Source organism: Panulirus ornatus, chromosome 9 (assembly GCF_036320965.1).
Source record: "Panulirus ornatus isolate Po-2019 chromosome 9, ASM3632096v1, whole genome shotgun sequence".
NCBI classification, from domain to species: domain Eukaryota; kingdom Metazoa; phylum Arthropoda; class Malacostraca; order Decapoda; family Palinuridae; genus Panulirus; species Panulirus ornatus.
The window spans coordinates 22897099-23041277 of record NC_092232.1 but is presented as its reverse complement, the minus strand read 5'-3'; the positions used below and the strand labels follow the sequence as shown (position 1 = coordinate 23041277).

The window sequence follows — 144179 nt, the reverse complement described above, 5'->3', positions numbered from 1 at the left end:
CACAACGGTGTCGATGGTCTGTTGGCAGCCGTATGAATAACTCATATAACCCTGAGGAGTGGAGACTGCTCATAGACTCGTCAAAGTTCAGTCTAAAGCTTATTCTGCTGTATGTATGATGGTAACGTGTTGCCGTCGTTTCCAGTTGGTCATGCAGTCCACATGAAGGAATCAATTAACAACATGAAGCATCTTGTAAACTGTTTAAATTACGAGAAATACCAATGGCAGCATTGTGGCAACTTGAGGGTTCTTGCAGTCTTTGCTTGGACTGCAGCAGGGATACACGAAGTTTTGCTCTTATCTGAGTGAATGGGACAGTCCAGCAAAGACTTCCTATTGAAGCAAGAGGGACGAGGCTTCCCGACAGTCGCTGGAACCGGAAATAAGTAAATTACATACAGCTGCTACCGCTGGTAGAATCCAGCAAGGTTTTGCTGTCGCATCTGCACATCAAACTGGGCCACATGAAGAACTTAGTTAAGGCTATGGATAAAGACGAGCCAGCGTTTAGACACCTTTTTGGGAAATTCCTATTGTTCAGTGAGGCGAAAATCAAGGAGAACGTTTTCGTTGGTCCGCCAATCCGCAAGCTCTGCTGATACGAACAGTTTGACCATATCCTCAGTGGTTACGAGAAGACAAGAGTAAAATGCTTTCCCGCTGGTAGCTACCAACTCTCTAGCAAATATCAAGGTTGACAACTACATGGAACATGTGGAAAACCTGTTGTCAACCTATCAGAAAATCGGCTGCAATATATCTTTAACGACACGTTTTCTCCACTCTCACCTGGATCTTGTTTCCTGGTAACTGCGGCACAGCGAGCGATGAGCACAGCGAACGTTTCCATCAAAACATCTCGACAGAGTAACGTTACCAGGGCAGATGTAGCTCAAGTATGTTAACGGACCGATGCTTCAGGACTTATATACAAGCGATATGCAAATAGGCGTCACGTTGAATCGAAGTAAGGCACTGACTGTATACCAGTATTGCGTATAATAAATGTAAAACGTGAGACAGTGAACTACTCTTAGAAATAGTAGTCAATCGAACGTTTCCACGATTATTTTCGTGTTCAGCGTCTCAAAACCCGTGACGGGAAGCACATATCATCCCCGAAACATTAAGTGAATCAAAGTTCGTTGATCAGTGTAACAGGGTGATGGTGGAACAACTAGCAAGATGTACCAATAGGAATGAATGGTGGAGTTAACGTAGAGCTGATAACAAGGTATGCCAACTGGCCTATATGATGGAACTGTTAAAGTATGTAGTTATCCTAGTCACTCAAGGTACAGAGTAGATAGTTATCTTAATCCTTGACATAAAATCGATCATATTGTCCTTTTGGCTTGTATGTCTTATTGGCAAAATAGCCGTCTCATGCATTGAGTATATTATTGCAAACTTACTTTCAACCATTTCGGATATATAGTCGTTGGAAATGACATAAATCATTCCCTTTGTTTATCCAACGTAAGCTTTGATATTATCCAAAAAATTCATTATTTAGAATCTCAACTTTGCTATAAGGTTCTTTATTGTGAAGGTTTTGCCTGTATTTACAACAGCATTAACGTCTTCTAATCAAAATACTTAGCTAGAAAAAAGAAAAAAGACATGATTTATCCATTAATCATAATCATTATTCAGGGCCAACAACTCAAAGGTCGAATATTCTTTTAATCATCTCTAGTAATCTGAGATAACATTTCTGACGAGCATGTATGTGTCAGTGTTATTTTGGAAAGCGAAGTATATGTATGCTAGGGATAACCGGGTCTCACCTGTTCATGTCTGCCCTTCTCCCTTACTGATGCACTTTCGCTGTTCCGCCGTGACTGGCTTCAGGAATATTGTGAAATTTATTATTGGAGAGGAATATCTCCACCCTTGGAATATATGGTTGAATACTATTGTATATATATATATATATATATATATATATATATATTAATATAATATAATAATATATATAATATATATTGCATAAACTTTGTGATAAACGTGATCTGAGTATTTGTTATAAAATGAAACGTGGTAAGTCTGAGTGCACTTTCGTGTGTATAATATATATATATATATTATATATATATATATATATATATACATATATATTTTTTTTTTTTTTTTTTTTTTCAACTATTCGCTATTTCCGCGATAGCGAGGTAGCGTAAGAACAGAGACTGGCCTTTGAGGAATACCCTCACCTGACCTCTCCTCTTTTCCTTCTTGGAAAAAAAAAAAAACGAGAGGAGGATTCCAGCCCCGCTCCTTCCCTTTTAGTCGCCTTCTACGACACCGGGAATACGTGGAATATCTTCTCCCTATCCCCAGGAATATATATATATATAACATATATATATATATATATATATATATATATATATATATGTATATATATTTCTTTCATACTATTCGCCATTTCTCGCCTCAGCGAGGTAGCGTTAAGAACAGAGGACTGGGCCTCTGAAGAAACATCCTCACCCGGCCCCCTTCTGTGTTCCTTCCTTTGGAAAATCAAAAAAAAAAAACGCAGTCTCGAAGCTGCCGAAGCCTCATGAAAGTGATCCTGAGATCATATAATGATAATAAAAATACAGCTTGATATTTGATCTGAAATCTTTATAACAACTTTCGAGTCATCATACTTAATGGTCGTACGGTCAGGTTCAAGATGTCAAAGATGCTGTGCCTATAATCAAGAGTCACTGTCTAAATGATCTTGTGGGAGGAGGAGCAAGACGTACATATCAAGCCTAAGTAGCTATGTGTTGCTTCTTAACTTACACGCGTCCACATGAATTGAACTAACTAACGGCTGACGTAACGAGGATCAAGAATATAGAGACTTTGAGACAACACTACATTTCTGTTCACCTGGCTTGTCTTTGACATCATTTTAACTGGTTTATTAACAATGATTTTTCTTATTAATTGTTTTCGTAATTTAGGCTAGGCAAGACGTGGGCGTTCAGGAGACAGTAGGGTTTTGATTATTGGCAAATATTCGAAGGAAGAATATCGTCAAAACACGAGCAAGCTCAGCTTATATAAATATGACTCGCGGACAACCCGTTTAATGATACTGCTGCCATCAAGGATTCTCAAGTGGGTTTTTAAACGAATTTTAATGTCCCTCGTCTTCAAGCTACCCCCGCAGCCCGCACAATAGCTTTGCAAGTATATCATGTCTTTTCTCCTTATGCTGAGCTGTAGAACTTATGATTTGGGTTATGTAATCCTCCGTTACCTAAAAACATGAATGAATAGTTCAGTCATTACCTCCATACCAGATCCTCCGACTAAGGAGCAAAGAATGTATAACTAAAAGAGCCTAACTCTCGTAAACTTTGCGTGATATCAAAAGTAATATCTGGCAACCTAGAAACTCGCCACGATCGACACAGACCATATACACAACGAGAGCTTACGTGGTCTTAAAATCATCTTAACATTTAAAGAAATTGTCGTAGATTTTTCGGTCGGTGGCTGTGAGTTGACGCAGACGGCCTTAATGACCCTAACAGTTGATAAGTCTTCAGATCAAACTACCAACCAACCAACCAGCGACGACGGATGGCACCACCACGAAGCGTTTCGTCGGCAGTTATATTGCTTTCCAACGGTAAAGTGTTCGGAAACTACAAAGCGGAATCATGGATCATGAATCTGTCATCCCATGAGAATAGAATTCTGATGTGAAGCTTCAATGATTCTCCTGTTATCACCCAAGGCATACATTGCAATACTTGTGTACAACGACTGATATATGTACAGTGTCCTAATATCTATGTACGAAAGACTGTGCACATCAGCGATACGAATTTGGAAATGTACTCATGAATTACTGCACGTAAAAACTAGTGCACGGACTGATGGCAGATATACTTTTTGAAACTTTAGGAAAAATTCACATTATAGGCACTGATTTTACGCAACTTCCTGCTTAACTTTTACACTTAAGAGTTTATAAGTCTGCCTACAGAAGTAGTACATACAAGTAATAAATGAAAACCAACAGTGTGTAGATTATCCATAACAAAAATGATAGACTCCCATCACTTTTATATGTTGTGTAGGCAAGATACAGGTAAAGTCCAGCCTGTATAAAGTAATGATGAGTTCTAATGTCCAGTCACTTCAAATTCGTTCGTTATCATCGTTCTCACAGTTCACACGACCGTTTTCAGCAGGTGAGGAGTTCTACCAAACTTTCTCTTTTCTATATGTTAGTTGGGTGGCGCGCCTCCAGATGACGCACACATCGCTCCAACGGTATATCAAGAACTATACGACTGAGCCGCAGTTTCTCCTTCTTGGTACTGTACGTCATCTTGGCTGAGGTGGGACTAGAAAGGCTTCATTCGTCGTTCACTAGATCGATGGCCGTAAAACTCGACAAACAACAACGTCGTTCGGTGTTCTTTGCTTTAGTGACAGCGTGAATTATCGTGCCTGAAGATCCAGGAATGTATTGGCAACCGTACTTACATAACAGGCAGACAGACGAGGAAAAATATGGGACTGCGAGTTCGACGACACTGACGCCTCGCCTCCTCCTACGGGCCATACCACTCAAAACTTCAACATCTGGCACAACCGATCAATAATTTATCATTTACGGTAAGAAAGATGTATTTACAGGTTTTTATATGGATGAATATAGATTTGATGTAGAATAATGGCTATGAAAACTATATAAACAAAGGTAATTTTATTCGTGGTATTATTACCGTTTCTGAAGCACAGCTAATTTTGTAAGGGTAGGTTAGGTTTGATAACTTTTTTTTCGATGGTTTTTGATGTTGGTATATTGAACGATTCTGACCTTCATTTTCTCTGCAAACAGAGAATGTCTGAAACGGTAATTTTACCCACGCCGTCCATACCTTATGACGTAGGATTATAGGTATTTGTAAGTAAAGAAACGATCCTATAATTCATTTTGATTGGTGAAAAGAATTTCGCTTATTCTCTGAATCTCCATTTCAAGACGTTGATGTTATCCTTGCATTTTGTTGTTTCTACTTGGGACTGAAATAATTATGTAGATTTATGAAGTTCTGTTTTCTTTATAGAGTTAGGGTTGTGTAATTCAAACATTTGTCAGGAAGTTTTTGTAGATATTCTTTTGAAGTTTACGCAGAATATATATCTAAGGGGAACGAGCTATAAGGTTTATCTGTCGTGTATTTAGATCTTATCAGTATTTCTTAAACTCGTTCCGTGCAGTGCGTGGCCTCCCCACCCCATCATCGACCAGTGATCCTGAAGGAAACAAAAACATCGAGTCTGAAATTGGTAACACGTCTTACAGAAACTTAGAGTACACCTCGATAACATTGAAGGGATGAAAGATAAATAGGATAAGATATTACACCTCTTATCTGCAGCGGAAATATACTCTCGCTCGCCCTGGTTGAGGTCGGTGGCTGTAGTGCGCAGGTGTTTACATTTCATTTTCTGAAAAAGCGGCGTAAACTGTGTAAACGGCGTACACTGTGTTGGCCTATATCACACGTATACACTGCCATATGAGACGTACCAAAACATTGAAAGAATGAAATGAACTTGCCTGGTTAGTTTCAGGTCGTGGTGGTGATGAGGTAAACAGAAATTTAATAGGCTTCTCGACACATCACTCCCTTTTTCATGACTAGTCATTATTGTACGTTCTTAGCGAGTTTACATTGTGCGTAACTTTACCATCAGTCGATCCTCCGCAACTATAATACAATTTGTATTTTATCTGCTAACATGGCAAATTCTGACGGTGTCATTTTATTTCGTATGGGTAGTTTGTAACATCGGCCTTATGGTTATAATAAATCCCACTGTAGAGCTTTTAAAAGTACCAAGCGTCAAAACTGCGAAAGCCCTCTTGTGCATAGAACTGGCAAACCTAAGGAAACGGCGTCCAGCACGGAATGCCAAAGATATGAATGCTATGTCCCGCGTGGAAGAGGTTCAAGATTTCGATGATCATTTTTTGTTGATATGCACGACATGTTGTAATATGCTGTGCGCTGTCAAACCTGATAGTCAAATCTGTGGTTAGAAAATGATTGCCCTGTATTGTTCCTTGATGTAAGGCATAATGACCCGAGTACATATACGCAGTCATGTGTATACAAGTACAAATACATATAATTATAAATGAACACATTTATCCGCAAATGCATAGAGGGAGACACGCATACCTTGGTGTAGTGGTGACCGCTACTGACCATGAGCTTGTACGGTCCTAGTCTCTTATGGATTCGAATCCTGTGCGCGGTAGTCGGCCTACGCCCAACCCAGGTGTTGCATTCTGCCTTTGAGCCGGGTCAGTATATGGGTACCTGGCTTAGGCTAGTGTTTGTATGTGCATTCGCACACTGGAGTAAAGGTAAGATACATATAGTGTACATGTGTGTATGAGAAAATACTAGGAAACACGAATGTGTCTTTCCCCATAACACTAATAATAATCGCAGAGATGGGGCTTTGAGGAACCTTCTCGTATCGCGTCACTCTTCAGATTGGTAATGACGCGCGCACACGCCCACCACATAAGGTATCCATAACGCAGAATCCGTCGAGCATGTTCTCGTTACAGTATCCAGGCTTTGTTATTGCTCACACAATCCTACGCTTCTCCTCGACGGTGTAACAATGGCGCCTTTAAGCAACGTACTGACTCTCCTTATTTTACGCTGTATTACTTGTTGGGTTTGCTTGTCTTCTAAAGGATGATCTCTCATAATTCTAATATATATATATATATATATATATATATATATATATATATATATATATATATATATATATATATATAATAGAAACGACGAGACAGCAACATAAGTGTAGGCTGATCAGAATACGTGGTCTAACGGTGTCGCATCCTGTTCACAGACGTAATAAATATCTTTAATACACTTCGGAAGCTCGTATAGACTGCAGCTGCAGCAAAATTCCAAATCTGTTCTACTCGTTAAGAGGTAAAGGACGTGTCCCTATTTCTCAGAAGCCTTAAGTTGACAGAGGCACACTTGTTGATGAGTTAGATTCACAGGAGGGCAGGAGTGACCTGCTCTTGCCGCACCTGGTAGCATTACTGTTGTGCGACCCTTGTATTACTGGTACTCTGGACGGAACTCGGGAATACAGCGAAGCGAATTCATTAGAGAGAGAGAGAGAGAGAGAGAGAGAGAGAGAGAGAGAGAGAGAGAGAGAGAGAGAGAGAGAGATGCACTCGGTATGAATTACCAAAAGTTATCACGAAACTTTGATTCAGCTTTATTTACCACTTGAAGAAAATGAATTCCTTGTTTACGTCTCGGCAAACACGTGTGGTGAACAGTAGTCGGTGAACACGGATAATGTTACTTTCTTCACGAGACCTGAGGTGTTCTAGTCGGCTATCTGGGGTGTCATGGATGATGTTATTACCTCCTCCTCCCCCGGGAGCGTTCCCGTGTGCTGCTACCTGAGGCAGGGAGGATGTCCACATGGGTAGGCATAGGACAGACGGTCTATAACGAAGGTTATCAGCTGGAGGACAGTAATGGTAGTCTATATTCCCCACTCAATATGGATGGAGATAGGATTGTAAGGTAGATAAGCGGATGGTAGACAAAGCTCTCTCTCTCTCTCTCTCTCTCTCTCTCTCTCTCTCTCTCTCTCTCTCTCAGGTCAATGATAACCCGAAGAAAAGGAAATCCTGGAGAGCTGTTGACAGTGTGGGGTAGTGAGTTGCAGGATGGGTTTAGGTGGAGTGTGTGCTGACGTGCGTTCGGGTTAACGGAGGAAGGAACGGAGGAAGTACTTTAGATTATTGGTTTTCGTTTAACGGGAGAGAGAGTGTTGGAGGGAAGTTGCAGACGGGAATGTTCTCTCGCTGGATGTTCATAAATATTCTTCGTCTTGCTGAAGACTAACTGTGGAGCCTCTTGTGGTTCGCCTTTGGAGAGTGTGGAGGAGTTGGTTGCAGGTAGTGTTGATCAACGGTGGCACTGATTTGTTGGTGACTGACGTGGCTGTCTTTGGAGTGGGGCGGGGGGAGAGAGAGAGAGAGAGAGAGAGAGAGAGAGAGAGAGAGAGAGAGAGAGAGAGAGAGAGAGAGAGTATGGAATCTCGTTCCTAAAAGTTGCTGAAGCGAACGCTCTCTGCTGCACTATTCACCACACTCGCCGTTGGCATTTCAGCACCAGGAACATTCCCGGGAATCATCTGGTCAAACGGTAAACAAAGCATCTTTGAATTTCGTTGTCTTTTCGCATAATTTTTGTGAAAATTGATACATTTTCCGGAATAATTACCTTGTCACGGACCCTCGTCTGTCGAAATTGGTTAAAGTCGCTTCAAGTATTTACCCCCTCCCCTCCCCCACAGTATTCAGGATTGTGTACCACTTCCTAAAAGTCTGTAGCTGCGGAATTATCCATTTTGCTCGCTTCTCCAGCTACTGTGATTAGTATACCTAACCTCTTTGACTCGAGCATGACGGCGGTGCAACTCTTTTACCAGACCTTTCAAGGGTTAAGGTCAAAGTTAACTATGGACCGACACCCGTAACTTGGATTCGAACCTATGCGCTATGGTGTTCCTGGACTCCGCCCACAAAGCCGTAATGTCGCGAGCGGAGAGTTGCAATGTCTCCGTTGACTTTTTCGCCCCCCAAAGAAGCCCGCCTTGCACTACTCCAGCTTGGAGCGCAGCTCCGAACCTTCAGGAGGCCCATAAAAGGGGTCGTGTGGTTAATATAACTAACCCATCTAGCAATATCATTCGAGTACGATATTTCCATCGTGAAAAATAGCTGAGTTAGCGTTTGTTTGTGCCAGAGCAGCGATGGGGAGGCATCATGGGTGCATTTCGATCCTAAATCACGTGTTTGTTTTTCGCAATTCTCGCCGTTTACCATAAACCTTTCAAATATAGATTGGGTAGATAAATCCTTTTGTGCTCTGTACATGTATCTATATATTCTTTTTAACGCATTCGCCATTTCCCACGTTTGCGAGGTAAGCGTAAGGACTGAGCCTTTGTGGGGGGGAAATCCTCATCTGACCTCCTCCTCTGTTCCTTCATTTGGAGATGTAGAAACTGGAGGGGAGGACTTCCCGCTACCTCCCCTTTTAGTCACCTTCTACGACACGTATTTAGGTATGACGTAAGTATAACTTTTTAAGGTAATTTACTGCAGAACGATGCGGATTATAGTTTGCAGTGCCCCCCCAAACTGCGTCAGATTGCAACAGTTTCCGAGCAGTGTCAAAGATGGTGTCCTATTTTGCTGAATTTATTCCTTTGATTTTCCTGTTTTGTTTTTCTCGTAAATGGAAGAAAAGGACAAGGATCTCGCATTCTCTTTGGATACACCCAAGCTTCGCCTCGGACCTTGCACGTCTGCATTGATTTCAGGCAGAAGTGCAAGACTGATGCAAGTCAAAGACTTTGAGTTTTACCGGATCCAAAATGCAATATATCCCTTGCCCATATGACCTCGGAGCAAGAATAGTTAAACCGTTAAATGAAAAAAAAATATTTAAATTGCAGAGTGGCAGTAATCCAGCAAAAGATAATTAGAAAACTTTAAAAAAGAATTAGTCCAGTCTTCCTTCTGTCTAAGTGCCACTATTGGTGCAGTCGAACGGGGAGATAGTGTGAGTAAAGAGAGACTTGCAAGACTGTAGTCAGGTGAACCAATCTAGGGAGACGTTGTTCAGCCACAGCGCGGAGGATCAGAGGTGAAAACACGTATCGTGAGTATTGTGAACGAGGTCGTGACTCTCGGGTGTATATGTTGGTCGGGTGGGTGATGATTTGCTCCAGTTCATGATGACTGGGAAATGAGGAAGATATATATATATATATATATATATATATATATATATATATATATATATATATATATATATATATGTATATATATATATAATGTTTGAGCCCTTAAAATATTTTAGAACTACACTGAAAAAATAAGTGTATGGGAAACGAAGCAAAATATGACTCTCTCAGGAATTGATGTCGACAGTAGTGTATCTACATGCCTCCAAGGTTTGAATAGGAGAAATAAAAAGACGTAGGATTTTCCGTAGGTACAGCAGAGCCTGAGCTCCGACTGGTGTTTTATAAGGTAGCTTGATATGTTCCGGGAGGCTGACAACCAGACCTCTGAGGAGACATTATGAACATTCCTCCTGCCAGAGTCGAGTGGTTGCTGCTGGGCAACTGGAAATTGCTGGTGGTTGAGGGTGGCTTAGTTCCTGGTGGCGTCTTTGACTGACACTGGATAGTGATGGGTGGCAGGTGGTGCTGTTGGATGACACTGGATAGTACCAGATGGTTATTGATGCCATTAGATTACACTGGGTGGCAGGTGGTGCCGTTGGGTGACTCTGGATAGTACCAGATGGTTATTGATGCCATTAGATTACACTGGGTGGCAGGTGGTGCCGTTGGGTGACTCTGGATAGTACCAGATGGTTATTGATGCCATTAGATTACACTGGGTGGCAGGTGGTGACGTTGGGTGACGCTGGATAGTACCAGATGGTTATTGATGCCATTAGATTACACTGGGTGGCAGGTGGTGCCGTTGGGTGACTCTGGATAGTACCAGATGGTTATTGATGCCATTAGATTACACTGGGTGGCAGGTGGTGCCGTTGGGTGACTCTGGATAGTACCAGATGGTTATTGATGCCATTAGATTACACTGGGTGGCAGGTGGTGCCGTTGGGTGACTCTGGATGGCAGGTAGCGCCGTAGGTTGTCGCTGAGTGGTGGAAAGTTTCAGGCCGACTTGACGTTCACTCCTACTACTGACATTATAGGAATTAAAAGAATAGCCTAAATCATGTTGACATCTATGGTACGCAGGTGGATATGCCAGCTTGATGGAAGGACGGCGAAGACTCTGCCACTGGTGTCAGCGTCGAGAGCAACACTCCCAACCTGATGGATCGTACTCGAGAACATCCCTAATAATCTCAAAAGACATCATCGTCAACGAAGTCATCCTCAGCCATGCAAATATCGTAGTCATTCACAGCAGCCTCTCTCCCAAACATGTCCCTCGACTCTCGTCTGACTACATCCCAGTTGCAATTTTTCGGGTCCATCAAGCTTGACGGTGTCACTGTGATCAATAAACTAGGCTGGGTAGGATCGAGTAAGGATCATCAGTACATCTGTTATCTGTACACGTCGATGACACCTGGTGAACAGTGGAGTCTGTCGCCAGTACATTCTTGAGGCAGGAGTACGTCTAGGTTGACTGGTTCCTGCAGTAACCAGTACATCCCTGAAGGAGGAGGAACGCGATACACATGGTCTCTCTACATCGGAACCCAAGAACATGTATATAGAACTTCCTCTTTGTCCACCAGACAGTAGGGGGGCGACTAAATAAAATGCAGAAAAGAGCGTGCAAGATCATCCTCTCTTCCTTTTACTCCATCAGTCAAGAAGCGCTTAACGCAGTTACACTCCTGACTCGCTCCAGCCATCGTCTAGACTTTACCAAACAGTTTGGAAAGAAGCTACTGTCCCAAACTCGCCACCGTCACCTCATCCCACTAGAGGTCCCTCGTCTCGGAGTTGCAGTTTGGCGTCACTAACCCATGAATGCCATCCTGGATCTTGCAGACAGTTACGAAAGCTATTTTTTTCGATCTAGCATTTCTACAAAGACTTTTGTTGAACATATTTGATATAACACTCCTCGATATGGTATTGTGTATTGTTCCTCGATTTTGTCAGCCTTTGGCTCCAGTAAATCTAATGAAACGTTGATTATCATTATTATCCAGTGACATAAAACTGTCAACCTCTTATTACTTACTATCTCCTTGCTCTTCTTCCATCGTCGTATCCATCCCTGCGCCAATATCTCTATTCTTTATTGTCCTTGTATTAACCTCTTCAGCAAGTTCAGCGCTAAGCTGTCTACTTTACCTCGCTCTGTTTTCGTCACCGATACTTATCCCTCCCTTTCTCTCTCTCTGTCCCTCTGAGTCGACACAGTGTAGTTGGGAGGGCGAGCCAGAGTCGACACGTTGGCGCACTTCGAAGGATATTTGGTAATATATCTCAGTTCAGAGGTGCGAACTTGTGGTGGAGTCCATTATGGTGAACATATTACTAATTAGATTTCGACGGGGGGAGGGTGTCCTGTACTTCCCTCTGTGATATAGTGCGACCAGAGGCCACCAGACTATTGTCCAGGGCCAGAATGTCTCGATATTCATTGCACTGACAAAGACTGAATAGTGTTGTTTGTTGGTCTACATGTATATATCGGAGGAACAGTACGTGTACTTGGATACATATTTCTGGTACATAACGACCAGGACTTTCATGTATCCATTGCATGATAGCCAGGTCTGTCACTTGTCCACTGAATGACATCTACAGAGGCATGTGTCCCCCTTGGACAAGATCTGACTCGGGGCATTTCAGCTCCTCTCGTATCTACCACTTCCTCTCGTCTCTCAAGGTATCCCTGAACCATTCTCCTCCCCTCGTATTGCCGCTGTCTCCACGCGTCCTCCACACAGGCGAGGGAGGCGACTCCCCCTAACTGTTGAGGGAGGAAGGTGGCCGGGAGAACATAGTGCTGTAGTCGGCTGCACCGGGCGCGGGCCCCTGGCCAGAGTTTATACAGTATTGTATCACGAGGCATATTTGGTAATAAATTCAAGTTTAGATGTATGAGCTCACGGTATGGCGCGTCACGGCCAACATGTTGCTAATTAAATACTGGCAGGAAGTGGTATTTGTTATGCTACATCAGTTTTGATCTACACGACCTTGACTTTAATTTTGACAGTGTAGAGGAGACTGGATGAAACGTTGTAGCAGCAGAGGCAGTCGTAAGCACTCGTTCAGCAGTTTGATTGTGGGGAGGAAAACGTAGGCAATATTGACCCCCTTACCATAGTCATTGCGAGGCGAATATGTAACGTGTATGAGAACAAGATGATGTGCCCATTAAACTATTGAGATTACTGACAAGCCGTAATGACAATTGATGCTGTAGATCTCGCTGACGGGAATAGGTCTTGTAAGGAAGATTTCCTGGTTTATGAATCTCGAATAAACCAGACGTATAAGTTCACTCTTGAAACTGAGGCGATACATCGGCAGTCATACACTGTAATATTCATAAGGATGAAAATAACCCGAGATTTCGCATGTATCGTGAACCTGCAAATCTCTTCACGTATTCACTACTACTATGCTCGTCACAGTAAAGTGAAATGGTCTGTTTTCAACAATGTTGCTTACAGCATTTCGCATATAAAGTCCAGAATTCATTGAAGATGAATTCTGCAATATCTATATTTATGAATTGCAGAATACCAAACATTTCCTCGATTCTGCTTGTAATGTTGCTAGAATGTCTTTTTACAATGTTCAACCTAAAGTTAAATCATTTGTGAACAAAAACATGATGGTATCACCCTGTGGTGAGAACTTGCTAAATGTCTTTTATCAAACACTTTTAATATGAATGAAGTTTTCAGCAATAATCCGGCCAGGGAAAGTCTTTTCAGAAATTGTCGAAATTTTCAGACCTGACGATGTAATTATACGAAAGCGTTTGGTGCTTTGTATTTTCCATTTCCTTGTGGTTTTGATTGTGTATATATATATATATATATATACATATATATATATATATATATATATATATATATATATATATATATATATACATACACACAATCTATCTTGAGGCATCTGTTTATAGTAATTACTTATTAGTAATTACTTATTAAAAAGAAAGATGTATTATATTTATGTTGTATGAAGGACTGATCGATTCTGTAGATTTATTCATTGTAATTGTTTTGCTCCTGCCGGGGAAGGCACATGTCTGTCTTAAGTTGCAGTTTCCGGATTCCATTGTATATCGAAATGACGAAGGTATTGAACGTGTTTTTCAAGAGCGAATAAAGACAGAGGTTATTCCATCTGGTGTGGAAGGTAATGGGCTAAGGTCAAGTTCGCCTCGCGAATCTGTTGTGAAACCTTCCTTAGGTCCTGGCCATGTTTCTGTGTGTGTCCTGTCTCATGTCCTTATTATGATTGTTGTAGGTGACCTGTCTATGGTCATTATTGTAGTTCTGTTGTGGGTGACCTGTCTGAGGGGGGCCCTTTGCAACGAACCAGTAGTCATGAGTGACTCGTACCCTTACCATGATTCCTGATTCAGGGAGACAACAAGAGCAAGAAATATCCATGCTAGCGGAAAAAAAGATTGGCTTCTGATTTATGTTCCATCACTCTGGATGTGAACCATTGATACACTGATGGTCATGCAGCTCCTCACGAACACCACCTTATCCTCCCTCACGAACACCACCTTATCCTCCCTCACGAACACCACCTTATCCTCCCTCACGAACACCACCTGATCCTCCCTCGCCACGACCACCTCATCCTCCCTCACCACGACCACCTCATCCTCCCTCGCCACGACCACCTCATCCTTCCTCACCACGACCACCTCATCCTTCACACCACCACCGCCGTCGTCAACATCCCGGATCAGCAGGTAATCCCTCACGCGCTTCAACTCGTGGCTATTAATCACAGTCGCCCTCGTAATGCCCTGGGAACTAATGACCACCGACCCATGGCAGGGGAAGAGCATGGGAAGGAAGGGGAATCTCCCTCAAGTCTTCTCATCACGGCCTTTGAATCGGAAAAAAAAAAAATACATGGCATAACCACGATATCTTCCATCACGTCATACCAGGATATATTTCACAGTAGTCGCGAGGAATCGTGAGTAATGCAGAGGATTATCGACGCCCCTTCGCCAGTAATTGCTCTCGGGCGGAGGTAAGAGGCAGAGGGTGAATCCTCTGAGGTGGAGACCGTGTGTGACTGACAAGAAGACAAAGGGTAATTTCTCTCAGCCAGGCGGAGGTGGACCGGGATGATTTTCAGCAAATGGTAAGGCAAGGGATGAGGATTCTCAACGGACGAAGGGAAGAAAAATAAATCTTAAAAGTGTTATTAGGCGACGCTTGAAAGTCTTGCTAAAGGCTGAAGAAACTCTACCATTGAGAGAAGACATAGGTTCTTTCGTGTTAAGGTAATCTAGAAACAATCTCGTGTCGACCTACAGATGGTGAACGTTTGTAATCGGCCCCTACACTGCTTCATGCACTGCATCTTTCCTCAGTTGATCTGCACCCTCAGCTTGAGAAATGGGCTCAGGACTGCTTGAGGAAGGGAACATCTTAACATGCTGCTGACTCTACCCGTAGAGGACATCCGTCCTACAGGTGGGCGGAGGTGGGGCTGTAGATGCGACATAATGTGAACAGACGGCCTGCTGGAGAGGGTTTGGCTCGACAGCCTCTCCCACACCTACACAACCAGCTGGTGGACGACCATGCAGGAGGACAGATGGTTCAGGAGCACCACCAGCTGTTAGCTTCACCTGGGGAGGTAGTGATAACCCAAGAAGTTGAAATACACTTGAATAAAAAGGATCCGGATAATTTGGTTTGCAGAAGGTGCACCATCTCTAATACAGGTTAGAAGAATGTTTTGAAGAGATGCACCATATCTTCACACAGGTTCAGAGAATGTTTTGGAGAGGGTACACTGTGTCTAACTCGGGTTCAAAGAATGTTTTGGAGGCGTGCCTCATATCTTGCATACAGAGGTTCGAAGGTAACCTAATCAGCATTACTCTTTATTCATGGTATAGACTTTATCTTTTCGGATTTGATTCCCTTAGTTGCTGTTCTGCTTTTTTTTCTTTCAAGTTTCCCACTGATTCTGAATTCTTCTCTCTCTCTCACGGCTAACGTTTCTCATAAGTATAATTAATCATAGTAAAATAAGCATGTCCAGGTAACCTATTTTTATCTCATTTTTGCCTACTTGAGTGTTTTCACTATCTGGCCAGCATGGCTTTTATTGCACTTTCTCTAAGTTTTTATTCGTGGATTTATTCAACTTGATCATCTTTTAATGGGTTACTATGTTGATTTCATTCACCGTCACAGCTGTTGCATTTACACTTCGCTGTCATCACTGCCCCTAATTATTGTTTCACACTACATTCTCTTTATGCTCCTCATATTGGCTATTGTTTCATACTTCAGTCTCGTTATGATCATATTGGCTATTGTTTCATACTTCAATCTCTGTCCTAATATTGGCTATGATTTCACACTTCCTCTTTGTTATTCCTCTCACACTAACGGTTGTCACGCTCCACCATCATATTTACATCCTCCTCGTCATTCGTTCATATTTTCTAGCGTTTTGATTGGTCTCTGGGGAGTTTCACCATTCTCATTGGTGAAGAAAAATATGAAGCTAGGCTTTTCAGAACGACTTTTGCAGAACCAGATCAAAACTTTATGCATGATATTCACCGGCAGCTCAACAATATTAAGTGAATATTTTTTTTTATATATATTATCCATAAAGGTAAAACCCGATGGTGTTATTTGTGTAAGCCATTAAGCCATTACCATTAAAACCTGAACACAACACAGTAACTCACATTACGTTGCGTGTAATGAAATGATAGATGTAATCAACGGTTAATGGGACTAATGGTCGTTATCTTGTCAAAAGCCTATTGGAATATATGCTGCATGACTGTGTCAGTGTACCTAACTCTCCTGTCATGTTTCATCAGCATTGGCAAAACAGTATGAATGTAGGATTGAACTGACACTGTGTAATATATATATATATATATATATATATATATATATATATATATATATATATATATATATATATATATATATGATGAGAGAGCTTGGGAAGTGAGTCAGTTGTTGTTCGCTGATGATACAGCGCTGGTTGCTGATTCATGTGAGAAACTGCAGAAGCTGGTGACTGAGTTTGGTAAAGTGTGAGAAAGAAGAAAGTTAAGAGTAAATGTGAATAAGAGCAAGGTTATTAGGTACAGTAGGGTTGAGGGTCAAGCCAATTGGGAGGTGAGTTTGAATGGAGAAAAACTGGAGGAAGTGAAGTGTTTTAGATATCTGGGAGTGGATCTGGCAGCGGATGGAAGCGGAAGTGGATCATAGGGTGGGGGAGGGGGCGAAAATTCTGGGAGCCTTGAAGAATGTGTGGAAGTCGAGAACATTATCTCGGAAAGCAAAAATGGGTATGTTTGAAGGAATAGTGGTTCCAACAATGTTGTATGGTTGCGAGGCGTGGACTATGGATAGAGTTGTGCGCAGGAGGATGGATGTGCTGGAAATGAGATGTTTGAGGACAATGTGTGGTGTGAGGTGGTTTGATCGAGTAAGTAACGTAAGGGTAAGAGAGATGTGTGGAAATAAAAAGAGCGTGGTTGAGAGAGCAGAAGAGGGTGTTTTGAAATGGTTTGGTCACTTGGAGAGAATGAGTGAGGAAAGATTGACCAAGAGGATATACGTGTCGGAGGTGGAGGGAACGAGGAGAAGAGGGAGACCAAATTGGAGGTGGAAAGATGGAGTGAAAAAGATTTTGTGTGATCGGGGCCTGAACATGCAGGAGGGTGTAAGGAGGGCAAGGAATAGAGTGAATTGGAGCGATGTGGTATACCGGGGTTGACGTGCTGTCAGTGGATTGAATCAAGGCATGTGAAGCGTCTGGGGTAAACCATGGAAAGCTGTGTAGGTATGTATATTTGCGTGTGTGGACGTATGTATATACTTGTGTATGGGGGTGGGTTGGGCCATTTCTTTCGTCTGTTTCCTTGCTCTACCTCGCAAACGCGGGAGACAGCGACAAAGCAAAAAAAAAAAAAAAAAAAAAGAAAAAATATATATATATATATATATATATATATATATATATATATATATATATATATATATATATATATATATATATATGTATATATCACATCTGCCAACATACCAAACACACACATAAGTATATGCTCTGGAAGACGCACATAAGTGTACAAAAGTACACATGCACATAAGCGCTACCTCATTGGAAAATCGACCATGTATTCGTACACATACACACACTATATATATACATATCATACTTTTTCATACATGCTCGCCATTTCCCGCGTAAGCGAGGTAGTTTCAAGAAGATGAGTCTTGCAGGGAAAGCTCAATTCTTGGCTCGTGCTCAGTTCCTGTTCTTGTAAAGTAATGCACTTGTCAGCGTATGAGTGTATTGGATAATTTGTGAAGGAGAGGAAATCGTTGAAAAAATGCAGAACGTGTGAGGACAGGACAAAACCTTGAGGGACACTGCTCTTGGAGAAAATGGGGTAGGCTGATCCATCAACAATTACAGAAATAGATTGGCCGGATAGGAAGCTAGATATGAAAAAGCAAAGTGAGGGAGAGAAGTCAAAAGTGGGGAGCTTAGAGATGAGACTCCGATGATGACTAGATATTGGTTAGATAGGAAAGAATATCACCTTACGGAAGCCATACTGGCGATCAGAGAGAAGACTATGATTTTCGAGGTGTTTAACGATATGGGAGTTGAGGAGGGATTTAAACTCTTTGGAAATGGTAGATATCAAAGCAATAAGACGATAGTTGGAGGGCTCGGATCTGTCACCCTTATTATGGGTGCGATGCATCGAGGCCTTCTTCCAAGGAGAAGGGAAAGTTTTGGTTTTTAAACAGAAATGGAATAGACGAGCAAGTATAGGTGAAATTTCAGATGCACACACTTTCAGTACACGGAATGGATGCCATCAGAACATAAGCCTTGCTTGTGTCAGAGAGAGAAGCTCTTTTTGGACAGTCGGAAAAGATTACGAAAAGGTGCATATGATTAGTAAGAGAAGCATCAGGGGTGAAAGAATGTTAGTCGCCCAAGGTGGAGTTAGAGGAGAAACTGGCACCAGAATTTTTGTCTACGGGACAGAGGCTATAGTACCTCCAGAGCGGAAAGGTGAAGGGAATGTAGAACGACAGAAGTTGCTAGAGATGCCCTTGGCTAAAGGTCAGAGAGACCTATCCCTGGATGAAGGGGTTATCGCACTTCCTTTGAATAAAGGAACGTTTTGCATCGCGGATAACGTGCTTGCAGTGATTATGGGCAGTGATAAAAGATGAATGAAAGCCAGAGGAAGGAGAGTTTTCCCAAGCCTGATATGCCTGATCCTTTGCCTCAGAACAGGAACGGTTGAACAATGGATTGGATGAAGGGGTTATCTTGGAGGAAGAGGGGATAAATGCTTCCGTTCCCGTAAGAATAACCTCTATGCGTTTGTCGGAGACGCAAGCATCACCACATGAGACATGCATAGATATGCTTGGTAACCACGAGGGAAATGAAACGAAAGTTCCCACGTGCACCCCTGTGCAATGATCACATCGTCAGGAGAGATGCAAAGATGAGATGGAAGACGTACAACAGTCAAGTGATATACAAGGAAAAGACTTGGCTAAGACGCCATTGGTAAACAAGCGTTACTGGATGGTGGTGTTTGATTTGGTGGTGCTCGGGTGTGGCATCATGCCTTTCGCAAAACTCCATTATCTGGACAGGAAAGGGAAACGTTTACAAATTTTGCCCACGAGAAAGCCATCCAGTTTGCACAGACCTCCACCAATATTAATGCCACAATCCCCTGTGCATCCAATAATAGAAGATTCAAGGACATTTTTCGTGAATTTTAATGGTAAGTAAACACGGGGGAGAGCTTCAATTTTTTTTTCTTCTAGCGTTTCGGCAAGCGCAGAAGCAGTCTTCAGGGAAACTGGGTGAGCTAGAAAGACGGAAGAAAATACATCCTCCCACGAGAGTGCTACCTCGGTTGACGCCGCTCCTCGTTCCCTATCCTCTGCCGGCCGTGTTCCACATTCCTCTGGCGGCCGTGTTCCACATTCCTCTGCCGTGTTCCCCTGCTTTCTGCGACCGTCATTGTTGCCGCTGGTCCGAAACCAGCGTATAAAGTTCTCAAATGTTTATCAATTCATCCTCGCTTATGTAGGCAACTCCCACGGCTTCTCTTGCTTACTCAGTCTCTCGTGTACTATATTCACCTCTGGCCACATTGATAGGTGTCCGTACTTGTCTGTGGACAGCAAACTCGTTCGATTTCCTGTGATGTATATTAGCTTTTATGTTCGCTGAACCCTTTGTCAATACCTTGCTCTTTTTCCCCATAGTATATGTCCAGACATCCAGAATATGGTATGCTGTGTATCGTGCTATTCTCGATGCATCTTCCTTTTTTCATTTTCACCACATCCCCTGTCTTCATCCCTGACGACGTAGCAATGTTTATCTCCGTCTTCTGTAAGTATCTGTCCGCATCTGAGGCCTTCCCTGAGCTGGCGATTGTTATATACTTCTTATTTTTTCCTCTGTCCAGTTTTCGGCATTTTCTCTTCGCCTTTTTATTATACTATTGGCTCTCTTGCTGAGTTTAACAGTCCTTCAAGGTAGCCCAACTCCTTGAGCGCCCGACTGATATACCTATTTTTCCCCCCTTGAAAATATGTGTTCAGCATTGCGTATTCTGATGGCCCAATAATCGTGGGGAAATGTTCTCACGGCAGATCTTTTAAATCTTCTTGACGTGAACTACGAAACAGATTGAACCAAAACTTCACATGTATAATTGATGTGTTGTCTATCAACCTGCCTAATTTCGTGACGACTTGACATCCAATATGGACGTTACACCATTTGTTGTCAGATGAGCGAGAGACAGGCTCAGTCGAATCTCTGATTTGAACTTAAGATTTCTTAGCGAGGAGATTATGATCTCTTCTGTCTGTTGATCTAGAAATCATTCCTTCTCCAGGATCTACTGAGATTTGACCACTTAAGCTCAAGATTATTCCATGATCAGAATACGCGAACAGACGTATTTCCTACGTCTGTTAAGACACATTCACGTGCTCTTCATCAACCTTCCGGATATATCGAGGATATATATGGACGCAGACAAGAGCAAGCGCACAAATACCAAATAGTCCGGCAGAGTAACAAAGAAAACGATGATCAGGTAAACCACATTTTGACGAGAGTAAACAGAGATAGTCAGTCTCTACACAGTCTTTTATACACCTTGACGCAAAGGAAAACGAATGAAATGGTTGATACAACAGTGACCCGCTGTGGGCATCAATGTTAGGTGAGTAAAAACAAACGATGTATATCGTGTAGGTTTTTTTTTTTCCACTTTTTTTTACTCGCACATCAGCAGAATATCTTGGAAACTGGTCGCGAAGTGAGGTGATGTGCTGATATTCTTGATAGGGCGTCATGGAGATATGGATCGACTTCGTACCAAACGTCTAAACTGGGAAAAGTAAGATTGCTGGATTTTTGATGTGAGGAACTAGGGCGTTAATGATCACGTCGAGACATCCAATGTCGGGGCTGCTCGCTGGTCCACAGGATTTATTTTGGCAACATTAGTGTGATATACGAGGTGACTTTCGTTTAAAAGATCACATTGTGAGGGTATCTTTGTTTTTGTGTGTGTACTCGTACATCTTTCTAGTTCCAGATGTTTGTTCTCTGATAGAGGATATGAGGAAGAGAAGGGAGGTAAGAAGGAGAGTAGGAGGAGAGAGGGAGAGTATAGTGATTTAAAGGTAAGGAGGTCACAGTCTATCGGAGCAGAAGGATTTGCTTCAGTGGGCAAAGATCGTCTCGTATCGTCCACTGCCTCCAGGATCTGTCTTGCAGGAGAACTGAGGCTGGCTGGCTGGAGTGGTGGACCTCCTCTTCTTGCTCGGCTGTGTGCCAGACCTGGCCAACTGGGTCGCATTTCTCAGGAGAACAGAAAAACCTCACACGCTTGGACGTTTACCCGGCGGCTGTGTTTCTGTAAGGTTGTGTTTGTGCTGGTATATATATATATATATATATATATATATATATATATATATATATATATATATATATATATATATATATATATATAATTCGCCATTTCCTTTGTTACTGATGTGGCACCAGAAACATAAGGAGAGAGACCTCATTGTTCACATCTCTAGCAGTCCTGTAAAATGCACTGAAACGGAGCCCCAAGTCCAGAGCCGACGCCCACAGACCTTATCGTGGTTTTCCCCAGACAACTTCATAACCCCTGTTGTGTCCATCAACAGCACGTCGCCCCCAATATACCACATCACTCCAATTATCTTGATGCTATGCACGCTTCTTACCGTCCTACAGTTTCAGGTTCGATAACATGGAGCCTCTTTCTTTCCATATCCTTCTCGGTCTCTCCCTCTCTTGCTTTCTCCACTCCTAGCACTCTACCTCTCCATGTCTAAACCATTTCTGAATGTCATTCCTTACACGATCAGTCCTCCTCCACACCACACATTGTCGTCAAGCACTTCATTTCTAACACATCCACCACCCTCCGTCTTTTATATTTAGGGCCAGAACTTATAGCACCGTCGGGGCCATTATACCGTCAAGCGTTTCTATTTCTGCCTCAGCAGACGGTGACCTCTCATTCCACACATTCCTCAAAGCATTACATTGTCTCCCTAACCCATCCTGTGATTCACTTCAGCTCCCGTATCTCCATCCGTTGCCATGTCCACTTCCAGGTAACTAAAGTACTCGTATTCCTCCGGTTTCTCTCCATGCAAATCACTCTCAAACCAATCTGCCTTGTTTCCTGTCAGACTCCATAAACTTACTTTTATTTACATTTACTCTCAATGATGTCCTTTCAAACACTATCTCAACCTCGAACAACAGCTTCTAGTGTGTCTCGCTCAAGTCTACCACCAGAATGGTGTCATCAGCAAACAGCAGCTGACTCTCCTCCCCACCTCCAGCATACTGTAAACGCCATCCTTTCACCAGGACCGTCTCGGCTAACCACCCACATCTATAAACGGATTAAACAGCCATAGTGACATCACACATCCTTGACGCAGACCCGCGTTCAGTTGGAACCATCCTACTCGTAAACACCGCCTTACTTTAGAGATGAAGAATCTTTACTGCATCTAGAAGCATTTCTTCTCGCTCCATATTTACGGAGCATTCATCACAAAGAATGTATAAGTCCTTTATTACTCTTTACCAAGATCCAATCATATACAAATATATATATATATATATATATATATATATATATATATATATATATATATATATATATATATATATACATGACATCTGACGTGAGAATATAAAAAAATAGAATGCAAAGTGATATATGTTGGAGTCTCCAGACATTCATAAATCGTCTGTGACTGAGATACATTTACATAGAAAAGATATAAATTCTCGTTCCCTCCAGAGAGGCGGTACGATGTCAATGTTGGCCCCTTGATCTCCGCCTCCTGATTGTTCTGTCTCATAAATCTGTTGTATCTTTATCCCATAAACCTTAGGCTATTGTAGTCTGGTCCACACTTGGGGGGGCGTTGTCCACCCGCGGAGGGAGAGACCATCTGCTCTATTTGTTGTTCGGTTCTCTATTCTGAATCTCGGAGGGTCTTGCTGGTCTCTAAGGGTCTCTGTTCACTGGCGGGGGAGAAATCATCGCCTCCGTTTCGGTAGATTTTGTTTTCAGTTTCTCTCTCCCTCCCTCCCGTTGCAACGGCTCTTCCCTTACAAGTCAACAGGAGTAAGCGCTTACCCAAGTTACGACCGAGGGCTGACTCCTCACTGTAACATGACGTCCGGTGCGGCAGCTGGCCATACCTCACTAGCGGACTCTGTCACTGGTGTGAGAGAGATGAAACGATGGAACCCGAGAACCCATTTGAAAAAGAAATCTTATTGACTGTCTTATTTTGTTTCCTTTCCTGAATTTATGAGCACCATAAACAGTATGTACATACAGTCAACGGGAACTTTCATATTGATTAGTTGGTGAAAGTAAGCGAGCTTGGAAAAGACTTGTGTGAAGAACAGAGGGAGAGATTGAGTGTTGAATGAAGCAAGGGGAGTGGGTGAGGAATGGGAGGCATTTAGGGAAACAGTGATGGCATGTGCGGGAGATGCCTGTGGGATGAGAAAGGTGGGAGGTGAGCAGGTTAGAAAGGATAGTGGGAAGTTGCTAATGGAAAAGGGAGGCGTTTGGGCGGTGCTTAAGGAGAAGAGTGCAAATGTAATTGGGGTATGTATGAAAAAGCGGCAAGAGGTCAAGGGGTAGGTCATGGGTTATAGGAGAGTGCAGATGAGAGCTGGGGTGAGCGAGTGAGTATCGGCAAACTTTAGGGAGAATAAGATGTTTTGGAAAGAGGTTAATAATGTGTGGAGAACGAGAGAACAAATCGGAACATCTGTGAAGGGGGCAGAAAGGGAAGTCGTTACGTGTAGTGATTAAGTGAGGCGGAGATGGAGTGCGTATTTTGAAGGACTGTTGACTGTATTTGGTAGTGGCACATGTAGTGTGTTTGGGTCGGGGTGGTATGCGAAGTGAGAGGTCATGGAGAGCGGTTTGGTGAAAAGTGAAGAGATGGTGAAAGCCTTACGTTGGATGAAATGTGGCAAGGTGGCTGGAGTGGATGGTATTCCTCTTGGATTTATTCAGAAAGGAGGGGATCGTGTTACTGATTGGTTAGTTACGATTTTTATTGTATGAATGGATCATGGTGAGGTGCCTGAGGATTGAAGGAATGCTTGTATAATGCCATTGTATAAAGGCAGATTTGTTGAGTGTACCTGGCACATTGTATTGGAGGGTATTGAGAAAATGAAGGCAGGTACAAAGCATCAGATTGGGGAAAAGTAATGTGGTTTTAGAAGTGTTAGAGGATGTGTGGATCGGGTGTTTGCTTTAAAAAATGAAATTCTTAGCGAAACGAATGGATTTGTATGTGGCATTTATGGATCTAGAGAAAACATATGAAAGGGTAGATAGAGATGCTTTGTGGAAAGTTTTGAAAGTGTGTGAAAGGAAAGCTCTGTGGAAGGTTAGCTGCTAGAAGCAGTTTTCATCAAGGGTGTAAGGCGTGTGTACGAATAGGAGGACAGGAGTCTCATTGGCTCCATTTGGAGGTTAGTCTACAATAGGGGAGTGTAATGCCACCACGGTTTTTTGTTTATGGGGTGTTGTGGGAGGTAAACGCGAGAGTTTTGGAGTGGGCGAGTATGCATTGTGTAGGGGATGAGCGGAAACTGTTTGAGGACAATATGCATTGCGAGATGATTTGATAGTTTATAATGAGAGGGTAAAGAATAAGTATAGTAATGATAAGTGTGTGGTTGAGAGAGCTAAAGTGGGTATGCTGAACGAGTGAGCAAGGTTGACAGATATGCTTGTCAGAAGTGGAGGGAACAAGGAGAATGGGGAATCCAAATTGGAAATGGAGGAATGGGATAAAAAGCATTTTGAGCGATTGGGGCTTGAACATTCAGGAGGGTGAAATGCATACACGGGATAGAGTGCACTGGAATAATGACATACAGGGATCGATGTGCTCTCAGTGGATTGAAACTGGGCATGTAAAGCTTCTGGGGTAAGCCATGGAGAGGGCTGTGAGGCCTAGTTGTGGAAAGAGAGCTGTGGACTCTGTGAGTGGATGCGGCCTTTCTTCGTCTGTTCCTGGCGCTACCTCGCTAATTCAAGAAACTGCAATCATTCATGGAGTTTGATATGAGGTTCTTGCTTCAGAAGTCCATTCTATCTCTATGACGCTTAGGAAGTTGGCTACGTCCCATGGTCGGGACAATAGATCATAAAGTGTTGTGATGTGTACGTCTACGTGTGGAGAGTGCAGGGCAATTGAGTAGTAGGTGTTCGGGGTCTTCGTTATGGCTGATGCATCGTAGGCATGAAGGGTCTTGGGATGTGTTGAGACGAGCCTTAGTGTTGTAGGAATGGGTGATGTCCAGGGAATGTGTAACACTTGTTTACCTCGGGAGTGTTGCTTCTGGGACGGAATTTGCGACCTGGATGGAAGGGGGTTTTTCGCACCTTTTTCTACAGGCATCATTTTGGCCACTGATCTCGTGAGCTGTCTGCGTTTGCCCCTTTCCACCAAAGTTTGAACCCACCTCAGGCGTTTGGCCGCTGCTTCCCACAATTACTGTGTGGAGACGAGCCACTGGAGGATTGACCGATATGACTTCAACTTCTCTTCTCAGATTGCCAAGTAGAAGAGTTCATTTCCACTCTTCGTCTTTTCATCCTTCGAGTCAGGACTACATGCACATTCTCATTTACACGAGATTACCTTGTTTGGGTCATGCTTTGTGTCTGTGCCATGTCGGCCACAGTCACACTCGCCCGTCTAGGCACTAGAAACTCCCCATTTACACTACAAATACTGTCTGAACATGTCCCTGGAGCCTTCATGGTGCACCTCCCAGAATTAAGACACAGCTCTTACTGCTCATTAGACCTGCCATTTCCCTACATAGACGCACACACATCACAACACTTTATGAACTATGGGCCCGACCGTGGACGTGGCCAGCTTTCTGAGTGCTGCAGGAACCCCCTTAACGATTGTTGGGACTCCTGGATTAAGGTTGTATATATAATCAAGTAGGTATGTAGCGGTTCTGGGATACTAACATGTCTCTTATTTTTCACATGTTACTTTTCTTTCTCTTGCTCTATGGTACACCTCCCGTGTCAATCTCCTAGTGTCCTGCTGCCCGCGTCCATCCTCCTGTGTGCCAGCCATCTCGCTCCAGACGAAGAGAAATAACACTGTAGCGTATTGCACTACCGGGGCACCATGCCGGCGGGGATGACTTCGTGCTTGCCTGCTGTAGTGTGTGCACACTTAGCAGCCGGCACGGTTCATGTAAGGACTCTCTACATACGTTATATATTGACACGATCATCAGCCTCGGTTTCTCTCCTGTAGCTTCATGTTAATCTCCCGTTCTGCTCTGGGATCACCAGTGGTTTCATGTTCACCATTTTCTTTGTGGTTTCTGTATCATCACGTTTTCTTAACCATGTTCTGTATCGCTGTGCTTCGTTCTCCTCTTCGCTCGCCGTCACCCGTCATGGCCCACGTTTCCTCCCCTGGCCACGTGTTCCACGTCATGACCCACATCTCCTCCCTTGGCCACGTCGTCACCACGTGCCCGGCACATCCCAGGGCGTCTCATGATGATGTACCATGAGTGGGTCTCTCGTCCTGCGCCATACCATCACCAGTTCATCATAATCCTTCATCATCACTCGTCATCGCCCTGGTGTACCAGTGAACAATTTTTGTTATTCATACCCTTCTCTCTCTCTCTCTCTCTCTCTCTCTCTCTCTCTCTCTCTCTCTCTCTCTCTCTCGTTTTCTTTATTACTTATCTTTTTCATTTTTCTTTGTCCTCTCTCTCTCCCCCCCCAACCCTAGCAATATATGGCCCCTCAGCCTTACCCGGGCCATCAGAGCCAGCTTCCCCTGCCTTGCTCGCTTATTGAATTCCATACACACGAGTTTTTCTTTACTTTTTTTTTTCTTGCGACGTTTAGATAAAAACGTCGTTCGAGGAGAAGCGCTCGCTCCCACCTGCACGCCAGCTGATCCGCTCTAACATCCCTCCGTTCTCTTTCCTCGCTCACTCCACCCCATGCTCTCTCTCTCTCTCTCTCTCTTTCTCCTCCCTTCTTATTCATCTGCGCCACTCGTTCACCTCCCTCTGAGCCCACGCATCCTCCCCACTCGGGACTCCCTCTCACCATCCTCCTCCTCGCCCCAATACTGTCAGTACAAGTGTTTATCAACTCCATCTGGCTTATGATATTTTGAGTTTTTTCTTTTTTATTTCTAGCATCTCGATGGATGACGGTCAGTGGATGACTGTCATTGTACAGCCAGTGGTTTAGCAGTCGGTGTATGAGGGTCATTGTATGAGAGTCAACGTATGAGAGTCGGTTTGTAACATTCACGGATGATCGTGAGGAAACATTATGACAAGAGTTCACAAAGTGTATTGCGTAATGCTGCCCTGGTGTAGCGTTGACCAGGGTCAAACACATTGGTTCAAATCCTGGTTACGGCAGTCTGTCCACGGTCAATCCAGCTGTTCACTCATCACTAGGGGTTGGTCGATAAGATGGGTATCTGGTTCGCGCTAAAATATATATATATATATATATATATATATTTCTTTTTTCTTTTAAACTATTCGCCATTTCCCGCGTTAGCGAGGTAGCGTTAAGAACAGAGAACTGGGCCTTTGAGGGAATATCTTCACCTGGCCCCCTTCTCTGTTCCTTCTTTTGGAAAATTAAGAAAAAATAATGATAGGGGAGGATTTCCAGCCCCCCGCTCCCTCCCCTTTTAGTCGCCTTCTACGACACGCAGGGAATACGTGGGAAGTATTCTTTCTCCCCTATCCCCAGGGATATATAGCTTTATATAAGGCTATATAGTTGTATTGAGGTTCATATAGGATTACACAAGCTGGAGTAGGTTTATAAACGTTCATACAGGGTTTTGGAGGGCTATGTATCTTCATATATTGGAATATATATATCTTGTATAGTTCTTATAAATTATGAACAGCCTTCTGTCCACAACCTGCTCTGAATGGCTCAAAAGGTATGACCTCATGACCTATTTAACCTTACTGTTGACCTTGTAACCTACTTATGACCTGGTAACTTCACGAGACACTGACCTTATGATCCGTTGCTTTCAACAGCCATTAACCTATTGAACCATTGACCTCATGGGCCACAGACCTCACGACCCAATTTGACCATATGACTCGTTGATTCCAGGGCCCGTTACTGTGCGTTATCCTCCGTAATGACTCTAATCCCGTCTGTTCCCAGCCAGTCCCTCATTCTGCCCTCGCTCGTCTCTCCTTCCTCCTATCATGTATTCCATCTTCATGGATACCCTCCCTCAGTCCCGTTCTTTTTCTTTTCTTTCTGTCCCTTCCTTTCCAATTCTTTTTTTTTCGTTTCTAACTCACTCCCTTCCTTCCCATTCCTCCAGCTCTCAGCTCAGCGGGATGTATCTCGGTACACTTGGCTATCTCAGCTCAGCGCACCTGTTGATTCCACCAGGCTGGGGTTGGGCTGGGCAAGGAGGCCAATTGGATCTCCTCTCTCCCACAAAGCCGAGGTTCGTCAACACCCGCCGAGGGACCCGGCCCAGCGACTGTACTGGAGGCAATGGAGGAGGACTTGTGATGGTGGGATGTGAGGGAGGGCCGAAGGAGGGATGAAAACTGATGGGGGTGTTGGAGGGCTGGAGGTAGCGATGGAGGAACGGTAGCAGGAGTGATGGAGTGGAGAGGGAGGACGTGGGGTAAGCACTCGGGTTAAGATGGAGGGAATCAGGGTGTAAAGCAACTTCTGGGAGCTTATGCTCCCTGGCGCAGCCTAAGTCCCTCAAACTACCAACATCTTGTCTCTAGTCTTAGCTAACTTAGCCAGAACAAATGGATCATATATATATATATATATATATATATATATATATATATATATATATATATGGTCTGTGTAATACATTAAACTGATATATTTCATTGGCCTTTTATAAACATGGCAAAACTGGATGAAGTTGCAATCGACATTAGCAACTTGATAAACAGGTCTCGTTAATTGGGACTTTTCAGAGTAGTTCTCTACAACTCCCGCGGCCTCTCAGAGAATTCGTCGTCTTCTGTTATTTCGAGATCTCGTAAATTTCAAGACGTACTGGATAAAAAAAATGGATTGGTTTATTGCTTAGAAATAATGTCGTATGAGATCACTGGGTCACGTATAATAGTATCGTAAATGTCTTGAAGATTTCATTTGTACAAATTTCTTTGTACTGTTTATCTATGTTGTATGTCTTCCTTTACTTGTATGTCTCCAGACTAGTATCTAGATCTTGATGTCTCTCTTTACCGATGGTTTTTTTTCATACTGTCTGCCGTCTCGTCTTGCCGATATCTCGCCTATATGTTGCCTTGCTAGAAGTCTCGTCTTGCCGATATCTCTCCTATATGTTGCCTCGCTAGAAGTCTCGTCTTGAAGTTTTGCCTCTGCTAGATGCATAGCTCGCTGACGTCTTGCCTCGCCAACTTCATACCTCACTGAAGTCTTGTCTCTGTAGTCTCGACTCGCTGACATCTCGCTAGACATATATCTCGTCTTTCTGAAATATTGCTTCACTGAAGTCTCGCACTCGCTCGTGTAAACAATATACTGAAGTCTGGAAGGATTTTTTTTTTTTTTACAATGAACCTCTAGAGCTGTTCTTTGGCGTTCTCGCCAGCCGTTATCTCTGAAAGACCTGATCCTCCCTCCCGCGGGAGAACATTATCTTTTAGCCAGCTATTCCTCCTGATCTTCCTCCTCCTTCGAGTGGCAAATATTCTTAACGGGTATCTAATTCCCTGGGGGATTTCGAGGCCAGACAAATCCATTTCGATCTGGTTATACTTAAATGTGGCTGAAACCCAGTGTCGCACCCTAACACACACACACATTATGTATGTGTGTGTATATATATATATATATATATATATATATATATATATATATATATATATATATATATATTGGAGAAAAACTGGAGGAAGTGAAGTGTTTTAGATATCTGGGAGTGGATCTGTCAGCGGATGGAACCATGGAAGCGGAAGTGGATCATAGGGTGGGGGAGGGGGCGAAAATTTTGGGAGCCTTGAAAAATGTGTGGAAGTCGAGAACATTATCCCGGAAAGCAAAAATGGGTATGTTTGAAGGAATAGTGGTTCCAACAATGTTGTATGGTTGCGAGGCGTGGGCTATGGATAGAGTTGTGCGCAGGAGGATGGATGTGCTGGAAATGAGATGTTTGAGGACAATGTGTGGTGTGAGGTGGTTTGATCGAGTAAGTAACGTAAGGGTAAGAGAGATGTGTGGAAATAAAAAGAGCGTGGTTGAGAGAGCAGAAGAGGGTGTTTTGAAGTGGTTTGGGCACATGGAGAGAATGGGTGAGGAAAGATTGACCAAGAGGATATATGTGTCGGAGGTGGAGGGAACGAGGAGAAGAGGGAGACCAAATTGGAGGTGGAAAGATGGAGTGAAAAGGCTTTTGTGTGATCGGGGCCTGAACATGCAGGAGGGTGAAAGGAGGGCAAGGAATAGAGTGAATTGGAGCGATGTGGTATACAGGGGTTGACGTGCTGTCAGTGGATTGAATCAAGGCATGTGAAGCGTCCGGGGTAAACCATGGAAAGCTGTGTAGGTATGTATATTTGCGTGTGTGGACGTGTGTATGTACATGTGTATGGGGGGGGTTGGGCCATTTCTTTCGTCTGTTTCCTTGCGCTACCTCGCAAACGCGGGAGACAGCGACAAAGTATAAAAAAAAAAAAAAGAAAAATATATATATTATACTTTGTTGCTGTCTCGCGAGGTAGCGCAAGGAAACAGACGAAAAAATGGCCCAACCCACCTACATACACATGTATATACATACACACGCACATATACGTACATAGACATATACGTATATAAACATGTACATATTCATACTTGATGCCTTCATCCATTGCCACCCCGCCACACATGAAGTGGCACCTCCCTCCCACGCGCGCGCGCGAGGTAGCGCTAGGAAAAGACAACAAAGGCTACATTCGTTCACACTGTCTCTAGCTGTCATATGTAATGCATCGAAACCACAGCTCCCTTTCCACATCCAGGCCCCATGAAAACTATCCATGGTTTACCCCAGACGCTTTAAATGCCCTGGTTCAATCCATTGACAGCACGTCAACCCCGGTATACCACATTGTTCCAATTCACTCTATTCCTTGCACGCCTTTCACCCTCCTGTATGTTCAGGCCCCGATCGCTCAGAATCTTTTTCACTCCATCCTTCCACCTCCAATTTGGTCTCCCACTTCTCGTTCCCTCCACCTCCGACACACAGATCCTCTGTCAAAATTTCCTCGCTCATTCTCTCCATGTGACCAAACCATTTCAATACACCCTCTTCTGCTCTCTCAGCCACACTCTTTATTACCACACATCTCTTACCCTTTCATTGCTTGATCAAACCACCTGACACCACATATTGTCCTCATACATTTCCAACACATCCACGTTCTTCCGCACAAACCTCTGTAGCCCACGCCTCGCAACCATATAACATTGCTGGAATCACTATTCCTTCAAACATAACCACTTTTGCTCTCCGAGATAACGTTCTCTCCTTCCACACATTCTTCAACGCTCACAGAACCTTCGCCCCCTCCCCCACCCTGTGACTCTCTTCCGCTTCCATGGTTCCATCCTCTGCTAAATCCACTCCCAGATATCTAAAACACTTCACTTCCTCCAGTTTTTCTCCATTCAAACTTTCCTCCCAATTGACTTGTCCCTCAAACCTACTGAACCTAATAACCTTGCTCTTATTCACATTTACTCTCAGCTTTCTTCTTGCACACACTTTACCAAACAGTCACCAGCTTTTGCAGTTTCTCACCAGAATCAGCCACCAGCGCTGTATCATCAGCGAGCAACTGACTCTCTTCCAAAGTCCTCTCATCCACAACAGACCGCATACTTGCCCGTCTCTCCAAAAGTCTGGCATTCACCTCCCTAACAACCCCATCCATAAACAAATTAAACAACCATGAGACATCACGCACCCCTGCCTCAAACCAACATTCCCAGGGAACCAATCACTTTCCTCTCTTCCTACACGTACACATGCCTTACATCCTCGATAAAAACTTTTAACTGCTTCTAGCAACTTACCTCCCACACCATATACTCTTAATACCTTCCACAGCGCATCTCTATCAGCTCTATCGTATGCCTTCGCCAGATCCATAAATGTTACATAAAATTTCATTTTTACGTATTTCTCACATACATTCTTCAAAGCAAACACCTGATCCACACATCCTCTACCACTTCTGAAACCACACTGCTCTTCCCCAATCTGATGCTCTGTACATGCCTTCACCCTCTCAATCAATACCCTCCCATATAATTTACCAGGAATACTCGACAAACTTATACCTCTACGTAAATAGTGCATTTGAACGCACACTACCATACAACATGCAACCTCCAACAGCCAGGATCGAACCCGGGTCCCCTGCGTAGGAGGCGGGAGCATTACTGCTAGGCCGCGAGCCTAGCTAGCCTAGCTGTAGTTCTCCCGCCTCTTGTGCAGGGGACCCGGGTTCGATCCTGGTTGTTGGATGTTAGTATGATTATATTGGCTTGTAATAAACTTAAAACGTAGAATACATCTGAAATACTTTTGTCTTTTCTCTCAAAGCCTCGAGCGCAACGATGCGCTGTTTGAACACGACCCTCAGACACGGCGTGACAAACCTTGAGCAGGGTGGCACGACCGTTAGGTACGATGGTCAAGCCTCGTTGTGGGGTACCCAAAGCGGATGGGGGAAGGGCTTGGGGTACCCACATGGGGAGAGAGAGAGACAGAGATTGCAGTAGGATGTTTCGTTCTGAGACTGTGGACGGTGCAATCGAGGAAGCCAACTGATGCAGCCAAGTGTCCTCATTGTGGAAACTGACAATGCCGACCCAGATAACCGGACATTCGCATGAAAGTGATGCTGATTAACCGGAATTCCATTGAACTGGAATTCTATTCAGCAAGGTCTTGAGACGAGGGTTGATCACGCGGCCTGTGCTGTATACCAGGGTGGCTGTGTTGTATGCCAGGGCGGCTGTATTATGCCAGGTTGACTGTATTGTATGCCAGGGTGGCTGTATTGTATAGGGTCGGCAAAATACCTTATTAACCTCCTTCATACGTTTTCATGTTATGTCAGGCCTACATTATAGTGCTGTCATGTCTTCTGTAGCCTTTATTCCCATCTCCAGGTAGGTTTTCAACTTGTATTATATCAAGGTTTTCAGTAATGTACTTCATTAACATTTCCTGATCGTCATTTCGCCCTGTGTCCCCGGGACTGCCAGCTGGTCGTCTTGCTTCGACCAGTCTATCAAGAAGTCCTAACCATCTTAATTTTGCTTGTTCACTTCTTGTTTCTCCTCTTTGTCTGTCTGCCTCTGTCTGTCTGTCTCTCTCTGTTTGTCTGTCTGTCTGTCTCTCTTTTGTTTGTATGTCTTGTTTCTTCTTTCGTCCTGTATACCTTTACTTCTTTCTCTCTGGTCCTCGACACTCTCTTCTTTCTCCTCTTCCCTCTCTCTCTCTCTCTCTGTATCCGTTCTTTTTCCCCTTCCCCCTCCTTCCTCACCCCACCACTCCCACCCTCGCCCCGCCTATGGTCATCTATCTCTTCCCGTCCTCCCAATACTCCCCCTGGCGGCCCTTTGGATTGGCTGGTTCTCTTCTCTGTTTGAGTGCCACTCCAGCGCTGGACGGAATTCTTGGTCGCATCGGTGCTTAGCCCCTCGCACGTGAAGGTACGACCCTTGAGCACAACGTTATGACCCTTGAGCACGACGATACGAACCTTTAGTTCGACGATACGACCCTTGAGCACGACGTTATGAACCTTGAGCACGACGGTATTATCCTTTATTTCGACGATACGACCCTTGATTACAACGTTATGACCCTTGAGCACGACGATACGACCCTTGAGCACGAGGGTACAACTCTTGGGTATGATGTCGCTTCCCTGGAGGACGACGGTACGACCTTTGACCACGATGGTATAACCCTTGGATGTGATGGTCGACCTTTGACCTCTTGGCTGAAAGACCAAGCGAGCATACCCAGTGGTTGTATAGCTGCGCTTAAGAGTCGTTCTTTTGTTGTGCTCAAGGGTCGTAACGTGTGATCATAAGTCGTAACCTCGATGTGCTCCAGGGTCGCAGTATCATCATCATCAGAGGTCGTATCATCGTGTGCTCGAGGGTCGTATCTTCGTGTGCTCGAGTCGTTATCTACGCAGGGCCTTGCGCTCCACTCAATAATGCAGGAAGGGATCCAACTACCCAGAGGAATGCATTCCTACGATTGATTTTACGTACGTCTCTCTTGCTCAGATCTATGCTCAGTTGTTGCTCTCGCACTTTTTATGTACATGTTGCATTATAGCTGTGAATAATTTTAGTTGTGAATTCTTTTAAATAGCTTACGACTGTATTCCTAACTTTGCTATGCCCAAGTAATGCTTGTGATGTTACAAAAGCTGAGTGAGGGAAAGATATGTAAATTTTCTGTACAGAAACATTCGCGGCGCAACGCTGGCTGAGGTGGGACTTTGAATCAAAGGCAAAAGGAAGATGTTGAGGGAGTATCCGATTTGGAGGAGGAAATCAGCTAGGATGTGGTTCACAGCAGAGGTCATCAACTATCGAGGTGAAATCGGAGACATATGTTGATCATTTCTTTCTACATCGTGCGAAGAAACATCGCATATCTATTTTTGTTCCTAGAGGATGGGTCAAGTGTGGATAGACATCATCCAACTCTCGTGGGAGTTGAATTTTGTAACACTATCGTACGTAACCCTAAGTCCCACAGGCTGGTAAATGGCCAGTTCCCTGACGGGCAGACTGTGTTACCCACAGAAATATTTGACCTGGACACAGAACATAATAAGGTCGGAGTGTCGGGGGAGACGCCCTCTCTCTCTGGATAGGCGCACAGACGATGGCGATAAGGGTAAGGTTGTCTCTGTTCCAGGGGCGAGGCTGGAGGACAAACGGTGATTGACAGTAAGGGGAGTGACGGGTGGCGGGTCTAACGAGGGGAGACACCCGTCATACGACAGTGAGCGGGTGGAGGGGAGGGGACGTTAGAGATCCTTATGTCTCCCGTCACCTCAAGTGTCCGCGCGGAGAGAGAGAGAGAGAGAGAGAGAGAGAGAGAGAGAGAGAGAGAGAGAGAGAGAGAGAGAGAGAGAGAGAGGACGATATTCCTGGAATCTCAAACGATCGAAGAACCACCTAAGATTTCGAGAATATATGTGTGTGACTGGCAGACACGGAGACTGGTGGCAATTACAGTCAGTCACCATGCGCCTGTGTTGGAGGGCAGACGATGTGTCTTTGTTTTGCTCCGTGTTAATCGTAGCGTAATTTTGTTGCTGTTTTCCGCCTTTCTAATCTCGTCAAACGAATTACTTCAGAGGTGAGAATACTTCGATGTTTTTTTTTTTAGGGGAAGACTGATATTCATTATTCAGTCGCCTCCAATTTTTGAATTTGCCATAGTCATTCGGTCGTTATACAGGGGTAAGTATATTACCATGCCAGCATACAATCTACTACTTGAAGTTAGTATTCTAATATAGAAAAGTGTGTGTATACTGTCGTAAAGCTTTCAGGCCTTGCTGTATATGTGATCTGCATCAAAAGTAATGAATGCATGACTTGTATTTACTGTATTCTCCTTGATGATTGGCAAGTAATCCCAGATCTTGTAGGAGTAGGCAGTATTGCAGTGACGGGGCAAATCTTGTCCATGTTAGTTAACCTTGATACAAGTGTTCCTATCCACCATCACTGGGGCGTTCTTATTGGCCAGGTTAATGGTAATCTGTCTCTTAGCTGAGGACATTTTGCGAGGCATAGCCACGGAGAGGCGAACCCCCTACAAAGTCTCTCTCTCTCTCTCTCTCTCTCTGGCGGAATGAGAAAAAAAAAACCCAACGAAACTGCGATACAGAAAAAGGAACATATATTACATCCTCGAGTTAATGTAAGTCCGGCGTGCTGGAGGGCTATCTAGCCTCTGATTCATGGTGTTCCAGCACCAAGAGCCGGCCAGCCAGGCGGGAGTTCGATCCTTGCCCCGTCATTAAACCACAACTTCGCTAATAGCCACCTCTGTAATGACTCCTGGAAGTTGAAATCTCCTGTAATGGCGTTCCGATATTTGGGAAGAAAATGAGATTTATTTACGGTCACTAAAAGTCCGCCGTAAACTGGGGGAGCAAGTGTCGGTCTGTCGAAATGTTCCCAGTAAAAAGGTTTTGATCCCGACTCGACTGTGGTCATAAGAGTCAGGGGTGAGGAGAGAAATCCTCCGTCATGGTCTCCTTCCCTCCCTCCCAGTCATTCTGGCTTTACTGGTGGCACCAGAAGCTGATCCGTAAAATACTGCGTGAATGGGGGAATGTTTACAGGGCAGGTAATGTAAATTCATAACCAGTATTTTCTGTCATGATCGTGGCTCCCGGGGCGTGGAAGGTGTTACGGAGTCCTGTTTTACGGCCTAAGTTATGGGAATGGAGCGACCTCTTTGTCCTTCGGATTTTTTTTTTTTTGTCCATTAATTCTTTCAGTGTATGAAGATTATATTCTTGCTGTAGGGTATGTGATGACTGGTTTTATCCGTGACTCGCGTCCCCAGAGAGAAATTGTACACGACCACTTCCCCAGAGAGAAATTGTACACGACCACTTCCCCAGAGAGAAATTGTACACGACCACTTCCCCAGAGAGAAATTGTACACGACCACTTCCCCAGAGAGAAATTGTACACGACCACTTCCCCAGAGAGAAATTGTACACGACCACTTCCCCGGACACACACTTGTAAACGACCACGTCCCTACTTACTGCCTCCTTGCACGGAAGACAGTGTACAATGATGTATCTTTTAAGTTACATAAGAGACATGATTACGCCATACAGGCCTCTACACATACTCTTTATCCCCATACACCTTACATCCCTTGCTCTACATCTCTCTACACTTCCTCCACAACCCTAATTCATCTTTCCTGCATACCCTTCTACACCACCACCTACATCACCTCTACCTCACCCATCTACATCCCATCCTACACCTAGACTTCCGTGTGCCCATCAAGACAGAGGTAATTAAGGAGTGATCACCTTGGGACCGAGGCGCGAGATGGCGTAGTCCCGTTAATGTTAACTCTTCCCTCCGTCTGAGTGACAGCTCCCATTGTGTACCGGACGAGGATGTTAATGTCTTGTAATCCACACATGACAATAGACCAGGCGTAAAAAGTTACATAGGATTACATACATGAAGACACGCGCACATACACGGTCATGTGTGGCATTCCCTCTTGGTACCACGATTATAAAACCCGTGTGATCATGATGGTATCGTACCACCAAGCCTAACTGATACCATATAAGATGCCGTGATTCAGTCGCCTCGAAGTGAATGGCGTGTGACATTACCTCGTTTCTCCTTAATCCACTAGGGGCTCACACGGTTAGCACTATCGGCGTGGCCGACCATACGGTTAGTCATAAATTTGGTCTTTGTCTGTGAGACTCTGAACTGCCATATCCCCTTGGAACGTCCACTATGTGACTCTTGGCTCGTACCCTCTGACAGGGGATCATTGTTGCCTTATCTTTCATGGCCTCCTTCGGCAGGGCCCCGTTATGGGACATCACCAACGTTTGTCTTCTGCAGCAGCCTCGGTTGCAGACTTATTTCCATGCCTTCTGCAACGAAAATCTCTAGCCTCCACCTACGAAATTTGTAGAGTAACAAAGCCTCTTAATTTCTGAAGTTCTGGAGAGTCTGACGCCTGTACACTTCTCCCAAGAAACGCTCGGAGTAAACCATGGAAAGGCCTGTAGGGTCTGGATGTGGATAGGGAGCTGTGGTTTCGGTGCATTACACATGACAGCTCGTGTATGGATGTGAGCTATGATGGTAGTAGCTATGGTGGGGGAAGCTATGATGGGAGCAGCTATGGTGGAGGAAGCTATAATAGGAGTAGCTGTGGTGGGGGAAGCTATGATGATAGTCAGTTGTGATAATGGTAATTATGATAGTTCACCTGAGCTGCACGTCAACTCTGCAGTTATTGGCGATGCACAAATGACGGCAGTGTGTTACTACTAGCTGTATGGGGTGTTGGTCGGTAAGGGTGATCGTGCCTTTTGGTCTGGAAGCAAGGATGATGTATAGTCAACCATCACGACAAAAGTTCACCGCTGAAGAATACCATTTCCTCCATCACCTAACACCATCAGATCCACAGGCCTCGTCAATACCAGCACTCCCTAAGAGACGTCAAGAGACGTCAATAGAAGAAGAGAAAGACGTACACATAAGCCTCAGGGCCAACACCAGGGAGTGCCACAACCTCACTGCCTATCGGAGCGGCGAGTGTGGCACGGGTAGTATCTGTGACCTGGTGTTGAGCAGCGACGCACGAGATAAACTTCACATAACATACTGATCTCTGCGCCAGACTCGAGCAGCCAGGCTGGCACGATTCTCCTGCCATTCTCCTCGACCCTGCACCGCCCCGGTCGTCCATCGCAAGCTCACGTAAGGTGTAATACGACGGAACCCTTGAGTGCTCTACGGCGTGACCCTAGGGAAGGATAGCTTCGGCTCTGTGGTATAATGCTTGATTCGAAGGTTAAGTGCCAGGCCAGAATGCTCGTGGATTGTACTGTCGGTGCTCGAGGATAGTCCCGTCTAACTCAGTGAGGTTAATGGAGGTCTGGTGTGTTATACATTGCTAGCCGCCATGAACCATATTCTCGAAGGTCCCCTAAAAGGTATTGTAAAAGAAAGTCTTTAGAAAGTGACTGAATGATATAGGATATTTTTGTATGTGTTGAGGGGGGGGGGAGTGTACTTACCTATTCATAATTACCTATTTCAACTGTGTAGGGAGGGTGTTTTACACTGTGTGTGTGTAAGTCGTGTTGGTGTGGGTCATGTATGTGTTATTACGCAACACCCAGTATCTCCATTATCGTAAAACTATGCTCAGTTACCATGAATTTTCCTGAACATTTTGATTACCTGTTAATATGTTGCAATCCATTAATCCAGTATCTTAATCAAACCATCTATTTCATAAATTTTGACGTTTTTACAATCGATTTACTGAACATCTCCAACCCAAATATGCTGAAGGTTTAGTTATACGATGTATGAGAGCGAGCGAGACTTCCATATCTTGAGTATTGTTGTTAGTGCCACTGTTCAAATCGTGTCAAAAAGGTTAAGAAAGAGAGAAAAATGAGGCATTTAAAGTAGGACAAGACGTTAAGAAACGTGTAACTCCTCTCAGAAAACTGGATGGAGAATATTACATCCTGGAAGACTGGAAACCAAACTGAATATTGTGGCAGAGCAATTTTATTGATTCGTAAGAAAAAAGGAATTACGTAGATACATAGACGATAGACCCAAGGTCCATGCGAAGTGGTCTGGCCTCAAGATGACTGAAACTGATGCAGTCATCTAGAAAATACATGACAAGAATGAATGACAGACTAATGACTCCATAATGGAGGAACTGTTATTCTTACAACGCTTGACACATCCTCTCTCTCCTCTCTGGGGTAACCAAGAAGCTCATGCCTCAAGTTCGTCAGGGAAGCGTCTCGTGTGAAGGCTGGTGACCCACTCGCTCGATAAGAAAGCGGCCAAACTCTGGCCCATTGACCACCTGCTCAAGAGCATATGGATATTGTATGTTGACGAAGTTCGTCAGTTTTAAGTACTTGTTGCCATGAAATCTTAGGTTCCTGTTGTGCCTTCCTTTACCGACCTAGATAAACATTTGAAAATCTGGTGCCAGGTAGATAATGATTACTAATTAGTTGAAAATAATGCTCCTTACTTTCAGTGGATGCCAGGCTTCGGCGTTGTCAGAGTTCTCGGCAACAAAAGTGAACATATCCGTCTTTTCTGTCCACTTTTCGTCGAACTTCTCCCGTTCACAACTTCCTTGCGAGTGCAAAACATCATACATTGCCCCGGGCGCTACACAACATGGCACAAATTCTTCTGCACGAAAGTGATGAAACTTTGAACGTAAAACTTTACTCCTTGACAGCAATACAGGGGGAAAAGTATCATAATACTTTTGAACCTCCCGTTAAGTTAATTAAGTTAGCATCCCAACAGAAAACTGGAGAAAATAGTCTTCGTACTTCACACACCACAGTTTGTTTACCTCCACGGATCACGCTAGCTGTTCCACGACTGAAATTAGAAATGCAGCAGACGAAACGAGAAAAGTAAACGTACCCTGCACATGTATAGTTAAGCTTGATTGTCGTTTTGTGTTAACGAGGTATCGTCGGGAAGAGACCCGGGAGTATCCCTCGTCTTAGAGGCTCCTGCAGCACTCGGGGAGCCGGCCACGTCCACCAGTCTGGACCACAGGTCACAGAGCGCTGGGATGTAGTTGTAGTAGTATATGCAGAGAGTTGAGTAGTAAGTGTTCGATGCCTTCTTTTTGGTCGCTGCATCGTGGGCATGAAGGGTCTTGGGTGATGTTCAGAAGGTAGACGGGAGAATATGATTCAGTGTTTATGTAAGTAAGTGTAGTTTCTGATGAGTGTATACCTGGTGGGGGTGATGTTTAAGACAGAGTTAGAGGGTAGGATGGTTAGTGCATGTCGAGGTATTTCAATGCGTATGTTTCTTTGCGCGTTGTATTTGTTGGGGAGATTTGTGAGTATAAGATACTAAAGAGTAAGGCAGGGGTAAGCTTTTTATATCTACCTGGCGAGTAGACGTTGGTTATAGAATAGCTAAGGTGGGAGGGTCTAGTAACGCTGTACCGAATGAGTGTAGAGCATATTGAGGCTGTATTAGGAGGATCGTTTTCACTGTGTATGTGTTGAGTGTGTGTGGTTGGTTAAGCTGCCAGTGATTGTTCTGAGTACACTCTTTTGTGTGTGTGTGTTTCAGCTTTGTTTGCTTTTGGGGGGATGGGCGACCAGGCAGGTGAGGCGCAGTTTTAAGTAGAGCGGATGAATTGTTCTTATAGGACGCCGCCGAGGGATTCTTGTCCAGATCTGGTGCCAGTTAGTGTTCTGAGAGCCTTTAGCTTGTTTCTCCTCATACATAATCTTTTATACCTATTTGCTGTTTTCTAACTTCAGGGGGAAACACTTAAGAACGGAAAACGATCTTCGAGGAAAGATTTTATTTTTTTTTTACCATTAAAAGCTACTACAAAGGAGTTTCTTACGCTTTGTAGAGGCAATTTAAGGAGGAGAAATGAACTAAAAAAGAGTAGAGGAGTAAGAGAAGACGAAAAGTAAAAAGATAAGAAAAGTAACGGAAAGACAGAAAAACTGGAAAGAAGAAAGAAATAAATTGAATGATTCTGATAATGAAAACTGTCATAATGGTTGCCAAGATGAAATTACAAGACGCATGATGAAGTGGCTAAAACAGCGTGAGGGAGTGGTTTGTTACCTCCCAGCGCTCAGCATCATGAAGTGGTCTGTTACCTCCCAGCGCTCAGCATCATGAAGTGGTCTGTTACCTCCTAGCGCCCAGCATCGTGAGGAAGTGGTCTGTTACCTCCTAGCGCCCAGCATCGTGAGGAAGTGGCCTCTTACCTCCTAGCGCCCAGCATCGTGAGGAAGTGGCCTCTTACCTCCTAGCGCCCAGCATCGTGAGGAAGTGGTCTGTTACCTCCTAGCGCCCAGCATCGTGAGGAAGTGGCCTCTTACCTCCTAGCGCCCAGCATCGTCAGAGGCTCCACGACAGGTTGAGCCTTTCCGCTGTAAATCACCACAAGTGGAGCACAGGTGGAACCTCTCCGGTTGAGTTTCCACGACAGGATGAGCCTTTTTCGTCAGAGTATTCACGTCTGAGCCTTTCCATTGTAAACAACGACAGGAGGAGCAATTTTGAATGGAGGCTCCAAGAGAAGAGGAGCCTATCTGTTGTAGGCTCCATCCTTTTCGTTGTAAACCACGACAGGAGGAGCCTTTCCGTCGGGAGTTCCACGAAGGGAGGAGTCTTCTGTCCAAATTTGCAAGAAAGGAGGAGCCTTTTAAGTCTCAAAGCAACAGTAAACGAGAGCCAACTTCTGGGACTCTCTCGCTCACACACACGCCACCCTCATCTTTCCCTCCTCACAACCTCATATTAAGGCCGCCATTACTTTTGTATTCACGTCTTTCGATCAATCAGCCTTTCAGCTGCTGTAATTGGTGCATCATTAACTTTAATCGCCTGAGGACCCCGACCGGATCTTTCATGATTTCTTTTTTCGCTTTCGACTTTAATCTTTAGAGTATCACTTTAAAGAAAATGAAAGGAAGTGTAGCTGAATATAGAGATAAATTGACGAGTAAGTGGTCTGTTCGTGTGTGCGTGTGGTTCCCTATTCTTTTCGACATTCTCTGCCATCATAAAACTTTTAGAAATTTTACATATCATTCATAGTTTCATTACTTCGTTCTTGCCTTTCTCAGTTTCGTACCTTAAACGTATTTTACATCTTATCTAAAACTGTTTTTGCGTAGTTTATCGTTCTGGCGTTTGATTCTTCTATTTGTGTATTATTGGAAGAACAGCTGTTCATTGTTAACGTCAATGGTTCAGAACTTGAAGGTTGTGTTGAATACACCCGTGAATCTTATCTCTTCATGGAGAAATTTGCGACCTTTAACCTCTCATTGTACCTCAGCTCTCTTGATTTGGGTACTAGCTTCGTTGATCTAATTTGGACCTTCCTTATTTCTTCGTGCGTATACTAGTACAGTAACGAAACATATGAAGCATATTCTAGTTCTGGCCTGATATACTATGGGTTTGAATAAATCCTGATCCACGTACTCCATTGCTATTCTGGTATTTTTCCGCTCTGATTATTTCTTCTATTTTCCCAAGGTCGGGCTATAGCGATGGGTTAGGTGGGTACAGTTTCTCCTTCCAAGCTCCTCGCACATACACATTTCTGCACCTTGTATCCCGCTAGATGATATTCGCATCGAGGTCGCCTTTTTACTGCGTTCAATTCTCATTACTTTGTATTATCTCGAGTCAGTTTTCGTTAACCACACTTTAGACCAAGTTTGGAGTTTGCGTATGTACTAATGCAAGGTGATGTGCATTTCTCAACACTATTTACCTCCCTCCTCCGCCAACATTTACAGACATGTCTCGTCATTATGTCAAGTTTATTTACATTGATCAAGAAGAGCAGTGGTCCCAGGACCCAAGCCCTGCGGCACTCCACTGGTGACCCTAAACATGAAAGCTCCCATGACCTACGGTCTTTATTCCCTTGAAAGTTAGTTTCTTTTTCATCGAAGTGGTTTTTTTTTTTTTTATTCATTATCTCTCCCCGTACTACTTCCTTACAGATCCACCTTCTTTATCAACCTGGCATGTGACAATGTCAAATGCTTTCTGGGAGTCTTGACGCACGCAATCCGTCCAGCCTTCTCTTTTGTCAAGAGTTCACTCCAATGTTAGTCTTATGAACTTTCCCTCGATCGTTGTTGTTTCTCGTTAAAGCCATTTCTCCTTTCCAAGTAGTCGTTCCATCACACTCTGATTATCTTTTCTAATATTTCACAGACCACACTCGTTACCCGGTCTGTTTTCCTGCCCAGGTGCGTGTATCCGTGCTTATATGTGCACATGAAAGTCTCGTCGTGTATATGTATGGGGAGGGACTTCGAAAGTTGTGGAGCCCCATTTCTTGAACTTCATATACTATATAACTTCTTAAATGCACGTATGAGTGTGTACATTTGTAAATACGTGTGTTTATGTAAATGTGCATAAATTTAGGTGTATAAGTGATTCTTATGCTCCTGTCTTTGCAGCAACCTTTCCTTTCATATTTGAAAATATATTTACATGATTGATTATAGGTGGATCTGTTTACTTTCGTGAGTAAACAAGATCGTCTACATCTCTCTTCCATTGCAACATACGCTTGAGTTCAAGTAAGCTTTTACAGAATGTCACTGGTGGGTCATCATCTGAGTGTATGTGTGACTAGGTAGAGAGTGTTTATACACCTCTTGTGTGCGTGCGTCTGATCACTTCCCTCCCTCCCTTTCGTCAAGAGGCGGAACACATAACTTGCCTCGCCTCCAAAACTTTCGAGGCTTACTGACAGTATTTGGTCGATCTCAGCCGACCTGGACTTTAAAGGAATATCATTCAGATATAACATCAGCATCATTATTATCTACCGTCATTTGTTTCTCTCTCTGTGTCTGTCGCCGTCTCTGCCCGTCTCTTTCTCATGTCTTCCTCCGTCTCGGATCCCCCAGGCCCCGTGTTTGTCACCATTTCTATACATACGCCAGAGGGGCTAATCAGGATCCTTTGCACATCTCCCTGGGCGAGTCGGTTCGTACCGTAATATCACATGTCATTATCCTGGCAGATGATCATAAGTCTTCAAGATGTTGACGGAGTTGCGTGGATCCTTGAGGAGCTTGTGTCTGAAGCCCAAAGGTTCGCCCACGTGGGATAATGAATCTTAACAGAGGAGATAAATTTTCTTCGCTGATTGTACAAAGGAAGAGTGGAAATGCAAGGAGAATTTCTTGAGTTTTTTTTTTTTTTTTTTGAGGTGTATTGCCTTCCACGAATGTTTTCTTTATTTGAACTTTGTACGAAAGAGAGCGGATGGACACGATGATGTGGTGTGAGAGTCGAGTTCTGGGTCCATGAAGATGAATAGTATTAAACCGGGTCTTCCAGGATGTTTTGTTTGTCAAGAGAAAGATAACATTTTATCCCGTCTTTTTTTTTTTCTTTAATTTTCCTCGACGTCTGGTAGAGTGGCTGATAACCTCTTGCCCTGAAGATCTTGAGAATTGCTTTAAAGAAACTGATGAATTGCTTGGATTAAGGAGATGGCGTAGAGGCTCATCGCTTCCGTCTTATAGTTTCTAGATGAACAGAGCTAGAAGTAATGTGGCTGGTGCTAGAACAGATCTGGATGGTGCTATAATTAATCTGTCTGTTGCTAGGATTAATCTACCTGATGCTAGGACTAATGTGGCTGCTGCTATGATTAATCTGTACGTTGCTAGGACTAATCTACCTGTTGCTAGGACTAATCTGGCTGGTGCTAGAACCTGATCTGAGACCACACCACAAGCAAAACTGAAACTTATGGCCGAGCTTATTGAAGATGCAGAGCGTGGTGGACAGATCCAGTGAGCAATACCTTCCCGTCTTATCCCTCGGTATACGCCAGTGTTCCACTGTTAAGGGTGGAGGGGAGGTCATAATACCACTGCCTTCACCACTGGAGGGTCAATACCCCCCACTGTTTAAGAGTAGACCATCTACTTTCCCCTTTCACAGTGTTCTTCATACGCCAGTGTTGAAACGTAAATTTCGATATCAACACGACTCGTGGTTTAAATTGACTCACTCGATCCCTTGTATCGTGGTTGGTTTTAAGCAATTTACATGGTCAACCTAAGCAAATAGTCAACCGAAAGTAATCCAACCTGTTATCAATCTAAGCATAATCAACCCAGATCTATAATCAATCCAAGTATTATTAAAACGATCAAATATAATCGACCAAACCTTTCACACAAAATCGACCCAACCATAAAACGAGGATAATCAATCCACGCATAACCAGCCCAGAACACAACCAAGTTTGGCAAATATAATCAACCAAAAGATGATCATACCAAAAAACAATCAAAGCTAAGATAATCACCCACACCAAAATAGGATTTATCTTAGATTTGACCAAACTAAACTTGCTGAACCCAGACATAATCGAGCAAGGCACACATGATCAACCAAACCAAGCGTAATAACCCCAATTAACCTCCTAAAACGTAATCAACCCTGGTATAGTGAACACATAAAATAATCAACCCTGGTATAATGAAAACAAACATAATCAGTTCTCTTTCATGGCACCTAACCTATGTGATAACATGTGGATGCATTCATACACATCATACACACTTCTTAATGCATATATAAACACCAGATGTATGATAATCCCTAATATAAATAACTGTCAAGCATAGATGAACCTAAACAAACATGATTAGCACAAACATAATCAGTACAAGAAATAATTATAATAATCAGATCACAATTAGTTAACCCAAGCTAACATAGTCATCCCCACCATCATGGCCAACGGTCGTCATGGCTCGTCTAACTACATCAGGGACACGTAATGGCCTGCACGGTAGTAGGCTTGCCCAAGACACCCTTCCCCCCCGCGCGCCACACAGATAAGGTGAACAACACATAAACCGTCATCCCAATCCATGTCCCTTTATCTAGGAAGTAAACTGGGGTTCCGGCGAGACCAGCAGGCGAACACGAGACTTGTGTTTATTATATTTGCTGTTATTTCGTCCATAGTGCTTGAGTCAGACAATCGGTGTTGCGTTGTTTCTTCGAGCCTTTCGTTAGTGTAGTACAGGATTCATGTATGACGAGGTAAAGTTTGTTGAAGGTCGAAACTGCAATGCCCTAAGGCTTTCCCTGACGAATCCTTGATATTGGTAAAAAAAAATCGTATGACAAAGACTTTGTCTCATCTATTGTTGCTTTATTGTGAAAAATCTTGTAGAGATTTTTCCTACGTCTTAAGAATTTTGATATATTCTTTATTTTCAAGAAAGAAAAGAGAAAAGTACGGTTAGGGATCTCTTCATAAAGATTGCTTCCGTCAACTCGTGAGCTCGTATTCCTTGCAATCATCGTGAAAAATCATTTGAAAGATGACCAAGGAAGGAACTTGGAGTCGGGGACAAAGCAGTATAGAAGCTTGTCTTTTATTGTTCATGTGAGATCTGGGATAATGCTTCTGAAATATTGACTTGACGATTGAAACTGATTTTATTACATAGGTATCATTTGTGACTTTTTAACATTTGGATCTAGGACGAATAGGTTACTCATTTCTTACTGATGTCGGTCAAGTTGAACTTGTAACATAAGGAGTTCTGATGATCTGTCCCAAGTGAGAGTAACTTTTCCTTGGCTTACCAGCATCTGTCGGTCGGGTCAGATCTGTACACGTTACACTTTATGTACATTAAGCTTCTTCCTGTATTTCATGAAGATGTGATCAATATGAAAGCGCCTGTGCATCCTCATGCCAACGTAAACATTGACCTGGCCATTTACAGAATTGACAAGTTTCTATGCATCGGTTTACAGGAAGCCAACACGTAGGCCATACCACTAGGAGTGATTGTATCCTACTTTTAATATTCTAATTATTGCTAGCAGAAAATTGGTCTCCTTAACCATTCTGCCAAGAATCCCAGTCCTTTCACACAGATTTATGCCACTTTCCCTGCTAGATCATACTCATATCAAGGACTTCTTTTCACTGTCTCGTGTGTCAGATTAATATTAGTTTGTCTAAGTCCTCTTGGAAATTGATGCAATCCACATCGCTTTTCACTTCCCTCAACCTTGATGTGATCTGCAAACATATTCAGGTGGAAGTCATTACCATCTGGCAAGCCGTTTAGATAGATCAAGGAGAGTACTGGTCCTAGAACCGAAGCCTGCGGAACTCCACTGATGACCTCGACCCATTTCCAGACGACTCCTCTCATACGACCTTTTTGTTCGTTTCCACTACGATAACCTTCAGCAATCTCTCCTAGTGGTCCAGTTTCTTAACCAACCTCTCATACGGTAGTGTTAAATTGGTCTTGGAAGTCTATATTTAGTCAGTCTACCTCAACCTTCTCTTTTGTCTAAAAGAGAACTCGCTCTCTCGTAGAAATATAAGAGATTCCCGGAAACCATGTTGTCTCTTCCCTCGGGTAATATTGCCTCTGAGGAAAGTCATCCATTCGCTCTCTGATTATATTTGTCCAGTACGTTTCAGGCCACTCTGGTCAGGGAGGCGGGTCCGTAGGTCAACGCTGCTTTCCGGTCTTCTTCCGTACATAGAGGAATGACGTTTGCCCCCTTTTTCCCCACACCCTTGGTACTTTGGATTCATTTCCAGAGACGAGTTGAACAGTGTCTCTTAAGATGTTTGTAAAGCGTACTTGCTCACATGTTCAGCACGGATGTGGAAGTATCATAAAGGTCATAAGCATGATGTAAATCAAGACTTAATCGATTGTTTTAAGTGAACGACAAGGTTCGGGTAAATAGCATGCCCTAGTCTAAGGCCATCTCACGAGAACAGTGGTCAACATACGGTAATGATTAGGTAATTGTTAATGTCTTTAGTAGATACTATAGTGTGTGTGTGTGTGTGTGATACGGCATATGATGCTCTTAGAATGAAGCCACAGGGTACAGTGAGTTTATCTGTCTGTCTGTCTGTCTCTCTCTCTCTCTCTCTCTCTGTCTGTCTGTCTCTCTCTCTCTCTCTCTCTCTTTGTCTGTCTGTCTCTCTCTCTCTTCTCTTTCTTTGTCTGTCGGTCTCTCTTTCTCTCTTTCTCTCTTTCTCTCTCTTTCTCTCTTTCCCTCTTTCTCTTTCTCTCTTCTCTCTCTCTCTCTCTCTCTCTCTCTCTCTCTCTCTCTCTCTCTCTCCTCGTTTTCTCTTAAGTAAAAGCTGAAGATTGCGATCACTCCTTCGAGACCACTTATTCCTCGCTCGCGCTCTGTCTGCGTCAGAGAGAGGAGAGAGAGAGAGAGAGAGAGAGAGAGAGAGAGAGAGAGAGAGAGAGAGAGAGAGAGAGAGAGAGAGCGCTCCTACCATCTGTAATTACCTTTATGGCTGCCCTTGTTGCTTGGTGAAGGTTATCACTGGAGGAGATGGCTTCCCGTTCATTTACCTCGTCTATGTTTACTGTGCTATCACCGCCAACATTGTTGCAAGTGCTGATTGTATTCTTACCAATACCACTACTGCTATTACTGCTACAACATCCACCACCTCTACTACTACTACTACTATTACTACTTGTACTGCTTCTAATGCTTTACAACTACTACTATTACTGCTACCGTCACCGTTTCTTTACTATAACAACCAGCTACAGCTACGTTTTCTCTGCTCCTACTGCTGCTACTAATACTATTTCTTCCACAACCTACAACACAGCTGTAGCTGTTCTTAATGGCAGGACATAATTTAAGCATTATTCTTTAAAATCCCTGTTCAGACATATCTCTAAATCTTCTCCCTCGTGAAGTATGTATAAACTTGAGTCTCTTCGTAGATATCTTTAGATTTCTTCTCTTCCTTCGTCTTTATCAACCAGCTGATCATATATTTTCGACCGTCTTTCAGAGTCGTGGAAAATTAATCCCGTAATATTTCCTCGTGTCACCTTGAAAGCCGTTTACGTTCCTATACTACCAGGTTTTCGTATATCTGTCGGGTCGAGTTTTCTATCTTTATCCTGTCATTGTCTCTGTCTGTCATTGTCTGTCTGTCTCTGTCTCTCCCTCTCTCCTCTCTGGGACACTGGGAGCCAGTGGGATCTACCCGGGCTTGAGCAGATGGCTTCCATCACTAAAACGACCAGATTTTGGACGTAAAGACGCGAACATATTGATCGTTCTGGACTACCCTAACGGCTCGGGGAGGGAGGGAGGAGGCGCTGGTGTCTTGCAGGAGGAATTATCCTTCAGGAACCTAGAGAGAGAGAGAGAGAGAGAGAGAGAGAGAGAGAGAGAGAGAGAGAGAGAGAGAGAGAGAGGGGCACCACCCGCCCACCAGCTCTTCCCCAGTGGTGGTGTGTGTGTGTGGGGGGGGGGGGGGATGAGAGAGAGAGAGAGAGAGGTCCATGTCAAGGTAGAGTGAGCATTATAATCTTTCCTCCAGCACCATTGGCAAGTCTTGGAGCTGCGGTTATTGCTTTTGTATCGAAGGCTGTGTGTGTGCGCATGCGTGCTTGCATGTGCGTGCCCTGTGTGTGTACTAGGAGGGAGTTTTACACGCGTGGAGCCCCATCTCCTGAAGGTTCTCTATCGTATAACCATTTCAAAACTCCCGTATTTTGTCCATATTTGCCACATCCTCTTTCACTTTATACCATTTCCTCCACCACTCTTATACCGTACTCCTAATTCCATCTCGACAAGTTTCTCGCTCAATTTCATGTTATTCTTTCGTTTTCTTATGCCTGTCTGTTTAATTTCCCATAGTGGGATTTTGGCTGTGGGATAGGGATGATGTCAACTTCTAAGCCGTACGCACACTAACAGCCTAACAAAAGGGAAAAGCTAAGCTTATTTCCTAAAAGAAAATAATCTTATCAAGACCTTCTTTTACTTTCTTCTATCCACATTACGTTTGCTCGAATTGAATTTCATTGAATATGTCGGTCATTGGTGTCAGTCTGGGTTCACTTGCAAGTTGATGCGGTCCTGCTCCCTCTGCCCTTCCATTATGGTCTATGTATCATCTGCGAACATATTCAGGTAGGAGCCATTGACTTCTGGCAAGTGATTTACACAGTTTAGAATCGGTAGCGGTCCTAGAACAGAACCCTGCAGCACTCCACTAGTGAATTCACCACACCTTAACTGACATGTCCTTTGTTCCCTTTCATTAAGATAAGCTGCCTATTTAAGGAGTGTCGTTTTAATTCCTACCTGGTTATCAAGCTACTTAATCAGCCTCTTGAATTAGAGGGAAATGCTTTCTGGCAGCTTAGATACAAACAATCCACTTGGCTTTTTCCCTTTTGTCTGTGTTCATTCTCTTGTGGAAATATAAGAACTTCGTTACACATGGTCTCCTTTTCCTAGAAACGTGTTTCCCATCACCTGGGTAATTTCTCCTTTGTAGAAAGTCGATTTTGTTTTTGGATTGTATTTTCCATTATCATACAGGCCACATTCGTTACGGAGACTGGTTTGTAGTTCAGCCTCTGCTCTGTATAGCTTTCTTATAGACTGGTATGACGTTTGCTATTTTCCATTCCTTTGCACTTTTGCCTTCCTACAACGACATCTTGAACAGTATTTCCAGAGGTCTGTCTTGTGTATCTGCACAAATCTTCAGCACATTTGGTGAAATTTGAGAACCTTGAACCTTGTTTGGGTTAAGACTATTTACTACCACTACAGTTTTTCTTTCCAGATATCTCATTGTTGTGTAAAACCTCCTCCCATCTTATGTTACTACAGATGGGGCTTTAGTCTTCCTATGTGAAAGCCTTTTGAACTTAATTGATTCTTCACATATATTTACATACCTACAGCTTTATCTTCTGAATCTCTTAGCTTGAGTATCTTCTTAGCTGACAGTTTACTGCCGACGAGTTTATGGAAAAGTTGTGAAGTTTCTCTACTATGACCACAATTTTCTTTTCAAAGATTCTCTTCCTTTTTATCCTGGCATGATTAATCGCTCCTTGCTCTCTTCTACCATGCATATGCTGGAAGTGAAGTCTCGCCTGTATCTTTCCTACCTCGCATCTCGATCCTCCCTCGTTATTTCACGTATTTGATCAAATCATTCTCCTCTCGTTCTTAACTTTTCCTCTGCATTTGAGGCTAGAAGTACCAGTGTTCCTACTCCTTCCTGTAAATTCAAATCTCGCCGCATGTCTTGGTTCTTGGCTACTAAACTACGTTTTCCAATATTCCTAAAGAAATTTTTTGTGTAATTTCCACAATTGTGTGTCTTCAAGTTCTGCCTTATCTCTGCGCTATTGTCTTCCTCGTATACCAATAAACTAAAGTATTATTTAGTCGCTTTTTCCATTTCGTGTATCATACATATTTTCGATATTCATGCTAGTGTGTGTGTAATTATTGTTTGTGTGTTAAAATGGGAGAGTTTTACATTCGTGTTGCCACTTCTATTAACTTTGTAAATATGTAACTTGTCTTCACCCTTATATACGTGGACACATGAACACACTCCAGGCCCGAGGTAGGATGGTCATCAAAACGAAGATATGAAAGAGTAGCGCGTACATGTCTCGGATGTGTGATTTCGGGCGGGTAAATGAGTGGTGAGGTGGCTATTTCGTGCTTCTCGGGGTACATTCATGTGTTCTTGTCAGAACTGTGTTTGTCGGGGGTAAGAGTCCTGCGAGTATTTTCTTCCTTTTCGGACAAATTTTCCACTTCTTGTTCCAGTGGTGTTGACTAATTTCCATTTTTAGAAAGGACTTTTCGTTCTTCTGATAATCTAGAACGAAGAACTGGAAAGGTTTTGCACGTTCTCATCCTCGGCTCTCTCGCCTCTCCTTCCTGCTGTCTCCTCTGCTCTCCACTTTAACCTGTTGATGAGTCCCTCTGGATACTTTGATTTACAGAAGGCCTCAGTAGTGTACCTGAACCCATCCTCTATATATTCCTCGCTCCAGATCCTGATCAGTCGTAGAAAGGATCCATGCATTACTCCTGCTTCGGTCCTCTTACCCAGCGACGACAAGAAGGGTAGGAAATCATTACGGTCTGTTGGCTGTCTATAGACTGAGAGCCTCCTCGGCCCTCCAAGTGTATTAGTGTGCCTAGGAATGATAGTTTTATTTTCCTCCAGTTCCACTATGAAATGGATGGTTCTTTTTTTTGCGAAAGGAGATTGATGACACGAAGTTGGTCTTTCCCTTTTTTGGTTTTGGAACGTTCTGTTTTGAAGGGAAGGGGTATAGACGACCATAGTGGATTGGCTATGGGGAGGATTATAGACGACCATAAGGGATTGGCTGTGGGGAGGAGTGTAGATGACCATAAGGGATTGGCTGTGGGGAGGAGTATAGACTACCATAGGGGATTTTGGCTGTGGGGTCCGCTTTGAGTGACGTTATGGCATGCCTACAGATGGAGGCACTCGAAACACGGGTACAAAAGAATACTGGAAAGAGGCTCTTCATTGTGGATGTGTGTGAATGACACCATAGCAGTAGACTCTCGATACTAGACAACGTTGACAAAATCCAGTTCAGGGTGGAAATGAAGTTGAATAAAACTATTTCATTTATGTGTATTAATTTGTTTATTCATTTACGGTAAATTGTTCAGACAGAATTTACAGTTGGACTGGTAAGGACATATATTTACATTCCACTAATGAGTAAAGGAAAAGGAATCCGGATTTACGTAAGCGTTGCCCTCGCGAACATTTTGAACGACGTCGAGGATGAGGAGCAGCAGGAACCCTAGGAACGAGCGGCAACAACTGGCTCGTATCACAAACATCCCTCCTCATGTAGCACAGTCGTAAACATCCACAATCACAGTCCACACCCTTGGGCATCCCACATTGCCGTCCATACTCGCGAACATTCTACACCCATCAAACATTTCACATCTCAGCCCCACACACGTGCCACATCCCAGCCCTATACCCACACACATGCCACATCTCGGCCCTATACCCACACACATGCCACATCTCGGCCCTACACCCACACACATGGCATATCTCGGCCCTAAACCCACACACGTGCCACATCTCTGCCCACACTCGCCAAACATCCCATATCCCTCAAACGTTCCACACTACATCAGTGTTTACAATCATATCTCACGCACAGTACGACGGCCTTTTAAGTTAACCATCGATGGACTAGATAATCGCTCTCGTCCGGTCCCCTGCAGCCTCTCTACCTCCGATGGAGCAGTGACACACCAGGGGGCGGGGTGGAGGTGGCTGAAAAGGGGGAAGTGGTGGGGCCGCCCTGCCCTACACGCATCACAGCAAACCCGACAAGGAAGACCTGACAGCTCTCTCTCCCCGTCCCCCAGACCCTCTCTCCCTCACAGGGGATTTCACTGATGAGGAATGGCAACCTCGTGAGGGCCTGAGTGCGCTGCTGGATCTGGCCAACACACGCTCTGGCGGCCACAGGACCCACCAGGACTCCAAACACACAGGAGCTACAGAGATCAACATGGTGACTGGAAGCGGCTCTTCATTATATGATGCAGGCTTTCAGTGAAGCGGCTCTTCATTATATGGTGCAGGCTTTCAGTGAAGCGGCTCTTCATTATATGGTGCAAGCTTTCGGTACCAGTGCATCCATTATTACTTCTATTCTCAAGCGGGAAAAAGATTGACATCTATCTTCCTGAAGAGCTTGAGAAATTTATGCTTTAGTTGTACTCGATATGGAAGCAAAACGTAACGAAAAATCTGAGCATTTTTTTTAAGACTAAGTTCGTAAGTAAACACATACAGTGGCTAGTAGGTAAACAGTACGCAAGAGGCTTAAGGGAAGTGGTAACGAAGGAATCATGACAACGGTAAATGAAAAGGTTATCTTGAAAGGGGCAGAGGTCAGCGCGCGTGATCCAGATTTCAACTTTCAGGGCATTCGAGGTCACCCCCGAAAGTTAGTGTGGACTTCGAGGTCAAGTTGCAAAGGTTAACGTGGGAGTTGATGTGGTCGACCTAGAACTTAGAGGTCAGCTTACAGGGTACAGAGGTCTTCATTATCACATAGCAGGAAAAAGGTTCTTTTTGTCTATATTTCCAGAGCCGTTAGTATCACGTGGGGGAAACACTATCAAGACCTCTTGACTTTCCACAACACACGAGAGTCACTGAGAAGTCTTGCCATCTCTTGGGATGCACTTCTGGTATCTCATCCTTTCCTTTTCTCCTTTTTCCACGATCCTCTTCCTCCTTCTGTTTACCTCGATTGTCAGTGTCCTATCTTCTCCTCTCCTTGTCCTTCTTATGCCTCTTCCTTTCCCTGACCTTCTTTTTCTTCCCCCCATTTCTTCACTCCTCCCTCACCAAAGCCTCGTCGTTGCTCCCCCTCTCCTGGTAAACAAGTCTCTTTCCCCTTTGATCTTGGATATGCGTGACGAAATTGAATTACAGTGTTTCTGTCGAGTTGCCCTAATTCTCCCTCTGAGGTAACGTCATACTTAGCCTCAAATAAGAGGCACTTAACTCCAGGTAGATTTTTTTTCTTTCTTTTAACTACAGACGAAAAATACTTGGAGGTCGCGTAGCTCCCATCACGCTGGTCAAGTTATGAGTCTAATGGGTCGTAATTGACTAAGAATGTGTTTTCAGGTCGTTGTTTACAGCTTGGCGTCAGACGAGGTCGCCTGTCGTAACGCCAGTAGAGAGAGGTTCAACCATTGATTTTCCTGAAGGTTAGTCCATGGTTGATGTGGGTTAGTCATCGTTGCGTTGTTGAGGCTGTCATTAGTCTAAAAGTGGCGTCACGGTTCGTGTTGGATGACGTACATGATCTTCCTGGAACGCCTTTTCATCAAGTTTGAAATATTTGAGAGGTAATTGCTCTTGGCCAAATAGACGGGAAGTAACAGAGACATTAGATGAGGACAGCCAGCAAAGAGAGAGAGAGAGAGAGAGAGAGAGAGAGAGAGAGAGAGAGAGAGAGAGAGAGAGAGAGAGAGAGAGAGAGAGCAGTTAAAGAAAAGTAGAAAGCTGGCAACAAAAAGAAGATAAGATGGCATAGACAAAATAAGGCTGAAAGCAAGGGGGAGTCCGCTGCTTTTTTTTTTTTTCCTGGGATGTGGTACACAGGGTCACAAGATATACTGGTGGTGTCTGCCTCTGGTTAAAAGCCATCCCCCGAGGACCTTGATATTTTGTGAGGTTGAATTACCATCGCAGTTGTAGAGATGTGGACCACAGGAGCAAGAATAGAATAAATATAGAAAAAAAAAATGAAAATATTTCACATATGGAGAAAGACTCTTTCTGTTTTTGACTTGTATCTATCTTTTCTTTTAATTTTCCTTTTTCCTGTAACATTTTTGCATCACAGATTGTCGTTGAGGATGGGGAATGGTAGTTACATTACCATTATCTAAGTCGTGATTCTTTGATGTTCGTTGATCTTATACACAACGCGTTTGTAGACGAAGAATACATTAGACGATGCACATTGAAACATTTATTTTCCCTTAATTATTCTCGTATATGTTAAGACGAGTCGCAGCGAATCGGACGTGGTGTTGTACTCGTTGACTAAACGTCCCAGTGCGAACCAAGAGCCGGGTAAGATGCGTCTTATCTTTCATATCACTTGCGAACATCTCGTTCACCAGACTAACTTCTGACGAGTTGAAATGTCAATCGTCATACGGGAAGCAAAAATCATTGTCATCGGATACATCAATGTTTCCGTTCAGTCACTCTAAGATATCGGAAATTGTTCTCTTCCGGACATCGAGTACTTACACGGACGCGTTTGGAAATGTTTGTCAGCTTGTCACATATGAAGTCTTTCGTAAAATGACTCGTTCAGAATAACTTGTATTTAAGACTGTGGCAACACTTTGAGTCGAGCCGTGTTTGAACCAGTGAACTGCTTCGACTCGCTTGGTCTCGAGCTTGACATGCGTTCATACTGTAGCCAGCTTTCATCAGGTGGATGAATTGAACACTATCAAAACCAGTTTGACTCGCCCGGTGTCGAACTCGAGATTATACAGTACGTGACTCTGAAAGCTGTCTAGCTGATGAGTCGAACAGCGTTTGAATCGGTGAACCAGTTTGACTCGACTCTATATACAGTTGCCAGCTTCCACCAGACTGTATCTGATAGTCTTTGAGGTGCAGCAGATTTGGTTCTAGTGTAGTTCATTACTAGGGATCATCTTGGGGCAGTTGATCATGCCTTTGTAAACCTTGCGTACTCTTCGGAATTAAGATGTTGTCTCGGTAATTCAAGCGAAACTTTGAAGTTGTTAAGCAAGTTCGTTCATAAGGTTTGCCCAGATTTATCTTTCCCCCTCTTCATGTTTCTGGAAAGTTTCTAAGTATTACTGAGGTGTTGGAATTCGTGCGGGATTCCATCAGAGAGAGAGAGAGAGAGAGAGAGAGAGAGAGAGAGAGAGAGAGAGAGAGAGAGAGAGAATTTGATATTTTGCTTTAAAGAAAAAAGGGCAGGGCAAGCACGTAGCGTCATCACAGGAAAATGTAGCGTTACGAAGAACGAGTCGTGTGTGAGTTGGGTGCTGTCGAGAGAGAGAGAGAGAGAGAGAGAGAGAGAGAGAGAGAGAGAGAGAGAGAGAGAGAGAGAGAGAGAGAGAGACTTCAGGAACAGAACGTCAGCCAGCGGGACGGAGCGTCAGGCCGTCAGCCCAGCGAGACAGAGCGTCAGCTTGCCAGTCTAGTGGGACAGGACGTCAGCCCCTCCTAGTCCCTCCCTCCCTCCCTCCCTCTCCTCATCACACTTCCATCTCTAGAGTAATCAGGCGTCATGAATCGGAGCAACACAGAGCTAACCGACATTCGTCCCAGCGGACTACCTCGCCCGGCCTGAGGCAATGGGACTTCGACCCTAACGGCCGGATCAACAAGGAGGTTGCGGGGATAAACAGTCGACGACAATTACTCTAAATCGTGTCTTCATATTGTTGTGGCTCTTGTTGACACGCACAATGTTTGCGGCTCCGGAGCGACCCGCCTGACGCGCGTGGGGGGAACACGCGCCGCTAGATTACTTGGGGGGGGGGGATTAATTCCTTCAGAGCGACGGCACAATACCAGTGAGCACGGAGGGACGGTGACCTGAGAGCGAAGCGACGGTAACGATAATCTTGAGCATAAATGTACGATGGTTTGAGAACTGACGACGGTACGATACTCTGAGCACGAAGGTTCAATGCCTTGAGAACAGATAATGGTACGATACTCTGAGCACGAAGGTACGTTGCCTTGAGAACAAATGATGGTACGATACTCTGAGCACGAAGGTACGATACCTTGAGAACAGATGATGGTACGATACTCTGAGCACGAGGGTACGATGCCTTGAGCACGAGGGTACGTTGCCTTAAGTGTACGAAGGTGCAACACCTGGAGCACGACGGTACGCCACCTTTTTAATCACGACGGTATAAGCCTGGAAGCACGACTCTTGGGTATATAACCTCTGATCTCATCTTTAAGGGTCGGGTCCAGGATCATAACCAAGGGTTGTACCGTTGTGCCCAAGGGTCGCATACATCGTGCTCGGGAGATGGAGGAGCCTCCTGGTGTAATTTGACCTCGTAAAGTCTTGTGCTTCGAGACGAAAACGTACCGTGGGTGGGTTGGGGGTGGTGTGGGTGGGTTGGGGTTAGGGGATGGGTTTAGGGGAGAGGAGGGTGGGGGGTTGGAAGAAGAAGAGGAGGAAAGTCTTGGAATTATACACAGAAAAAAATTGCAGAGTTAAAAAAAAAAGAAGAAAAATTCGCCTAAGTTTGGCTTATTCACGAGGAAACTGGAGGAGAGAGAGAGAGAGAGAGAGAGAGAGAGAGAGAGAGAGAGAGAGAGAGAGAGAGAGAGAGAGAGAGAGAGAGAGCGAGCTCGACCCCGCGTCAAGCTAATCCCATTCAATGAGATGAAGACGTGGTCAATTTTTTTCTTATCATTTCCTGTCGTTGCTGATCTCCAAACGACAAACTTCTGCATCAGAGCCTCGACGCCTTCTTCCTTCTGCTTGTTGGCCCTACACACACACACACACAGTGGTCGCTTCCCATTGTTCCCTGCATCAGCTGTTTACATCTCCCGTGTCTGGCCAGTCTCGAGTTCTTGCCCCTAGTTCCCCACTGTGAAAAAAGCTCGCCGAGCGTTGATGAGCTCGCCACCTGTTCCCACTGAGGGTCCTGGTCCCCCACTGGGTGTCATGAGAACCCACCCACTGCCGGGCCAGAGGGTCCGTCTTGCCAGTGGCATGTCTCTCACAGAGTCGTGCTGAGGAAGATCTCCTTCCATGATGTTCTGAAGAGATCTCTCTGTCTGTCTGTCTGAAGAGATCTCTGTCGTATGTTTCTCTCTCTCTCTCTCTCTCTCTCTCTCTCTCTCTCTCTCTCTCTCTCTCTCTCTCTCTCTCTCTCCCTCTTCCCTGCTTTATCATCATCGTCGTGTAACACACATACAGCAGAAGCCAAGGTGTGTGTGTGTGTGTGTGTATCGTGAACAATGTACGGCACTGCCAGGCAGGCAGCCAGCCAACCTCTCCTTTGTCACTGCAACTTGCTGCTACTCACAAATTAATTGCAGTTCTGTCTCTCCCTAAATGAATGGGATTAATTATCCACTGTAATGAGTTGGAGGGATTCCTTACCGGTACAGAACATGAAACTAACGCGTCGGAACCTGGAGTGATACTCGGTGCGAACGGAAATGTACAGCAAGCTGATAATGGCCAACCTTTGTGATGTATTGTTTTTTCCCTCTCATTTCAAGTCAATTAGACGGGAAACACGCTGAAGCTGGTACAAAAATCTCCCCGTTTCATTTAGAGTGGTGTTAAGAGCTAGTGACTGTAAACAAAGTTTTCATCATTCGTAGTGCTGTGAGATGGTCACTGTAAAGATAATTTGTCTTTTACAGTGGTTCGTTAGTTGTTGTAAAAATAGATTTGCATAATTTACAGAGGCGACATAGTCACTGTAAATAGAATTGGTAGCATTGACAGTGGTGTCCGAGTTAGTCGCTGTAAACGGAGTTATGTATATTTGTCTGTCACTGCAAGCAAAATGTACATCACTTACAGTGGTGTCATAGTAACTGTAAACAAAATTTACATCATTTAAAGTGATGACATTACAAAGTTGACGTCGACTGAGTCTTGAACAAGTGTGAAGAAAAAAACCGTGGCTTGGAAAGCGACTTGCTTACTGAAAGTCCCGTCATCACAACAGAACGATTGCGAGCGAGTAATGGTCACAGTGTTTGATATAAAGTGTTACATGGTCATGTCATTCCCAGACTGCGCTCCCTCGGAAGCAGGGTAAGGTGGACTCATTTGGAGCGGGGAGTGTCTTCAGCAACACTCTGTACTCCTTTCTTTCCGCTGGTGGTGATGTCTCGTTCTAGGTGACCTCCAGCTCGCCTCATACATGCTGTAAACATCATAAAAGAAATCGCGCAAATTTGTCATAGACGAATAAGTTCATCGAAAATAGTGTTGAAAAAAAACTGATCCTCTACCTGGTTTACAGCGATTTTCTCCCAAATGATGGTTTCCAGAAGTTTACCGGCAACGTATGTTAGGCTAATTGGACGATAACTACCGGGTAGTGACTCGTTATCTTTTATGAATATCGTTGTTACTTTGGCAAACTACCGTTTCTGTCGAAGCTTGCCTATAGCGAATGGTTTTCTGAAAAGGGCAGTCAAGGGCTTAACTATCTCATTTTTCGTCTCTTTCAATTGTCCTCGCATGAAACTTGTGTGGACCTGCGGTTGCTGTTTACTTTCATTCCATTTGTCAGTGTATTGAATACATTTTCCTCTCTGTAATGGAAGTGGACTGGGGACATGAGCTGGATCTTTAATCGTATAGACAAGTGCGTAAAAGACGGATCATAAGAGATCTTTTCCATGGTTTCGCTGTCTTGAACTGAATCGCCGTTTTCCATAATTACCAGACCAATTGACTAGGTAATGACTGTCTTGCTTGTAGTCATAAAATCCTAAGGTTTTCTTTTTACTATTTTCAGTAATGTTCGCTTCATACTGACAGTTTTGACGTATGTCTCTTGGTTTCTTTACGCAAATTTACGTAAATTGCGCTATTATGTTGGTTATTATCTCATAAATTACGCTATCATGTTGGTTATTTCGCTGTGTTTCTTGTGTGATACTCTATTACACAACAGGCTCTTATTCATTTCGCCGTTCTACCACTTTGGTTTCATTTTGAAAAGTCTAATTCGTATTGGTTCACATGGTCCCTCTTCTGCTTTGAAAGTTTTACTGAAGCTTTTCTAAGCAGTCCATATCGTTTTCACTGACCATATCATTCCAGATTTCCTATCTAAAATCTGTTTTTTGTCACCACATCCATCGGAGTCCACAGACGCTGCATGTTTCATATATTCCGACAAGTTTTATTTTCTCGGTGAAAATATTAATTTCCTTAGCTGCGGCTGACAAGAGTGACGAATCCTTTGACCGTGATATTTCAGACGACCTACATCCCTTGTCATCTGAACATTCCTTATAACACTGATTCAAAAGTGGACTACAAGAAATAGTGTAGAAACAAAGGACACTACTATCTCTATTAGCATGTTATTTTTATTACTTCTCTTTATATCACTATATATTCCTTCTTTTCATAATTTGGTTTTATATTTCGCGATCCTTTCTTCTTATTCCTTCCCGCTTCTTCTTGAGATGTGTTGGAGATGGTAAGACGAATACCTCCGGGTTGTGTTGTTGTTGTTAAGGTCTTCAACACTGGTAACTTCGAGAGAACCGTTAAACTGGATTTGTTCCCGGACAAAAGAGTTCTTACTGGGCGCTGCTGCGTGAGAGGTCCCGTGGTAATGCTGAGAGAGAGAGAGAGAGAGAGAGAGAGAGAGAGAGAGAGAGAGAGAGAGAGAGAGAGAGAGAGAGAGAGAGAGAGAGAGAGATCTAATAGACCACACAAAGGACAGAGAAGTAGATAATGTCTTGACCACATCACTTCGAGCAGAGGATCCGATGTCGGTGCTGAGAAAGCCACCGCTCGCACTGCACACAACCCACCTTGCCAGCGTAGCTCAGCACCGTCCCTGTCAACACACCTCGGACCCTTCCCTGCCGACACTGCTCATACCCACCCCTGCTATCACCGCTCAGCCCCGTCCCCGCCAACGCCACTCGCCCAAGTCCATACCAACTCTTCTCACCCCCGTTCCTGTCATCGTAATTAAACCCGGTGGGAGACTTGGTGTTTCATTACAGAACTACAGGTGTGTTATGAAGTTCAAAATGTGCATCGTGATCTCTCTGAAAATACATCTCATGATGGATAATTTAGGACATAGTAGGATTTAAAAACACTGAAAATAATGATTGTGTATTGTTGGATAAATGAATGCATTTTCGATGTTTAAATCGCAAGTTAGAATGTTTAGAAACTCGGGAGTCACTGACGGCAAATTATATTGCCATACCTCCTTCTAAACCTTTCTTCTTTTGGCATCCATAGTAATCAGTAATGTGTTGTAGGCCCCGAGTTAATACAACTGTCTCTTTACGACACCATAAAGAGACCTAGGATTTTTCCTCTTTCGAACAGTGGCTTTGATTTTTGCAAAAGATTGACTGATTAATCCTTTCGTAAAAGTCCCGCCCTCACGTCTGGGGAGGTTGTAACTCTACGTACGTACTTGACTGTATCAAGTTTAAAGCCCCTCAACTTATCTCAGAACTTGACCCACTTGCCTTCCGCCCCAGTGTTGGTTCTCTCTTCCTCTCTCTCCTACAGATATCGCTTGGGTTCCTCTTCTCGAGAGCTGGTTTATTGCGTGTCTTCACCAGTAGCTAGACCATGTTATGCACCTTCACATGATCACTGTGTCCCTCGGCAAATTAAGTATTAGCCGCTGTGGTGTATCTTTCCCTGCACCGCTAGAATTGGTAATGTTTACCCACCCCATTCTTTTTTTCTAGTAATTACGATTTGCTGAAGTTTAAAAGGCAGGTTCTTCCACTTCCTCGAAGGCTTTTGGATTATCCATCTTTTCTCCTTGCTTCTCTCGCTCTTTCTCTCTCTAAAGAGTTTTTCTTTTTGCGTTCATGTTCTAGTTGAGGACTTTTACCGTGACATAAGCTTTAAAGGAAAGGAAATTAAAAACTTTTCCGTAATTTGGTATACCTACAAGTTAATCTATGGAATAGATTCTGTTTTTTAATGTTTGTTATAAATCTTCAGGGGGTTACTGAAGACATCAACCAATACTTGAGTCATTACTTGCCTGGTATTCAGGACATTTGGCTGAAATGCAAGAAAATACTTGGCAGATATTCAGGGCATTTCTTAGCTAGAGTTTAGGGCCTTAATTAGCTGGTTTGCCGGACAGTTCTTGGCTGGTGTTCAAGGCATTTCTTGGCTCTTATTCATGGCATTACTTTGCTGTTATTGAGGGCATTACTTCCCTCGGAATTGAGGGAATTGCCTTACCGGTATGTAGTAAATTATTCGATCGACAATTCGGAGCATTACTTGGATGTGATCCATTTCCTGGGTATCGCTCGAGACCTGTCTCTCCTCAATTTTGCTTCGAGAAGATGGCTAAGCCAAGTCGAGCACGACCCGACTTGGTGGTGAGAGGTATCCCCTCTTAAATATGCATCAAAGACATCATATGACATCGAATCATCGTTCATATGTTTGAGGTGTTACCAAAACCTCTTGATCATCACCTGAGGGGATTAATGAAACACACAGCCACCGGACTAGAGTAATGCGGTACCAACTGTATCAGTAGCGAGAGGGAGGACTTAAACACTACCTCTTCACTGGTAGTTAATCTCGCCGGATCATCTGCCGTGGAAGGGACTGGACCAGTTTTCTCATCTGTCCTCATGGTGATGTATGTCCTGATTTAAAGAACCATTTTCCATAGCAGCTGTTCGCCAAAGAGTCTCTCTCTCTCTCTCTCTCTCTCTCTCTCTCTCTCTCTCTCTCTCTCTCTCTCTCCCGTGAAGCTGCAGGTAGCTGGTCTTGCCTGGGGTAGCGCGCAGTGAAGTTATGATCTTTGATACTGAAAGACGGGGTAGTAAGTAGGCGAGGAGTGAGCTCGGGCTTTGATACTGACGTCGTGGATGACGAGTGAGGTCGAGCTTCACCCCAGCTGGGGTTGTGGGGTTTGGAGTGAGCTGGTGATGTCTGGCGTGTGTGGGTTAGTGAGTCACTGAGAAGCAAGACAGATGATCCATACTCACACTTGAGGAGCGGGTGAGAGAGTTCATACTCGCAGCTTGGATAGTGGATGGGGAGTGAGTTGCGTTCCTCATACTTACAGCTGATACTTACAGAAGGGATAGTAGATGAGAAATAAACTAAATACTTTATACTTATAAAACCAGAGTAATGAAGAAACTTAGAAAAATACATTATCTTGTCGTATGAATAAGAGATGATCAAGTAGTGCCGTTAGTAACACACTTATAAAGCTATTACCACAAGTCCAATGTTAATGTAACACTTAAAAATGTTAATATCCTGGGATCAATCGGTTTTCATGACAGAACACTGAGGGTAACCGCTATGGCGAGTTACTTAAAGTCCAAAGGCACATCAGGAGGACCGGAGCGTCATCCAGGTTTCTATTCAGGAACCGTGGTGAGGCAATTTGCAGTTGGGAGCACAGCGAGTAATGAGGAGCTACGGGATGCACCGTCACTCGTCGTGTTTAATCATCCAACGAGGATGAAAGCAGCAGCCCCTTCCAAGATGTTCCCCAGAGACACAACACCTCCACATCTCCCGCTGCCGACTTCGACAGATGAGCAAGATCCTTCGCGGACTGATGAAGGTCGTTTCATATTCGCTTCATCGCGGCGTAGAGAAACAGAGGAAGGGTACGGTGAACGAAGGAGGGTAGACGTGTTGGTAAATCCTGAGAAAGCTGTGTGGCGCGGGAGATCAACGTGGTATACTGCGAGAGGGAGAGGAGAGTGCTGTCATTTGGGCCGAGCCGAGGCATGTGATATATTACGTTGGAGCTCCAGTCACGGACAAAGTCCGCATAAAGTCCAGGCCTCGGTTGAAGCATACACTGATGTTTACCCGTAGGCGGACGTGCATGTAGCTACATGCACGTCAGGCTATTGGTATTGCCCAGCCTCGCCCAGCTACCCGTAGTCGATTCCCAGTTGCTCCACCGATCCTCTCCAGACGCTCCTGAAGACGGTTTGATGGATTCACATCGAAACGTTGAGGCAATAATGGGAGGTATCCTACACCACCTCCCCATACATAAACGGAGATACTCGACCACTTAAAAAAATATAAAGTATCTAGAAAAATAAAAAAGCAGTCGTCTGATTATCTTAACAGTATATGTTTACAAGAACTGCTACCAAAACACACACACACACACACACACACACACACACACACACACACAAAAGTATTACTACAAAGCAAAGGTCAATACCAGTTAATATTCCTGCATATTCCGATGTGCAGGAAAGGAATCTTTTCATTGCTGAGTGCAGGAAGTACTGACAGTCATGTGAATACAGGTACAGATATGTTTATTTGTCATGGTACATCGCCTTATCGACAATAAGAGGGAAGACACCTGTTAATATACTTCATGGAGTTGTCTTATTGTTCTGTGTGTGTGTGTGTGTGTGTGTGTGCATGCTGTCCCCACCGAGAGAAGGTTGGGACACGCGTAAAAACACTAGAAGTCTAGTATATGTGTCTTTTGACCTCCGTGTGTCCGAGGTAGATGGACTCCTTGTCCAGGGTTCGAAGCCGTCCAGGGTTACATACATTTGTCTATATATATATATATATATATATATATATATATATATATATATATATATATATATATACAAAACGAAAATGGATATTCTTCAAACTATGACCATTCCAGTAATCTGCAGTCATCAGTACCCACTACTCATCATGTCTGTGTCCTCCGCTCTGTTTAGCACTGTACTGGGTCACCAGTCACGCTCTTTATCACCTAGAGGTTAAGATCTCTCTGAAAGGTACGAGAACAACGTCCATGGGTGTGATTGGCAGCTGGTAGAATCATTGTAGATGTGCGAGAGCAACAGCCAAGTGTGAGATTGGTAGAATCATTGTAGATTTGCTACAGCAACGGCCAAGTGTGAGACTGGTAGAATCATTGTAGATTTGCTACAGCAACGGCCAAGTGTGAGACTGGTAGAATCATTGTGGATGTATGATATGGAGTGTAGGAAGCTGCCAGACATGTGCTCATCCTCACCCGGGTACCCATGATAATGCCTCTCGCATTAGTAGTTCCTCTCAAAGAGATGGTACCTCTCAATATGCACGCTGCTCCTCGCCACACGCGCTTCCTCTCGGTATCTGTGTGTGTGTGTGTGTGTGTGTGTGTGTGTGTGTGTGTGTGTGTGGCGTATATATGTACGTGTATGTATATATATATATATATATATATATATATATATATATATATATATATATATATATATATATATATATATATATATATTCCTATGAGTCTACGGGGAAAACGAAACGCGAAAAGTTCCCACGTGCACTTTCGTGTGATAATCACATCATCAGGGGAGAGGCAAGAGAGAAATATAACAGTCAGTTGATATACATTGAAGAGACGAAGCTAGGACGCCATTTGGTAAACATGTGGCGTCCTAGCTTCGTCTCTTCGATGTATATTAACTGACTTATATCTCTCTCTTGTCTCCCCTGATGTGATTATTACACGAAAGTGCACTTGGGAACTTTTCGTGTTTCATTTTCCCCGTGGACTCGGGAATATCTTGATCAATCGCAAATTTGTGATCTTTTCCAATATATATATATATATATATATATATATATATATATATATATATATATATATATATATATATATATATATATATATATATATATATATATATATATGCAGACTTAACCATGTGGTAACATCACTTATGAATAACTTATGCAATAACTAATATAATAAAATATCTACACACGTGAAGATATGTATCATCCACGACTTTATTCATGACATTATTCATGACAATATCTTCATTATATACATTCTCCTGGTGAGTCCACTCGATGCAGATGTGTGTATTTAGGGTTCACTCGCCAAGGAACTGGCTTTGAGAATTTCTTTAGGTAAATGGGGTGGGGGGGGATGGGCATGAGGCAGGTGGATGAGTGGAACTGTGGTTGACTGTAAGGGAACCATCGAGAGAGAGAGAGAGAGAGAGAGAGAGAGAGAGAGAGAGAGAGAGAGAGAGAGAGAGAGAGAGAGAGAGAGAGAGAGAGGTATTGGAAGTGGCTTCAAGTACAGACTATAATCCCTCCCTTTAAGAGCAAAAGAAACGGAGAAGCCATGTGATATGGTCGACTCGTTCATCATCAGCAGACACGATACGTAGCATGAATGATACAGTGCGGTACACTGGCACAGCCAAGTCATGTACCAGAGTCCCACAGGAACTACACAGACGCACACACACATGGTGCACGGCCTCTCTGTGAGCCAGAGTCGCTATTTTTCCAATGACCATTTCAACAGAAGGAACGCATGATCTGTTGACCTGGACACCAAGGAAGATCACTGTTGTCCTGAATTGACACTGCTAAGGAGGATGGCACTGTCATCATCACTGTTCTCCCGTTTTTTCTGTGTCTTTCCCCGTTCGTTTTTCTCTGTTGCTCCGTCAACAGTAGCACCGCTAGCGTTGGGGGATTATATCTTAACAGAACCAGGAGTCACAAACTAGGGTAGCGACGTCGTCACATCGTCACTGCGTCACATGAGCACCGTCACATCACCAGCGTAACACAGTAGCATCCACAGTTGGGGTTCGGGTTCTAGATAGGTGACAGTAACAGCGTCACGCCCCATGGGATGACAGCAGGCGCGTGAACACCATCCACGGCGTCACACCGGCGTCGTCGACAAGCCAGGAGCGTCACGCCGTCACACCACCATGAGGGACAGCACTGTGACGCCTAGCAGTAACAACAGAGACATCTGTGGTGACGAACCTGGCCGAGGGGTAGAAGGGAACGCATGTTTTACTGATCATTCGTAGGGGAAAAAAATATTAGCATAAGAAGAGATCTAACTACATCTCTAGACTCGAAGTTACCTAATTCTTTTATACTACTAAGGGGCAGTTACCTTATTCCTCTGTACTTCTTATGGACGTAATTACCTTATTCCTTAGCACTGCTTATGGACGTAATTACCTTATTCCTCTGTACTTCTTATGGACGTAATTACCTTATTCCTTAGTACTCCTTATGGTCGTAATTACCTTATTCCCTAGTACTCCTTATGGTCCTAATTACCTTATTCCTTAGTACTCCTTATGGTCGTAATTACCTTATTCCTTAGCACTGCTTATGGACGTAATTACCTTATTCCTTAGTACTGCTTATGGACGTAATTACCTTATTCCTTAGTACTCCTTATGGTCGTAATTACCTTATTCCCCTAGTACTCCTTATGGTCCTAATTACCTTATTCCTTAGTACTCCTTATGGTCGTAATTACCTTATTCCTTAGTACTCCTTATGGACGTAATTACCTTATTCCTTTGTCATCCGTGTGGACGTAACCATCTTATTCCTTTGTATTCGTAAGGAACGTCATTACCTAATTTCTCTTCACTCTTAAGGTGACACAAATACATTACAAACACAGTCGTGTCGTTGCCGAAGCTCGCTGACGTGAGAACATTTATGAAAAAAAAAATAGGTAAAGTAGTTTGCTATCAATATAATCTAGCCAGATCCTGGAAACTCACACATTGTGGGTTGTAGAGACTACAATCATGGTAATCACATTCGTTGTTTGGTCATGATGAATTACCCGCAGTAAGGTAGTGTGATTAATATGATTCGTACGGTCAAATTTATTTTGATATTCCATCATGCAGTTGCATTAAAACGCGCGCCCGCGCACACACACACACACACACACACACACACACAACGCATCGACCTACAGCAGCTAATCGTCAACACTTAAGCCATACCAACGGATGCAAAAGCTAGTTCACAGCCACCAAGCTACAGCTATTAAACTAAATAACGAGGTTATAAAACTCTGACGTGGTAGGTAATGTCAGAGTTCCTTTAATTTTGAGCATTAGGAGAGCGATCGTTTGTCGAATTCATCGTCATGTTTCTGATCAACACGGACCAGAAACTGATGAATCTGCAAACGCCACCTGAGGTTGAGGATCGCCAGGAGAAACTTACAGCTGGATGGGATAAATGACGACATTACCACGAAATGTTGGCCACTGGGGATAGGCACTACAAGATCCTCTCTCTCTCTCTCTCTCTCTCTCGCTATTTGTCTACCATACTTTCTATCCTGTCTTCCCTCTCATATCTTCTCTCTCCTCGTTTCTTAATCCTCCATTCCCAAAATTTTCTTTTGTACTTGTCCTCTATGACTCTATTTGCTTTCCCTCTTTATTCATCTCGCTGACTCGCCTACTTCCTTTTCTTATTTCACAATCTATATTTTTTTTCCATCTTCCTCTTCGCTCTAGAACTTCTCTTCCTCATGTTCCATCTTTCATAGTTCTCTCTCTCTCTCATTCCTCCTCCCTCCCTTTTTCTCGTCTTTCTCCTCTCATTCTCTCGTCAGTCCTCTCCCTCCTCTTTATCCCCTGCCTCCTCCTCTCCCTCATCTTCTCTCGCTGTCTCTCCTCCTCATCCTCTCTGTTGACGCCTTCCTGCTGAGCCTCTTTTGACGCCTCCATCAGGGTTTGGGTGTCATCAGCAGCACCATAATACGACAGCAGACGCCATAAACAGGGCTCTGGTCTTCTGACGGCATCTTTATAGGTTGATATACAACTTGAGGCTAATTTAAGGAGTGGATACCCGGAGGAGACATCGGCGATCTCGAGAACATCGAGGATGGGGTGGATATTACGAGGACTGGAGGATATTACGTGTTCCTCCTCCTCCTCCTGATGGGGGGATGGTGCTTTGTTGAAGTCCATGGCTACTGCCTGCGACGTTTAGGGTCATGGCTACCCATGAGGTCCACATGTTAGAGGCTTCCACAGCCATGGCTGTCTATGATGTCCGCAGCCATGGTTGCCTGTGAGGTTCGCAGCCATGGTTGCCTATCAGGTCCATAACCATGGCTGTCTAAGAGATCCACAGCCTTATACTTGAAATTCATAAAGTGTAAGGGAGATTTACCTTCTTATATCGCATTTCACTTACCACTGTTGGTATCCAATCATTAGTGAACGAGAAAATATTTAAATGTAAAAGCTAAACTGAAGCCATCGTGGTGAGGTGTAAATAAAGTAAAATGTGGAGGCTTCACATCCCTTATTGTTGATTTTGATTCGATGTTTTAGGGCCAATAAACCAGTCCCCCTCCCACACCGTTCACTGTGTGCCTTACGCACTACAAAGAGAGGGTTGGTTGGTGGGGATATCGTCGTAATGGTGTGGGTGAGGAACCCCGACAAAGAAAGTGTTGGGAGAAACGATTGGTAGAATGGAAAGGTGTCGGTGTCACACACTACTTTTACAGTGGCTTCATTTTGATAGCTATGTATCACTGAAATCCTTTCACAAAAAATTAACAGGTTTCAGATGATGAAAAGGAGTTGTGATTATTGATTGATGGCAGTCCCCGTGCTGGAGACCCTGCGTCTCCAGATTTTGAAGGTAAATTTCACCAGTGGCTAGACTCCAAATCTAACCACAGTGTTCGCAGTAGTCATCTGTAATAAAAGTTTTTCCACCATCTTTGGGGATTTGTCGTCACCAGGTGTGAGTGTTTTTAAGACGCGACTGAAGACGCCTGCAGGCGACTTGACCTTACGGCTTGCTTACCCTTACCTGACGTAAAGAGCTGCTCTGAGCGTGCCTCGATGGGTGTACGCAGGACCGTCAGAAGGTTTCGTTAAAAGCAGAGCGAATCTCTCGGAAAACGTAAGGAAAATAATAGTGAAAAGTCTAACTTCTGCCTGTGGTCTTGCAGCGTAAGAATATGATTCTGGAAGTGTCTCTAACTATCCCTGAGCAAGTTAACACACGCAATTAATATCTTGGTAAAGTACCTTCATGCTTGACTGATGGACAGTGGCTAGATGTCTCTCTCACATGCATCTGTAAGTGTGACGGGGAACTATTGGAAAACAACCAGAATTATCGCGTTTTGTGTGAAGCGTTGTAGTTGGTTGGATTTCTTGCCTGACATGAGAATTAAAGGGACAAACGGGAAGGTGGCAAAACAGAGGGTAGAGAGGACGATCAACGACCAGGAGACACAGCAAACACCTGCCTGAAGAGAGCCAGCCGAACCCAGCTGGTTGTGGGTGGTCGGCGTGGATGAGGGTGAGGTTGGCTGTCTTGTGGTAGATGGTGGAGAGCCGGACGTCGCATCCCAACGTCAGGGCCCCACGCCTGAACGACGACGCCGTCACCATCGTCTCCAGCTCCTGAAGGTGAGGACACGAAGGTGGTTAATGGTTGGATGAGTGAGGCGAAATTTTGAAGCAACACCACTGTCGTCAGTAAGCTCCTGTAGTGTTTGGCGTTGCTGACTATGAATCACTCGCCTACCTATCCGGGTTCAAGTCTTGAGCTGGATATAGGTTTTGTGTCAGCTACCGTATAAAGTGAGGGACATTTGATAGAATGGAAGGGTCTTGTGTGCAGAGATACTGTGAACAGGGTTGATAGTCTAGACGAATCATCATAATATCTAAAGTAATAAAATTTAAGAAAGACATGCACAAGTTACCATATAAGTTGGGTATATCTTGCCTCAAGCTAGGGTATATATATATATATATATATATATATATACACGTCTGTTTAACGTTAGTGAAGCAGCCTTGATTAGGGCGTTCACTAACCCGTATCGTCTCGGCTAACATTAAGTGTAAAGTCAACGATACACTGACGCGATGGTCTTGAACTGAAGATATGGATGAGTGATCTAAGAGGCTGTATGTCCCTGGTCCTCCCACCCACACCTACCCTTCCATACCACTGGGAAGGGAGTTAATGATGAGAGATGAACTGATAGAAAGGGTTTTCGAAATCTCGCCACATCCAGCAACCGCTATCTGACCCCTTATGTATGTTCTGGATTCCAGCCTCACTTCCCAGTTTCCAGGACTGCTTGTCCTCGTCTCCTAACACGGTAATGACCTTTGGTTATGATGACGTAGCCTTGACCTCATCCATAAGGACCGAGCCAGATGTAACGGCGACACGCCCAAGGGTCGTAAGATCGTACTCGAGGGTCGTATCATCGGGGTCACGGTCGCACCGTCGACTTCATGGGTCGTACCGTCGTGCTCAAGGGTCGTATCGTCGTGTTCATACGTTGAATGATTTATGGTTGATTGGGCCGCAGACGAGTCCTGGAGCCACACTATGTGGTCCAGTTGGCTGCACATACTGTGGTGTGGCTACACATGTGGTGTGGCTAGACATTCTGTGCTCTGGCTACACATGCTGTGGTCTGGCTAGACATACTTTGTTCTGGCTACGCATGTTATGTTCTGGCGAGACATGCTGTGGTCTGGCTATATATATATATATATATATATATATATATATATATATATATATATATATATATATATATATATATATATATATTCTTGTTGGATATACCACAATCCGAGTACACGTACCATTATCTGGCAGTATATACCTTGCCCTAATCACCATCATCAAGGCAGTCTGTCTTATTCTCAGTTATACGAGAGTTCTTAATTACATGTCACAGTGAATCGCTGGGAAGGACCGTCATTTATCACCAAAGTTGATGAGAATTGTCCTCCTGTTGCAGAACTGTTGCCTCGGTGCTAAATGAGAAGATTTCCCAAACGTAGAACTGAGTGCGAGTCAAGATTCAGGGGCGAACCTTAGTGTCTAGAATGCCAGTAAAGTTGAAATTCGTCTGTGACTAATTTCTGAACGCCAGTCAAGATGTGAATAAAGTCTCAGAACCTCGTACGTCAGTTGTATATCTCGTTCATTTTAAAACCTCTTTCTTCATCTTCAGTCGATTTATGTTTATATTGGATCTTATGTTTAACCTTCTTGAAACTCGGTGATTCTAAATTCATGATTTCTAAAGTGCTGTAAATATGATGCGCGTAGTGGTGATCTATCAGGCAGACGGCGCAGTGCGTTTATCAATGAACTTCGTTATTTTCCTCCACTGCGACGGTCTTGTGTGTATGAGGAAGTGATGGGAGTCACCCATTCCAACCAGATTCTATTCTCCTTCACCTAACTATCCTCCCACCTCCCTCTACTTCCTCGAAGCCTTCAAAACATCACACACGCGCACACAATGCTAGGAAGACTTTTGTATCGGAACATTTCACCGATGTCAACAGATGATTATCCCATTCGTCACGTTGCTATCTCTGTCCAGGTCACATTTTTACCTCGTTTTCGTTATACTTTTTTTCTTCTTATCCCCACTTTCCTTGTCTGTTTTCCCTGATACTTTGACACCCTCTGCCTCCTATTTCTTTCCTGCCTCTTCTTTACATTTCTCCGTTGAGGTAATGGTTCCTCCCCATCACTCACCGAGACCTGGATATGGCGACCTCGTCGGTCCTCCTGCAGGGAGCGGTGGATGGGTGTGTCGGGAGACACGCTCAGGGAGTTGAAACTCCAGGTAATGTCGGCTGGCGGGTCGGACTGGCCCACCAAGCAGCGCGCCCTCAGCATGTCCCCAGGCTTGACCTTTGACCCCTGGACCACGCCCATGGTCTGCAGCACGCCCGTACGCTCCACCACGCCCGTCATCTCCGGTCCCCAGTGAGGAACATCTGGAAAAAGAAAATAGTTTTCTAAGGACAGGGAAAGCAAAGCGGTTGATAAGAGTTAGGATGCAAATTAGACTTAAACGCAAGTCAACTGTTGCTGTAAATTGTCAGGGACTGCTCAGGCGTGTGTGAGCGTGTGGTGGAGACGGTGGTGAGGGGATGAGGTGGTATACGTACAACAGGTCAGGTGATCATGAGATGTTGGAATGGTGGGGAGGTGATATGAGAAGGTTGATATTATTTGAGTAGATAATGAGTCGATGGTTGGATGATGTACAGGAAGTTGATCTGATGGTAGTGAGTAGATGATGAACCGATAGATAGGTGTTGTAAAAAGGGTTGATGACCTGATGGTAGAGTACGTGATGAATCGATGGGTAGGTGAGTTAGGAAGGTTGATGACCTGTTAATTATCACACAGTTGATTGTTATTATTGAAGGTCGGGTCGACAACACTGTCAAGTATTCCTACACATGCTCCCAGATATGCTCTAAATCATATATATATATATATATATATATATATATATATATATATATATATATATATATATAATCATGTGTAGCATATCTAGTTTTGTTGGAGTATGCTGAGATTGGTCGTAGAGTGGATGTTGGGCTGAAACATTTTCTCTCTCTCTCTCTCTCCGTCTGTCTACGTCGTCCACGACGCACTCACCGACCACAGTCATGTTGACGGCGTGGTCGTCCGTCTCGAAGTATGGTTTGTCGCCCATGACCTCACAACGGAAGGTGCCGGAGGTGGCTCGCGTCACGCCCGTCAGCCTCACCATGGGCCCCGAGCTGCCTACCTCCTGCAGGAAGACCACACCACTATGTCAGTACTACTGCAGAAGACGCTGAAAGTGACATTATAAACCAGGACAATGTTGCTTCTGAATAACATTACTTTGTGATAATGATGAAATACTATTAAGAATTTTGATAATGATACTTTTAGTTATTGGTGTAATAAGAAAATGGTTAACAGTGTATTGGTTAAATGCAGCCAAGATTTGGATATATACAGAGAGGAGATTTACAGTAAATTCTCTGGGGCTGTAACTAGAGGATGGGTAGTGTCAGACATACACTCCTCACACAAACATGATAGGCTGTTTAAAACGTCCATAGAGGTTGGAATGTGGCTGCTCTTGTTGCGGCCTTTACAAAAACCTGGTTGAGTTTGATGTGGTGGTGGTGCTGAACTGCAACCCAGGGGCCGAGGGCTCCTTTGATGGCAGGAGGTGATGGTTGGGAGGCGAGTGCGACAGTCTCCCACTCGAAATGTTGCAAGCGATTCGTGTCATGGCGAGAGAGAGAGAGAGAGAGAGAGAGAGAGAGAGAGAGAGAGAGAGAGAGAGAGAGAGAGAGAGAGACGGGTGGGGGAAGAGAGGAAGGGAGAGAGAGAGAGCTGGGACCACCAGTCTTTTTTAAGCACTTCATGACAGATGGTGTAGGAGGGACTAAGGGTGATCTTTGCGTGCTCATCTCCTCATCCCTCCCAGCTGTCCCCGTTGTGTGGTGAGTGGGGAGGTAGACCAGAGAGGGAAACCGCAGGGGAGCTCGGGAAGAATGACATCGGTGGAGATGGTCCTGTGTCCAAGTGTGATGCCAAGCGACTGGTGAAGTATAGCTGAACTGTTCGTGACCCTTAGGGGAATGTGTGCTGGTGGCTCTGGCAATGACCCTCTGCCTGCCGATCACTTCCGTTGTTGCTTGCGAGTGTTTGTGTATTTCATGTAGATCTCTCGTCTCGTAGATAACACCGGGTGGAATAAGGGTTGACGTGGGGGAAGAGAGAGGGATCACCACGCTGACACTTGGCTGCTGCAGAGTAGACGGGCGCGTCTTGTTCCTGTGAAGGCTGAGGACGTGGTGGTGGTGTGGGTGTGTCTCGGTGGGTTTGTGTTTGTGGGTGTGTATGAGCTGGGCAAAGGATACACACGCATTAAAGAAACTCTGCCACATTAAAACGTATGTGCAGCATTAGGTACACAGGGAAGAATGGAACATACTCACATGAACATGTATGTACAGCTGAAGGAACCCAGGAAGGAAGGAACATACTCACATGAACGTGTATGTGCGGCAGAAGAAGCCTAGGAAGGAAGGAACATGCTCACATGAACGTGTATGTACCGCAGAAGGAACCCAGGAAGGAAAAAACATACTCGCATGAACGTGTATGTACGGCAGAAGGAACCCAGGGGAGTGAGGAACATACTCACGTCGATGTGTATGTGAGGGAGCTGGTAGACCCGGACGGGCGGGTCCCTCTTGGGGATGTACTCGTAGAACTGGTTGACGCCCCGGTACCACTTGACCGAGTAGAGCGGGTCGGGTCGGTCGTGTGTGTGTTCGTAGTTACACACCAGCTGCACCGCCGACCCAGACACCACCACCGGCGGCACCAGCACCCCAGACACCCGCAGACCCCAACAGCCTGTAGGAGGACACCACGAACTGTCGGTCAGCTGAGCTGTAGATCACAAGGGACAGTCAGCTTAGCTGTAGGGGGACACCATGAACTGTCGGTCAGCTGAGCTGTAGGAGATCACAAGGGACAGTCAGCTTAGCTGTATGGGAAGACTAAGGACAGTCAGCTTAACTGTACGGGAACGCAAGGAACAGTCAACTTCTTAGCTATGGGACACCATGAATAGTCAGCTTAGCTGTAAGTGGACTATACAAATAGTCCGCTTAGCTATAAGGGAATACCAGTCATCCTCCCATCTTGGATGGTCCACCGGGGACAGTCAGGTCGTCATTTAAAAGGACAACAGGGCCAGTAAGCCAGGGCCGAACTCGCCCCCTCCAGGGCCGGACTTACTCATGCAGGTCAGGTTCACCCATGCGGTGCGGAGTGATGCATCCCTGGAGACTAAAATCAATCATGGAGGCCAAACGTACCCTTGCGGGCCAGGCTTATATTTACAGACCAAACTTTCTCCCAAGGAGATAGGCTCACCCATACAGGCTTCACTCATACTTGGAAGCTACACTCGCTCACCCATGCAGGTTACTCACCCTTCGCCACGAGTCCCAGGAACAGGAGGAGTCGCAGGGCCACAGCCGCCGCCTGATCCAGCCTCATCCTGCGACAATAGGAGGGTACCTTTTTAAGGCACCGTCCACGCCTCCGTCAGCACGTAATCCTCGCCTCCTGCTGACGCAGTAGTGAGGCACCACTTCCTCCGTCAGCACGCCTTTCTCTTCCTGCTGACTCAGTAGTGAGGCACCACCGCCTTCGTCAACACGCCTTCCTCACCACCTGCTGACCCAGTAGTGAGGCCCCACCTCCCACGCCTCCGTCTGGATGCCCCCTCCTCTCACCTCCTGCTGATCCAAAAAGAGAGGCACCACCTCCGCCCAAGCCTCCGTCTGGGTGCTTCCCCCACTTCCTGCTGGGAAGAGGGTAGAAGTGAATTAACTTTGAGCTTTTTCAGACCTTTTTATGAAAAGGATCAATCGACAACAAGCCCCCCTGGCTGACGTGGGTGCTCCAGCTTTCTAAGACTTATTTTTGCGAAGGACCGGGATTGAAGTGTGATCTCGTAGGAATCTCGAATTTCTTTGTTTTTTTTTCCAGCTGGTGTGAAACACGTATTCGATCACGGGAAGACAAATCTCATACAGAAATATGAGTGATATATGACTACTTCAGATATATCTAAATCTAAGGTAAGCTTTTGATACCACATCATAGATTTGATATAACTAAAGTTATGGCGAGGAAACGAAGATTCAATCGAGATATTAAAATAACTCTATTTTCACCTCCGCTGGCAGGAGATGGGGTGAGTGTTCCACCCTAACCCTGAATATTGAAAATACGTTTATCAAGTTCAACACAAACTCTGAGTTCAGCAGTTCATACTTGTTGTAAGTTAAAGGAAATTTCACATAATGCTAACATTGTTGTAGACAGGCGTGAATTTACTTAATTACTTATCAATATATGGGGTCGGAATGAAATTTCGTGTTTTTCGTCTGAATATGAGACAGTGTCGTGTCTGGTTCGAAACAAGAGGTGCTGGTTGAGGCCTCGGTCACAGGTCTAGAGGTGGTTCTAGGTGCTAGAACCAGAGACGTTGATTTATAGGTCGAGCAGCGTTCCATGACCTGAATGGACCTACGTGATACTTTTTATCAGGTCTTCATCGAAGGCAGATGATATAGGTTCGAACCATCGCACTTACAGTCGCCGAGTGCATCATCTTAATCTCTCTTGTTTTATTTCATACATTAAGTATCGTAGAATATTTGAAAATTGTCTTACAGGTGAAGATTTTAAGGGTCATTTGACCCTCTGTCATTGCACGAACATATACCTCAAACAGAACTAACCACCAGAACAAACACGCCTACTAACTTTTTAGGAAAAATTTCCAGACCTATCGTAAATTACACTTTTTTTTTAACTTTTTTTTTTTTAATTAGAACTGTAACTACACGTTGCTGTGCATACTCTCATTAAAAATTTAACCCCGACAATTAAAATTCCTGTTTTGGTTACCCATCACATTAAATTTTTGTAATTAATAAGCTAGTTGTTCCCCCCGCCACGGTCCTGTTTTTTAGTGTCGGTATATATATATATATATATATATATATATATATATATATATATATATATATATATATATATCCCTGGGGATAGGGGAGAAAGAATACTTCCCACGTATTCCCTGCGTGTCGTAGAAGGCGACTAAAAGGGAAGGGAGCGGGGGGCTGGAAATCCTCCCCTCTCGTTTTTTTTTTTTTTTTTTTTTTTTAATTTTCCAAAAGAAGGAACAGAGAAGGGGGCCAGGTGAGAATATTCCCTGAAAGGCCCAGTCCTCTGTTCTTAACGCTACCTCGCTATCGCGGGAAATGGCGAATAGTATAAAAAAAAAAAAAAAAAATATATATATATATATATATATATATATATATATATATATAACAATACGTATAAAATAGTGCGTGTGTGGGGTTTCGTTGCTTTACATATGACGGCTAGAGAATGGATATGGGTGAATGAGGCCTTTTCATTTGTTCCTAGCGCTACCTCGCTGATATGGGAAACTGTGAATATATATATATATATATATATATATATATATATAATACTTTTCTGCCAGGTCCATCGGGAGGGACCAAAGGCCATAGTGTGATCATGTTACGTGTATGATTATATAGGAAGAGTGCAGGGCAATGAGATGGAGCAGCTTGTGGCGAAATGATATGCGAGGGGCGACGTGGTGTCATTGGGCTGAACAAGGACATGTGAATTGATCTAGAAAAAAGACAAAAAAATCTGTGTGGCTTGGCTGAGGGTAGGATGTTTTGGTTTAGGTAAATCATATACGACAGCGAGCTAGAGAGTGGATGTGAACAAATGATACCTTTCTACGCTTGTCCCTGGCGTTACCTCGCCACACGGAAAACTGCGAAAAATATGATATATATATTTATTCACAGTTTCTCGTGTAGCGCCAGAAATAGATGAAGAACGGCCGCATTTGATTTCCCCAGGATGTTATTCCAGAAGAGTCTGTTCCACAAGATTTTGTTCTATAAATTTTTGCCTTTCCGATATTTGGTGTTTCAAAATGTTCCTCCAAGCTTTTTATTCCTCGCAGAATTTCGTCCATTTGGATTTTGTTTCCTAGAACTTTGATCCAAAAGGCTTTTGTTCCTCAGGATTTTGTTCCACAAAATTTCCTCGTAAAGTTATCCATTTCAAAAGGTTTTATCCCAAAACGTTTGCTTCCACGCGATCTTGTTCCACAGAACTTTGCTCTGCTAGACCTTTTGTTCCCAAAGGCTTCTGTTGGACGAAGTTTTCTCAATTTTTCTCAAGACTGAGTTTTGTTTCGCAAGACTGTACTACACATCTCTGTCCATCAATGATGAGTCAAACGGCTGCCTGCCATTGCCTCGCATGAAGGTAAGAGATGCATAAATAGTTCCTGAACACGAAAACACCAAATTGTCGTCTGAGATGTTCAGTGACGTTAAGGCAAGGGGCAGACTATGCATCGTGTTACATGTTTGTTAACTCAGACATAAAACACTGTAGAAGTTATTAACAACATCATTGACTTGGTTAATAACGAATCTGATCCTTCCAGCCATCGTCCTGTTGCTCTGTCTTCGTCTGTCCACCGACACTTCGAGTCGTTTCCTAAATCCCATTTTCGAAAACTTCTTCTGGATCACAGTCTTCTCTCTCATCGTCTGTATGGCTTTCCCAAGGTGAGGTCCACCTTTAATATCCTTTCCAATCTTACTAATGTTCAGCCATTCTCTCTGAGAGACTTTGGGAAATCCTGTGGTGGAGTCCTTGATATATCGAAAGGTTTAGAGAGGAAGTGGCATCGGGGTTTGATTGGTAAGCTCTCTTGGCTTTCCTCCCTCGCTCTGTTATCTCGCGTCTACCTTCCTTTCTCGCAGATTTATCTTCGTGATTTGGATGGATCATCATCTCTATTAACATCGGCGTTCCTCAGGGTTCTTTCCAGTCTACGCTCTTGTACCATTTTATTACCAATTTTCCAACAAGTTGGTTCTCTTTCTCTTCTATAGGTATTACTTCATCTTCTGCTACTGTGGACTGGCTGCCTGTGTGCCTCCCGTCATTGGCGAGACCACGCTAAACTCGGCAAGTTAACGCATTACACTATTAGCATGTAACCGTTAGCATAAATATGAGTGTTAACTGTTATGATGACTGTTTTCTCCCCCTACACCGCTGAGTTTTGGAACGCTTTACCTTCTCGTATCTTCCCTAAGCAGCTGTTATGTGCCGTTTATACCATGTCACTCATAGATCTACGTATGTAGAGGGGGACATCATGTATACGATCAGAGCTTTCCCGTCGACAACCGATTTTCAGATTATCTATGGTGATGACAAGAGATTAATAAGGTCATCCTTATATGTCCCGCATGAGATCATCAGTTTACCTTCACCCATGGCAGGGTGAGGACGGCGCACTACACCGTCAAGTCTAGATGAAATCGAGCGGTATTTGCTCCGTTGAGAAGAGGAATCTAGCGATCCAGATGATACCACTGTAGCGGTCAGAGATATGTGAGCAATACGCTCCGACCAGGAACATTTATGCTTCTGCAAGGGTAAGCTGAGGCCTATTTCCCTTGCTTCTGTGTTGCTTGCTTATTCTTATATAATATTCATTTGACAAGAGAGAAACTGTTTTTCCTTCTCCTTGAAAAACAATTTCCATTTTCCAGAAGCACCAAGAAATTTTTTGTGGCCGCTTTTAGGGGATAAAAGGCAAATGGTTTCCACCCAAACCCTCCAAAACACGTATATAAATTTTTCATTTCTCAACCCTTCTGTTCTTTTAGCCATTTTCTTCCTAGGTCTGATCCAAGGCCAGGCCTTCTAAGGAATTTTTTGTCAGCTTTAGATAACTAAAAAGGGGAAATTCCTCATTCGTAAATATTTTATCTCAAGAATTTCCCCAGTGTGTACCAATGGCATTATCACCTCCGATGTAACAAGTGTCAATGTATACATTTTTGATTCTGGGGTCCTGTGTAGCCATCATGTAGATGCTCATAGGGTCAGTCTCGGCCATTTCAAGTTGTAATGTTTGGTTATTATTTGAAGAGGAAAAACGCCTCTGGTATAGAGACCCTTCCTTCACCAGGACACAGAGAATGGATGGACCAGGTCTGGTTTATAGTTGCAAGACCAAGTAGTACTACTACTGCTAATAATGATAATAGTAAAATGATAATGATTATAATAATGATGAAAACTGATTATGATTATAGTACTAATGATCATATAAATAACAATCATAATGATAATTCATGAATGGTAATATCAATAAAGATAATCATAATAATGACAGTGGCAAAAATATCAGTCACGGTAATGATCCATATAATAATGGAAATAATTTTCAATATAAATTCTGCAGAGAATTATATACGTGTGTATATTTTTCCCCCTGACCACGAACATATCGGGGCGGGTTATGAATGTTGAAGGGAGAATCATATACACCCTGATTAAGGGTCGACTGATAACTACACCATGAATTATGTTGACCCTGGATGGCATAGCTCCCGTGTGTGTGTGTGTGTGTGTGTGGCAAGGCAAATGAACAGTTTCGTGTAAGTGAAGTATTGATCAATGATTGATTTACATTCTTTCATACAAATCAAAGTCAGAAGGTAAGTTTCGCAAGACAAGGTCTGAAAAAACATGGAAAATCGAATACACAGTGAATACTTTGAATTTCATGACAGTTAAGAGAAAACCCGTCTTTTCTCTGAGTCACGAAATTATAGCTTAAAACAAATACGATATTGTTAATATCTGATCATCAGAAAATTATATTCGCTTACAGATTTCTAATAATCCCGCCCATTCTTCTTTTTACTCCGAGACAAAGAAAACGACTTTCAGTATTATACGTACAGTATTTTCATAAAATCCGGATGTAACGGAAGACTTTAGTATTCCTTGCGATATGAAATAAACTCTATGTACTCCCAGTATACGTTCGCAACAACCGGCATTCCTGCATGTATATACGACCGTTACAGGATGCGTATCCTTGGAGGGTCGAGGGTTTTATGAGATCTCTGGTATCACTTTTTTCTAACATGTTCTTTTCTCTCTGTCTGCCTGCTTGTTCGTCTGTATATCAGCCATTTGAACTGCTATCTATATTTACCCGAGTTATGCATCTATCTATCTACATAAAACCTTCACTAGCGAGCCTCAAGTCTTCTTTCTCTCGACGACAGAGCTCGAATAGTTGATTCCATATCATGGGTACTGACCTCGGCAGTAGGAGGGGTGAAAGGTCGAGGGACATTGGTGGAAAGTTAATATAGTATGATCTACGGATGTGTGCGTGTTATGTACTTTATTTCATAAGGCTTTCATAACCTCTTCTCTCTTCACCATACCACTCTTCATGACACACTGGCTTCTCATACCTCCCCGACACAAACGCCCTGTATCTGTCACTCTATCGTCAAACACATTCTACATTCCTTCAAGATACTCGCTCCATCTCTTCATCACTTCATCACTACCTGTTACCACTTGCCCACTTCACCGATATTCCTATATATTTTTTCCGCACGTTGTTAGCTTTCTTCCAAAACATCTTATCCGGTTACTGATACTCTCTCACCGCGACCCTCTTTTTCAACCCCTGCACCTTCCTCTTGATCTTCTGCCGCTTTGTCTTGTACATCTCCCAGTAATTTCCATTCCTTCCCTGTAAGTACCGCGCGAACGCCTCTCGTTTATCTTCCACTCTCAATTTTACTTCTTCATCCCACAACTCTCTGCTCTTTGTGATTTGTCCACCTTCTACCTTAACCATGCCACATGTATTTATGGCGCATGCGAGCGCTAGTTCCTTGGGTGTCTGTGTGTGTGGATGTAACAGATAAGAGAGAAGAGACAGGTAGCATGTTTGAGGAAAGAAACTTGGATGTTCTGGCGCTGAGTGAAACAAAGCTTAAGGGTAAAGACGAAAAATTGTTTGGAAATGTCTTAGGAGTAAAGTCGAGGGTTAATGCGATGACAAGAGTTAGGGAAGGAGTTTCACTACCGTTGAAGCAGGAGCTGTAGGAGTGTGTGAAAAAGTGTAAGGAAGTGAGCTTTAGACTGATGTGGGTAAAGATGAAGGGGGGTGGTGAGAGATGATTATAATTGCTTATGCACCTGGTCATGAGGAGTCATGAAAAGCAGGTGTTATGGGAGCAGCTGAGTGAGTGTCAGCAGTTTTGATGCAAGACACGAGGTATTAGTGATGGGTGATTTAAATGCGAAAGTAAGTAATGTGGCAATTGAGGGTATGATTGGAGCTCATAGGGTATTGAATCGGTATTATGAATGGAAATAGTGAACAACTTGTGGAGTTGTTTGCGGAGAAAAGACGAGTGATTGGGAATATCTAACTTTAAAAGAGGGACAGACACAAGTATACGCATGAGAGAGGGTAAGATGGCCAGTGGGTATTATTGGATCATATACTAATTGTTGATAGGCGCACAAGAGAGAGACTTTTGGATGTGAATGTGTTGAGAGGGGCAGCTGCTGGGACGTCTGATCATTCTCTTGCGGACGCTAGGATGAAGATGTGTTGAGGTTTTCGGAAAACAGGAAACATAATGGGTTAGAAGAGTGTGATGAGAGTATGTGGAAATGACTTGCGTAGAAGAGTAGAGGAAAAATAAATGTCAGGAGAGATTGAATCCGAATAACAAAAGGTAAGGATTAACGAAGCTAGGGGGTGTGGGTGAGGAATGGGAGGTATTTAGGGAAGCAGTACTGGTACGTTCGAGAGATGCGTGTGGCATGCGTTAGGTAGGACGTGGGGAGATTAGGAAGAGCGGTGAGTGGCAGAATGACGAAGTAGAGGAGGAGGAGGCATAACTAGCAGCCAATCTTCGGAGTAGACACCGAAGTAATATCTGTAGGAGTGAGGAAAGAGTACCATCAATGAAGTGTATGTAGAACTGGTTACGTAACTAAGTCGGACAACGTGAGCTGCATAGAAGTGAAAAAATGATCTTCGGCATCTGTACGCGCCACCCGTTTTCTTCGACACTTACTTATTTCTGTATTTTTTTTTTTTTTTTTTTTTGAGCCAGAGTACGTGCCGGTTGAGTCGATATAAACCACCATCGGTTTATATATTGAAAAATCTCCTCTTTTTAAACTCGTGAACCTTCTCTTCTCCACCAGCCTCGCGAGAGGAATACATAATGGGAAAGATTTCCTCGAACTGCATCTGAGCACTGGCCAAAGGCTGATAACGGATAATCCGAGACGCTGCTGCCACAGCACGCAGGGAGACGATCAGAGTTTCGGATCGATGGAGTGATGGGCAGTAATAATGCGAGTTTGGATACAAGTTTGAATGGCGGGCCGTGGTGATATCTCGCTTGCCTCGCTGAGATATCCCGGAGTTTTATTACTTGTGGCTTATGGGTCTTCGGATGGAGGGGGTGGGGTGGATTATAGACTGATTGTCGAGAGAGAGAGAGAGAGAGAGAGAGAGAGAGAGAGAGAGAGAGAGAGAGAGAGAGAGAGAGAGAGAGAGGCGTACATACCTACCTACGACTAAAGGCAGGGCTAGCGCGTAGCGCTCACCACAGGAAAGTCGATGGTGCCGTGAGTGACGTATTGTAGTTGAGGCTGTAGGTATGTGTGTGTGTCTGCAGGGAATGGCAGCAGTCGGGGTCAGACAGGAGGAAAAGACAGCAGATGGGGCTAAATGAGCGAACTTGACAGCCACTTAAGAAAGAGAGGATAAGAAAAGGAGAGAATGATCCACACACACACACACAGGGCGACTCAGAGTTAGCGGGACGCCGAAGGAACAGTCACATTCAGCTGTTGCTGTCGCAGCCGCTGGCCAGGTTGTGTGATACAAGAGCAAATGGCGAGATGTCAAACATTTCACTGTGGTTTAGTCTAGCACATGAACCGTATGATAACCCACTATGGCCACTGAAGAGTGCTATTACGCAAGCACACTTTAAACCACGACCAATACAAGTGTCTGAGGAACCACTGTTGTTATACGAGGAAGAACAAATGTTCTTGGTGCGATCTGAACATCGCAGACGTGGGATATGACACTACTCATTACACTTGGGGGTTGTGGCGGGGAAGGCTATGGTGTGTGTGTGTGTGTGTGTCGCTGTACCGTGGCAGTGGTCCCTCCTGGGGGCAGTGATGGAAATCGTAAATGGTTGGATATTGAATCCTGTGCGCCGGAGGCTCTGCCCTCTTTGTCTTTCAGAGTACGATGGTGCGACACTTTAGCACGACTGTACGATCCCTAAGAACGACTGTACGACCCTCTTTGCAAGGGTTATACTTTCAAGTTGAGGGGTCGTACCATCATCCTAAGGGTCGTACCTTCATGCTCAAGGGTCGTACTTCCGTGCTCAAGGGTAGTACCAGGAGGCCACCATACGACTGGGGAAACACCACAATCACATTATCATCTATTTCTTCCTTTACCCGTCTTACGTCAGAGCTGCAATGTCGAGTCTGGGGGTGACGCACTTAGGATATTTTCCGGGCGGAGAATACAAGGAACTCTTGTAACAGTATTACCCCCCCTCGTCTCGCTATTAATTTTTAAAGTGGAGATGCTGTCCCTTAGTCTGCTGTTCAATATTGCCATCGAAGTAGACGTAATGAGAAACTGAAGCCACTTTAGAACCAGCCTGTGGCAGTACCAGGGATTGATAAGAAAAAAGGTTCTTTTTTAATAGTGTGTGTGGAACAAACAGTCACTTCTAGCTGGTGGTGGTTGACATGGCTCTGATGTCACGCGAGGACAGCCGTCTATAGTGACAGTCGTACAATCAGTTCCAATTTATTAATAAGTCTTTTTATTCAAGGAAGATAGATACTTTTTTGTAAAAAGGAATGTTTCATAACAAATTCGACACATTCTCAACTAACACGCATTTCTCTATGGTCAGTCATGCCGTAAGCCTGAGATACATTCAAGGCTGAGGTATTCTACCGTTTTAAACTTGGGAGTTTTAGATGTAAAGTGGTGCAAACACACTAGAGGAAAGACAGTGCAGTGGTACGACACCTAGAAAAAAAAAAAAAAAAGACGCAGGAACCCCTGGACGTATCCTAACCTCCTCGTAACGGGTCAACAAAGACGTAGCATCGGTCCCTCTCGGTGAAGCAAGTAATTAGACGAAGGAAGAACTCCGCCAGGGAGGAAAAATCTTATTCGGAGGCTGAGGAGCGGCTGGGGAAACATCTTGAATAGCGAATGATTTACTTTAATGTTGAATTCTCTCCGAATGGAATTGAGTTTTCCCTATGCGATCGCTTGTGTCTGGCAGACTGCTGAACTCCTCAAAAGATGAGGTGACGCTTTATTACAATCGATATAGATTTCCATTTTCCTCTCTGTATTGTACTTAGGAAATCGACAATTCTTTTTTTTCCCCTTGACGATTCATTCTCTTTGGTATTGACTGGTCCTGGGGCAATTATTTACTCTTTCCTATAGTTTTCGTCGATTCTGGAAACTGGAACAAATTTATGGTGTTTACTGAGCAATATCCAGGCACCATCGTTCTCGGGGCCGCTCGTAAGTCCCTGGAAAATTACGCAACGTACGGATATTTTCCGGATTTTTTTTCCTTTTTTGATCTCGTGCGTATTTCACTTTTTATCATCTATCCGGATTGTTTTTTACGTTGTGTACAACTGTTGTCCCACTAACCAGATGGCTCTTCAGGCAGTGAATGGCAACTGTGTTGTTTTCTAGAAATCCAGATTATTCTTGTAACCCATTGATGGCGAGGTTTTCATTAGCTTCAACAAGGCTGAGGTTTCGGTACATTCTTGTTTTATTGTCTCGTGTGTCCTTCTCTTTCCTGTAGGACGTGGTTATGTAGACGAGGCTCTTGCATGAAAGCTAACATTCAGATTGCCTCCAGCACTTCCAGTAGCGTCGGTTCAACGCGTTAGAAGCCTTGCCAAAGAATTGTGTTTAGGTGCTGTGCGAAGATGTGAGCCTCTCCATCTCCCTCAAAGAAGAAGAAAAAAAGGTCTAGTATGCAAATGCAAATTTTTTTTGGTGATCATTTAGCTTTATTTCTTTCAATGTAAGTCTATGATATATAGAGCTGGTATTGCAAGGGAGGATTAGACCGTAACGAAATGAGTCTTCAGTGACCCTTAACTCTGTTAGTCCGGCCTTTAACCTGACCCATAAGGATCATGTCAAAGTCTAGCACGCCATTGCCAAGGGTAGTAGTACTGGTCGTGCCCAAGAAGGTGAACAGAAGGAGTAACGGAGGGAAGAGTGGACCGGTCGTGGACGGGGTGTCGTAAGTTTTGTAAGGAGAAGGTCAAGTCAGTCAGTCAGTCAGAAAGCGATTGATGTGGTGGATCAGCTGGCACCATGGACGCCACTGATTAGTGGGTCAGCTGGTATCAGAAACATGATTCACAGTGTCGTGTAACACGTCCAGCCGCTGATGTGAGGATAGAGAAGGGGTTCTGATGAAGTGCCTCTACTACGCAGGAGACGATCCCGAGGAAGTATTTCTTCCCAAGGATTTACCCGTCTTGAGGAAGTACTTCCTCTAGGAAGCTGTCAGTCTCGAGAAGGTACATCTAGAGAGGTTCCAATCTTGAGGAAATACTTCCTCCAGGGAGGTATCAGTCCTGAGGAAGTACTTCCTCTAGGGAGGTATCAGGCTTGAGGAAGTACCCTCTCGAGACAGGTGTGTCTCCCTCAGACACACCTGTGTAGGGGACGATGTAGCAGTAATATATCCAGTAAGTCATCTTTGCCCTTGTACTCTCAATTAATTTCTCTCTTCTGCTCTCTATCTCCTTATCTGCATTTGTCACGTTAAGTTCTGTATTTCTTATATATCTTCTACTGTCATTTGTTCCTCTGTTTGCTCTCCTTCACCCATGATTTGAGACTGTATGTCGTGTTTCATCTGTTAAGTACAGCAAAGAAAGGACTCGGTTGTATTTTGCTGTCGTCTTTCCTTTATAGGCCTTTGTATAAGTTTGTTGTTGGTACAGGATGACCAATTACTGGATATATATATATATATATATATATATATATATATATATATATATATATATATATATATATATATATATACATATATGTACATATATATATATATATATATATATATATATATATATATATATATATATATATATATATATATATATATATATATATATATATGTAATTTTTTTTTTTTCAAAGGTTATAATCCCCACAAAAGTCCCTATTTTTGCCAGGGCCGCTGTAAAACACTGAGAAAGAACTAAATAAAACAAGGCCTTTTAAACCAACCATGCAACATGATTTAATTCAAAATCATTTATAAAACAATTCCATCTAATAGGTAAACAAAAGCGATACATTTCAGCCACCTACCTTTAATCACGAAACTTCCTAATGAACCAATTTTATGATCGGGCTTAACCCATTCATGAAAAAAGAAATGATTTGCATATGCGAAGTTCCTCGATACAGACGACTGCATTGATGAACAATTTCAGAAAACTACTAATTTTCAGACATAATCTTGTGGGCCTTATGTGAATTTCAGCAATTTATTGAAACATATAGTGAGTTTATTGTCGTATATATGAAAGTGAATGTAACACCAAACATGTACACAAGATATAGATCTAGATATTTCTTCTAGATGTCTCTGACATTACTAGGTGACCTTGACGTGTGTGTGTGTGTATGTGTGTGTTTCAGAACTGGAGGGAACGAAGGGAACGGGGAGACCAAATTAGAGTTGCAAGGGTGGAGTGACATTTTTTTTTTCATTGATGTGGATCTGAACATGCAGGAGGGTCAAAGACTTGCACGGGATAGTGAATTGGGACGATGTGGTATACAGGGGTCGACGTGCTGTCAGTGCACTGAACTAGGGCAGGTGAAGCATCCTGGGTAAACCATGGAATTCCAATAGGGCAAGCATTCACGCGTACGTGATCATTTAATGTAGTTTTCATAAAGAGGACATCTCGGCAGTTATTCAAAGATCATCATTCAGTGCTGATTTTTCACGCTCAAATATCAACCAGATTCCGGCTACAAGATCCCGTAAGGCTTGAGGGAAATGTATATATAAAGATGAGACGATTTTCACCTGCAATGGTGTTTGAATTATTCAGTCTTTAGAATCTTTGGTGCAGGGAGGTGTAGGAGGGTCTGCATTCACCTGAGATATATCCGATAACCGTTTAAGATAACAGAATGATTACGGATAGATGCTCGAGAAACCTGAAACGGTTGATGATGACAGAATAGAAAATGGGGGAGGAGGAGGAGGGTGCTATCTCCCTCTTGATACACCAATCCATAATGGATACATGCTGACCAAAAAGAAAAAGAAGAAAAAGAATACGCTTTTAGACATTGTTTGCAACAAGCATGCAAAAATTCATGAAGATAGCAGACCTTTGGAGAAATCATGCGGACAGAGACAGACGGAGGAGAGACAAGGAAAGAGCCAGAGACGGACGGAGGAGAGACGAAGAGAGACGAGGAAAGACAGACAGACGAAAACGATTTGAAAACAGGTCATCCCCGCCCAGCAGGACTTCATAATGTAATGACGAACTGTTCCACGGGTAACAAAGAAGAGACTTGAGCCTCTCCAATTTCACTAGTAAATATAGAAGCCTTTATTATATTTGCCTGTGCCAATATCCCCTCATTTCTATTTGTGCAGTAGACGTCGCAAACCCCTTTGACGTGAATGGTTTTTACCTCACTAGGGTACATTACGCGATACGATCTGACGTCATTGAGTGATTCCATCTAATGATTATATTTACGTTTCTCGCTGCTTGCTGTAGACGCGTTGATGGTGGAATCATCAAAGGCTCGGAATGGTCCATATGTAAAGTAAACACAGAGGTCTCTCTGTGGAGGAGCAGAGATCAGTGTCTTGCGTTGCTAAGGCTACAAAGAGACTTGTACAAGAGCTTTTGAAATGGATCTTGCAAGACCTTTTTTTTTATTTTTGTGCCAATAATCACTTTTTTCTTTGATATCATATAACCCCCTAAGGTCATATAACCCTTGATAACCCAAACACACGATACAAAGAAGATATCAGAGTTATCAACGTGTCCCAGCTTTATCTTTCAAGTTTCTAGATGGATGTTTTGTTTTAATCTTGATGTTTATATCCTCCACGGTTCCCCCATCGTGGTTCAAAAAGATGCGTACCCCCGACATTGCCTCGAGTCTGCTCCTGAGGTCTCCAGACTTATAAAAAAAAAAAGAGGTTTTCTTATTTAAGACGTCGATGCAGGGAAGGGGCCAGGGAGCTGGAGGAAGGGGGATAAACCACGAACTTTAGTTTACAGCACGAATTTAGTATATAGTGTCCACTATGTAGCTGTTGTGGTGTTGATACGTGTGGTTTTATTTTCCTCTACTTTCAAAGGTGAAAATTTATCGCTGCAACTACATTTTTGTCCTTGAAGACTGCAGTTATCAACCTCCTCTTCGCATTATTCAAAAACTTATTTAATATCAAACTATGATAAATTGGTTGAGCTAATTCTAATGGATTTGAGATTTTTCATTTAGATATTCATTTTATCTTTTATCATCAATCGGTTTCTTGATTAGATACGAGCATATTGCAAACAGTTAATAGCTGCGTGTCTTATTGCATGAGACATAGCGTCGTCTAATCTCATGAGAGATGTTCATGCCTTACCTCTCGAGAGATAATCTCATATTGTCTCATGAGAAATATTCTCGTCTTATATAATGAAAGATAATCTCCTATTGTCTCTTGAGATGTATGTTTTTGTTGTAAATATTCTCGTCTCACCTTATATCTCATATTATCTCATGATCTTCGTCTTATCTCATAAGAGATACCCTATTATCTCATGAGATAGATTTGTTGTCTCACGACAATGCTTATCGTATCAAATGAGAAATACACATATTTTGAGATGATCATATCATGAGAGATAAGCTTATGAGATAATCTCGTCTACTCTCACGAAAAATATTCTCATTTTATCTCATGATACATATTTTCGTCACATCTCGTGAAAAATATTTCCATTTCATGAGCGATATTCTTTGCTGCTTGCAGGACCTCCTCATGCTTGCTTGAATGCTTGTGTCAGTAGGATGAAGGTGCAATACGTCACAGTCTCATCACCATTTACATATATATTGTAAAGAGAGAAAAAAAAATCAAAGACAACACAAAATTCTCTTTGGAGAGGTATGGACTCGACTGAATGACAGACTTTGTTTCAATGGTTGTAGGCGAGGTTGTGGGGAGAGTTACATGTATTTACTCTTAAAATGAAGTCTGTCTGCTTGACAGTGTCGCTTTAAGATCATAACACGAACCAATTTAGTGTCGTTCGTGTCACATTTGTTTGTCATAATGCAGATGCAAGAGGGGTGTCGTATGGGTGAAGATGTCTTGGTGCAGTGTAAGGTCTGGGAAGGTAGTATGTTGTCCAATGGTGCTGGAGGGCAGTTTGGAGGGCCTTGGAGGAGGGGGAGAGGAGGTAGTCTTGTCTTTAGACCTTGTGGGGGCAATTTGAAGAGGGGATAGTTCTTGGGCCTTTTGGAAGGGGTAAGTTTGAATGTTCTTCATTTAGGGAGAGGATGGTTCAGAGTCCAGCGAGAGGACAGAATAGTCTGGGGTCCATTGAGGGATGGGACAGTCAAGGGTCCAGTGAGGTGACAATATAGTCCAGGGCCCAGTGAAAGATAGGATAGAATAGTTAAGGGACAGAATAGTCTGAGGTCCAGTGAAGGATAGGATAGTCTAAGGTCCGTTTGGGAACAGGAAAGTTTGAGTTGAAGTGGGGGAGAGGATAGTCTGAGATCCAGCGAGGGAAAGAGGATAGTCGAGGAGTGAGGGAGGGCGTGGGTTAACCCAAAGAGTTGAGGGGAGACCAGCCTATTATGGGAGGAGGAAATGGAGGGATAATTTGTGGACTATTCTTGAGCCAGTACAGTGAGAAACACGCGTCAACACCACCTGTGCCCCAGGTATGTAACGTGACTTCAGCATCTGTAGCCCTAGAGATACAACTTGACTTCACCATTAGAAAGCCAGTGATACACACCTTGACTTCAGCACCGGTAGGCCAGGGATACACACCTTGACTTCAGCACCTGTAAGCCAGGGATACACACCTTGACTTCAACACCTGTGGGCCAGGGATACACACCTTGACTTCAACACCCGTGGGCAAGGAGACAGCTACGCCATCTCGGATCTCGTCTCCAGATATTCCCTGAAGATTTAACCTTTTGAAGTCAAAAATTCGGTTTTGGAAACTGTTGCTATAGGAAGAATGGAAATTTTTAAAAGAATTATTCTAATGGCATTATTATTTTTTGTTTGAAAAGACTAATATGGTTGACAAATGATCTGCCAAATAACTTGTTTACCGTGTGTAAATGTGTTGGTGGTAGGTTAATTTTTTTTTCGTTTTGGCTTAAAAAAAAAAAAAATAAAGAATAGAGGCAACTGTATGAAGCATAAAAACTACAGCAACAACTGTATGAACGACTGCAAGAGTTACAGCAACAGCTGTATGAACAACCACAAAATCTGCAGCAACGCCCATATGAACGACCATAAAATCTACAGCAACATCTGTATGAAGGACTACAAGATCTACAGCAACACCTGTATGAAGGACTACAAGATCTACAGCAACAACTGTATGAAGGACTACAAGATCTACAGCAACAACTGTATGAAGGACTACAAGATCTACAGCAACAACTGTATGAAGGACTACAAGATCTACAGAAACAACTGTATGAAGGACTACAAGATCTACAGAAACAACTGTATGAAGGACTACAAGATCTGCTGCAACAACTGTATGAAGGACTACAAGATCTGCTGCAACAACTGTATGAAGGACTACAAGATCTACAGAAACAGCTGTATGAAGGACTACAAGATCTACAGCAACATTTGTATGAAGGACTACAAGATCTACAGCAACAACTGTATGAAGGACTACAAGATCTACAGCAACAACTGTATGAAGGACTACAAGATCTACAGCAACAACTGTATGAAGGACTACAAGATCTACAGCAACAACTGTATGAAGGACTACAAGATCTACAGCAACACCTGTGTGAAGGACTGTAAGATCTGCTGCAACACCTGTGTGAAGGACTGTAAGATCTGCTGCAACAACTGTATGAAGGACTACAAGATCTACAGCAACAACTGTATGAAGGACTACAAGATCTGCTGCAACAACTGTATGAAGGACTGTAAGATCATACATCTGTATGAACCAGATCTTTCGACCGAAAATTTTTTTTTGACCTTATACGTTTTTGATAGTCACTTATTTGACACTTCGTCTACAACCAGTTATTTGGCTACTGGTATTTTCCCCACAAGGCAATTCATGAATTAACGGATTCTTAATTACAATGATATTCGTATATTGTTCCAGTTAAAGTAATGAACGACCCGTGTAATATTTGAGACGGATTTCAAAGTCGTTCCCAGTATTCAGTATTCCCAAATATTCGTATACATCCAGGAGGGTTCCCATATATGCACGATTTTTTTCTCTCTCTCTCTCTCTCTCTCTCTCTCTCTCTCTCTCTCTCTCTCTCTCTCTCTCTTATATATATATATATATATATATATATATATATATATATATATATATATACTCTTCCCGCTTTACATATGAGTCATGTGACACGGCTGTCGAATGCAATTTCTACAAGACCTCAACACCCGCTTTCATTTTTACGTTTTCTATGACCCTCCTCATTTTTACAGTGCTTAGGTCAGCGACATATTATTTTTTTTCTTTCTCTACCCAGAACGATTTCTGTAGCGTCGAGTAGTCGTCATGCTTGTAATGCTTATATTTAGTACTGTGTTTACCATGTATATAGCTCTCACAGACCGACCCACATATTTCACATCTTGTCTATGATTTCTATTACCGTTATCATATTTAAATTATGTCTAAATTTACGATGTCTTATCGTTCGTATTTACAGTACGTACGCCTGCCATCATATTTACACTATCTACACCGCCTTTCATATTTACAGTATGTTCAACTGACAACACACATTTACAGTATCTACACCCATCGTACAATATTTACACCATTCATCCTATTTACACTAGAAACACTACAAAAGGAATTGTACAGTTCCATTCCTCAGTTTCGGAAACCTTCGTGTAAAACCCCCACTTAAATACCATGGGCCTCTGCTCCCTCACGAGAAGCTATCTGATCCTATGATAAGATTCAGAAACATGAATATCTAACAGCAATAAGATCTCGTCCTTATCGGCTTCAGAATACAAACATGATACTGTACATATTTTGCAGACTTACTGAAATCGCTCTTAAAATGCTTAAAAATAAGCGAATTTTAGGTATTTTTAAGGATCCATCTGGGAGCTTGTATGGTCGTGGTGTGTCATCTCGGCTGACGCTCCTGCTTACGCTGTCCTCAGGAGATCACGCGAAGCTTTAACTTAATTACGGGAGCGAGTCAGAGGCTGATCCCGTGTGTCCATCTCTCTGCCGGGGATTCCAACACTGGCGTTAGTTTCGCTGAAGGTTCCTCGTCATATCTATCTATCTATCTCTCTATCTATCTATCTATCTATCTATATATATATATATATATATATATATATATATATATATATATATATATATATATACACATATGTGTGTGTGTTACCGGACTCCACCTACTTTAGGCTACACCGCAACGGAGAAGTCATCTTTGGCGAGGCTGTATCTTGTCTCAAAGGAGACCATTCTGTTCCTGCTACTGAGTGTAGTGCAGCCTTGGAGAGAGAGAGAGAGAGAGAGAGAGAGAGAGAGAGAGAGAGAGAGAGAGAGAGAGAACGTACCTACGACAAGATTTTACCAGAATCCTCTTTTCAAGACTCATTATTGACTGACTTTACCCGCGAATCTTGTATTCTTTTGATGCTTGGTTATAATCTCCTCCGTGTAATACATTGCACAAAGGTTCTTGTATCTTCTCGTTAATTTTCGTCTGATATCGTTCCAGTATGTTTCTAGCTATTATTCCAGACTTGATAATTCTGTAGCTTCCCTCACGAGATGCTGTTGGATTTAAGACTTTCTTCTTGTATGCCTTTTATTTGCTATTCATTCATAAATTATCATATATTCTTCTCTTCCTCTTTCTAGGCTGTAAAGTTCCAGCGCCTTCAGTCTCGTATATATGCTCCAGGCCTCCAGGTTTGCTTCGTAAGTCTTTCTGTAATCTTTCCCGCTTATTCATGTCCATCTATATAACTGGTGACTGCGTAGCACGGCAATATCATGTTCTTTCGTACGTACACATTAGATATTTTCATCCTAAGTTTTCTGTCTCGTGAACGTTCTCATTATCATGCCACTCGTTCTTCGGTTTGACGGCACCATCTTATCAAAGTGCTTCTTAAATCCAAGCCTTCCATTTATAATGATTTTCAATTCCTTGACCTTTTCTCCTTTTTACATGTCTTTGTTCCTGTTGGACCTGCTTAGGAAGACACCATAGATGCTGTTATTCATTCCACGACATATTACCTCGAATTCCTCCACTTTGATTTCCGTTAGATGGTTCTTTCAGGAACTTTCCTTCCCATTTGTGAACACTTGATGGGCCACTTTGTAGCTTCATTTGGTTCTCAGTTGTGCTCGCCATCTCATTCATTCTCGTGTCATCTGTAAAGTACCTGCCAATATAATTCCCCAAATATGCTCGTCACTGTTTGAGATCACGTTACCAAAACCTTCTGAAGGTTATACCGTGCCTTGCGTAACACCTTGAGGCACATCATCTCAGGACGTGGCTCTATGTGGTTTGGAGTTCTTAAACCCACTCTCCTAGTTTCCCTTTACTACTGTCCCTTTGCTACTATCTCCAGTAACACTCCAAGATCTACAAAGATGTCCATTGGTTTCCCCTGCTCTACAGGTTCACATATGTCATCATAATGCACGTTTAGCAGCCTTTACACACTCCGGATACAAACCCAATGATGGCCTTCGGTGATGATAAATGTTACGGACTATATGCTCAATGATTTTCATTACTATTCTCTGGTATATTTTCATCATTTCCGATGTTAACAAACATATGTATATTGTTCTGGTGTCAGTCTGGATCCCTCCTTGTGTACAGGTCTTCAGTACACGCTATTTTGAGTGCGTCTGTAACACTAGAATAGTCTGTGCTCTGCCCCTGTAGCGATGTGAGGTGTTTACCTATTGTCGTCTTTATCTTCTTTTTTTCAGCATTACGACTGGTTTTCCCTCAGGCCCTGGATGGTGCGTTCTCTTTAAGTTGGTCAGTCACCGCAGTCATTTTCGTCTCCTGCTTTTTGTTCATGTCTGGAGATTAGATATCTCATCACACACATATATTTTTTTTTTTCACTTTTGAAAACTACAGACTCGTAACGGTTGATTAACATTGGCCAGACTATTTTTAGGGTACATTATGGTAATGGTCCCTTACTGTGAGTAGATTTGTCCCTGAGATTCGTCGTTTCTTTTACTCTTTTTAACTTGTGGCTTTTGTTCTGTCATGAATGACTCTATCCTCATTCATTCTCTATTCTTTTTCGGTGTCGTTTCCTCTAGTTCCTCAATGATTCTTTATCTGCTCATCGGATATATGAGAGAGAGAGAGAGAGAGAGAGAGAGAGAGAGAGAGAGAGAGAGAGAGAGAGAGAGAGAGAGAGATTCTTTGACTGAAATGTATTCTTTACAATTTCCTTTTTTCTTTTAATACATTTTGATACATTTCTTATACCCAGTTGTTCTTCCTGCTTTATGCTGGGTATCATCATGAACAGATGACAACCTTTGGGGTAAAATCTTCACTTTGCTCCTCCTGTTCCTCTCTTTAGGGAGCTAGTACAGGAGGGGAAGATTTTCAGCTCCATTTGTCGTCTCTCTGGGCGCCTTCCTCGCTACGTGCAGCTACGTGGGCAGTATTCTTTTTCCCTATTCTCGCATACATTTATATATATATATATATATATATATATATATATATATATATATATATATATATATATATATATGAGATCTTCCCTTGACACTACCCAACCCGTTACCTGACCTATTATAACACCTAATCCTGCCGAATGGTTTAGTGACCCCGTCCACTCTTCCTAAACCTATAGGTAGTCTCATGTTTTCCTAACCTTATCGCATATGATTTTGTTAGGAGAAAACTGACCCACAGATACGTTGAAATTATGCACAGATGCAGTGAGATTGGATCCGACAATTCTCAGTTCAACGTAATCATTAGATCCAAAAATTAGGTTGCAGTTATTGAATTCAGTACTATACTCGAATTCCCTTACGTGTTCGAAAACATCTCTTTTATCGTCTACTCTCACATCTCTCTAATGTTCATAGATTCTATCAAGTGTCTCTTCCCGTTTCTCCCACATATACATTATCATACCAAACCTTGCATGATATTACTCGTACATCTATGTCTTTATCATCTATACGTTTGTTCATATGCAGACAGACTATATTGAGTTCCTATACACATGTTACGTTAATGCCCAAGTCTTGGTTTGTTTTCTTGAGCTCTTTCAGGCGTTCATTGTAAGGGATGAAAATACTATTCTGATAATTGTTGATAGCAATTGCCAACCATTATAGGAGTTCTTCGATGCTCATCTGTCAGCTAGGAACACTTTTTCTTACTAGAAAGAACAAGTCGTCGTGTTTGGTCAGATATATATATATATATATATATATATATATATATATATATATATATATATATATATATATATCCCAGGGGATAGGGGAGAAAGAATAACTCCCACGTATTCCCTGTGCGCCGTAGAAGGCGACTAAAAGGGGAGGGAGCGGGGGGCTGGAAATCCTTCCCTCTCGTTTTTAATTTTCCAAAAGAAGGAACAGAGAAGGGGGCCTAGAAAAGACATTCCCTCAATGGTTCAGTCCTCTGTTCTAAACGCCACCTTGCTAACGGGGGAAATGGCGAATAGTGTGAAAGAAAGAATACATGTTTCTCTCTGTTTCTAATGCCATTCCATCTCAGAAGGGCTTGTGATAAGCCGAAAATGTATTTAATTTGAAAATAAACGATCAAGAGTCCGTGAAGTGCGGATTTAGCCTTATATATATATATATATATATATATATATATATATATATATATATATATATATATATATATATATATACCATCAATGAAAACTCGCCTTCGGTAATACTGTATCATCGTAGTAGACGCAAAAAGAACACATTCGTGAAGTACCTCGCTCTACATGAGTCCATCATTCCCTTGCTCCTTGGAGCGCATCCGCGAAGCCGTGATGATAACAGTAATTATTATAATGATTATACTACTAGCAATAATAACTACGATAGTAATGGTTATAAGAATGATAATGATAATGGTAATGATAAAAGTATTCATAATGGTTTAGTACACAACTGCTTGTTTAACCTGAGAGGTAATGTCTGGGACAAATACATTCTTACACACGCACAAAAACACACACATTTTATATATATATATATATATATATATATATATATATATATATATATATATAACACAAAATTATATATATATATATATATATATATATATATATATATATATATATATATATATATATATATATATATATATATAATATAATTTTGTGTTTTCCGCGTCAGCAAGGTAGCGCCACGAACAAAGGTCGCATTCACTCACTCAGTCTCTAGCTGTCATGTGCAATGCACCGTAACCACAGCTCCCTATCCACATCCAGGCCCCACAGACTTTCCATGGTTTATCCTGAACGCTTCACATGCCTTGGTTCAGTCCAGTGACAGCACGTCGACCCCAGTATGTCACATCGTTCCAGTTCACTCTATTCCGTGCACGCTTTTCCCTCCTAAGGAGCCACCCTTATCATGCTCTCTCGTGAAACGCAGCCTCGAAGCTGCAGGAGTATATATATATATATATATATATATATATATATATATATATATATATATATGGTCGGATTCCGTCATCTTGAGGTTGCACTACTGTTGAAGGGTCACCTATGTCGAGGCTGTATCATCGTCAGCTGACGAGATCGTGTAGTCTCGTTAAAGACCTTCTCGCTTCAAAGGAATCTTGTGTCCCAGCTTCTGAGTGAAGCGGAGCCTTGGTGCTGCAGGAGCCCTTAGATGGGGAATGGGGGGTGCTTTGATTATAGCCCCAAGACTCCCTTATGAAGGTGGTCCATATATATATATATATATATATATATATATATATATATATATATATATATATATATATATATATATATATGTGTGTGTATGTATGTGTGTGTGTGTATCAAAAGGAATATGTAGTCGTCGAGTCTCACCTGGAAACCAAGTTGCAGTATAGACACCTGGCAGGTGACACTCTTCACTATACCAGTAACGTCTTGACGTAATGTAGTCTAGATCATACCCTCGGTGCACCAACTCTGTAGTCCTTCACTCGCCTTAGCTCCCCTGTGTCCCGGGAGGCAGTTCCTCACGCCACAGTTGTATCAGCTCCACCATCCTGCCCCAGGCCTGGACGTAAGGTCCCAGAAGGACGGTTTTAGTTCTGATTCGAAGAGCAACAGTTGATGCCACGAGACACCACGTCTCCAGGTGTTTCTCTATGTGACTAGTTTATACGTTCTTTGTGTTGATCTAAGTTACTCGCAAATACTGGCACTTTATCTCCGACGAAGGTGGTGTTCGTAGGCCGCTGACTGCTGCGTGTGCAGCAGCAGCAGTCAGCAGCAGCAGCGGCGGCAGCAGCACGGCTGAGGAACCCAGGTGAGGGAGGTCGTCACATGGTCGAGCAGAAGGAGCGACAAGAGCAGCGGTCTGGTGCCGCACCGCCACCTCCGGTGTCCCGACCAGTACTGACTCCCCTCCGTGATCCCTTCCTCCCTTCGGCTCCCCCTCACCCCACCCCAGCGTCTCCCTCCTCCTCCTCACCACTACAACCACCACCATCGCCACCACCCTTCCAGTCTCCGCGACGTATGGCCAACCACCCATATCCACGCCATTTGAGTGCCTTTCTGGTTTCCAGTTTGAACTCTTCCTTCCATTCTGGACTCTTTCTCTTCCGGTTTGGACACTCCTTTCCGGGGCACAATCGTCCTTCCAGTTCGGATAATCTTTTCCAGTTCGGATTCTTCTTTCCAGCTGGAACTCTTCTTTCTACTGAACTCTCTCTTCGAGTTAGAAATCGTTCCTTCGAATTCTGATCCTGCCTTCAGATTCACACTTTACTCCCAGCTTGCATTCTTCCTTCCGTCCAGTACGTGTTTTTCCTTCTATCCAGTTTGGAGTCTTCCTTCCAGTCTGGACCCATCTGTCCAGTTCGAACCCCATTTTGTTCTTTCCGTAATTTCTAAGACTCTTCTTTTCCGAAAAAGAAAAGAGAAAATGTTTGAACCGGAAATTACAGTACAAACTGGAAGGAAGAGTCCAGACTGGAGAGGAACGAGACATCAAACTGGAAGGAATTGGATGCAAGAGTCCAAAGTGGAGGGTAGAGACCAAACCGCAGGAAAAATTCTCAAGTGAAATGAAGAGGAGCTGAACTTGGGTCTGGAATAGAAACATGATCTAAGACTGGAAATCCAAACGAAATGAAATGAGACCAAAATGGAAGAATGAGTCTCATGCAGTAAGTAGGATTCGGAAGGGGAAGGTAGAGTTCAAACTAGCTGGAAGAATTCAAACTGTAAAGAAGACTCTTCCTTCCCGTTTGCAATTTCCCTTCCCGCTTGGGATCTGCTTTCCAGTGTGGTCTCTCCCTTCCCTTCCCCTCATTGTGCAGTGGTCCATCCAGTTCTGACTCTTCCTCCAGTGTGGATTCTTCTTTCCAGTTTTTTTTTTTTCTTCCAGTCTGGACTCCTTTTCTACCTGGATCTCTGTCCTTCTGACATTTCGCACTTTTTTCTCCAGCTTGAGGACTCCTTTTACATTTAGACTCTCCCTTTCATTTCGAAAGTTTCTTCCCATTTCTGGAGTCTACCTTTAAGTCTGGACTCTTCCCTAGCAGTTCAGACTCGTTCTTATTGCCAGTTTGGACTCTTAAGTCTAACAGATTTTTTTTTTTTACCACTTCGGGTTGTTTCTTCTAATTTGGACTTCCTTTTTTTTTTTTTTTTTTTTTTTTGCAAGTTCGAACTCTTACAGTTAGTGTTCATTCCTCTAACTAGGAATGTCTTTCCTTTCCAGCTCGCACTTCTTTCTTCTAGGTCGGAATTTAGGTATCGGTTAGGACAACTGGTTCCTAAATGATGAACCAGATTTACTTGCTTACGCTCATGAAAAGAAGGAAAAAGGAAGGAAATTTGAAATCCATATATTTTTCGTAGACTGAGTAAAGTGAAACGCGTACCATTCACACGGGGTAAAGTTTACACGTTCTGAGAGGCACTAAGACTTCATCATAACTAGATGTTATCTTCATACATAGTAGTACAGAAACTGGGAATGGATAACACCAGTTGGGATATGTTATCACGTCATAATTGCTTGATTTTGTGGAAAACGAGGACATTAAAAGATTACAGATGTACGAGACCTAAAGAGGACCTATACTCGTAGAATCTACACAAAATTTCTTTGAAACATGAATTGGGAAATGGAGTTTGGGTAGATACAGACTATCGTTGCAGAAGTTTTGTGACATTCATAATTTAGGAATGGGAATATGAGTACTTTTAGCCTCGGATACAGAGAGGTTAAAAAGAATAAGAAAAGTAAAAAAAAGCGAGAGAGTTTAGGAATGTACTGTGATGATATAGACACCACTACAGTTAGCCAGGATTTGAAAGGTATAAGAAAGCAAGGGATGAACATAGTCTGATAAGAATGGAGGAAGAGAGGAACCCTGAAAAAAATGGATGGAAAAAATTCAGCAAGTCAAAATTTTCCATATGTTCATCGAGTAAATTGTTAATTCGAGAGCTTTTAATCAGTCTAAGGGACTGGAAGTATAGAGCTATAGAGGATGATGTAAGGAGATGCGAGGAACCGAATGCAAAATGTGATCTCGTAGAGGAAGAAGCTATTTCCCCAACATCAGTGATATAGAGTTGAAGAGAGTTCTTGGAAAGGAGTGAGACATCTAAAACGAAAAAGAAAAGACAAAAAAAGCGCTACAGATCTTTGAGCCATGTAAGAGTCTTGGTCCTGAAGAGATTTTTCCCCATATGTGCTGAGGAAGCGTATAGATACATTTGATAAACCACTTGAACTGGTTTTCAAGACGTCGCTGAAGGAAGGTATATCGCCAAGGGGTGGAGAAGGGGAAAATGTCATACCTGTCTTTCAGAAAGATGATGGGAAAGTTGCTCTGAGCTACAAACTGGGGTGGGGTCTCTGACGAGCATGGTCTGTGACGTAGCGGAAAAGATAGTCAAAGAGCAAATGGATGATGACGATTTGCAGAGGAAAAACAACCTTGAGAGGCGTCACGGATGCAGGGAAAGGAGGTCTTGTGTAACGATTCATTTGACCTCCAGGAGAGAGTGAGATCCGGTTTAGACGAATAGGAAGGAGAGGAGAGGATTGTATGCCGTGTACATGGACTGTCGAAAAGCTTTTGACACGGTAATACAAAAGAGATAAAGAAGCTGGATATTCAGGGGAAGGGAGCAAAGGACGCGTGTCAGAGGAGCCTTCTCGTAATGGGTTGGAGTCACCAGCGGTGCCCCGCTATGTGCCCAACTTGCCAGAAGGCTCGGGCTCCAACCTGAACGTGTTTGCAGATGATGTCAGATTATGAGGGAAATAAGAAAAGCGAGAAGGATTGCATCAGCTTACAAATATGACCTGAACAAATGCCAAAGTTGGTGTGTTACTCGATGAAATTGAACCTGAGTAAGTGGAAAATGATGAGGGTGGGACACGGGGAAAGAAGACCCCCAGTGTGATTATTACCCAGTAAGCAATAACCTTCAGGATTCTGTGTGTGAGAAGGACTCTGTAGTCGATCTTCCTAACCTGTCACCCGTGTCCAACATTAAGAGAAACAGCTAAGGAGACCAAATGTCTTCTGGCTAATATTAGGGTAGGTATCAGATATGTGGATAAGAACATATTCAGCAACCTGGTCACATCCTACATAAGGCCAAAACTAGAACATGCTACTCAAGTTTGGTCGCCGCACCTAAAGAAGCACAAAGAGCTAATAGAGAAGATCCATAGGAGGGCAACAAAGAATATACTAAACGCAAGAAAGCTGATTTACAGGGAGAGGCTAAAGGCTTTAAATTTGCTTACATTGGAAGAGGGAGGAGTGACCTGATCACAATCTTTTAAGTTTTAAAGCATACCGATGACGTGGACAGTGAAGAGTCCTTCGAAAGATGTAGAGAGAGAGCAGCCAGATGACATAACATGAAATTTAACGAACTGAAAAAAAAATTGTTAAAGAATTTAAAGATTTTTTTTATTGTATAAGAATGGAATGACATGACTGAGGAAATGGTTGATAGAGTGCATACATAAATTTGTTTGAGATACGACCTCGAGTGTAAAACTCCCTCCCCCGTATAGTACAACTAGGTAATTATACCTGATAATATTTGGAAAGTTGCTCTTATTTGGGCGTCATTTGAAATCCTCGAAACTACAGCCGACAGTTTCTTAGCTACTGCCGGAGGCCCGCCAGACCCCACAGGTGTGTACCCGCAGATAGTGTACAAGAAAGATAAATGATAGGTTCTCAAGTGTCTAGCAGGAAGGTGTGAAGTTTCTCGTTATAAGAAGTTCTAACTTAAAACCTTTACGTAATTTTCTGCTCTCACCGGCTTTAACTCCTGGAGTCATCCATCGTCTGACATCTGATCTTTAAAAGAATGCAAGGGAATATTTAGGAGTTGAAACGGCAACAAACCATTGCATCCTTACGAGGCTGTTTGCGTTTGGCAGAAGATGTCAGAGACTTGCAGATTAGTGTGGTAAGAGTAGAAAGGCATATGGATGATTCAGACACTTTATATAACTAATATATTTCTGGTGACTGGAGAAGATCGCGTCGCCTCTTGGATTTTCCCAACACATTCTGAAGGTTTGTATATAGAAGACAAGGAATACACGACACCTTATAAGACACCTTCCGTACAACGAGCAGAGTAACGGAGAGACAGACTTCTCCTAAGACGGGGGAAACCCACTTCTCTCGGAGGCCCATCTCTGGCGGAGGGCAAGACGAGCTCGTGTGAAACACTGGCACACCGCCTGCCTGTAATTGCTTCAGGTTTATGTATTCCACATAGAGCAGCTGCTATACCTAGTTTCGATCGTGTCTGGACCTCGGTATAAAAAAAAGGTTTTTAATCGAATTCGCAGCTGATAAAACCGTCGTTAAAAAGTTAGAATAACTTCTCGTATTAGTGTGTGTGGTAGAGAGAGAGAGAGAGAGAGAGAGAGAGAGAGAGAGAGAGAGAGAGAGAGAGAGAGAGAGAGAGAGAGAGAGAGAGACGCGAGTTAAGCAAGCGGGCGAAGGCCAGGGCTGGCAGCATGAGGAGGGGGGTGGGTGGGGGGGGGGGGAAGCCACAAAAATGGCGGCAATATCTGAATTCCTCGAATATCCACGTAATTGCCGAGCTATTTCACAGAGCCCTCGTTTAGGTCCTCTGTGAAATAACGATGATGGTAGTGATCGTGAGGGGAGAGAGGTGGTGGTGGCCACATGAAGGGGAAGCTTTGGTGGCGGGCAGCGGTGGTCAGGGGAAGTGGGTTAGTGGAAGTGGAGGGCACATTAGTAGTGTTGGCAGTAAGGAGGTAACGAGGAGGGTTGTGATGGTAATGAGTGAGAGGTGCCTGGGAGCTTGTGGTGGTAGCGATGATGGTGGTAGCGATGATGGTGGTAGCGATGGTGGTGGTAGTCGTGAGGGAGGAGGGGGAGGGGGATTTTGGCGGCGGTGTTGATGGGTTGAAGCCGTGGTGGTGGGTAATGTTGGTGATGGAAAGTGGCAGCGGTGTTGGGGACTGACGATCGTTATCATGAAGGGGATGTGGGAGTGATTAGAGAGAGAGAGAGAGAGAGAGAGAGAGAGAGAGAGAGAGAGAGAGAGAGAGAGAGAGAGAGAGAGAGAGACTTGAGTATATACAATTATCTATGCTTTTATATCTTGATGTTGAGACTGTATTGACCGTGAGCAGAGGATAAGTTCTCCTCCTCCTGGGTACAACAGCCTGGTGTGCAGCCTAACGCTGAGGGATGGGTTCTTAGGTAACAAAACATTGCCACTCCAAAGAAAACGATGTTTGTGGATAAAGCAAATATTCCTGGATTTTGAAAGATGGAGTACTCTCGTGGTTAAGGAGACTCATCATAGTGACAAACAGAATCAAAATGGGAGAAAGTGGGTAAAAGATTCTTTCAAAAGAGTCTTGTTTTTGAGAGGAGGATTTGTGGAATCTTACTTTTGAGAGAGATTTGTAGACTCTTGCTTTTGAGAGTAATTTCCGGAGTCTTTAAGACGAAGTCTTTTTTTGTTTGCGAAATTTCTTAAGTAGTCGATTAACTATTTCCAGGTAGTCTTCATTCTTGTCTCTCCTGTTACCTCTTCAGCGGAACACAAAACCCTTCTTCACGTTTAGCAAAGTTGCTACACCAAGTTACATGGGCTTAGCAAAGTTGTAACATCATGACAAGCTATGTGGGTTTAGCAAAGTTACAACACCATGACACCAAGTTATCCTGGCTCATTGTTAACCTGTGCAAGATATATTTCATAACGATTGAGGTAGGGAGGCAGTTGTCGGGTGTGGGGGAGAAGGAAGGAGTGTAAATGTTATACTTTTTTCTTTAATGCATTTTTCTGTTTCCCGTGGGGTGGGGTGGCGTCGCGAATGGATGACGGCGAACAAGTATGAACAAATGCATGTGTATATACGTGTATGTATGTTTGATTATATATGTATATGTACGTGTGTGTGTGTGCGTATATGTGTTATGTCAGCGGATGTACCTCTCTTCGTCTGTTTCCTGGCGCTACCTCGTTAACGCGGGAAACTGCGATCAAGTATGAAAAAAGAAAAGGGAATCATTTGAGAACTCGGTGATGTGCTTCTCTAAGACGTGCCTTATGATGTGGGTGTTTAAGATATCAATCGTCACAAAACATCTCGTGTTGAAAGATAACAATTGACGTTGTAACATCTTTGAGACGTCTTTTACATGTATCGGAGATGCATCAACAAATTAGAAGAAATCATCTTTGATTGGTCGAGAGTGGTGGATTGCAAGAGCGATGGCATATCTATAATACATGATTCAACTTTTCTGTGCTTTCTGCTTTGACGAATTATGCAAGCAACATCTCCCTCTGGTGATTGATTCCGTCAAGTGATGTGTAGGAGGAGAGAGAGAGAGAGAGAGAGAGAGAGAGAGAGAGAGAGAGAGAGAGAGAGAGAGAGAGAGAGAGAGAGAGAGAGAGAGAGTGTGTGTGTGTGTGTGTGTGTGTGTGCTTACCAGCGGGAATGTAGGAGTCGCCTATTAAGAAATGAAGGGGAGGCGAGGGTAAGAGCACTGCCTCTGTTACGTATATCATCGTAATCTTTTCTCACATTAGATTAAACAAGTTCATCTACTTGGGAAGCGCCGCGTACTACTCAGTTCCATGACGCTAAGACGTTGGTAAGAGAACTCCGTGGTGTGGTGGTCACTGTGGATGGTTGTGAATTCTGGTGGTGCAGGTTCGAGTTTGCCCCTCAGGCTGGACAAACTAACTTAACGTCACTTTTTATCCTCCTCTTTAGCCATTGGTCCGTTGGTGGGTAGGCCCTGAAGTAGACACCATACATTGCTCATGATTAGTGTCTTTCTATACATAGAAGTTACTTTCGTTTCCCTCCAACAAAAGAAATCTTCAGAGAATTTAGTTTTCGTCATGAAGACAGATGTGGAGGACCACCTGACTTCCTTAGGAGTTGTTGATATTCATTACAATCGTTTGATGAAATAAGAGATGGATTATGGACCATCAGCTTTTCAGTGTGATGCATGATTAGTCCAGTGTAGGGTGTGTGAGCAGCTACCAAGTGTTATCATATGTGATAAGCTGTCCAGTGTGATGTGTGATTATTTGTTCAGCGAGATGAAGGATCAGCTGTGTTGTATATGTGATCATTTGTTCAGTGTGACTTGTGATCAGTTGTTCAGTGTCATGCATAGTAAACTGCATGACATATCGTTCAGCACAGTGACTGGTCATTTGCATGATGAATTGTGACGACCTATTCGAAGTTATGTGCCATTATCCCATCATAAGGTCCGCTCAGCTGTCAAGTCTCCTGTTATCCCTACTCCCTTTATATTCCTATTTTGATATTCACCGTTTTCATAAATCGACTTCATTTCCAATTTGTTTTATTTACGTGGAATTCATTTTCTGGTCATGCCATACTGTACGTTTGAAACCCAAGAGCCATTTAACAAGGCCAAGGAGAAGACTTTGGCTATTTTTATATTCCTGTAATTGGGGGTTTCGTTTTTAGTGAAGCTTCGATTCGCAGCTCGTGAACCCTCCTTGGATCTGATCTGTCAGTTGGTCTCTTCGTGTGAACTTTGTCTCCCAAGAAAGACGTCTAGTGACTGTAAGGCAAGCCGAGAGTAAACGAGGTTCCCTAACCAAATGGCGAGCTAGAATCAAGTGAAGCTCGGCAGCTGAGAAAAGAGTTAGACGTAACTGAAGCCTTCCAGCTGAGACTCGGAGGTGGAACCGAATGAAACCCTCTCGCTGAGGGTAAAGCTTCTGGGCTTTGAGGTGAAGCAGAGGTTAATGAAATCATCTAACATGAAACCATTCAGCAGTATGTTACTGTCTGTGTCATGTTGGACATTGTGGAAATATAGAAAACTCGCAGCAACCACACACCCATCTGGGTCTACAAGCCAGCCAACAGTAACTGAATCCTTTCAACCCTCTCAGTGTATTTGGTATAGTTGTCCCAAGCTTTCAACCCTCTCAGTGTATCTGATATTGTTGTCACTAGTTTATTATTCAGGTTACAAACCTCGATTCGCGTCAGGAAGAGAACCTTTACATTTGTTTGATGAAAGTAAGAGACAGACTTGATCCCCTCTTCGTCCTGTAACTTCACCGTCACTGAATCCTTTCCAGTCACTAGTGTTGCCCTCTTAGGCTTGCTATCACTTCGTTTCTGTCTCTGGGTCTCCCAGCTATTAAAAGTTTGACTTCCATTACGCAGATTACCCTGGGTGACGAGAGGACTCTGAGCCACACAGGCGAAGATGGCCGTGTGGGGGGCCATCTCGGGCTCTGCTCAGCAGTGTCGTTGACTCCAGGCGCTGGCGATGGTGACAGTCAGTAACACTCGCCAGGGTCAGTGAAGATATTAACAGAACAAAGCAAAAAGGGAAAGAAATTCACATTTCTCCAGCTGTGACTTCCAGGTGTTAAGAGAGAATGTAAAATCTAAATAACAGTGAAGAACTTTACGTTGCTCTCCAAGGGATGAAGAACTTTACGTTGCTCTCCAAGGGATGAAGAACTTTACGTTGCTCTCCAAGGGATGAACATCGTCGATTAGTTTTTCTTTTTGGATTTAGTGATGTGTATACGTCAGTAGGATCAGTAATCTTGATGGCTGTGAGGACTGTAATTCATTATTGGATTTTCAAATCAGAACAGAGAAGATCTGAAGCATCTTACTTCCCTAGTGAAGGGTTTTTGATTACATTAATCTTCGTATCAGAACATTTCCATGACAGTTTCTTACCCAAGTAGTGGGGTCAAGATTTGGATCACCAGACTGCGACTGTGACTTCACTGCTTACTGATGGAGGAGGTGCAGTAACTGTGTACAGTAAGTCTTCCACATGTAATTAACTGATCCCATCGGAAACTGAATGACTAACGACTCGAACCGTCTCGAGAAAATCATTGTCTTTCGATATAATGTGCAGGAAGCGCTGACGTGATAATCACACCAAGAACCATTACTTGGGTCAACAAACTTCTCCCGAAATCACTTTGCGGAAGAATCAAGTGAGACCCAGAGGACGGAGGAGGAAGTTTTCTCCAAGTCATACCCCAGCCTGACCCTCATCAACCGCCTCTGTTCAGTTCTCTGTTTTTCTTAGTGATATGTTTGCTCTCATTCTGCCATCCTTGTGCTGGATCATGACTAGAGAGTTTCTCATCACTACACGTTCTCCTGTCTTGTTGGTAGTTGATGTCTGGTTGCAGTAATCTATTCTGTGTGTTGTGTTGCTTGGAGCATCTGCCAATGTGAGTTTGTGTTGCATGAAGTCTATCCGTTGTTTGTCGTAGTCTTCGGTTTTTGTAGCCGTTGTTGACGACGTTCAGTTTGATGCGGTGTGTTTCTTTGTGGATGATGTGCCAATTCGATGCAGTCTTGTATGTTCGGTGTTACATTACGGTAATGACTCGAGTTTTGCTGCGTTGAGGATATTCAGTCATTACATGTCAACACCGCCCGAGGTCTGTTGGTTTCTTGTGAATAGAAGTTATGTCGCCCCCCCAGCACTGCAATGCATCATAACATCTAGGAATGGCATCTTGTTAACGCTTAGTGCATGAATGAATTTCAGAAATGACTTTCTCCCGTTGTCGTCCTGAAATGGTTGAGGTGTGCTTCATCTCTGACGACTTAATGTCATCGACGTATTTGTAGTATGTAGATGTGGCGTAGTGAGTCTTCCCGTAAGCCATTAGTCTGGAGATGGTACATGTACAATGTGGCAAAGGTGTCTCCAGTGGCCAGACCATGGTCACTCCCCCTGTCTGGTAGTATAAAACGTCGTCTGTGTGTCGGAATGGAGCCTGTGTAGTGTAGGTTTTCAAAAGCTTTCACCAACGGCAACAAGAACTTCGAGTTCGACATGCAACTAAAAATGATTCATGCTAAACAAATTTACAGCACCAGAAACTCCAAGCAACACAACAACACACAAAACATATAACTGCAACCAGATGTCTGTTGCCTACAAGACAGATGAACGTGGATTACGAGACATCGTTTTTAAAGACATCAAGCACACAGAACAAGACAACAAAGCCAAACCAGTTATTTGGTACAAAAGAAAGTAACTTCATCATGAACAACCAGCTGTATATAAAACAAGATAAATTACAAGTATTCACCGCACTTTATGAATTGAAATGTCAACAAGGAGACTGTGAGCTCCTTACCAACATGACTTACGTGGGAAGCACAACCTTTCCACTGTCTATGATACTTGTCCCAAACCTTCAGAAAGGCTCCATTAAATTACATATCACCGATATGCATAACACTGCTACTCACTCGAGAGAGACAGTTGTTAAATCTACAAGGATGCCACAGGGTGAGCAAGACACAAGACTCCAACCAAAACACATGCCAAGACAGGATACTATAGTTACATTCCCCAGCATTGCGTTACAGCCAATGAGCGAACTGGTTCTTGAAAATGAAGATTCAAATCGAAACATAGAGACACCCACAGGAGGAATCTTGTACAACCTCCTCAGCCATGTTAAAAAAGATATCAGACATCTTTAAATGATCAGAATCTGATATAAATTAGTTATCTGGTCGTTTGAACAGAAACACGCACACACTCACAAATTTGATTTATTTGGACTGCTATGGAGACGGAGAGTCACAGAGAGACAAGTTTTTAGTATGACTGAAAAATATCCTGTACGAGATTGTCAGAAAATGAACTAAGACGAGAGGGATCATTACACCATCATTACTAAATCTGATCTTCATATGTTGTAGCATGGAAACTGAGAAAATCATGTACAACAACTAGAAAAATTTATCGTGCAATACTTCGTTTGGACTATGTGGCAAATAGATATGTAAAAATAGTCAAGTCGTAGACCAGACTTAAAGACGAGATATATTTGTCGAAACTAATCAGAACTCCGACAGTTTAAATGGTAGCATAATCTGGGAATTGGAGTTCAGCAACCAGGATTAATGGTATTAGGATGGACGGTCTAATGAAGTTTTCAGTGAAGGAGTTAGGACACTGATACCATTAGCCTTAAACACTGAGGGAAGGTTGAGAAAGAGGGAGAAGTGGTTCGGTAAAAATACCTAATAAAAAAAACGAAGGAAATTTGCGATGTGCTGTGACGATGATATAGGGTAAACTCCTTGTGGATCTTCATGCAGGAGTAAAGGGGAGACTACTTCGATGGATAGAAGATGATAGTGGAAGGAAACTAAGGATGCACGACAGCGAGCCTTCAAATGGACTGGGGTAAGCACTGGCGTGTCGTAGGGTTCTGTCCTGGAACCACTACTTTTCTTGATGTTTGTAAATGACGCGCTTGAAGGACATATTTGAACATATTTGTGGATAATACCGAGGTTATGAAGGGAATCGCGTCAACTTGCAAGGGGACCTAGACAAACTCCAAAGTTGGTGTGATGCAAGGTTGATCATATTCAACCCAAGTGATTGAAAAGCAATGAGGATGGACACAATTTGAACGATGTTTAGCAAGACAACAGCTGCAGATATCTGTTTGTGACAAACGGGAGAGTAGGCATTGTCTCCAACCTGTCGCCATAGCCCCTCTGGAAGATGAGATAATTTTTTCTTCAGCTCAAGTATCAGAATAGCATTCAGGAATATAGATAAGGGAGCCTTCAGCAACATACTCGCGTCCTTCGTGCTCCTAAGTTCAGTCATCGCACTCTGAAAAGCACAGACAATCAATGTAAAAAAAAAAAAAAAAGGTTCACAGGAGGACAACAACGATGGTACAGGAATTAAGAAAGCTGTGTTATAGGGAAAGGTCCCCAGGCCTTAGATACTGTGTTAACCATGGTAGAAAGAAGTGATCTGATGAAAACTTTTAAGGTTATCAACTAGTTTAATATTAGACTTGAACATTCCTCCGATAGATGCAGGGGTAGGGCAACCAGAGGTTTCAACATATTGCACAAGAAAGTTGTGAGGAAAGATGTAGCCTAGTGCCTTTCGTAGGATAAGAGTTGTGGATGAATACCCTAAACTGGATGATAAGAATGTAAATGTGGGCAGCATACGGAATTTACAAACTTGTACGATCGTAGAGAAATTTTAGGGTACGGGGCCCTCACTAGTCCAGAACTCTATCCCCATACAGTAGAAATAGGCACACACACACACACACACACACACACACACACACACACACACACACACACACTATCATTTCACAACGCTGGTAGATAAAGATAAATAAAATGATCTTTACAACCTTCCCTGCTGGTGTCTAGCTCCCCCACCCTCCCTCCACGCAGTATCAGTATTTACCCCATTCCCTCCCTCCCTCCCTCCCTCCAGTGGCAAGTATCGAGCGCCCCTCCCCCTCTGGGGCTAGCATGCCCCCCTCCTTCCCCTCACCCGCGGGGCCCGAGCAACAGGTCTACCTACGCTTGAGTGTCAACATTATCTGCCTCGAGTGTTTACGTCTTCCCTCCTCACACAATGTTAACTTCTTTACGGTTTCTCCAGGTCTTGCACTCTTCCCTTAATTAAAAGTTGGCAGAAGGTTTGTTTCTTCTCCTGTGTAACAAATTATGATCTTGAACGAAAAACTTTGAAAAACGTTGCTTGAAATTCATAGGGGAATATATATATATATATATATATATATATATATATATATATATATATATATATATATATATATATATATATATAATTTTTTTTTTTTTTTATACTTTGTCGCTGTCTCCCGCGTTTGCGAGGTAGCGCAAGGAAACAGACGAAAGAAATGGCCCAACCCACCCCCATACACATGTATATACATACGTCCACACACGCAAATATACATACCTACACAGCTTTCCATGGTTTACCCCCAGACGCTTCACATGCCTTGATTCAATCCACTGACAGCACGTCAACCCCGGTATACCACATCGCTCCAATTCACTCTATTCCTTGCCCTCCTTTCACCCTCCTGCATGTTCAGGCCCCGATCACACAAAATCTTTTTCACTCCATCTTTCCACCTCCAATTTGGTCTCCCTCTTCTCCTTGCTCCCTCCACCTCCGACACATATATCCTCTTGGTCAATCTTTCCTCACTCATCCTCTCCATGTGCCCAAACCACTTCAAAACACCCTCTTCTGCTCTCTCAACCACGCTCTTTTTATTTCCACACATCTCTCTTACCCTTACGTTACACACTCGATCAAACCACCTCACACCACACATTGTCCTCAAACATCTCATTTCCAGCACATCCATCCTCCTGCGCACAACTCTATCCATAGCCCACGCCTCGCAACCATACAACATTGTTGGAACCACTATTCCTTCAAACATACCCATTTTGCTATTGACTCGTCACTCACAAACTTAAGCACAGATGTAAATGTTATCATGCAGTTCATTACCACTAAACCATCGTCCTGTTATTGCAATAACACAGGGTCAGGTCAAAGGTCAGGCCATCATACCAAGAGGTCGTACCGACGTGCTCCAGACTTGCCGTCGTGCCCAAGAGGCGTATTGTAATCCTCCAGGCTCGTCCCGTCTCGCTCTAGGTTCGTCCCTTCTAACTCGAGGTTCGTCCCGTCGTGCTCAAGATTCGTCCCATCTCGCTCGAGGTTCTTCCCGTCTCACTCGAGGTTCTTCCCGTCTCGCTCCAGGTTCTTCCCGTCTCACTCGAGGTTCTTCCCGTCTCACTCGAGGTTCTTCCCGTCGTGCTCAAGGTTCGTCCCATCTCGCTCAAGGTTCGTCCCTTCTAACTCGAGGTTCGTCCCGTCTTCCTCGAGGTTCGTCCCTTCTAACTCGAGGTTCGTCCCTTCTAACTCGAGGTTCGTCCCGTCGTGCTCCAGGTTCGTCCCGACTCACTGACGGTTCGTCCCGTCTTCCTCGAGGTTCGTCCCGTCTACTAACTCGAGGTTCGCCCCTCGTGTTCAAGACCCGTACCATTGTGATCCAAGGGGTCAAATTTCTTACACCTCCCTCGGCCGCGCGCTGCTCAACAGGCGCCGAACAATGGAAATCCTCCAATCAATGGAAGTTAAGACCTTAACAGCCCAGTAAACAGTGAGACGCCTGGCACTTTTATGACAATATATAGGAGGGCGGGAGCTTTTTACTCCGGCGGGAAACGGAGACTCCACTCCCTGAACAAGCACACGATTCCCTCCTCGTAGAGGGAATCGTCCGTGTCTTACACCCAGCTACCTGTACAGTGCCTCGTCATTCACGAATGTTCGTGCGAGGCTGTGATTATAGACGGTCCGCGAGGGGGAACGTTCGTGTGATGGCTTTTACTGTTTGTTTTCGTGGTTTATTTGGTGATTTGATCCAGTGGGATGTCGTGGCAACCACGGGCGACCACATGTATACTTAAACCCTGAGGGAAACACACACACACACATACTTCCCACTCTTACACACACACACACACACACACCAGTACAAATAGGTCATTATATCCAAAATATATGTCGGCATTGGCCATTGTATATATGACAATAATTTCTCAAAAACGGCATTGTTGGTGCAGAAAATCCAATATAAATACACCAGTGTCATATCTCGTTAGTATGTTCGACATGATAAGAAAGAGATGTGAGGGTGATTGAGAAAACGCGAGAAGGAAAAACAAGAGGGGCGCGAAGTGAGGAAGACTGATCGAACTAGAGAACAGGAAAGGAAGGGAAATTGATGATCATACAGGAGGACCTGGGTTGAAGGGTACGTGAAACACGCCAATATTGGCGGGGAAATACGTAACTGTGCCGATGAACGGACATGACAGCTGTTGGAGAGGGAAGGGGACCATATGGCATGCCTTCGTATACATATATATATATATATATATATATTTTTTTTTTTCTTTCAAACTATTTGCCATTTCCCGCGTTAGCGAGGTAGCGTTAAGAACAGAGGACTGGGCCTTTGAGGGAATATCCTCACCTGGCCCCCTTCTCTGTTCCTTCTTTTGGAAAAAAAAAAGAGAGGGGAGGATTTCCAGCCCCCCCACTCCCTCCCCTTTTAGTCGCCTTTATACATATGAATTACTATGTGATTTCCACGTGCTGTCAATGGATTGAACCAGGGCATGTGAAGCATCTGGGGTAAACCATGTAAAGTTTTGTGGAGCCTGGATATGGAAAGGGAGCTGTGGTTTCGGTGCATTACACATGACAGCTGGAGACTGAGTGTGAACGAATGTGGCCTTTGTTGTCTTTTCCTAGCGCTACCTCGCGCGCGGGATGCCATTCCATGTGTGGCTGGGTGGCGACGGAAATGGATGAAGGCAGCAAGTATGAATATGTACATGTGTATACATGTATATGTCTGTGTATGTATATGCATGTATACGTTGAAATGTATACGTATGTATATGTGCATGTGTGGGCGTGTATGTATGTGTGTTGGGCCATTTCTTTCGTCTGTTTCCTTGCGCTACCTCGCTAACACGGGAGACAGCGACTTAGTATGATGATAGAAAAAAACTATTTGATTGTTTGTTTTACGAGCAGTGTGTTTCACATTCGTTGCCTCGTCTATTGTATAATTACCTGTTTCCAGCGTATGTGACCCCTGCTTCTGAACCTTCTTTAATATCATACAGCGAATTGAAAAACCGTATGCCCTCCACACACGTAGTATTTCCACTTTCAGGTGTGTGTGTGTGTGTGTGTGTGTGTGTGTGTGTGTGTGTGTGTGTGATGACCTAACCCCGTGTATGTCGAAAGACTTGTCATTCAGAACAGCTCGGTTCCTCCGGACTGTGTGTGGCGACGTGGTCACCAGCTGCTCGTGGTTCGTACTGTCAGTGTCCTGCACTCGGAAGCTGGTGGGGTATTTGGGATCTTTGGCGCCAATGAAACGTGATGATTGGCATAGAGAGAGAGAGAGAGAGAGAGAGAGAGAGAGAGAGAGAGAGAGAGAGGTAAATAAGTTAGATGAGAAAGTACGCAGGGATAATCGACGAAGGGAGCGAAAGAGGTTAAGTTGATCATGACTCTGGTAATGGAGAAGTATGGAGGTGGTGAAAGGAAGAGAAGGAAATGAAGGAATAGACGAAGAAGAGAGGAAGAAGATTATGACGGACGTAAAAAAACAGAGGAAGAATTAAGTGCATGACGACTTTCCTCGAAAGTGAAGGAGATGCATTGTGAGTTGTCCACCAGATATATAGTTGGCTGACTGTTTTTTGACATCCTTATGGAAGGCAGTATCGGTATCCTTTGGGTGACGATAAGTTCAGGGTACAGCGTCAAATGCTTTGCTCATGTTTATTGCCACTAGTAATGTGCGGGAGGGTGAGTGTGATTTGTTGAAGCTATCCAGAATGTCCTATTTGAGTTTACGTGCAGTGTGTGGTTGTGGAGTGGTTACGTCTTAAGTTGTGCTCTCTGGATGAGGATAAGAAATTTTGGTTAACAGTTGAGGATCAGTTTTTCGAAGGTTTTGGACACTAGTGGTTTTACGAGGCAGGTCAAAGAAAACAGAACTGCGGGGTTTTGAAAGATTTCAGGATAGATGTGAGGTTCCGGAGGTGTTGAGAATATCTTTAAGTGCCTTTGTTGCTTTGGTCCGTAGAGGTGATTTGTGGATATTTGATATGTTGTCAGCGTCAATCAAAGGGGAATTCTTTAGGGTCTTCACTGAACCGAGTAGCAGTTGGAGTGAAGGCTGAATGAGCAGCTGTGTCGTCGAGGTGAATCTTGTGTAGGTGTATAATGACTGTTCTGTTGGCGGACGTGGCTGGCGTGTGGCTGAAGTTTGAGTCGTGTCTCATGATCATTCTTGTATGTGGTTTAGAAGTGCTTCATGTGCTTCATATCTCTAATATCCTAAACCCTTTCACTGAAGATCTTCAGGGAGAAGTTTTTCATCCAAACCCTTCAATATCTTCTCACGCAACCTCCCTTAACCCTCAGTGCAAACCTCGGTGTGAAAATCCTTCTCATACGGAGATGACACACAACTACATCACAACACCCTGACAACAAGCATGTAATATTACATCATGTGACTAGAATACTGACTCCTTCAAACCTGAATCTCTGTATCCCAACAGAAATCCGCCACGGACTTCTATCCTCCCATAGATAATCAAACACTCTCACTCAACAAAGCTACAACCAGACAAAGTATCAGAGGTAAATCAAACATGACATTGAATCCGCTCCCTTCAGGCCATAGACAAACTAAGCGCATTCAGAGCACTTACCGGCATCGGCTTTGCATAAGAAGGTAATCTCTCGGTATCCCCTTTAAACAATTCGTTCGCTCCTCCCTAGACTACGCCTAACCTGCTCCGTTGCCCACCCCTTGAAGAGCAACAGAGAAACGCTTTAAACAGAGCAGGAGACTCTCTGCCTGCATGGCAACCACAAGCATTCAGAAGCTACACAATGAAACAAAAGTAGTGGCAGTATATTTCCATATGCCGAACACTCACTCCCTTGCAGCGGTCCTGGACTACTTCAATCCAAGCCAACCCATAACCAATCACAAGCACCCAAGCAGAATTAATAAGCGCTTTCCTTCCTCACATTTCAGCACCCTAAATTTACAGATCCCTTTCTCCACCTACCCTCCTACCGACAAAAAAGAAGGGCATATTCACAACGTAATTACTCGACCAGTGCTAAACAAGATACCTTCCCCACACTCGAGGTAATCTTAGATTCCATCTCCCCCTGGATATCACCCATGTCAAACTGCGTTTCCCTGACGATCATGAGCTAAAACTTTGTCTCTTTCCCTTAACCACCGGTCTCCCCAGCGTTACAAACACCACCGATTACACACATCCCATCATTCCTCACGCCCATGTCACAACCTCGACACAGGAAACGCTATCTGCTCCTCAACTGTGTCTCGCTCTCACTCACTCACCCTGCGAAGACAAACGCAGCATCACTGCCTTTCTTAACCTGTTGTCCCGCCCCGGTTCATGGGGGTTTATGAGAATGACAGTTAACGCAAGACGTGATGGTCCACAACGAGGCTCTCTGCTCACTACACCTAAGATTGAGGTAGAAACAGGAGAGTAAAGCATTACATATATATATCTATGCTAATTCACCTTCAAAAAATTTTGAAACCAATAAGGACACCCTCGAACCTTCAACAGCTTCTTCTTACACTGTATGGCTGTTGAAGGCGGCAGTAAACAGTGTCCCTGGCCCTGTAGTTACAGCAGTATAACGCAAATTACGGGCCATTTCAGCCATAAGGGTCATTTCCTTGTAAGAGGCCCTCGTATGGCAGAGATATGGTCCGTCTGGGGTCAAATTTATGGCCAGAATTGTCGTCATGAAGCCCATCCAGCTAATAGCCTTTGGGAAAGAGAATTTTTATCTTCCTTCTCAATCACGGAGGGAAGTGCCTGACCATATGGCTTGTCGTAACCTGGAGGTTACTGTCCACCGTCTCTGCATATATATATATATATATATATATATATATATATATATATATATATTATATGTTCCTGCCTCAGTGAGGTAGAATCGGAAACAAACGAACAGTGGCCTCACACACAGTAACTCTCTAACTCTCATGCATCATAATTCATGTCTCATGCGCCACGACCAGAGCCCACCATCCACAGCCAAGCCTCACACACACACACACACACACACACACACACACCACTCCGATGTTATGTCTTAGCTCACCTCTTCCGAGGCATAGGTCTTGCGTGCACTAAGTGTGGGGAAAGGAGAAGACACTGTCTGTTAGGGCATTGATGGGTGTGTTTCAAGGTATGGTATACCAGACAGTGTCGGATGCATGTGAGTTCTTAGGCCTCGATTATGGAAGTGTAGAGGGAAGGAAGGGGATGCATGCGTTAGAAATTAAAGTGACTGCCGACGGCATGTAATGTGAGATGGACTCATTATTTTAAGAACGGCAGTGCCGGAAGGGGGCATGATTGTGAGCGTAGTCTGAGTCATAGGGCTGACGAATGTGTGCTGAAATGGTGTGGTCATTGGTAGAGGTTGGGTGAGGATAGGTTGGCTTGGGAGGATATGTGTGAGTCGTAAGTGGAGGGTGGAAGACGGAGGAGATCAAGAAGGGGATACGAAGATAGTGATAAACGAAAGATCTTGCAGCTACAGTTTCATTTGTCCTGTTATTTTATATGGATGTTTATATATGATTTCATATATATATATATATATATATATATATATATATATATATATATATATGGGTATGTTTGAAGGAATAGTGGTACCAACAATGTTGTATGGTTGCGAGGCGTGGGCTATGGATAGAGTTGTGCGCAGGAGGATGGATGTGCTGGAAATGAGATGTTTGAGGACAATGTGTGGTGTGAGGTGGTTTGATCGAGTAAGTAACGTAAGGGTAAGAGAGATGTGTGGAAATAAAAAGAGCGTGGTTGAGAGAGCAGAAGAGGGTGTTTTGAAATGGTTTGGGCACATGGAGAGAATGAGTGAGGAAAGATTGACCAAGAGGATATATGTGTCGGAGGTGGAGGGAACGAGGAGAAGAGGGAGACCAAATTGGAGGTGGAAAGATGGAGTGAAAAGGATTTTGTGTGATCGGGGCCTGAACATGCAGGAGGGTGAAAGGAGGGGAAGGAATAGAGTGAATTGGAGCGATGTGGTATACAGGGGTTGACGTGCTGTCAGTGGTAAACCATGGAAAGCTGTGTAGGTATGTATATTTGCGTGTGTGGACGTGTGTATGTACATGTGTATGGGGGGGGTTGGGCCATTTCTTTCGTCTGTTTCCTTGCGCTACCTCGCAAACGCGGGAGACAGCGACGAGGTATAAAAAAAAAAAATATATATATATATATATATATATATATATATATATATATATATATATATATATATATACACACACTATCGTCAGGTGATGAAAGACGGTCGAGGAATATCTCGCTTATTATCTCTCTGCTTCTGAACGTAGCGCAGCCTTGGTTCAGCCCACTGACAGCACGTCACCTGCCAAATACTAGACTAATCCATTTATTCTATCTAATACACGCCTCTCGTGGCTCCCCTCTCCCCCAAACTTGAAGGTTCAGGCCTTGAGAAGCCAAGGCAAATTTGCCTGAAGATGAGATTAATGAAAGATCTCGCCGCTGCAATTTCATTTCTCCAGAGAGAGAGAGAGAGAGAGAGAGAGAGAGAGAGAGAGGAGCGCGCTTGACGTTGTAACTTGCCATTGCTTCTCAACGTGGTTCAAGGTTCTTCGTTAAGTACACATAAAGTTTCCTTGCACTTTCTTTTTTTTTTTTTCTACATTCGCTCCTCCTCATTTTCTTGGGAACATTTCTATGATTATCCGCCACACGTGATGAGCCGCCCTTCCATTAGATCATATCAAGCAAAAACACCAGAGAGAAGATGAAGTGTAGTGGGTGAACGTGTCATTGTGACGCAGGGAAGGAGGACGCCAAGACGTGCGTCAGGTGTTTGAGGTCTGTGTTTTGTCACTGGTTTCAGATGAGGTTGGAACTCCACCTGGGTGTGTCCTTCATCCACAACAGTTGGTGGTATTAAGTAGGGGAAAATAACAAGTGTATCCACCACAACAGTAGATGTATCAAACTACAACGATTGTTGAACTGACCACAACAGACGATGTATTTACTGTATTAGGTGTATCAGCCGGAAAGGGAAATGCACTTACCACAATAACAGGCGAATTAGAATAGATCACTACTGCAGTAACTACAACTACTGTATTAAACACTACAATGCGTACCAACCATCACAACTAGTCCAGTAATCATAACCATTACTGAAGTAACCTGCATCTCTGTGGTATTAACCACAACTGCATTATTAACCACTATAGGTGATGTATTAACCATAATAGAAGCTGTATTAGCCACAGAGATTGGCGTATCGTCAACCCGAAATGGTGTATAGACCACAAGATTTGGTATATCAACCACAACAGCTAGTGTGTTAACCACAAAAACTGATGGATGAGCTTCAGCAGGTGGTGCATAAGGAACACCTAAAATACAAAGCACCACCACAATCTTGAAAGATTATTACCACAACCCTTAAAAACAGGACTAGAGCACAACCAAAGGCTATTACCACCACAACACACCAGACAAGACTGAAATAAAACTCAAGGTTACCACTACAACACATGAATCAGGCCTGGAATACAACACAAGGTTATTACCACCGGCACCACACGAAGCAAGACTGCAATACAACATAAGCTCATCACCACAACCCACATAACAATCCTAGGTGGGCACGGGTGTAGCATCCCATCTGAATGAGGCTGCTTTTGGGTAAGTCAGCTTGAAGGTTTTAAACCACCTCCTCTAAAACTCTTAAAGAAATACTTTTGTTCCATTTTCTCTATTTCTCTCTCTTTTTTTTTTTTTTCTTCATTCAAGACCTGGCTGGCCTCGATGAGAGGACGTTTGTCCGTGACTGGAGCCTTTGTTGTGGAAAAAGTCCAGGTCATTTTTCTCTGATTATCATAGAGGCCAGTTCAGGGGGAGCAAAGGAGGGGTCGCCAGAACGGAGGCTGTGGGAAAGATGCGTCAGCCTTCTCATGAACGTTCGTTAACAAACGACTGTGGTGCGTCACCTTCTCGTGAACATTCGTAAACAAACGACTGTAGTAGGTCACCTTCTCATGAATGTTCGTAAACAGACGACTGTAGTATGTCACAGTTACATATCACTGTTGCGAAGTCGACGCAGGCCACGAGCAAAAACAATGACCATGTTGCTTATGCAATTTCGAACGTTCTTTCATTCATCCTCGCTGCTTATGTGATCACCCTCGGGAAGGAGCAGGAAAGTTTGACTTTGAGAAGGGTATATACATACGTATATACATACATACATACTCGTAAATGCATGTATGTGTGTATCTATGTATTCCTGAAGATGTGCAGCGCCTCCCTTCAGTTCGCCAGGATCACACAGTTCAAAACACTTGTTCCACTTTTGGTTAGGTTTGGTTACCTCTCCCCACTTGAGCCCCCCCGTCTCCCTACCCACTCATCAAACCAGTTCTCAAACCCGGAAATTAACTCCTCGTGGAGCACACCCCTCGCCAAAGTGGTCGAGAAAGTCTCGTCAAAGTTTGAGGCAGTTTTAAAGTACTTCTCGGTCCTGGTGACTTCTTACCCCCCCACCCCCTTCTTTCTTCCCTCGAATTCTGTCCCATGCTGGAGGGCTGTCAGCTATGGATTTGTCTTTAGTGTTGAGGTCACACATACACGAATATCGTACAATACTGTGGCTTGTATATTTTGAATTTTAAAGCATATGCTGCCATTAAGTACAGCCGTGAACCCTGGCCTCTTAGTCAACTAACCTACCGGCACCCCAAACACACCAGCCGTGACACGGGGGCCACTTGGCATACTGTTTACTGCCTGCTGGCGTTCGAGTATCCGAGCGAAGACAGTGACTGACGCACTGTTCCATGGTTCAAGTTCTCAACAACGACTGGATGCTGATGGTGTCCTAACTACCTCAACTGCAGTAAATGATTAGAATGACGTCACCAGCCGCTCTGATGAAAGTGCAAAAGGATAGAGTAACTTCATAAAATCCTTAATTCCCTAATGACAGTAATTCTAGATCACTGGCGAAAGTCGGATCATGAGTTACTGTCTCTGGTAACCGATTCGAAACGATGAGTTTGTGTATGTATGTGATCTTGACTGGCCTTTGCTATCCTTGATGCATGACTGATATATAGACTATCAAGAACGCGGAAAGTTTTGCTTATTTGGTGAGCTATCCAAAGTCGGTGTCTTGTGAGCGTCCTGGGAAATAAGCGCCAGAGAAGAGATTAAGATTTAGTACCCTGTGTTCATACCGAGTTATGAATTGCTGACTTGACGTAAGAGTTCCAGACATAAGACAATGGTTTGACCAGACCATCTCGGCCCTCCAGATGAAGCAACCTCCGTCGTTCTTAAATCATAAGTGCAATAATTGCCATACTGTTTATCTTCTCGTCCTTGTTTACGTAACATTGAAACAGGTCAGTAAGTACGTAAAGGGACGGTGTACAGTGACTGAGAGCTTCCATTTTGCCAGCATTAATGTCAAGGTTTATGACAATGGATTGCCTCGTCTCCTGGTGCACGTTCCTGGGAGACTCTTTCTTCCCGTTGTGCTGTGCGGGGTCATGTGTTCCCCCACAGCCATGAGATATACATGGTTGTCGACGATGCCTGAAATGAAACTTTGCAATAGTGTTTGAACGAGGCGACTGATGACTGTGTACAGTTTGTTGTTAACATGTGATATTACCGTGTGTGTGTGTGTGTGTCAATAAAAAAAAAAGATACATTTCCTAACGCCACATGAAAGATACGAGTGATAAATATCGCTTATTAAGCGAACGAACAGGACACATGCTGCAAAGGTGTCAGACAGGCAGGTTACGATAGGGACTTGACAAAGGACTTGAGAAATAAAATGTCCTGAGAGAGAGAGAGAGAGAGAGAGAGAGAGAGAGAGAGAGAGAGAGAGAGAGAGAGAGAGAGGCAGGCAGGCTCGTGGTTCTTCAAGATTTCTTTCTTTTTATTCAGGTGTGGGGGAAGGAAGGGAAAAATATTCCACATCGTTTGAGAGGTAAAAGGAAGATGCTAACAGGGGAGGCAAATTGCTGGACAGCTGAGCGGTATTATTGAAAACGAGATTGGATCGCAGGAGACTAAACGATGTTGGAGGGAATGGAAGGCACTCGTGTGGAGTGTTGTACAGGGGGATGGAACAGATGGGACGGGGAGGCAGGCCATTGTCGATACCCAGGGGTTTGAAGGAAAGAATTTATGCTACGAAATCGCGTGAATGGAATGGGAGATCTGATGGAAATTGTCCAAAGCTACGGATAGAGAAAGGATGACTTAAGTCCGTTCTTTGATAAGTAATCCTTTATCTCCAACTTCAGACCAAGTTTATAAATGAATTAAGACGAAAAAGATTCCTTGATTGTATTAAAAGTGAAGGAGGGATAGCGTACAAGTGATGCTAAATATCGCCTGCATCATACATCTATAGGATGTTAGCATTCTCGCAGTGGTCAGGGAGATGATCATGCGGTGACTGTGGACTATCAAGCTCCCTGGAGGCTGCTGAACGAAGGTTTAAGTAGGGCAACACAACATCAAACGAGGCTGTTTGCTCCTCCTCCTCCTTCATCATCATCATCAGTAACTCGAGAGACCAATGAAGGTACCATCAGTTCGAAGCGTATCTAAGATATGTTTTCATCATCGTCACTCGTATCTCCTGTGATGAAAGTTGGAGCAAATTAGAAAAATTAGAAAATATACAGCTTTCACGTTCTGTAAAGAGATTTGTATACCCTTGGCAGACAGACAAGCACTAAAGTTATGATTGCGAATGTTTCTGAAACCACATTCAACCTGAAGCGTAGTGTAGCAGACAGCAAGGTATTTTGCTCGCTCGAAACGGAACGGGTTCGAGGAGTTTGAGGACACAAACCCTCTTTGAAAACTGACGGCTGAAATGTAGGCATGATAAAGATGAAGGGAAACGGAAGGCTCAGCATTCAACTTAGGTCCTTCTATATGTGTCCTCCTGATTAAGGTCCTTCGGCCTACGTCCTTCAGCCAGTGAAAATGCCTGATTCAGGTCCTTCATTGAAGACTGACATCACCGATAAAGGCATCACCAGTGGAGGCATCACCAGTAGAGACATCACCAGTAGAGACATCACCGATTGGAGACATCACTAGTGGAGGCACGACCAGTGAAGACATCACAAGTGGAGGCATGACCAGTGGAGACCGGGCATGAACAGTGAAGACCAGACATCACCAGTAAAGCCCGGTGAATCGTGAACTTTATTCCTACGAAACTAATGTTGACGCAGCAGCATCAAGCACTCCCCTCTTGACGCCAGACTGTGAGAGTCTCGCACAGAAACGAACGTGATGGAGGAGCTCGGGAGAGGCGGTCGACACATTAGCTGCAGGAAGAGCAATACGAAAAGCAGGGAGCCCAGCTAAAGCACAAAGAACTCAGGTTTAGCTTTGGACATGCAAAAGGCACCTTGCTGCCACACAGGATTAAAAAAACGGGTCACCTTATGATTATGAAACACAATTGATCACAACTCGGCGAAGGAAGGAATATATAGAAAATCAAAGTGATAGAGAGGATAAGAGTTTCTCGCTTTTCAGTTGCTAACGAGGCGTTCCCCGAGCCATTCTTAGTACACTTGAAGGTTTTTCAGTCACTGTCAATTCACTGACATTAAAAAACTGGAGGAAGTGAAGTGTTTTAGATATCTGGGGGTGGATTTGGCAGCGGATGGAACCATGGAAGCGGAAGTGAGTCACAGGGTGGGGGAGGGGCAAAGGTTCTGGGAGCGTTGAAGAATATGTGGAAGGCGAGAACATTATCTCGGAAAGCAAAACTGTGTATGTTTGAAGGAATAGTGGTTCTAACAATGTTAAATGGTTGTGAGGCGTGGGCTATAGATTGAGTTGTGCGGAGGAGGGTGGATGTGTTGGAAATGAGATGTTTGAGGACAATATGTGGTGTGAGGTGGTTTGATCGAGTAAGTAATGAAAGGGTAAGAGAGATGTGTGGTAATAAAGAGTGTGGTTGAGAGAGCAGAAGAGGGTGTATTGAAATGGTTTGGTCACGTGGAGAGAACGAGTGAGGTAAGATTGACAAAGGGAACATATGTGTCAGAGGTAGAGGGAACGATGAGAAGTGGGAGACCAAATTGGAGGTGGAAAGATGGAGTGAAAAAGATTTTGAGCGATCGGGGCCTGCGCATGCCGGAGAGTGAAAGGCATGCAAGGAATAGTGAATTGGAACGATGTGGTATACCTGGGTCGACGTGCTGTCAATGGATTGAACCAGGGCATGTGAAGCGTCTGGGGTAAACCATGGAAAGTTTTGCGGGGCCTGGATGTGGAAAGGGAGCTGTGGTTTCGGTGCATTATATATAACAGCTAGAGACTGAGTGTGAACGAATGTGGCCTTTATCTTTTCCTAGCGCTACCTCGCGGGGGGAGGTGGTTATCATTTCATGTGTGGCGGGGTGTCGACTGGATTGAATGAAGGCAGCAAGTATGAATCATGTAAATGTGTCTATATGTGTGTATATATATATATATATATATATATATATATATATATATATATATATAGGGAGCGGGGGGCTGGAAATCCTCCCCTGTCGTTTTTTTTTTTTTTTTTTTCGAAAAGAAGGAACAGAGGGGGCCAGGTGAGGATATTCCAAAAAAGGCCCAGTCCTCTGTTCTTAACGCTACCTCGCTAATGCGGGAAATGGCGAATAGTTTGAAAGAAAGAAAAAAAAAATATATATATATATATATATATATATATATATATATATATATATATATATATATATATATATATATATATATATAATATGTTGAAATGTATAGGTATGTACATGTGCGTGTGTGGACGTGTATGTATATACATGTGTATGTGGGTGGGTTGGGGCACTCTTTCGTCTATTTCCTTGCGCTACCTCGTTAACGCGGGAGACAGCGACAAAGTATAATAAAATTATATATATATATATATATATATATATATATATATATATATATATATATATATATATATATATATATACTGAAAATGGTGCATCTCTCCTTCCCTTACATTTAATGATGTAACTGAGGTGGATATTTTCGTAATCAAGAGACTAATTACATTAATCAAGTTAATTTCATGTTATCTATTCAAGTAAGAGATGAAAGAAATGTCAGTGAACCAGTTCCAGGCATGATAAAGATTTTGTACAAGCATCAACGAAACCACGTAACCAATTCGAAAATAAATTCTTTAATTACTTAAACAAAGACGTCAAAAAGTGTTACAGTTACCGGTGATGTGTCTTGTTCCTTCACAGTAATAACGGCACAAATGATGGCAATGTACGTCTTGATGAACGGTATGTGACGAGGTGCTTGTGTGACGAGGTTCTTGTGTAACGAGGTGCTTGTGTGACGAGGTGCTTGTGTGACGAGGTTCTTGTGTGACGAGGTTCTTGTGTGACGAGGTTCTTGTCTCTGAGAGACCTGGAGGAGTAAGTGATGGCATCAAAGGAAAGCAAAGCTGGAGTTACATGAGAGAGACGCGTCACAAGAAAGCTGAGGAGGAGAGACAATATCTGTTATCAATTTCGTGTTGAGAAAAGTTAGGGAAGGCGAATGGGAATGTGCACGTTTTGTCTTAGTTTTAAATTGTGTAGGTGGAGGGGAGGAGCTGAAGGAGACCTTGACTATGGCGGGATGTGGGTAAGCTATTTAGGGCTTCCTGAGCAACTCTAACACCTCCAACTGGCTCTTCTAGCAGCACTCGCTCACCTCTCCAAGTAGTTGTCCCTGGTTCTTCTCAGTTCTCCCAGCACCTCCCACAGGCTCTCCTCCTCCTCTTTCCCAGCACCTTCCATTGGCACACCCAGCACCTTCCACCTGGCTCTCCTCCTCCTCTTTCCCAGCACCTCCCTTCGGCACTCCCAGCACCTCCCACTGGCTCTCCTCCTCCTCCTCCTCTTTCCCAGCACCTGCCGTTGGCTTCTCCAGCAGCTCCCACTGGCTCTTCCAGGTTAATGGGGGAAGGTTACGGAGCCTCCCAGCAGCTCGTAAAGTTGTTGAGGAGTGTTAATGATATTAACTCTGGCTTGCTGGAGTGTGTTTTATGATGCGGGCGCAAATAGTGAGCGAGGCCGGGGACGAGAGAGAGAGAGAGAGAGAGAGAGAGAGAGAGAGAGAGAGAGAGAGAGAGAGAGAGAGAGAGAGTGAGTTCTGATGGGAAATCAAAGTCATAGGCATATGTACCTACCTGAAATCTTTCTTTTGATTTGGGTCTTTAAGAATAACCGTTGAAGATGCCTTCCATAAGAGAAGCCCAAAGAAGCCTCGAGATACTGAGTGACTTATATTTTTCCCCCACCTTAAGAAAAAAGAAAGCCTTGACCCTTTCCATAACTATCCATTTACTACTTCAGCTCATATGGTAATTATCGCGAAAGCATAAAAGCTATAACGTGAGCTGGAAAGGGGCTAAATTGGCACGGGTCCAAAATTAAGGCCAGATATCCTGTAGTGGAGGAGAGTTGAGCTGTGGTGATGGTGAAGTGTTACACCACATTGGCCTGGTGGTCTGGGTTGGAGGCCAGACCTCCTGTTGTCGAGGTAGGTTGAGCCGCTGCTGAAGGTTTAGACCAGACTGGTCTAGAGGTCTGGACTGGTAGCCAGACCTCCTGTTGTCGAGGTAGGTTGAGCCGCTGCTGAAGGTTTAGACCAGACTGGTCTAGAGGTCTGGACTGGTAGCTGGACCTCCTGTTGTCGAGGTAGGTTGAGCCGCTGCTGAAGGTTTAGACCAGACTGGTCTAGAGGTCTGGACTGGTAGCCAGACCTCCTGTTGTCGAGGTAGGTTGAGCCACTGCTGAAGGTTTAGACCAGACTGGTCTAGAGGTCTGGACTGGTAGCCAGACCTCCTGTTGTCGAGGTAGGTTGAGCCGCTGCTGAAGGATCAGACCAGATTGGTGTGTGGGGGTCTGGATGGCTAGGGACTTCAGGCATCTCTTGCGGCTGACTGAATAGCGTTGCAATATTGGGGAGAGGGTGAGTGTAGGGCTGTTAGGAGGCTCTCATTCCAGGCCATTAAATGCAGGAGGAGGAGGAGGAGGAGGACCCCGAGGGCTGGAAGCCCAGTGAGGAAAGGGGAGTGCTGGAAGAAACAAGTTTAACAAAATATTTTTAGCTTTTTTTTCTTCTGATATGGACAAGCGTGTCGATTACTTTCTTTCAAGAGGACGAGGGTCGTCACCTGCCTATACTCTGGGTTATAAGAGAGTGTGTGAGATATTCATTATATTCTTAAGATTACTGGAAAAGAAAATGTAGCAATGGGAGGGATCATATGTCTGGAAACTAGATTACAATGGAGATGGTGGGATAACACTGCCATGGAGAGGTGCTAGAGGGGCAATGCCACCAAATTTCTCAAGACTATGCCTAACCAGGAGACGTAGACAGAGGGGAAGAAATGAAGGAGGGGAAGAACTAACGGAGGGGAAGAATTGTCAGAGGGGATGAGTTGAGTGAGGGGGGGGGGGGGAAGAAAGTAGACGGTGGGGAACGAATGACGGAGGGTAAGAATTGACTTTGGGGGAGAAATGACTGATAAGAAATGACTGAGGGGAAGAATTGCCTGAGGGGAGAAATTGCCTAGGGGAAGAGATGACTGAGGGGAAGAATTGCCTGAGGGGTATAAGTGACGGAGGGGAGGGAAGCGATGAAGGGGAGGAGACAACTGAGGGAAAGAAATGACCTAGAAAGAAAATGACTGAGGGGAAGAAATTACGGAAGGGTAGAAATGACTAAGGGGAAAACTTGACTTAGGTGAAGAAATGGCGGAGGGGAAGAAGTGATAGAGAGTAGAGGCAGAAGGAAGTAAAGCAGGAGAAAATGGAGGACGAGGGGTCAACAGAGGACTTACAAGGAGATCTTGACAATAGCCGAGGCTAGCGCGTTGCGTTCACCGCAGGAAAGCCGCAAAAAACAACAAAAAAAAATTCCCCTAAGTAATCCATCACCAGCAGTCTGGATTTACGACGGAGATTACTGCCAGACGGGATTAAAGATAGGATTAACGCCTTTGTTGCTACTGTTGAATAGAATCTTAATGCACCGGGAGACGAATTTATGAAATGAAAGTAATATAAATGAAATTTGATTCTTAACTTACAAGTCCCTAATGACCGATTTGGCTTGGCCGAGGCGCAAGAGAAATTAAAAACTTAAATGAGGGGCAGAATCTGGGGAGGTATGTGGTGCTTCCAACGCCTTCAAAAGCTGGGAAGACACGTAGTGCCTCCAACGCCTTCAAAGGCTGCAGGGGTACGTAGTGCCTCCAACGCTTTCACGGGACTGAGGAGATAAGCAGCTCCTTACAGCCTTCAAAAGCTGCGGAAAGAAGTTATTTTTCCAAAGCCATCACAGGTTGGAGAAAGAAGCAGTGCCTCCAAAGACTGGGGAGAGAAGCAGTGCCTCCAAAGACTGGGGAGAGAAGCAGTGCCTCCAAAGACTGGGGAGAGAAGCAGTGCCTCCAAAATCATGAAAAGTTGCGGAAAGAAGCGGCTCCTAACAAGCTTTCAGGAGGTGGAGATAAGCAGTGCCTCCAAAGCCTTCAACAGCTGGGAAGCGTAGTGCTTCCAAAACATTCAAAATCTGGAGAGATGAGCAGTGCCAACAAAAGCTGATGAGATAAACAATGTCTTCACCGCCTTCAAAAGCTAAGAAGGTAAGCAGCGCTCGTAATGCCTTCAAAAATCTAAGGGGATTGGTAGCACTCGATCGTCTTCGAAGATTGGACAGACTGGGAGTGACTCCAACGTTCCCAGAAGTTGGGAAGAGAAGCAGCATTCAGACAGTTGGGGGAGATCAGGAGCACTCCAACACCTCCAAACTCTAAGAGAGAAGCACCACTTCAGCGCCTCCAAATAAAGCTCCAAAATCTCGGGGGAGACGAGTAGCGTCTCCAGAACCTCCCAAAGCAAGGGAGATGAGGGACATTATGTAAGTTTAATCCTACCAGAATTTCTCTTCTAAATTCATTAAATAAAGAGATATGTCTCTCTTGTCTCCAGGAACCTTTTAGTACGCTAAACTAGTAATTCTATTAAACTTGGAAAAGAAAAATGTCTAGGGTACTAAAGCGCTTTAATCTACATTGATTATAACCATAAAGGGAGGAGAAGAAAAAAAGAATGCCTTAATTCAGACATCTTGGGATTAAATCTTCCTCCGCAGGACTTTACCAGAATCTAAACTAGATGCGGCATTATTATTGTTGTTGGTTGTGTTGTTGAGTTTTTTCTTTCTTTTAATTGCATGAGCTTCCGATGTGGTGGCACGATGTTTGTTTGTTTGTTTGTTCACGAGAGCGTCGAGGCTTCTTGGGTCGTTTGTTGTCTTGTTGGCTCTCGTTGAGGAGGTCATCGAAGTGCTTCGTCATCGTTGATTGGCACAGTTTTTTTTTTTCTTGTAATATCTTTGTTTATGGTCACTTTACGTTTTACCTACATTTTCATTTCGTATGTTTATCTTTTCTTCTTTAGCATCACTTTACTTTTTGTTTACCTCAGTTTTGTCGTCTTCATCTCTCTTTTTTTTTCTGCTGTTTTAGTCTTGCGCATCTTTATTTCTTGGCTTACCTGTCTCTCTGTATCTTTCTTTGTGGTAACCTTCTATGTATATCTAGATTATCAGTCATCTTCGTATATACCTTCGTGGTGTAGCGGTTAGCTTTTCTGATTGTAACACACTTATGTGTGTGTGTGTGTATATATATATATATATATATATATTTTGATGACCACGAGGAAAATGAAACGCTTGTTTACCAATGGCGTCTTAGCTTTGCTTCTTCTTTGTGCATATAAAACTGTTGTAAGTCTTCTATCTCATCCTTGTATCTCCCCTGACGATGTGATCATTACATGAAAGTGCACTTGGGAACTTACCGTGTTTCATTTTCCTCTTTATCAGAATATAGTAGATCAAGCGCTCCACTGTGACCTATTGCAATGCATATATATACATACAAACACATACATATATACATGAGTACGCATGTACGTATTCATATTTGTTCGCCTTCATCTATTCCCGACGCCACCTGGCACCACAGGAAACGGCATAAGGAAAGGAAAAATAACATGTACATTCTCTTCTCTCCCCCAACACCCAATCGCCATCCCCTGCGTCATCGAGGTAGCGCTAAGAAATAGAGGAATATAAAACCACATACGTTCACACTCGGACCTTTCCATGGTTTACCGCGGACGTTTCACATGCCCTGTTTCCTCCCATGGACGGCACGTCGACCCAAGTACACCACATCGTTCCATTTCACTCTTTTCCGTACACGCATTTCACCCTACTTCCAGTCGGATACTCACCGTTTTCTAAGATTTTTTTTACACGCCTGATTGTCATTCAAATTATTGAAACATTCGTGAACTTTAAGACGTCCACGATAGATAAGAAAGTAGTTATCGTGTAACTACATCAAAGGTTAGTAATTTCAAGAGAGTGCCAATGAGAACTGCATCTCGTCGAATTCAAACGCTAAAACCTTTACTTCACCGTAAATATTTTGCCTATTCCCTGGACCAAATGGGAATTTCCAAAGCGTTTACTGTGAGACCTCAATCGGGAGACCAATCCAGCAAAATAAACACGGATGTAAACGACCGGGGTATTTACAAGCAGCATATGTTTTATTACCGGGCGGATGTTTGCGCGCCGGATCTGCTATAAAGGGACTATCTTCCCTACGCTACGCTGCTTATAATTAGATCTAGCGTCTTTTTTTTTTTTTTTTAACTCCCCTGATTGTTCCTGTTGTATTCCTGCAGATACGATGTTACCTGTCAAAGGTTGTGGATTGCTGTGGCTCTTATCTACGGGTTGTGGTGTCTGAGTTTTTATTAAGTCTTTTGTTGCAATGTTGTGGTGTCGGGAGGAAGTGCCAGTGTTGTGTCCAGCTTTGGAACAGCTTGGTTGTTGAGATTGTATTCTGTGGATAGTTTTCTGAGTTCTCGTTTATTTAGACGCTTGTTGACATCGATCTCCAATAAGCTTGACCTTGGTTAACCTTAAACCCTTTTGAATATAAGTTTGTTTGTTCTAGGCATTCGATGAGCCAGGTCTTTCTTGACCTTCTTTGACCTTTCTCGCTGTTCATTTGATCTTGGATGACCAACGTGATTCATTAACCTTAACCTCTCTTCGAAATCTGACCTGAAATGACCAACGAGATTCGTTAACCTTGACCTTTCCTCGAGACTGAACAGACGAGTTTGTTTTTACTGTCTTTTAGACTGTTTGACCTTTTCTCAACACAAGGCCTTCTCTCACTACCTCATTGCTGACCCTTTGTATCTAATGAAACCTTGACCACTGAACTTGTATGTACCATCTGGAATTTAGTTACTAGTCTTCAATTAACCGACTATATAACGAGTTCATTCCCAAGATCAACACTTTATCGATTAACCACACTGAAACTAAACAGTTCATTTTTTTTTTCATTTATTTCTAACTCCAGATCAAACAAATTCTGCTGGAGGGTTCCTTGTTTTGATTTGTCTGTAAACAGGATTTTTCTATTTTGTCTTGAGTACTTTGCGTTGCTGTGCAAGTCACTTGATCTGACTAGGCTTTGTATCAGCAGGCCCAGGGGTTGGATAAGGTACTTCTTGTGACCCGAGAGGGTTCTGATGACGATGGTACCCCCCATGGATTAGTTATCCCAAGGCTTTGATATGTTGATAAGCCCTTTCCCTGGATTACCTAACCTTAGGCCAAAGAGGCTTTAACCCTGCTCCCGTTACTATTTTTTTTTATGTTGAAGGCTCCAGTCATGGACTAAGTCCACACCAAGGCCGAGCCTTCATTGAAATATGATTGTTGAGAAAGACATAAGAAGGTAGAGAGTTCTAAAGCTTCGACTTCTAGGGAAGAAGCAGTTATCACAACGGCCCACCCTTGTGTTGCCGATGGCCGCGCAGTAATCATGTGACACACAGCAGCTTGCCGAGTATTGCGTGCTTTAGCTAGTAGTGGGGGCACACAAGCAGCCAGCTGTCAGGAGCAAAAACAAAAGTAATACCTGTATAAGAGGGGAAAGTGAACCAACAATGCGGCTTCAGGCAAGAGGGTTAAGTGTGGAAGTTAGCCTAGGGACAGTTTATAAGTCCGACCGCATTCGACTCGACTCTGTCACGAAAGGATCCAGAGCTAGACCCACCCCTCGATATGAGTGCAGTACTCCATACAAGGACGAATCAATCCTTTGTATAAACGGAGTAACTGTTCAGAAGAAAAGTAGTTTCGACATTTAAACAGGACACCCAGTTTCTTAGAGGCAGACTTGGTTATTTCCGTAATGTGGGGTTTCCAAGAACGAGTAGATGTTACAATAGTACCAAGTATGTTCATCGAGTCACGAGGTGGAATTACACAACCGTAAAAGGAGAGACGAGAGTTGAGTTTTCGATGCAAAGATGGGTAGAAACTGGGTCTTGGAGGCACTGAACTTGACTAGATTACGTCTGCCCCACCGATATGTCCTGCCCAAGTCTGAGTGTATTGAAGTTGTGTCAAGACGAGATACAGTTCGAGTGAGAAAAGAGAAAGGAGAATTTAAGGATGTAGATGAATGCAGCGTAGAGCCGGTAGCGTATGAGTGCATCTGATAATTTGCGGAGGAGAGGAAATCGTTGAAAAGAGAGAAGGTGTAGGGGACAGGACAGAACCTTGAGGGATACCGCTGTTGGAGACAATGAGGTAGGTTGATCCATTAACAGCTACATAGATCAGCTGGAGAGGAAAGCGAGGAAGAGAAGTCAAAAGAGGGGATTTTAAGAGATTAGACCCTGATGCCACACCCTGTCAAAAGCTCTGGGTATGTCTACGGCAGCTACACATGACTCCCCAAAATCTTTCAGGGATGATGACCAGACGTTAGTATGACAGGAAATAATACCACCAGTGGATCTCGCCATACGGAAGCCATACTTGTGATCAGAGAGAAGGCGAGCTAACCTTATGCTAGAAAATTCGTATGTCTGGTCCCTGGTTTAACTGACCTCAGGCTAAAGACGTTGTGACCTTAGATGAGCTAGCTTTAGGTGGGAGTAGCTGTAATCCTGCCCCCCCCCCTCCCCAATTACCTTTGGATTAGCTAATCTCAGGTAAAATGGTTGTAAAATCCCTCGTCCTCCTTTCTCTTCGGGGCCACGTAACTCCTCCGTTTGGAGTATTCATTCTACAACCCTCAAAGACGGGGGAGAGAGAGAGAGAGAGAGAGAGAGAGAGAGAGAGAGAGAGAGAGAGAGAGAGAGAGAGAGAGAGAGAGAAGAAATCTCGCCACAAAGTTAACTAGAGATAGACGTATTTTTCCTCCTTTCCTCCACAGTATTTAACCTTCTCTTCACTCGTTGCCTTGTAAACATGACTCCCACGACTCTTCACCTAAGTAAGCAGCGTCGAGACCTTTATAGGAACATAAAGGGAGATAGGATGATAGTGACTGCCTTTGTTGAATTAACGTCACCTCTGCTGCGTGGGTTGTTTTTTAAGCAACTCGTCTCGTGTTGACGTGTTAGATTCGTCTGCATTTCTGTAATTTGTGCCTAGATACGTGAGGAGGAAATGAGAGCTGATGTCTTTCTTTGTAGAACATTATGAACAGCGTGGACGAGTTTGTGAAGCGTTTCCACGTAACTTTTCATATTTCTCTACCGATGATGATTTCAGGTCTTTGGTGGCTGGAGACAGAGCTTGGAATGTTTGTCTTTATTGTTGATTGGAGGGACGAGTCAGGGGAGATGAAGAAGATGGGAAGGGGTTTGTTCCTGGAGGGTCAATGGATGTGACGTGATCAAGAGAAACTTGTAAAAAGAGAGAGAGAGGGAAAAGTAGACTTTAAAACGAACGGTTACTCGTTTAAATTAAAATGTATTTCAGGAATTGGCTTGGGTTTTTTCTTTTTTTCACTGACAGAACTGTTGTCTGCATGACCGTTGCTATTGAAACCAACTTGACCCATCCACCTAACCTAATCTAACAACTGATCAGTCCCAACCTAATACTTAACTTAATATAACTTAAACGAATGTATGTACTTTAGCCCAACCACCCGACTCGACCTATACTTAACCAACCAGATTAACTTTTGATGGCGTAAACAAATCTCATTTTATCAAACCACCGGAACTAACTTAATGCAAACTTGACCATCTAATTCACCCTGAAATACCCAAAACAAATGTAACTTAACCTGATCTGACCTACATCTAAGCACCTAACAACCTAAAATACACTAACTTAATTGAATCTAAATTAAGTTGACCTAACCTAAACTTGAATACCTATATCAACTGAAGATAATCTACGTCTGTCTCAAAACATCCCTTCATGTCGCACAGTTAAGTTGCTGCCCTCTCTCTGTTCTACAGGTATTACTGTAGCCACTGCTCCCCTTACCTGTCTACATGCGTTCCTATCTCCAGGTATTAGACCCGAGGCACGTGACTGCTGCTTCCCACAGTTTCTGTGTGGCGACCAACCACTCGGGGATGGACCGTACTGATACCTCCTCCTCCCTCAAACATAAGCTTTTTCGTCTTCACATCCACTTACAATCTTTGAGTCAGATCTGCAAACACCTGTGGAGCCCTGATTAATTTCTGCATTCTTTTTCTTTCACTTCCTTCCTTTCGCCTTTGATTAGAGCATGTTTTAGCCCATGACGTGTCGGTCACTAAATATACAAAAAAGAAAGACAATCTGAGATAAGCTAAGCTTAACCACCAAGCCTCGCTTAGCCTAACCTGATTTATTCTGACAGGAACCTAAGTTAGGCTTAACCACCTGGACTAACCTAACATAATCCTAAGCTAATCTAACCAAGTTAAGCTGAGCTAACCTACCTAAGCTAATCTAACCTAACCTAAGCCTAATCCAAGTTAAGCTGAGCTAACCTAACCTAACCTAACCTAACTTAAGCTAATCTAAGCATAACCACCTAGTCTAACCTCCTGAGAAGGTCTTTATCCTTCGTCAACTACATCGCTCCCAGAGATAACCCGGATGACACCATGAAGGAAGTGAAGAGAAGAATATAAAGGCGAAGAAAAAAAACAACAACTTTGTTTATTCCCTTTTCTATCATGCAGCAAGGGTCGTCCATTGTGGCTTACGACCCTGTGACCACACACACACACACACACACAAACACACACTAGTTCTTGTGCACACACACACACACACACTGGCATATGGCCCCAGCCTCCATAAACAGCGGCAAGACTCATTTTGTGAGGCAACTGCGGCCGGCGGAGCTCGCTCGAACGAAAACTTCCGAAGCATCGCAGCAGAGCCGGCCGAGATAAGAAGAGAAGAGACGTTAACAACAGAGTGTCTTTGTCATATTTTCTCGTTGCTCGTGAATACTAATCCCAGTACTGGCTTCATGTACTCGTTCCTCCTACAGTATACAAGGCTGTGAAACGAATCTCTCTCTCTCTCTCTCTCTCTCTCTCTCTCTCTCTCTCTCTCTCTCTCTCTCTCTCTCTCTCTCTTGTCCACAAGCGTACAGTCTCTGTGTCGCACATAATTGACAACACCTAGACTCGCACGACTCATTCCTCGTTAACCTAGATTTCCTGGTGGTGAGGGCTACGCGTCAACCCTCACTTTCGGGAAAATCTCGCGCATATGTATATATATATATATATATATATATATATATATATATATATATATATATATATATGTGAGCGATCGGAGCCTGAACATGCAGGAGGGTGAAAGGCGTGCAAGGAATAAAGTGAATTGGAACGATGTGGTATACCGGGATCGACGTGCTGTCATTGGATTGAACCAGGGCATGTGAAGCGTCTGGGGTAAACCACGGAAAGTTTTGTGGGGCCTAGATTTGGAAAGGGAGCTGTCGTTTCGGTGCATTGCACATGATAGCTAGAGACTGAGTGTGAACGAATGTGACCTTTGTTGTCCTTTCCTAGAGCTGCCTCGCGCGCTTGCCGGGGGGAGGGGGTTGTCATTTCATGTGTGGCGGGGTGGTGACGAGAATGGCTGAGGGCAGTATGAATATGTACATGTATATATATGTATTTGTCTGTATGTATACGTATGTATACACTGAAATGTATATGTATGTATATGTGCGTGTGTGTGTGTGTATGTATATACATGTGCGTGTGGGCGGATTGGGCCATTCTTTTGTCTGTTTCCTTGCGCTACCTCGCTAACTCGGGAGACAGCGACAAAGTATAATAGAATATATATATATATATATATATATATATATATATATATATATATATATATATATATATATATATATATATATAATGCCACTCTTGAAATTTTGTAACCATTCCAAAATAGTGTTTGCTTGCTGGGTACCAAGCGAGGGTTGTAATTTGTTCTGAAATATATCACTAGGAGGAAATGCAGTGTTACCAGTGCCGTGGGAGACAGGCTGGTGAAGGTTTGCCTCCACAGGAGGAGCAGTGTTGCAAAAGGTGCGACCAGACCCGCTCGTTGTTAACCTCTTGAGGTCGATGGTACGAGCCTTGGTCCGTGAAAAGGTCCCGCCATCTTACCCAAGGGCAGTGCCATCTTGTTTCAGGGTCGTATCGTCGTTCTCAAGGTTCGTGTTGTCGTGCTCAGGTGTTGCACTGTCGTTCACAAGGGTTGTACCGTCTTGGCTCAAGGGTCGTACACGTCGTGCTCAAGGGTTGTGCCTTCCTGCTCGCTGGTGGTTGTACTGGTTTGGCTTAAAGGTCATTCGTCGTGTTCAAGTGTTGTGACACTGTTCTTAAAGGGCTGCCCCTGTTGTGTTTGAGGGTTGTACCGTCCTGCTTAAAGTGTCCCTCCTTCTTGCCACAATGTTGCACTTGTCTTACTTCAAAAGGTTGTACCATCGTGCTAAAATGTGTGTAACAGCGCAATCGTCGCACTTAGAAGGTTTAACCTTCAGAGCAATTTTCAGTCATTATACACTGACAGGAGTCCATGTGGCTCGATGTACTCCCCCACCAGCACAGATCTGGTCGACTTTTGTCAGGTCGGGGAAGCCCCTCACCCTTCGCAGGACGAAACACAGGTGGTTACCTTCGTCCCTCCCTGGGAACACACCACTGACGTGAGTACCCTGTACCCTACGGTCGATCCGAGCCATCGAAGTTGATGGAGACATCCGAGAACATGGCCCACCTCTGTGAAGATTCCGGTTCCTGTGTGATGATGATGATTACGCCTCGAGCACCACCAGAGCCTGATCCTTCCATCGTTTTAGCGTCTTCGTCGTAACGAAGGGAAAGAAGGACAGTGAGACAGTTGTGATTCATACACCAGTTGTTGTGATCTGTGTTGTATCTACTGTTGATGTTGTAACAGTTGTAGTGTGTACGTCGGCTGATGTGCTAAATGTATCAGTTGGTTTAGTTTACATATCATCTGCTGCTGTTGAAGCTTTTGTTGTTATAACAGTTATGGTTAATACACCAGATGTAGTGGTTAATGCATCAGTTATAATGATTAGATACACTAGTCGTGGTGGTTAATACACTCGTTATAATGATTGATACACCACTTATGATAATTGATACACCAGTTGTAATTTTCGATACATCAATTACGGTAGTTAATATACTAGTCATGGTGGTTGAGGCACCAGCTGAATTTGTTAATGAACCAGTTGTAGTGGTTGTTATGGCCAATACACCAGTTATCGTGGCTAATACTCTGATATGGTTTTTTTTTTTTTTTTTTTTTTTTTTTTTTTTTATACTTTGTCGCTGTCTCCCGCGTTTGCGAGGTAGCGCAAGGAAACAGACGAAAGAAATGGCCCAACCCCCCCCCCCATACACATGTACATACATCCACACACGCAAATATACATACCTACACAGCTTTCCATGGTTTACCCCAGACGCTTCACATGCCTTGATTCAATCCACTGACAGCACGTCAACCCCTGTATACCACATCGCTCCAATTCACTCTATTCCTTGCCCTCCTTTCACCCTCCTGCATGTTCAGGCCCCGATCACACAAAATCTTTTTCACTCCATCTTTCCACCTCCAATTTGGTCTCCCTCTTCTCCTCGTTCCCTCCACCTCCGACACATATATCCTCTTGGTCAATCTTTCCTCACTCATTCTCTCCATGTGCCCAAACCATTTCAAAACACCCTCTTCTGCTCTCTCAACCACGCTCTTTTTATTTCCACACATCTCTCTTACCCTTACGTTACTCACTCGCTCAAACCACCTCACACCACACATTGTCCTCAAACATCTCATTTCCAGCACATCCATCCTCCTGCGCACATCTCTATCCATAGCCCACGCCTCGCAACCATACAACATTGTTGGAACCACTATTCCTTCAAACATACCCATTTTTGCTTTCCGAGATAATGTTCTCGACTTCCACACATTTTTCAAGGCTCCCAAAATTTTCGCCCCCTCCCCCACCCTATGATCCACTTCCGCTTCCATGGTTCCATCCGCTGACAGATCCACTCCCAGATATCTAAAACACTTCACTTCCTCCAGTTTTTCTCCATTCAAACTCACCTCCCAATTGACTTGACCCTCACCCCTACTGTACCTAATAACCTTGCTCTTATTCACATTTACTCTTAACTTTCTTCTTCCACACACTTTACCAAACTCAGTCACCAGCTTCTGCAGTTTCTCACATGAATCAGCCACCAGCGCTGTATCATCAGCGAACAACAACTGACTCACTTCCCAAGCTCTCTCATCCCCAACAGACTTCATACTTGCCCCTCTTTCCAGGACTCTTGCATTTACCTCCCTAACAACCCCATCCATAAACAAATTAAACAACCATGGAGACATCACACACCCCTGCCGCAAACCTACATTCACTGAGAACCAATCACTTTCCTCTCTTCCTACACGTACACATGCCTTACATCCTCGATAAAAACTTTTCACTGCTTCTAACAACTTGCCTCCCACACCATATATTCTTAATACCTTCCACAGAGCATCTCTATCAACTCTATCATATGCCTTCTCCAGATCCATAAATGCTACATACAAATCCATTTGCTTTTCTAAGTATTTCTCACATACATTCTTCAAAGCAAACACCTGATCCACACATCCTCTACCACTTCTGAAACCGCACTGCTCTTCCCCAATCTGATGCTCTGTACATGCCTTCACCCTCTCAATCAATACCCTCCCATATAATTTACCAGGAATACTCAACAAACTTATACCTCTGTAATTTGAGCACTCACTCTTATCCCCTTTGCCTTTGTACAATGGCACTATGCACGCATTCCGCCAATCCTCAGGCACCTCACCATGAGTCATACATACATTAAATAACCTTACCAACCAGTCAACAATACAGTCACCCCCCTTTTTAATAAATTCCACTGCAATACCATCCAAACCTGCTGCCTTGCCGGCTTTCATCTTCCGCAAAGCTTTTACTACCTCTTCTCTGTTTACCAAATCATTTTCCCTAACCCTCTCACTTTGCACACCACCTCGACCAAAACACCCTATATCTGCCACTCTGTCATCAGACACATTCAACAAACCTTCAAAATACTCATTCCATCTCCTTCTCACATCACCGCTACTTGTTATCACCTCCCCATTTACGCCCTTCACTGAAGTTCCCATTTGCTCCCTTGTCTTACGCACCCTATTTACCTCCTTCCAGAACATCTTTTTATTCTCCCTAAAATTTACTGATAGTCTCTCACCCCAACTCTCATTTGCCCTTTTTTTCACCTCTTGCACCTTTCTCTTGACCTCCTGTCTCTTTCTTTTATACTTCTCCCACTCAATTGCATTTTTTCCCGCAAAAATCGTCCCGAAATCCTCTCTTTTTCTCTTTCCCCTTCTCACTTCTTCTCCCCCAAACTCTTCCCTTTCTCGCTGCCCCCTCCCCTCTCTCATCCCTTTTTTCCCCCTCACTTTCCCTTCTCCCATTCCTCTCCCTATTTCTCCCCTTCCTCCTCCCCTCCCCTTCTCCCCCCTTTTCCTCCTTCTTTTTCCTCCCCTCCCCCTCTATCTCCTTTCCTCCTCCTCCTTTCCTCTTCCTCTCCCCTTATCCCTCTCCTCCCCTTTTCCCTCTTCTTTCTCCCTTTCCCCTCCTTTCCCACCCCTCCCCCCCTTTTCCAAACTCTCTCCTCCCTATCCCTTCCTCTCATTTTCCTTTTCCTCCTCCTCTCCCCCTTCCTCTTCCTCTTTTCCCCCTTTTCCCTCTCCCCTCCTCTTCCTTCCCCCTCTTCTCTCTCTCCTTCCCCTTCCTCCTCCCCTTCCCATTCCTTTCCCTCCTCTTTCCTCCCTCCCCTCCTCTTTTCCTTTCCTCTCCTTCCCTCTCCTCCTCTTCCTCTTTCTTCCCCCCTTCCCTTCCCGTTCCCTCCCTCTTCCTCTTTTCTCTCTTCTTCTCTTCCTCCCTTTCCTTTTCTCCTTTCCTTCTATCCTCCTTCCTACCCTTTCCTTCCCTTCCTTTTCCTTCCTCTTTTCTCTAAAAAAATTCCTTTCCCCGTCCCCCTCCTCTCCCTCCCACCTTCCTTTCCTCCTCTTCCCCTCTCTCTCCTTTTCCCTCCCTCCACCCCTCTTCCTCTCCTCCCTTCTCCTCCCTCTTCTTCTTTTCCTCCCGTCCCTTTTCCCCTTTTCCTCTTCCCTTCCCACTTCCCTTCCTTCTTCCCTTTCCCCCTTCCTCCTTCCCTTCCCCACCCCCTTTCCCTCACTCTTTTCCCCCTTCACCCCCTCTCCCCTCCTCCTCTCTCCCCCTGCCCTTCGGGTCTCCCTCCTTTCCTTCCCCCCTTCCTCCCTTCCCTATTTCCCTCTCCCTCCATCCTTCTCCTTTCCCTCCTCCCCCCCCCCCCTTCTTCCCTTTTCCTCACCTTTTTTTCCATCTTCCTTCTCTCCTTTCTCCCCCACTCTCCTTTCCCCCCAAACTCCTTCCTCTAAACCACCTTCTTAAACCCCAACTTTTCATTCCTTTTTTTCTGAAAACCCATACGGGATATGGTTAACAGCCCAAATTTTTTTGTGCGTTATAGTTTAAACCATCGGATTTTGTGGTCAAAATTTAAGGGTTGTAGTTTATACATCAATGTTTTTTTGGGCAATACTTATTTTGTAAATTTTTACATCAGATGTTGTGGTCAATACTAAAGATGTAGTTTTTTACATCGGGGGTGTTGTGGTCAATTTCTCCCAAATTGTAGTTTAAACAGTAACTGAGGGGTTGCCCATCTTTGGTTTGCGATAACGTTAATGTTAAATGAGTTAGTGATAATTTGTTTGGGTTGAATTATCATTCGTTAGGTTATTAAATTTTATCACTTGTGGTTGTAGCGCGTGCGAAAATGGGTGGGCACGGGAAAGCGGAATCATAAAAAAATTGGGAAACACGAAAGTAGGGAAACGTGCGAAAGTATATACGAAAGAGGGTCATACGAAAGAGGGGAAATACACGAAAGTGGGAATCATACGAAGTTGGAATCATACTGAATTGGGGAAACATACAAAAGAGGGGAAACACACGAAAATGGGAATCATGCTAAAAAAGCGAATGAAACGGGAAAATGGGAATCGCACGAAAGTGGAATCGCACGAAAGTGGGAATCGCACGAGAGTGGGAATTGTAAAAAAGTGGGAAAACGTGAAAAAAAAACAGAAATCGTATGAAGGTGGGAATAATCTTGAACTTTGCTCTTCGAGACTCGACCCATCTTCACTGAAATTTTATATACCATCAGTTGGTTATCGTCCACGAAGTGGTTACCAAAACGCTGTGTGAGATGAATCAGTTATCTAACGTATGATACAAAACAATAATAAATGTTTTGAAAAATTTTGAAGATTTTTCTGAAAAAATTCGAACTAATAAAATTAATTTTACCATAACAGATATATTTAAACATCACTTGGGAACAAACTTTTCTAAAAAATTGGGAAAAAATTTGTTAAAATCCGTCATATCATATACTTTTTTTCTTTCTGGTTTATAGATTAAAAGTTGGGGGGGGGGGAAAGAAAATATAGATTAGTGGAGCTAGTTTCATACAAATGTAAAAATATACATATCATCCGACATTCGCCCCTCCTTCTTTTCTTACTTTTTTTTTTCTTCTATCTTTTCTTACATCCTCTCTCTCCTCCTCTCTCTCTCTCTCCACTCTCTCTCTCTCTCTCTCTTCTTCCCTTTCTTCCTCTCTGCCCGTCCGTCTCCTCTCCTCTCTCTCACTCTTTCTCTCTCTCAAACCTCCTCTCTCTCTCTCTCTCTCCCCTTCTCTCTTTTCTTCCTCTCCTTT

At 43.6% G+C, this 144179-nt stretch overlaps 1 protein-coding gene across 3 annotated transcripts; it reads right to left on the bottom strand.

Annotated features, from left to right (window-relative positions):
- Positions 1-66584: 66584 nt before the first annotated feature.
- Positions 66585-100158, bottom strand: LOC139750272 (uncharacterized). Of its 3 annotated transcripts, XM_071664852.1 has the most exons (7): positions 99633-100158; positions 76680-77056; positions 75881-76095; positions 74329-74464; positions 73408-73652; positions 71132-71288; positions 66585-67848 (listed from the first exon to the last, which is right to left on the bottom strand). In XM_071664852.1, the coding sequence occupies exons 2-7, from the start codon at positions 76744-76746 to the stop codon at positions 67781-67783; spliced, it is 888 nt and encodes a 295-aa protein (XP_071520953.1). In that variant the 5' UTR covers positions 76747-77056; positions 99633-100158; the 3' UTR covers positions 66585-67780. The 3 variants fall into 3 exon arrangements, with proteins under 3 accessions (XP_071520953.1, XP_071520951.1, XP_071520952.1); XM_071664850.1 differs by lacking the exon at positions 66585-67848 and having other exon boundaries at positions 67855-71288; XM_071664851.1 differs by lacking the exon at positions 66585-67848 and having other exon boundaries at positions 67855-71288; positions 76680-77053.
- Between the last annotated feature and the right edge of the window lie 44021 nt (positions 100159-144179).

Coding starts and splice junctions, on each gene's coding strand:
- LOC139750272 (XM_071664850.1), bottom strand. CDS start 76,746: ATGAGGCTGGATCAGGCGGCGGCTGTGGCCCTGCGACTCCTCCTGTTC. Junction 73,653..74,328: donor CGTCAACATGACTGTGGTCG/GTGAGTGCGTCG, acceptor TTCTTTTTCCAG/ATGTTCCTCACTGGGGACCG. Junction 71,289..73,407: donor GTCGCCATATCCAGGTCTCG/GTGAGTGATGGG, acceptor CCTCACCTTCAG/GAGCTGGAGACGATGGTGAC.